This window comes from Procambarus clarkii, chromosome 30 (assembly GCF_040958095.1).
Source record: "Procambarus clarkii isolate CNS0578487 chromosome 30, FALCON_Pclarkii_2.0, whole genome shotgun sequence".
Classification (NCBI taxonomy): Eukaryota; Metazoa; Arthropoda; class Malacostraca; order Decapoda; family Cambaridae; genus Procambarus; species Procambarus clarkii.
The window spans coordinates 36,662,529-36,806,707 of record NC_091179.1 but is presented as its reverse complement, the minus strand read 5'-3'; positions in this window follow the sequence as shown (position 1 = coordinate 36,806,707).

Sequence of the window (144,179 nt, the reverse complement as noted above, 5' to 3'; positions counted from 1 at the left end):
GGTCACATTTTTCCCAAACCTTCCTGCAGTTTTCAAAAGATCCCAAACATCCCAATACCGAGGCCTGAGCCATATTTTGGATGCAAATTCTTGCTCTCTGCACGTATTCGCAGTTTGAAATTACGACTTTTTATACGGAACATATGGCAAGTACTGAAAGCGGCGTTTGGTCATATTTGTCCCAAACCCCCCCGCAGTTTTCAAAATATCCCAAACATCCCAATTTCTTGGCCTGAGCCAAGAAATTGTACAACATATGCCAAGTACTGAAAGCGGCAGTGAGTCACATTTGGCACAAACTCCCCTGCAGTTTTCAAAATATCCCAAACATCCCAATTTCGAGGCCTGAGCCATATTTTGGAGCCAAATTCTGGCTCTTTGCACGTATTCGCAGTTTGATATTACGACTTTTTATACCCAACATATGCCAAGTACTGGACGCGGCAGTGAGTCACATTTTGCACAAACTCTTCAGCAGTTTTCAAAATACCCCAAACATCCCAATTTCGAGGCCTGAGCCATATTTTGGAGCCAAATTCTGGCTCACTGCACGTATTCGTAGTTTGAAATTACGACTTTTTATACCTAACATATGCCAAGTACTGAAAGCGGCGTTTGGTCACATTTGTCCCAAACCTCCCTGCAGTTTTTAAAATATCCCAAATATCCCAATTTCGAGGCCTGAGCCATATTTTGGAGCCAAATTCTGGCTCTCTGCAGGTATTCGCAGTTAGAAATTGCGAATTTTTTATACCCATCATATGCCAAGTACTGAAAGCGGCGTTTGGTCACATTTCTCCCAACTCCCCCCGCAGTTTTAAAAATATCCCAAACATCCCAATTTCGAGGCCTGAGCCATATTTTGGAGCCAAATTCAGGCTCTCTGCACGTATTGGCAGTTTGAAATTACGTCTTTTTATATCCAACATATGCCAAGTATTGGAAGCGGTGTATGGTCACATTTGTCCTAAACCTCCCTGCAGTTTTCAAAATATCCCAAACGTCCCAATATCGAGGCCTGAGCCATATTTTGGAGCCAAATTCTGGCTCTTTGCACGTATTCACTGTTTGGTATTACAACTTTTTTATACCCAACATAAGCCAAGTATTGAAAGCAGCGTTTGGTCACATTTGTCCCAATCCCCCCTGCAGTTTTCAAAATATCCCAAACATCCCAATTTTGAGGCCGGAGCCATATTTTGGATCAAAATTCTGGCTCTCTGCACGTATTCACAGTTTAAAATTACGACTTTTTATACCCAACATATGCTAAGTACTAAAAGTGGCAGTGAGTCACATTTTGCACAAACTCCCTTGCAGTTTTCAAAATATCCCAAACATCCCAATATCGAGGCCAGAGCCATATTTTGGAGCCAATTCTGGCTCTCTGCACGAATTTGCAGTTTGATATTACGAATTTTTATACCCAACATATGCCAAGTACTGCAAGCGGCGTTTGGTCACATTTGTCCCAATCCCCATTGCAGTTTTCAAAATATGCTAAGCATCCCAATATCGAGGCCTGAGCCATATTTTGGAGCCAAATTCTGACTCTATGCACGTATTCACAGTTTGAAATTACGAGTTTTTATACCCAACATATGCCAAGTACTGAAAGCAGGAGTTAGACATTTTGCACAAACTCCCCTCCAGTTTTCAAAATATAACAAACATCCCAATTTCGAGGCCTGAGCAATATTTTGGAGCGAAACTCTGGCTCTCTGCACGTATTCGCAGTTTTAAATTACGACTTTTTATACCCAACATATGCCAAGTACTGAAAGCGGCGTTTGGTCACATTTGTCCCAAACCTCCCTGCAGTTTTCAAAATATCCCAAATATCCCAAATTCGAGGCCTGAGCCCTATTTTCGAGCAAAATTCTGGCTCTCTGCACGTATTCGCAGTTTGATATTATGACTTTTTATACCCAACATTTGCCAAGTACTGGACGCGGCAGTGAGTCACATTTTGCACAAACTCCCCTGCAGTTATCAAAATATCCCAATCATCCCAATTTCGAGGCCTGAGCCATATTTTGGATCCAAATTCTCTCTCTCTCTGCACGTATTCGCATTTTGAAATTACGTCTTTTTATACCCAACATATGCCAAGTACTGAAAGCGGCGTTTGGTCAGATTTGTCCCAAACCTTCCTGCAGTTTTCAAAATATCCCAAATATCCCAATTTCGAGGCCTGATCCATATTTTGGAGCCAAATTCTGGCTCTCTGCACATATTCGCAGTCTGAAATTACGACTTTTTATACCCAACATATGTCAAGTCCTGAAAGCGGCAGTGAGTCACATTTTGCACAAACTCCCCTGCAGTTTTCGAAATATTCCAAATATCCCAATTTCGAGTCCTGAGCCATATTTTGGAGCCAAATTCTGGCTCTTTGCACGTATTCGCTCTTTGAAATTACGACTTTTTATACCCAACATATGCCAAGTACTGAGGGCGGCACTGAGTCACATTTTGCACAAACTCCCCTGCAGTTTTCAAAATATTCAATATATCCCAATTTCGAGGCCTGAGCAATATTTTGGATACAAATTCTGGCTCTTTGCACGTATTCGCAGTTTGAAATTACGACTTTTTATACCCAACATATGCCAAGTACTGAAATCGGCGTTTGGTCACATTTGTCCCAAACCTCCCTGCAGTTTTTTAAATATCCCAAATATCCCAATTTCGAGGCCTCAGCCATATTTTGGAGCCAAATTCTGGCTCTTTGCACGTATTCCCAGTTTGATATTTCGACTTTTTATACTCAACATATGCCAAGTACTGAAAGCGACAGTGAGTCACATTTTGCACAAACTCCCCTGCAGTTTTCGAAATATGTCAAATATCCCAATTTCGAGGCCTGAGCCATATTTTAGAGCCAAATTCTGGCTCTCTGCACATATTCGCAGTCTGAAGTTGCGACTTTTTTATACTCAACATATGCCAAGTACTGAAAGCGGCGTTTGGTCACATTTGTCCCAAACCTCCCTGCAGTTTTCAAAATATCCCAAATATCGCAATTTCATGGCCTGAGCCCTATTTTGTAGCCAAATTCTGGCTCTCTGCATGTATTCGCAGTTTGATATTACGACTCTTTATACCCCACATATGTCAAGTCCTGAAAGCGGAAGTGAGTCACATTTTGCACAAACTCCCCTGCAGTTTTTGAAATATTCCAAACATCCCAATTTCGAGGCCTGAGCCATATTTTGGAGCCAAACTCTGGCTCTTTGCACGTATTCGCAGTTAGAAATTACGACTTTTTTATACCCAACATATGCGAAGTACTGAAAACGGTGTTTGGTCACATTTGTCCCAAACCTCCCTGCAGTTTTCAAAATATCCCGAACATCCCAATCTCGAGGCCTGAGCCATATTTTGGAGCCAAATTCTGGCTCTCTGCACGTATTCGCAGTTAGAAATTACGACTTTTTTATCCCCAACATATCGCAAGTACTGAGAGCTGCTTTTGGTCATATTTGTCCCAAACTTCCCTGCAGTTTTCAAAATATCCTAAACATCCCAATTTCGTGGCCTGAGCCAAATTCTGGCTCTATGCACGTATTCGCAGTTTGAAATTACGAATTTTTATACCCAACATATGTCAAGTCCTGAAAGCGGCAGTGAGTCACATTTTGCACAAACTCCCCTGCAATTTTCGAAATATGCCAAATATCCCAATTTTGAGGCCTGAGCCTTTTTTTTGAGCCAAATTCTGGCTCTCTGCACGTATCCGCAGTTTGATATTACGACTTTTTTATCCCCAACATATGCGAAGTACTGAAAGTGGCGTTTGGTCACATTTGTCCCAAACATCCCGGCAGTTTTCAAAATATCCCGAATATCCCAATATCGAGGCCTGAGCCATATTTTGGAGCCAAATTCTGGCTCTCTGCCCTTATTCGCAGTTTGATATTACGACTTTTTATACCCAATATATGCCAAGTACTGAAAGCTTCAGTGAGTCACATTTTGCACAAACTCACCTGCAGTTTTCAAAATATCCTAAACTTCCCAATTTCGAGGCCTGAACCATATTTTGGAGCCAAATTCTGGCTCACTGCACGTATTCGATGTTTGATAATTACAACTTTTTACACCCAACATATGCCAAAAACTGAAAGCGGCATGTGGTCATATTTGTCCCAAACCTCCCTGAAGTTTTCAAAATATCCCAAACATCCCAATTTCGAGGCCTGAGCCATATTTTGGAGCAAAATTCTGGCTCTTTGCACGTATTCGCTGTTTGAAATTACGACTTTTTATACCCAACATATGCCAAGTACTGAGAGCGGCAGAGTCACATTTTGCACAAACTCCCCTGCAGTTTTCAAAATATTCAAAATATCCCAATTTCGTGGCATGAGTCATATTTTGGATCCAAATTCTGGCTCTCTGCACGTATTCGCAGTTTGAAATTATGATTTTTATACCCAACATATGCCAAGTACTGAAAGCGGCGTTTGGTCACATTTGTCCCAAACCTCCCTGCAGATTTTAAAATATCCCAAATATCCCAATTTCGAGGCCTGAGCCAAATTTTGGAGTCAAATTCTGGCTCTCTGCACGTATTCTCAGTTTGATATTTCGACTTTTTATACCCAACATATGCCAAGTACTGAAAGCGGAAGTGAGTCACATTTTGCACAAACTCCCCTGCTGTTTTCAAAATATCACAAACATCCCAATTTCGAGGCCTGAGCCATATTTTGGAGCCAAATTCTGGCTCTCTGCACGTATTCGCAGTTTGAAATTACGACTTTTTTATACCCAACATGTGTGAAAGACTGTGAACGGTGTTTGGTCACATTTTTCCCAAACCTTCCTGCAGTTTTCAAAAGATCCCAAACATCCCAATACCGAGGCCTGAGCCATATTTTGGATGCAAATTCTTGCTCTCTGCACGTATTCGCAGTTTGAAATTACGACTTTTTATACGGAACATATGGCAAGTACTGAAAGCGGCGTTTGGTCATATTTGTCCCAAACCCCCCTGCAGTTTTCAAAATATCCCAAACATCCCAATTTCTTGGCCTGAGCCAAGAAATTGTACAACATATGCCAAGTACTGAAAGCGGCAGTGAGTCACATTTGGCACAAACTCCCCTGCAGTTTTCAAAATATCCCAAACTTTCCAATTTCGAGGCCTGATCCATATTTTGGAGCCAAATTCTGGCTCTCTGCATGTATTCGCTGTTTGAAATTACAACTTTTTATACCCAACGTATGCCAAGTACTGAAAGCGGCATTTGGTCACATTTGTCCCAAAGCTCCCTGAAGTTTTCAAAATATCCCAAACATCCCAATTTCGAGGCCTGAGCCATATTTTGGAGCCAAATTCTGGCTCTTTGCACGTATTCGCAGTTTGATATTACGACTTTTTATACCCAACATATGCCAAGTACTGGACGCGGCAGTGAGTCACATTTTGCACAAACTCTTCAGCAGTTTTCAAAATACCCCAAACATCCCAATTTCGAGGCCTGAGCCATATTTTGGAGCCAAATTCTGGCTCACTGCACGTATTCGCAGTTTGAAATTACGACTTTTTATACCTAACATATGCCAAGTACTGAAAGCGGCGTTTGGTCACTTTTGTCCCAAACCTTCCTGCAGTTTTTAAAATATCCCAAATATCCCAATATCGAGGCCTGAGCCATATTTTGGAGCCAAATTCTGGCTCTGTGCACGTATTCACTGTTTGGTATTACGACTTTTTATACCCAACATATGCCAAATACTGAAAGCAGCAGTGAGTCACATTTTGCATAAACTCGCCCTGCAGTTTTCAAAATATCCCAAACTTCCCCATTTCGAGTCCTGAGCCATATTTTGTAGCCAAATTCATGCTCTCTGCACGTATTCGCAGTTTTAAATTACGACTTTTTATACCCAACATATGCTAAGTCCTAAAAGTGGCAGTGAGTCACATTTTGCTCAAACTCCCCTGCAGTTTTCAAAATATCCCAAATATCCTAATTTAAAGGCCCTGAGCCATATTTTGGAGCCAATATCTTTCTCTATGTACGTATTCGCAGTTTGAAATAACGACTTTTTTATACCCAACATAAGCCAAGTATTGAAAGCAGCGTTTGGTCACATTTGTCCCAATCCCCCCTGCAGTTTTCAAAATATCCCAAACATCCCAATTTTGAGGCCTGAGCCATATTTTGTAGCAAAATTCCGGCTCTCTGCACGTATGCACAGTTTAAAATTACGACTTTTTTTACCCAACATATGCGAAGTACTGAAAGCGGCGTTTGGTCACATTTTGCACAAACTCCCTTGCAGTTTTCAAAATATCCCAAACATCCCAATATCGAGGCCAGAGCCATATTTTGGAGCCAATTCTGGCTCTCTGCACGAATTTGCAGCATGATATTACGAATTTTTATACCCAACATATGCCAAGTACTGCAAGCGGCAGTGAGTCACACTTTGCATAAACTCCCCTCCAGTTTTCAAAATATCCTAAGCGTCCCAATATCGAGGCCTGAGCCATATTTTGGAGCCAAATTCTGGCTCTCTGCACGTATTCGCAGTTTGATATTACGACTTTTTATACCCAACATATGCCAAGTACTGAAAGCAGCAGTGAGTCACACTTTGCATAAACTCCCCTGCAGTTTTCAAAATATCCCTAACTTCCCAATTTCGAGGCCTGACCCATATTTTGGAGCCAAATTTTGGCTCTCTGCACGTATTCACAGTTTAAAATTACGACTTTTTATACCCAACATATGCTAAGTCCTAAAAGTGGCAATGAGTCACATTTTGCACAAACTCCCCTGCAGTTTTCAAAATATCCCAAACTTCCCAATTTCGAGGCCAGAGCCATATTTTGGAGCAAAATTTTGGCTCTCTGCACGTATTCACAGTTTAAAATTACGACTTTTTATACCCAACATATGCTAAGTCCTAAAAGTGGCAATGAGTCACATTTTGCACAAACTCCCCTGCAGTTTTCAAAATATCCCAAACTTCCCAATTTCGAGGCCAGAGCCATATTTTGGAGCAAAATTTTGTCTCTGCACGTATTCGCAGTTTTAAATTACGACTTTTTATACCCAACATATGCTAAGTCCTAAAAGCGGCAGTGAGTCACATTTTGCACAAACTCCCCTGCAGTTTTCAAAATATCCCAATTTCGAGGCCCTGAACCATATTTTGGAGCCAAATTCTGGCTCTAGGTACGTATTTGCAGTTTGAAATAACGACTTATTTTACCCAACATATGCGAAGTACTTGATGCGCCGTTTGGTCACATTTTGCACAAACTCCCTTGCAGTTTTCAAAATATCCCAAACATCCCAATATCGAGGCCTGAGCCATATTTTGTAGCCAAATTCTGGCTCTCTGCACGTATTCGCAGTTTGATATTACGACTTTTTATACCCAACATATGCCAAGTACTGGAAGCGGCAGTGAGTCACATTTAGCATAAACTCCCCTGCAGTTTTCAAAATATCCCAAACTTCCCAATTTTGAGGCCTGAGCCATATTTTGGAGCCAAATTTTGGCTCTCTGCACGTATTCACAGTTTAAAATTACGACTTTTTATACCCAACATATGCTAAGTCCTAAAAGCGGCAATGAGCACATTTTGCACAAACTCCCCTGCAGTTTTCAAAATATCCCAAACAACCCAATTTCGAGGCCTGAGACATATTTTGGAGCCAAATTATGGCTCTCTGCACGTATTCGCAGTTTGAAGTTACGACTTTTTATACCCAACATATGACAAGAACTGAAATCGGCCGAGAGTCACATTTTTCACAAACTCCCCTCCAGTTTTCAAAACATCCCAAATATCTCAATTTCAGGGCCTGAGCCATATTTTGGAGCCAAATTTTGGCTCTCTGCACGTATTGGCAGTTTGAAATTACGTCTTTTTATATCCAACATATGCCAAGTATTGAAAGCGGTGTATGGGCACATTTGTCGCAAACCTCCCTGCAGTTTTCAAAATATCCCAAACATCCCAATTTTGAGGCCTGAGCCATATTTTGGAGCAAAATTCTGGCTCTCTGCACTTATTCACAGATTAAAATTACGACTTTTTTTACCCAACATATGCCAAGTACTGCAAGCGGCGTTTGGTCACATTTACCCCAATCCCCCCTGCAGTTTTCAAATTATCCTAAGCATCCCAATATCGAGGCCTGAGCCATATTTTGGAGCCAAATTCTGGCTCTATGCACGTATTCACAGTTTGAAATTACGAGTTTTTATACCCAACATATGCCAAGTACTGAAAGCAGGAGTTAGACATTTTGCACAAACTCCCCTCCAGTTTTCAAAATATCCCAAACATCCCAATTTCGAGGCCTGAGCAATATTTTGGAGCGAAACTCTGGCTCTCTGCACGTATTCGCAGTTTTAAATTACGACTTTTTATACCCAACATATGCCAAGTACTGAAAGCGGCGTTTGGTCACATTTGTCCCAAACCTCCCTGCAGTTTTCAAAATATCCCAAATATCCCAAATTCGAGGCCTGAGCCCTATTTTGGAGCCAAATTCTGGCTCTCTGCACGTATTCGCAGTTTGATATTACGACTTTTTATACCCAACATATGCCAAGTACTGGATGCGGCAGTGAGTCACATTTTGCACAAACTCCCCTGCAGTTTTCAAAATTTCCCAATCATCCCAATTTCGAGGCCTGAGCCATATTTTGGAGCCAAATTCTGGCTCTCTGCACATATTCGCAGTCTAAAATTACGACTTTTTATACCCAACATATGTCAAGTCCTGAAAGAGGCAGTGAGTCACATTTTGCACAAACTACCCTGCAGTTTTCGAAATATGCCAAATATCCCAATTTCGAGACCTGAGCCATATTTTGGAGCCAAATTCTCGCTCTCTGCAAGTATTCGCAGTTTGAAATTACGTCTTTTTATACCCAACATATGCCAAGTACTGAAAGCGGCGTTTGGTCACATTTGTCACAAACCTCCCTGCAGTTTTCAAAATATCCCAAATATCCCAAATTCGAGGCCTGAGCCCTATTTTGGAGCCAAATTCTGGCTCTCTGCACGTATTCGCAGTTTGATATTACGACTTTTTATACCCAACATATGCCAAGTACTGGACGCGGCAGTGAGTCACATTTTGCACAAACTCCCCTGCAGTTTTCAAAATTTCCCAATCATCCCAATTTCGAGGCCTGAGCCATATTTTGGTGCCAAATTCTGGCTCTCTGCACGTATTCGCAGTTTGAAATTACGACTTATTATACCCAACATATGCAAAGCACTGGATGCGGCAGTGAGTCACATTTTGCACAAACTCCCCTCCAGTTTTCAAAATATCCCAAATATCCCAATTTCGAGGCCTGAGCCATATTTTGGATCCAAATTCTCTCTCTCTAACGTATTCGCAGTTTGAAATTACGTCTTTTTATACCCAACATATGCCAAGTACTGAAAGCGGCGTTTGGTAAGATTTGTCCCAAACCTCCCTGCAGTTTTCAAAATATCCCAAATATCCCAATTTCGAGGCCTGAGCCATATTTTGGAGCCAAATTCTGGCTCTCTGCACATATTCGCAGTCTGAAATTACGACTTTTTATACCCAACATATGTCAAGTCCTGAAAGCGGCAGTGAGTCACATTTTGCACAAACTCCCCTGCAGTTTTCGAAATATGCCAAATATCCCAATTTCGAGACCTGAGCCATATTTTGGAGCCAAATTCTCGCTCTCTGCAAGTATTCGCAGTTTGAAATTACGTCTTTTTAAACCCAACATATGCCAAGTACTGAAAGTGGCGTTTGGTCACATTTGTCACAAACCTCCCTGCAGTTTTCAAAATATCCCTAATATCCTATTTTCGAGGTCTGAGAATTATTTTGGAGCCAAATTCTGGCTCTCTGCACGTATTCGCAGTTTGATATTACGAAATTTTATACCCAACATATGCCAAGTACTGAAAGCGGCAGTGAATCACATTTTGCACAAACTCCCCTGCAGTTTTCAAAATATTCAATATATCCCAATTTCGAGGCCTGAGCCATATTTTGGATACAAATTCTGGCTCTCTGCACGTATTGCCAGTTTGATATTTCGACTTTTTATACTCAAAATATGCCAAGTACTGAAAGCGACAGTGAGTCACATTTTGCCCAAACTCCCCTGCAGTTTTCGAAATATGTCAAATATCCCAATTTCGAGGCCTGAGCCATATTTTGGAGCCAAATTCTGGCTCTCTGCACGTATTCGCTGTTTGAAATTACGTCTTTTTATACCCAACATATGCCAAGTACTGAAAGCGGCGTTTGGTCACATTTGTCCTAATCCCCCCTGCAGTTTTCAAAATATCCCAAACATCCCAATTTCGAGGCCTGAGCAATATTTTGGAGCCAAATTCTGGCTCTCTGCACGTATTCGCAGTTTGAAATTACGACTTTTTTATCCCCAACATATCGCAAGTACTGAAAGCGGAGTTTGGTCACATTTGTCCCAAACCTCCCTGCAGTTTTCAAAATATCCCGAACATCCCAATATCGAGGCCTGAGCCATATTTTGGAGCCAAATTCTGGCTCTCTGCACGTATTCGCAGTTTGATATTACGACTTTTTATACCCAACATATGCCAAGTACTGAAAGCGGCAGTGAGTCACATTTTGCACAAACTCCCCTGCAGTTTTCAAAATATCCCAAACTTCCCAATTTCGAGGCCTGAACCATATTTTGGAGCCAAATTCTGGCTCACTGCACGTATTCGATGTTTGATAATTACAACTTTTTACTCCAACATATGCCAAAAACTGAAAGCGGCATTTGGTCACATTTGTCCCAAACCTCCCTGAAGTTTTCAAAATATCCCAAACATCCCAATTTCGAGGCCTGAGCCATATTTTGGAGCAAAATTCTGGCTCTTTGCACGTATTCGCTGTTTGAAATTACGACTTTTTATACCCAACATATGCCAAGTACTGAGAGCGGCAGAGTCACATTTTGCACAAACTCCCCTACAGTTTTCAAAATATTCAAAATATCCCAATTTCGAGGCCTGAGCCATATTTTGGATCCAAATTCTGGTTCTCTGCATGTATTCGCAGTTTGAAATTATGACTTTTTATACCCAACATATGTCAAGAACTGAAAGCGGCGTTTGGTCACATTTGTCCCAAACCTCCCTGCAGATTTTAAAATATCCCAAATATCCCAATTTCGAGGCCTGAGCCAAATTTTGGAGTCAAATTCTGGCTTTCTGCACGTATTCCCAGTTTGATATTTCGACTTTTTATACCCAACATATGCCAAGTACTGAAAGCGGAAGTGAGTCACATTTTGCACAAACTCCCCTGCTGTTTTCAAAATATCCCAAACATCCCAATTTCGAGGCCTGAGCCATATTTTGGAGCCAAATTGAGCTCTCTGCACGTATTCGCAGTTTGAAATTACGACTTTTTTATACCCAACATGTGTGAAAGACTGTGAGCGGCATTTGGTCACATTTGTCCCAAACCTTCCTGCAGTTTTCAAAAGATCCCAAACATCCCAATACCGAGGCCTGAGCCATATTTTGGAGGCAAATTCTTGCTCTCTGCACGTATTCGCAGTTTGAAATTACGACTTTTTATACGGAATATATGGCAAGTACTGAAAGCGGTGTTTGGTCATATTTGTCATAAACCCCCCTGCAGTTTTCAAAATATCCCAAACATCCCAATTTCTTGGCCTGAGCCAAGAAATTGTACAACATATGCCAAGTACTAAAAGCGGCAGTGAGTCACAATTTGCACAAACTCCCTAGCAGTTTTCAAAATATCCCAAACATCCTAATTTCGAGGCCTGAGCCATATTTTGGAGCCAAATTCTGGCTCTTTGCACGTATTCGCAGTTTGATATTACGACTTTTTATACCAACCATATGCCAAGTACTGGACGCGGCAGTGAGTCACAATTTGCACAAACTCCCTAGCAGTTTTCAAAATATCCCAAACATCCCAATTTCGAGGCCTGAGCCATATTTTGGAGCCAAATTCTGGCTCTCTGCACGTATTCGCAGTTTGAAATTACGACTTTTTATACCTAACATATGCCAAGTACTGAAAGCGGCGTTTGGTCACATTTGTCCTAATCCCCCCTGCAGTTTTCAAAATATCCCAAACATCCCAACTTCGAGGCCTGAGCAATATTTTGGAGCCAAATTCTGGCTCTCTGCACGTATTCGCAGTTTGAAATTACGACTTTTTTATCCCCAACATATCGCAAGTACTGAAAGCGGAGTTTGGTCACATTTGTCCCAAACCTCCCTGCAGTTTTCAAAATATCCCGAACATCCCATTATCGAGGCCTGAGCCATATTTTGGAGCCAAATTCTGGCTCTCTGCACGTATTCGCAGTTTGATATTACGACTTTTTATACCCAACATATGCCAAGTACTGAAAGCGGCAGTGAGTCACATTTTGCACAAACTCCCCTGCAGTTTTCAAAATATCCCAAACTTCCCAATTTCGAGGCCTGAACCATATTTTGGAGCCAAATTCTGGCTCACTGCACGTATTCGATGTTTGATAATTACAACTTTTTACACCAACATATGCCAAAAACTGAAAGCGGCATTTGGTCACATTTGTCCCAAACCTCCCTGAAGTTTTCAAAATATCCCAAACATCCCAATTTCGAGGCCTGAGCCATATTTTGGAGCAAAATTCTGGCTCTTTGCACGTATTCGCTGTTTGAAATTACGACTTTTTATACCCAACATATGCCAAGTACTGAGAGCGGCAGAGTCACATTTTGCACAAACTCCCCTACAGTTTTCAAAATATTCAAAATATCCCAATTTCGAGGCCTGAGCCATATTTTGGATCCAAATTCTGGTTCTCTGCATGTATTCGCAGTTTGAAATTATGACTTTTTATACCCAACATATGTCAAGAACTGAAAGCGGCGTTTGGTCACATTTGTCCCAAACCTCCCTGCAGATTTTAAAATATCCCAAATATCCCAATTTCGAGGCCTGAGCCAAATTTTGGAGTCAAATTCTGGCTTTCTGCACGTATTCCCAGTTTGATATTTCGACTTTTTATACCCAACATATGCCAAGTACTGAAAGCGGAAGTGAGTCACATTTTGCACAAACTCCCCTGCTGTTTTCAAAATATCCCAAACATCCCAATTTCGAGGCCTGAGCCATATTTTGGAGCCAAATTGAGCTCTCTGCACGTATTCGCAGTTTGAAATTACGACTTTTTTATACCCAACATGTGTGAAAGACTGTGAGCGGCATTTGGTCACATTTGTCCCAAACCTTCCTGCAGTTTTCAAAAGATCCCAAACATCCCAATACCGAGGCCTGAGCCATATTTTGGAGGCAAATTCTTGCTCTCTGCACGTATTCGCAGTTTGAAATTACGACTTTTTATACGGAATATATGGCTAGTACTGAAAGCGGTGTTTGGTCATATTTGTCCCAAACCCCCCTGCAGTTTTCAAAATATCCCAAACATCCCAATTTCTTGGCCTGAGCCAAGAAATTGTACAACATATGCCAAGTACTGAAAGCGGCAGTGAGTCACAATTTGCACAAACTCCCTAGCAGTTTTCAAAATATCCCAAACATCCTAATTTCGAGGCCTGAGCCATATTTTGGAGCCAAATTCTGGCTCTTTGCACGTATTCGCAGTTTGATATTACGACTTTTTATACCAACCATATGCCAAGTACTGGACGCGGCAGTGAGTCACAATTTGCACAAACTCCCTAGCAGTTTTCAAAATATCCCAAACATCCCAATTTCGAGGCCTGAGCCATATTTTGGAGCCAAATTCTGGCTCTCTGCACGTATTCGCAATTTGAAATTACGACTTTTTATACCTAACATATGCCAAGTACTGAAAGCAGCGTTTGGTCACATTTGTCCTAATCCCCCCTGCAGTTTTCAAAATATCCCAAACATCCCAACTTCGAGGCCTGAGCAATATTTTGGAGCCAAATTCTGGCTCTCTGCACGTATTCGCAGTTTGAAATTACGACTTTTTTATACCCAACATATGCGAAGTACTGAAAGCGGCGTTTGGTCACATTTGTCCCAAACCTCCCTGCAGTTTTCAAAATATCCCGAACATCCCAATATCGAGGCCTGAGCCATATTTTGGAGTTAAATTCTGGCTCTCTGCACGTATTCGCAGTTTAATATTACGACTTTTTATACCCAACATATGCCAAGTACTGAAAGCGGCAGTGAGTCACATTTTGCACAAACTCCCCTGCAGTTTTCAAAATATCCCAAACTTCCCAATTTCGAGGCCTGAACCATAATTTGGAGCCAAATTCTGCCTCACTGCACGTATTCGATGTTTGATAATTACAACTTTTTACACCCAACATATGCCAAACACTGAAAGCGGCATTTGGTCACATTTGTCCCAAACCTCCCTGAAGTTTTCAAAATGTCCCAAACATCCCAATTTCGAGGCCTGAGCCATATTTTGGAGCAAAATTCTGGCTCTTTGCACGTATTCGCTGTTTGAAATTACGACTTTTTATACCCAACATATGCCAAGTACTGAGAGCGGCAGAGTCACATTTTGCACAAACTCCCCTGCAGTTATCAAAATATTCAAAATATCCCAATTTCGAGGCTTGAGCCATATTTTGGATCAAAATTCTGGCTCTCTGCACGTATTCGCAGTTTGAAATTATGACTTTTTATACCCAACATATGCCAAGTGCTGAAAGCGGCGTTTGGTCACATTTGTCCCAAACCTCCCAGCAGATTTTAAAATATCCCAAATATCCAAATTTCGAGGCCTGAGCCAAATTTTGGAGTCAAATTCTGGCTCTCTGCACGTATTCCCAGTTTGATATTTCGACTTTTTATACCCAACATATGCCAAGTACTGAAAGCGGAAGTGAGTCACATTTTGCACAAACTCCCCTGCTGTTTTCAAAATATCCCAAACATCCCAATTTCGAGGCCTGAGCCATATTTTGGAGCCAAATTCTGGCTCTCTGCACGTATTCGCAGTTTGAAATTACGACTTTTTTATACCCAACATGTGCGAAAGACTGTAAGCGGTGTTTGGTCACATTTGTCCCAAACCTTCCTGCAGTTTTCAAAAGATCCCAAACTTCCCAATACCGAGGCCTGAGCCATATTTTGGAGGCAAATTCTTGCTCTCTGCACGTATTCGCAGTTTGAAATTACGACTTTTTATACGGAACATATGGCAAGTACTGAAAGCGGCGTTTGGTCATATTTGTCCCAAACCCCCCTGCATTTTTCAAAATATCCCAAACATCCCAAATTCTAGGCCTGAGCCAAGAAATTGTACAACATATGCCAAGTACTGAAAGCGGCAGTGAGTCACATTTGGCACCAACTCCCCTGCAGTTTTCAAAATATCCCAAACTTTCCAATTTCGAGGCCTTATCCATATTTTGGAGCCAAATTCTGGCTCTCTGCACGTATTCGCAGTTTAATATTACGACTTTTTATACCCAACATATGCCAAGTACTGAAAGCGGCAGTGAGTCACATTTTGCACAAACTCCCCTGCAGTTTTCAAAATATCCCAAACTTCCCAATTTCGAGGCCTGAACCATAATTTGGAGCCAAATTCTGCCTCACTGCACGTATTCGATGTTTGATAATTACAACTTTTTACACCCAACATATGCCAAAAACTGAAAGCGGCATTTGGTCACATTTGTCCCAAACCTCCCTGAAGTTTTCAAAATGTCCCAAACATCCCAATTTCGAGGCCTGAGCCATATTTTGGAGCAAAATTCTGGCTCTTTGCACGTATTCGCTGTTTGAAATTACGACTTTTTATACCCAACATATGCCAAGTACTGAGAGCGGCAGAGTCACATTTTGCACAAACTCCCCTGCAGTTATCAAAATATTCAAAATATCCCAATTTCGAGGCTTGAGCCATATTTTGGATCAAAATTCTGGCTCTCTGCACGTATTCGCAGTTTGAAATTACGACTTTTTATACCCAACATATGCCAAGTGCTGAAAGCGGCGTTTGGTCACATTTGTCCCAAACCTCCCAGCAGATTTTAAAATATCCCAAATATCCCAATTTCGAGGCCTGAGCCAAATTTTGGAGTCAAATTCTGGCTCTCTGCACGTATTCCCAGTTTGATATTTCGACTTTTTATACCCAACATATGCCAAGTACTGAAAGCGGAAGTGAGTCACATTTTGCACAAACTCCCCTGCTGTTTTCAAAATATCCCAAACATCCCAATTTCGAGGCCTGAGCCATATTTTGGAGCCAAATTCTGGCTCTCTGCACGTATTCGCAGTTTGAAATTACGACTTTTTTATACCCAACATGTGCGAAAGACTGTAAGCGGTGTTTGGTCACATTTGTCCCAAACCTTCCTGCAGTTTTCAAAAGATCCCAAACTTCCCAATACCGAGGCCTGAGCCATATTTTGGAGGCAAATTCTTGCTCTCTGCACGTATTCGCAGTTTGAAATTACGACTTTTTATACGGAACATATGGCAAGTACTGAAAGCGGCGTTTGGTCATATTTGTCCCAAACCCCCCTGCATTTTTCAAAATATCCCAAACATCCCAATTTCTAGGCCTGAGCCAAGAAATTGTACAACATATGCCAAGTACTGAAAGCGGCAGTGAGTCACATTTGGCACCAACTCCCCTGCAGTTTTCAAAATATCCCAAACTTTCCAATTTCGAGGCCTTATCCATATTTTGGAGCCAAATTCTGGCTCTCTGCACGTATTCGCAGTTTGAAATTACGACTTTTTTATCCCCAACATATGCGAAGTACTGAAAGCGGAGTTTGGTCACATTTGTCCCAAACCTCCCTGCAGTTTTCAAAATATCCCGAACATCCCAATATCGAGGCCTGAGCCATATTTTGGAGCCAAATTCTGGCTCTCTGCACGTATTCGCAGTTTGATATTACGACTTTTTATACCCAACTTATGCCAAGTACTGAAAGCGGCAGTGAGTCACATTTTGCACAAACTCCCCTGCAGTTTTCAAAATATCCCAAACTTCCCAATTTCGAGGCCTGAACCATATTTTGGAGCCAAATTCTGGCTCACTGCACGTATTCGATGTTTGATAATTACAACTTTTTACACCCAACATATGCCAAAAACTGAAAGCGGCATTTGGTCACATTTGTCCCAAACCTCCCTGAAGTTTTCAAAATATCCCAAACATCCCAATTTCGAGGCCTGAGCCATATTTTGGAGCAAAATTCTGGCTCTTTGCACGAATTCGCTGTTTGAAATTACGACTTTTTATACCCAACATATGCCAAGTACTGAGAGCGGCAGAGTCACATTTTGCACAAACTCCCCTGCAGTTTTCAAAATATTCAAAGTATCCCAATTTCGAGGCCTGAGCCATATTTTGGATCCAAATTCTGGCTCTCTGCATGTATTCGCAGTTTGAAATTATTACTTTTTATACCCAACATATGCCAAGTACTGAAAGCGGCGTTTGGTCACATTTGTCCCAAACCTCCCTGCAGATTTTAAAATATCCCAAAAATCCCAATTTCGAGGCCTGAGCCAAATTTTGGAGTCAAATTCTGGCTCTCTGCACGTATTCCCAGTTTGATATTTCGACTTTTTATACCCAACATATGCCAAGTATTGAAAGCGGAAGTGAGTCACATTTTGCACAAACTCCCCTGCTGTTTTCAAAATATCCCCAACATCCCAATTTCGAGGCCTGAGCCATATTTTGGAGCCAAATTGAGCTCTCTGCACGTATTCGCAGTTTGAAATTACGACTTTTTATACCCAACATGTGCGAAAGACTGTGAGCGGCATTTGGTCACATTTGTCCCAAACCTTCCTGCAGTTTTCAAAAGATCCCAAACATCCCAATACCGAGGCCTGAGCCATATTTTGGAGGCAAATTCTTGCTCTCTGCACGTATTCGCAGTTTGAAATTACGACTTTTTATACGGAACATATGGCAAGTACTGAAAGCGGCGTTTGGTCATATTTGTCCCAAACCCCCCTGCAGTTTTCAAAATATCCCAAACATCCCAATTTCTTGGCCTGAGCCAAGAAATTGTACAACATATGCCAAGTACTGAAAGCGGCAGTGAGTCACATTTGGCACCAACTCCCCTGCAGTTTTCAAAATATCCCAAACTTTCCAATTTCGAGGCCTGATCCATATTTTGGAGCCAAATTCTGGCTCTATGCATGTATTCGCTGTTTGAAATTACAACTTTTTATACCCAACGTATGCCAAGTACTGAAAGCGGCATTTGGTCACATTTGTCCCAAACCTCCCTGAAGTTTTTAAAATATCCCAAACATCCCAATTTCGAGGCTTGAGCCATATTTTGGAGCCAAATTCTGGCTCTTTGCACGTATTCGCAGTTTGATATTACGACTTTTTATACCCAACATATGCCAAGTACTGGACGCGGCAGTGAGTCACAATTTGCACAAACTTCCTAGCAGTTTTCAAAATATCCCAAACATCCCAATTTCGAGGCCTGAGCCATATTTTGGAGCCAAATTCTGGCTCTCTGCACGTATTCGCAGTTTGAAATTACGACTTTTTATACCTAACATATGCCAAGTACTGAGAGCGGCAGAGTCACATTTTGCACAAACTCCCCTGCAGTTTTCAAAATATCCTAAACATCCCAATTTCGAGGCCTGAGCAATATTTTGGAGCCAAATTCTGGCTCTCTGCACGTATTCGCAGTTTGAAATTACGACTTTTTTATACCCAACATATGCCAAGTACAGAAAGTGGCGTTTGGACACATTTGTCCCAAACCTCCCTGCAGATTTTAAAATATCCCAAACATCCCAATTTCGAGGCCTGAGCCATATTTTGGAGCCAAATTCTGGCTCTCTGCACGTATTCGCAGTTTGAAATTACGACTTTTTTATACCCAACATGTGCGAAAGACTGTGAGCGGCGTTTGGTCACATTTGTCCCAAACCTTCCTGCAGTTTTCAAAAGATCTCAAACTTCCCAATACCGAGGCCTGAGCCATATTTTGGAGCCAAATTCTGGCTCTCTGCACGTATTCGCAGTTTGAAATTACGACTTTTTTATCCCCAACATATGCGAAGTACTAAAAGCGGAGTTTGGTCACATTTGTCCCAAACCTCCCTGCAGTTTTCAAAATATCCCGAACATCCCAATATCGAGGCCTGAGCCATATTTTGGAGCCAAATTCTGGCTCTCTGCACGTATTCGCAGTTTGATATTACGACTTTTTATACCCAACATATGCCAAGTACTGAAAGCGGCAGTGAGTCACATTTTGCACAAACTCCCCTGCAGTTTTCAAAATATCCCAAACTTCCCAATTTCTAGGTCTGAACCATATTTTGGAGCCAAATTCTGGCTCACTGCACGTATTCGATGTTTGATAATTACAACTTTTTACACCCAACATATGCCAAAAACTGAAAGCGGCATTTGGTCACATTTGTCCCAAACCTCCCTGAAGTTTTCAAAATATCCCAAACATCCCAATTTCGAGGCCTGAGCCATATTTTGGAGCAAAATTCTGGCTCTTTGCACGTATTCGCTGTTTGAAATTACGACTTTTTATACCCAACATATGCCAAGTACTGAGAGCGGCAGAGTCACATTTTGCACAAACTCCCCAGCAGTTTTCAAAATATTCAAAATATCCCAATTTCGAGGACTGAGCCATATTTTGGATCCAAATTCTGCTTCTCTGCATGTATTCGCAGTTTGAAATTATGACTTTTTATACCCAACATATGCCAAGTACTGAAAGCGGCAGTGAGTCACAATTTGCACAAACTCCCTAGCAGTTTTCAAAATATCCCAAACATCCTAATTTCGAGGCCTGAGCCATATTTTGGAGCCAAATTCTGGCTCTTTGCACGTATTCGCAGTTTGATATTACGACTTTTTATACCAACCATATGCCAAGTACTGGACGCGGCAGTGAGTCACAATTTGCACAAACTCCCTAGCAGTTTTCAAAATATCCCAAACATCCCAATTTCGAGGCCTGAGCCATATTTTGGAGCCAAATTCTGGCTCTCTGCACGTATTCGCAGTTTGAAATTACGACTTTTTATACCTAACATATGCCAAGTACTGAAAGCGGCGTTTGGTCACATTTGTCCTAATCCCCCCTGCAGTTTTCAAAATATCCCAAACATCCCAACTTCGAGGCCTGAGCAATATTTTGGAGCCAAATTCTGGCTCTCTGCACGTATTCGCAGTTTGAAATTACGACATTTTTATACCCAACATATGCGAAGTACTGAAAGCGGCGTTTGGTCACATTTGTCCCAAACCTCCCTGCAGTTTTCAAAATATCCCGAACATCCCAATATCGAGGCCTGAGCCATATTTTGGAGTTAAATTCTGGCTCTCTGCACGTATTCGCAGTTTAATATTACGACTTTTTATACCCAACATATGCCAAGTACTGAAAGCGGCAGTGAGTCACATTTTGCACAAACTCCCCTGCAGTTTTCAAAATATCCCAAACTTCCCAATTTCGAGGCCTGAACCATAATTTGGAGCCAAATTCTGCCTCACTGCACGTATTCGATGTTTGATAATTACAACTTTTTACACCCAACATATGCCAAAAACTGAAAGCGGCATTTGGTCACATTTGTCCCAAACCTCCCTGAAGTTTTCAAAATGTCCCAAACATCCCAATTTCGAGGCCTGAGCCATATTTTGGAGCAAAATTCTGGCTCTTTGCACGTATTCGCTGTTTGAAATTACGACTTTTTATACCCAACATATGCCAAGTACTGAGAGCGGCAGAGTCACATTTTGCACAAACTCCCCTGCAGTTATCAAAATATTCAAAATATCCCAATTTCGAGGCTTGAGCCATATTTTGGATCAAAATTCTGGCTCTCTGCACGTATTCGCAGTTTGAAATTATGACTTTTTATACCCAACATATGCCAAGTGCTGAAAGCGGCGTTTGGTCACATTTGTCCCAAACCTCCCAGCAGATTTTAAAATATCCCAAATATCCCAATTTCGAGGCCTGAGCCAAATTTTGGAGTCAAATTCTGGCTCTCTGCACGTATTCCCAGTTTGATATTTCGACTTTTTATACCCAACATATGCCAAGTACTGAAAGCGGAAGTGAGTCACATTTTGCACAAACTCCCCTGCTGTTTTCAAAATATCCCAAACATCCCAATTTCGAGGCCTGAGCCATATTTTGGAGCCAAATTCTGGCTCTCTGCACGTATTCGCAGTTTGAAATTACGACTTTTTTATACCCAACATGTGCGAAAGACTGTAAGCGGTGTTTGGTCACATTTGTCCCAAACCTTCCTGCAGTTTTCAAAAGATCCCAAACTTCCCAATACCGAGGCCTGAGCCATATTTTGGAGGCAAATTCTTGCTCTCTGCACGTATTCGCAGTTTGAAATTACGACTTTTTATACGGAACATATGGCAAGTACTGAAAGCGGCGTTTGGTCATATTTGTCCCAAACCCCCCTGCATTTTTCAAAATATCCCAAACATCCCAATTTCTAGGCCTGAGCCAAGAAATTGTACAACATATGCCAAGTACTGAAAGCGGCAGTGAGTCACATTTGGCACCAACTCCCCTGCAGTTTTCAAAATATCCCAAACTTTCCAATTTCGAGGCCTTATCCATATTTTGGAGCCAAATTCTGGCTCTCTGCACGTATTCGCAGTTTGAAATTACGACTTTTTTATCCCCAACATATGCGAAGTACTGAAAGCGGAGTTTGGTCACATTTGTCCCAAACCTCCCTGCAGTTTTCAAAATATCCCGAACATCCCAATATCGAGGCCTGAGCCATATTTTGGAGCCAAATTCTGGCTCTCTGCACGTATTCGCAGTTTGATATTACGACTTTTTATACCCAACTTATGCCAAGTACTGAAAGCGGCAGTGAGTCACATTTTGCACAAACTCCCCTGCAGTTTTCAAAATATCCCAAACTTCCCAATTTCGAGGCCTGAACCATATTTTGGAGCCAAATTCTGGCTCACTGCACGTATTCGATGTTTGATAATTACAACTTTTTACACCCAACATATGCCAAAAACTGAAAGCGGCATTTGGTCACATTTGTCCCAAACCTCCCTGAAGTTTTCAAAATATCCCAAACATCCCAATTTCGAGGCCTGAGCCATATTTTGGAGCAAAATTCTCTCTCTTTGCACGAATTCGCTGTTTGAAATTACGACTTTTTATACCCAACATATGCCAAGTACTGAGAGCGGCAGAGTCACATTTTGCACAAACTCCCCTGCAGTTTTCAAAATATTCAAAATATCCCAATTTCGAGGCCTGAGCCATATTTTGGATCCAAATTCTGGCTCTCTGCATGTATTCGCAGTTTGATATTATGACTTTTTATACCCAACATATGCCAAGTACTGAAAGCGGCGTTTGGTCACATTTGTCCCAAACCTCCCTGCAGATTTTAAAATATCCCAAAAATCCCAATTTCGAGGCCTGAGCCAAATTTTGGAGTCAAATTCTGGCTCTCTGCACGTATTCCCAGTTTGATATTTCGACTTTTTATACCCAACATATGCCAAGTATTGAAAGCGGAAGTGAGTCACATTTTGCACAAACTCCCCTGCTGTTTTCAAAATATCCCAAACATCCCAATTTCGAGGCCTGAGCCATATTTTGGAGCCAAATTGAGCTCTCTGCACGTATTCGCAGTTTGAAATTACGACTTTTTATACCCAACATGTGCGAAAGACTGTGAGCGGCATTTGGTCACATTTGTCCCAAACCTTCCTGCAGTTTTCAAAAGATCCCAAACATCCCAATACCGAGGCCTGAGCCATATTTTGGAGGCAAATTCTTGCTCTCTGCACGTATTCGCAGTTTGAAATTACGACTTTTTATACGGAACATATGGCAAGTACTGAAAGCGGCGTTTGGTCATATTTGTCCCAAACCCCCCTGCAGTTTTCAAAATATCCCAAACATCCCAATTTCTTGGCCTGAGCCAAGAAATTGTACAACATATGCCAAGTACTGAAAGCGGCAGTGAGTCACATTTGGCACCAACTCCCCTGCAGTTTTCAAAATATCCCAAACTTTCCAATTTCGAGGCCTGATCCATATTTTGGAGCCAAATTCTGGCTCTATGCATGTATTCGCTGTTTGAAATTACAACTTTTTATACCCAACGTATGCCAAGTACTGAGAGCGGCATTTGGTCACATTTGTCCCAAACCTCCCTGAAGTTTTTAAAATATCCCAAACATCCCAATTTCGAGGCTTGAGCCATATTTTGGAGCCAAATTCTGGCTCTTTGCACGTATTCGCAGTTTGATATTACGACTTTTTATACCCAACATATGCCAAGTACTGGACGCGGCAGTGAGTCACAATTTGCACAAACTCCCTAGCAGTTTTCAAAATATCCCAAACATCCCAATTTCGAGGCCTGAGCCATATTTTGGAGCCAAATTCTGGCTCTCTGCACGTATTCGCAGTTTGAAATTACGACTTTTTATACCTAACATATGCCAAGTACTGAGAGCGGCAGAGTCACATTTTGCACAAACTCCCCTGCAGTTTTCAAAATATCCTAAACATCCCAATTTCGAGGCCTGAGCAATATTTTGGAGCCAAATTCTGGCTCTCTGCACGTATTCGCAGTTTGAAATTACGACTTTTTTATACCCAACATATGCCAAGTACTGAAAGTGGCGTTTGGACACATTTGTCCCAAACCTCCCTGCAGATTTTAAAATATCCCAAACATCCCAATTTCGAGGCCTGAGCCATATTTTGGAGCCAAATTCTGGCTCTCTGCACGTATTCGCAGTTTGAAATTACGACTTTTTTATACCCAACATGTGCGAAAGACTGTGAGCGGCGTTTGGTCACATTTGTCCCAAACCTTCCTGCAGTTTTCAAAAGATCTCAAACTTCCCAATACCGAGGCCTGAGCCATATTTTGGAGCCAAATTCTGGCTCTCTGCACGTATTCGCAGTTTGAAATTACGACTTTTTTATCCCCAACATATGCGAAGTACTAAAAGCGGAGTTTGGTCACATTTGTCCCAAACCTCCCTGCAGTTTTCAAAATATCCCGAACATCCCAATATCGAGGCCTGAGCCATATTTTGGAGCCAAATTCTGGCTCTCTGCACGTATTCGCAGTTTGATATTACGACTTTTTATACCCAACATATGCCAAGTACTGAAAGCGGCAGTGAGTCACATTTTGCACAAACTCCCCTGCAGTTTTCAAAATATCCCAAACTTCCCAATTTCTAGGTCTGAACCATATTTTGGAGCCAAATTCTGGCTCACTGCACGTATTCGATGTTTGATAATTACAACTTTTTACACCCAACATATGCCAAAAACTGAAAGCGGCATTTGGTCACATTTGTCCCAAACCTCCCTGAAGTTTTCAAAATATCCCAAACATCCCAATTTCGAGGCCTGAGCCATATTTTGGAGCAAAATTCTGGCTCTTTGCACGTATTCGCTGTTTGAAATTACGACTTTTTATACCCAACATATGCCAAGTACTGAGAGCGGCAGAGTCACATTTTGCACAAACTCCCCAGCAGTTTTCAAAATATTCAAAATATCCCAATTTCGAGGACTGAGCCATATTTTGGATCCAAATTCTGCTTCTCTGCATGTATTCGCAGTTTGAAATTATGACTTTTTATACCCAACATATGCCAAGTACTGAAAGTGGCGTTTGGTCACATTTGTCCCAAACCTCCCTGCAGATTTTAAAATATCCCAAATATCCCAATTTCGAGGCCTGAGCCAAATTTTGGAGTCAAATTCTGGCTCTCTGCACGTATTCCCAGTTTGATATTTCGACTTTTTATACCCAACATATGCCAAGTACTGAAAGCGGAAGTGAGTCACATTTTGCACAAACTCCCCTGCTGTTTTCAAAATATCCCAAACATCCCAATTTCGAGGCCTGAGCCATATTTTGGAGCCAAATTCTCGCTCTCTGCAAGTATTCGCAGTTTGAAATTACGTCTTTTTAAACCCAACATATGCCAAGTACTGAAAGCGGCGTTTGGTCACATTTGTCACAAACCTCCCTGCAGTTTTCAAAATATCCCTAATATCCTATTTTCGAGGTCTGAGAATTATTTTGGAGCCAAATTCTGGCTCTCTGCACGTATTCGCAGTTTGATATTACGACATTTTATACCCAACATATGCCAAGTACTGAAAGCGGCAGTGAATCACATTTTGCACAAACTCCCCTGCAGTTTTCAAAATATTCAATATATCCCAATTTCGAGGCCTGAGCCATATTTTGGATACAAATTCTGGCTCTCTGCACGTATTGCCAGTTTGATATTTCGACTTTTTATACTCAAAATATGCCAAGTACTGAAAGCGACAGTGAGTCACATTTTGCCCAAACTCCCCTGCAGTTTTCGAAATATGTCAAATATCCCAATTTCGAGGCCTGAGCCATATTTTTGTGCCAAATTCTGGCTCTCTGCACGTATTCGCTGTTTGAAATTACGTCTTTTTATACCCAACATATGCCAAGTACTGAAAGTGGCGTTTGGTCACATTTGTCCTAATCCCCCCTGCAGTTTTCAAAATATCCCAAACATCCCAATTTCGAGGCCTGAGCAATATTTTGGAGCCAAATTCTGGCTCTCTGCACGTATTCGCAGTTTGAAATTACGACTTTTTTATCCCCAACATATCGCAAGTACTGAAAGCGGAGTTTGGTCACATTTGTCCCAAACCTCCCTGCAGTTTTCAAAATATCCCGAACATCCCAATATCGAGGCCTGAGCCATATTTTGGAGCCAAATTCTGGCTCTCTGCACGTATTCGCAGTTTGATATTACGACTTTTTATACCCAACATATGCCAAGTACTGAAAGCGGCAGTGAGTCACATTTTGCACAAACTCCCCTGCAGTTTTCAAAATATCCCAAACTTCCCAATTTCGAGGCCTGAACCATATTTTGGAGCCAAATTCTGGCTCACTGCACGTATTCGATGTTTGATAATTACAACTTTTTACACCAACATATGCCAAAAACTGAAAGCGGCATTTGGTCACATTTGTCCCAAACCTCCTTGAAGTTTTCAAAATATCCCAAACATCCCAATTTCGAGGCCTGAGCCATATTTTGGAGCAAAATTCTGGCTCTTTGCACGTATTCGCTGTTTGAAATTACGACTTTTTATACCCAACATATGCCAAGTACTGAGAGCGGCAGAGTCACATTTTGCACAAACTCCCCTACAGTTTTCAAAATATTCAAAATATCCCAATTTCGAGGCCTGAGCCATATTTTGGATCCAAATTCTGGCTCTCTGCATGTATTCGCAGTTTGAAATTATGAATTTTTATACCCAACATATGTCAAGAACTGAAAGCGGCGTTTGGTCACATTTGTCCCAAACCTCCCTGCAGATTTTAAAATATCCCAAATATCCCAATTTCGAGGCCTGAGCCAAATTTTGGAGTCAAATTCTGGCTCTCTGCACGTATTCCCAGTTTGATATTTCGACTTTTTATACCCAACATATGCCAAGTACTGAAAGCGGAAGTGAGTCACATTTTGCACAAACTCCCCTGCTGTTTTCAAAATATCCCAAACATCCCAATTTCGAGGCCTGAGCCATATTTTGGAGCCAAATTGAGCTCTCTGCACGTATTCGCAGTTTGAAATTACGACTTTTTTATACCCAACATGTGTGAAAGACTGTGAGCGGCATTTGGTCACATTTGTCCCAAACCTTCCTGCAGTTTTCAAAAGATCCCAAACATCCCAATACCGAGGCCTGAGCAATATTTTGGAGGCAAATTCTTGCTCTCTGCACGTATTCGCAGTTTGAAATTACGACTTTTTATACGGAATATATGGCAAGTACTGAAAGCGGTGTTTGGTCATATTTGTCCCAAACCCCCCTGCAGTTTTCAAAATATCCCAAACATCCCAATTTCTTGGCCTGAGCCAAGAAATTGTACAACATATGCCAAGTACTGAAAGCGGCAGTGAGTCACAATTTGCACAAACTCCCTAGCAGTTTTCAAAATATCCCAAACATCCTAATTTCGAGGCCTGAGCCATATTTTGGAGCCAAATTCTGGCTCTTTGCACGTATTCGCAGTTTGATATTACGACTTTTTATACCCACCATATGCCAAGTACTGGACTCGGCAGTGAGTCACAATTTGCACCAACTCCCTAGCAGTTTTCAAAATATCCCAAACATCCCAATTTCGAGGCCTGAGCCATATTTTGGAGCCAAATTCTGGCTCTCTGCACGTATTCGCAGTTTGAAATTACGACTTTTTATACCTAACATATGCCAAGTACTGAAAGCGGCGTTTGGTGACATTTGTCCTAATCCCCCCTGCAGTTTTCAAAATATCCCAAACTTTCCAATTTCGAGGCCTGATCCATATTTTGGAGCCAAATTCTGGCTCTCTGCACGTATTCGCAGTTTGAAATTACGACTTTTTTATCCCCAACATATGCGAAGTACTGAAAGCGGAGTTTGGTCACATTTGTCCCAAACCTCCCTGCAGTTTTCAAAATATCCCGAACATCCCAATATCGAGGCCTGAGCCATATTTTGGAGCCAAATTCTGGCTCTCTGCACGTATTCGCAGTTTGATATTACGACTTTTTATACCCAACTTATGCCAAGTACTGAAAGCGGCAGTGAGTCACATTTTGCACAAACTCCCCTGCAGTTTTCAAAATATCCCAAACTTCCCAATTTCGAGGCCTGAACCATATTTTGGAGCCAAATTCTGGCTCACTGCACGTATTCGATGTTTGATAATTACAACTTTTTACACCCAACATATGCCAAAAACTGAAAGCGGCATTTGGTCACATTTGTCCCAAACCTCCCTGAAGTTTTCAAAATATCCCAAACATCCCAATTTCTTGGCCTGAGCCAAGAAATTGTACAACATATGCCAAGTACTGAAAGCGGCAGTGAGTAACATTTGGCACCAACTCCCCTGCAGTTTTCAAAATATCCCAAACTTTCCAATTTCGAGGCCTGATCCATATTTTGGAGCCAAATTCTGGCTCTATGCATGTATTCGCTGTTTGAAATTACAACTTTTTATACCCAACGTATGCCAAGTACTGAAAGCGGCATTTGGGCACATTTGTCCCAAACCTCCCTGAAGTTTTTAAAATATCCCAAACATCCCAATTTCGAGGCTTGAGCCATATTTTGGAGCCAAATTCTGGCTCTTTGCACGTATTCGCAGTTTGATATTACGACTTTTTATACCCAACATATGCCAAGTACTGGACGCGGCAGTGAGTCACAATTTGCACAAACTCCCTAGCAGTTTTCAAAATATCCCAAACATCCCAATTTCGAGGCCTGAGCCATATTTTGGAGCCAAATTCTGGCTCTCTGCACGTATTCGCAGTTTGAAATTACGACTTTTTATACCTAACATATGCCAAGTACTGAGAGCGGCAGAGTCACATTTTGCACAAACTCCCCTGCAGTTTTCAAAATATCCTAAACATCCCAATTTCGAAGCCTGAGCAATATTTTGGAGCCAAATTCTGGCTCTCTGCACGTATTCGCAGTTTGAAATTACGACTTTTTTATACCCAACATATGCCAAGTACTGAAAGTGGCGTTTGGACACATTTGTCCCAAACCTCCCTGCAGATTTTAAAATATCCCAAATATCCCAATTTCAAGGCCTGAGCCAAATTTTGGAGTCAAATTCTGGCTCTCTGCACGTATTCCCAGTTTGATATTTCGACTTTTTATACCCAACATATGCCAAGTACTGAAAGCGGAAGTGAGTCACATTTTGCACAAACTCCCCTGCTCTTTTCAAAATATCCCAAACATCCCAATTTCGAGGCCTGAGCCATATTTTGAAGCCAAATTCTGGCTCTCTGCACGTATTCGCAGTTTGAAATTACGACTTTTTTATACCCAACATGTGCGAAAGACTGTGAGCGGCGTTTGGTCACATTTGTCCCAAACCTTCCTGCAGTTTTCAAAAGATCCCAAACTTCCCAATACCGAGGCCTGAGCCATATTTTGGAGCCAAATTCTGGCTCTCTGCACGTATTCGCAGTTTGAAATTACGACTTTTTTATCCCCAACATATGTGAAGTACTAAAAGCGGAGTTTGGTCACATTTGTCCCAAACCTCCCTGCAGTTTTCAAAATATCCCGAACATCCCAATATCGAGGCCTGAGCCATATTTTGGAGCCAAATTCTGGCTCTCTGCACGTATTCGCAGTTTGATATTACGACTTTTTATACCCAACATATGCCAAGTACTGAAAGCGGCAGTGAGTCACATTTTGCACAAACTCCCCTGCAGTTTTCAAAATATCCCAAACTTCCCAATTTCGAGGCCTGAACCATATTTTGGAGCCAAATTCTGCCTCACTGCACGTATTCGATGTTTGATAATTACAACTTTTTACACCCAACATATGCCAAAAACGGAAAGCGGATTTGGTCACATTTGTCCCAAACCTCCCTGAAGTTTTCAAAATATCCCAAACATCCCAATTTCGAGGCCTGAGCCATATTTTGGAGCAAAATTCTGGCTCTTTGCACGTATTCGCTGTTTGAAATTACGACTTTTTATACCCAACATATGCCAAGTACTGAAAGCGGCAGTGAGTCACATTTTGCACAAACTCCCCAGCAGTTTTCAAAATATTCAAAATATCCCAATTTCGAGGACTGAGCCATATTTTGGATCCAAATTCTGCTTCTCTGCATGTATTCGCAGTTTGAAATTATGACTTTTTATACCCAACATATGCCAAGTACTGAAAGCGGCGTTTGGTCACATTTGTCCCAAACCTCCCTGCAGATTTTAAAATGTCCCAAATATCCCAATTTCGAGGCCTGAGCCAAATTTTGGAGTCAAATTCTGGCTCTCTGCACGTATTCCCAGTTTGATATTTCGACTTTTTATACCCAACATATGCCAAGTACTGAAAGCGGAAGTGAGTCACATTTTGCACAAACTCCCCTGCTGTTTTCAAAATATCCCAAACATCCCAATTTCGAGGTCTGAGCCATATTTTGGAGCCAAATTGAGCTCTCTGCACGTATTCGCAGTTTGAAATTACGACTTTTTTATACCCAACATGTGTGAAAGACTGTGAGCGGCATTTGGTCACATTTGTCCCAAACCTTCCTGCAGTTTTCAAAAGATCCCAAACATCCCAATACCGAGGCCTGAGCCATATTTTGGAGGCAAATTCTTGCTCTCTGCACGTATTCGCAGTTTGAAATTACGACTTTTTATACGGAATATATGGCAAGTACTGAAAGCGGTGTTTGGTCATATTTGTCCCAAACCCCCCTGCAGTTTTCAAAATATCCCAAACATCCCAATTTCTTGGCCTGAGCCAAGAAATTGTACAACATATGCCAAGTACTGAAAGCGGCAGTGAGTCACAATTTGCACAAACTCCCTAGCAGTTTTCAAAATATCCCAAACATCCTAATTTCGAGGCCTGAGCCATATTTTGGAGCCAAATTCTGGCTCTTTGCACGTATTCGCAGTTTGATATTACGACTTTTTATACCCACCATATGCCAAGTACTGGACTCGGCAGTGAGTCACAATTTGCACCAACTCCCTAGCAGTTTTCAAAATATCCCAAACATCCCAATTTCGAGGCCTGAGCCATATTTTGGAGCCAAATTCTGGCTCTCTGCACGTATTCGCAGTTTGAAATTACGACTTTTTATACCTAACATATGCCAAGTACTGAAAGCGGCGTTTGGTCACATTTGTCCTAATCCCCCCTGCAGTTTTCAAAATATCCCAAACTTTCCAATTTCGAGGCCTGATCCATATTTTGGAGCCAAATTCTGGCTCTCTGCACGTATTCGCAGTTTGAAATTACGACTTTTTTATCCCCAACATATGCGAAGTACTGAAAGCGGAGTTTGGTCACATTTGTCCCAAACCTCCCTGCAGTTTTCAAAATATCCCGAACATCCCAATATCGAGGCCTGAGCCATATTTTGGAGCCAAATTCTGGCTCTCTGCACGTATTCGCAGTTTGATATTACGACTTTTTATACCCAACTTATGCCAAGTACTGAAAGCGGCAGTGAGTCACATTTTGCACAAACTCCCCTGCAGTTTTCAAAATATCCCAAACTTCCCAATTTCGAGGCCTGAACCATATTTTGGAGCCAAATTCTGGCTCACTGCACGTATTCGATGTTTGATAATTACAACTTTTTACACCCAACATATGCCAAAAACTGAAAGCGGCATTTGGTCACATTTGTCCCAAACCTCCCTGAAGTTTTCAAAATATCCCAAACATCCCAATTTCTTGGCCTGAGCCAAGAAATTGTACAACATATGCCAAGTACTGAAAGCGGCAGTGAGTAACATTTGGCACCAACTCCCCTGCAGTTTTCAAAATATCCCAAACTTTCCAATTTCGAGGCCTGATCCATATTTTGGAGCCAAATTCTGGCTCTATGCATGTATTCGCTGTTTGAAATTACAACTTTTTATACCCAACGTATGCCAAGTACTGAAAGCGGCATTTGGGCACATTTGTCCCAAACCTCCCTGAAGTTTTTAAAATATCCCAAACATCCCAATTTCGAGGCTTGAGCCATATTTTGGAGCCAAATTCTGTCTCTTTGCACGTATTCGCAGTTTGATATTACGACTTTTTATACCCAACATATGCCAAGTACTGGATGCGGCAGTGAGTCACAATTTGCACAAACTCCCTAGCAGTTTTCAAAATATCCCACACATCCCAATTTCGAGGCCTGAGCCATATTTTGGAGCCAAATTCTGGCTCTCTGCACGTATTCGCAGTTTGAAATTACGACTTTTTATACCTAACATATGCCAAGTACTGAGAGCGGCAGAGTCACATTTTGCACAAACTCCCCTGCAGTTTTCAAAATATCCTAAACATCCCAATTTCGAAGCCTGAGCAATATTTTGGAGCCAAATTCTGGCTCTCTGCACGTATTCGCAGTTTGAAATTACGACTTTTTTATACCCAACATATGCCAAGTACTGAAAGTGGCGTTTGGACACATTTGTCCCAAACCTCCCTGCAGATTTTAAAATATCCCAAATATCCCAATTTCAAGGCCTGAGCCAAATTTTGGAGTCAAATTCTGGCTCTCTGCACGTATTCCCAGTTTGATATTTCGACTTTTTATACCCAACATATGCCAAGTACTGAAAGCGGAAGTGAGTCACATTTTGCACAAACTCCCCTGCTGTTTTCAAAATATCCCAAACATCCCAATTTCGAGGCCTGAGCCATATTTTGAAGCCAAATTCTGGCTCTCTGCACGTATTCGCAGTTTGAAATTACGACTTTTTTATACCCAACATGTGCGAAAGACTGTGAGCGGCGTTTGGTCACATTTGTCCCAAACCTTCCTGCAGTTTTCAAAAGATCCCAAACTTCCCAATACCGAGGCCTGAGCCATATTTTGGAGCCAAATTCTGGCTCTCTGCACGTATTCGCAGTTTGAAATTACGACTTTTTTATCCCCAACATATGTGAAGTACTAAAAGCGGAGTTTGGTCACATTTGTCCCAAACCTCCCTGCAGTTTTCAAAATATCCCGAACATCCCAATATCGAGGCCTGAGCCATATTTTGGAGCCAAATTCTGGCTCTCTGCACGTATTCGCAGTTTGATATTACGACTTTTTATACCCAACATATGCCAAGTACTGAAAGCGGCAGTGAGTCACATTTTGCACAAACTCCCCTGCAGTTTTCAAAATATCCCAAACTTCCCAATTTCGAGGCCTGAACCATATTTTGGAGCCAAATTCTGCCTCACTGCACGTATTCGATGTTTGATAATTACAACTTTTTACACCCAACATATGCCAAAAACGGAAAGCGGATTTGGTCACATTTGTCCCAAACCTCCCTGAAGTTTTCAAAATATCCCAAACATCCCAATTTCGAGGCCTGAGCCATATTTTGGAGCAAAATTCTGGCTCTTTGCACGTATTCGCTGTTTGAAATTACGACTTTTTATACCCAACATATGCCAAGTACTGAAAGCGGCAGTGAGTCACATTTTGCACAAACTCCCCAGCAGTTTTCAAAATATTCAAAATATCCCAATTTCGAGGACTGAGCCATATTTTGGATCCAAATTCTGCTTCTCTGCATGTATTCGCAGTTTGAAATTATGACTTTTTATACCCAACATATGCCAAGTACTGAAAGCGGCGTTTGGTCACATTTGTCCCAAACCTCCCTTCAGATTTTAAAATGTCCCAAATATCCCAATTTCGAGGCCTGAGCCAAATTTTGGAGTCAAATTCTGGCTCTCTGCACGTATTCCCAGTTTGATATTTCGACTTTTTATACCCAACATATGCCAAGTACTGAAAGCGGAAGTGAGTCACATTTTGCACAAACTCCCCTGCTGTTTTCAAAATATCCCAAACATCCCAATTTCGAGGCCTGAGCCATATTTTGGAGCCAAATTGAGCTCTCTGCACGTATTCGCAGTTTGAAATTACGACTTTTTTATACCCAACCTGTGCGAAAGACTGTGAGCGGCGTTTGGTCACATTTGTCCCAAACCTTCCTGCAGTTTTCAAAAGATCCCAAACATCCCAATACCGAGGCCTGAGCCATATTTTGGAGGCAAATTCTTGCTCTCTGCACGTATTCGCAGTTTGAAATTACGACTTTTTATACGGAATATATGGCAAGTACTGAAAGCGGTGTTTGGTCATATTTGTCCCAAACCCCCCTGCAGTTTTCAAAATATCCCAAACATCCCAATTTCTTGGCCTGAGCCAAGAAATTGTACAACATATGCCAAGTACTGAAAGCGGCAGTGAGTCACAATTTGCACAAACTCCCTAGCAGTTTTCAAAATATCCCAAACATCCTAATTTCGAGGCCTGAGCCATATTTTGGAGCCAAATTCTGGCTCTTTGCACGTATTCGCAGTTTGATATTACGACTTTTTATACCCACCATATGCCAAGTACTGGACTCGGCAGTGAGTCACAATTTGCACCAACTCCCTAGCAGTTTTCAAAATATCCCAAACATCCCAATTTCGAGGCCTGAGCCATATTTTGGAGCCAAATTCTGGCTCTCTGCACGTATTCGCAGTTTGAAATTACGACTTTTTATACCTAACATATGCCAAGTACTGAAAGCGGCGTTTGGTCACATTTGTCCTAATCCCCCCTGCAGTTTTCAAAATATCCCAAACTTTCCAATTTCGAGGCCTGATCCATATTTTGGAGCCAAATTCTGGCTCTCTGCACGTATTCGCAGTTTGAAATTACGACTTTTTTATCCCCAACATATGCGAAGTACTGAAAGCGGAGTTTGGTCACATTTGTCCCAAACCTCCCTGCAGTTTTCAAAATATCCCGAACATCCCAATATCGAGGCCTGAGCCATATTTTGGAGCCAAATTCTGGCTCTCTGCACGTATACGCAGTTTGATATTACGACTTTTTATACCCAACTTATGCCAAGTACTGAAAGCGGCAGTGAGTCACATTTTGCACAAACTCCCCTGCAGTTTTCAAAATATCCCAAACTTCCCAATTTCGAGGCCTGAACCATATTTTGGAGCCAAATTCTGGCTCACTGCACGTATTCGATGTTTGATAATTACAACTTTTTACACCCAACATATGCCAAAAACTGAAAGCGGCATTTGGTCACATTTGTCCCAAACCTCCCTGAAGTTTTCAAAATATCCCAAACATCCCAATTTCTTGGCCTGAGCCAAGAAATTGTACAACATATGCCAAGTACTGAAAGCGGCAGTGAGTAACATTTGGCACCAACTCCCCTGCAGTTTTCAAAATATCCCAAACTTTCCAATTTCGAGGCCTGATCCATATTTTGGAGCCAAATTCTGGCTCTATGCATGTATTCGCTGTTTGAAATTACAACTTTTTATACCCAACGTATGCCAAGTACTGAAAGCGGCATTTGGGCACATTTGTCCCAAACCTCCCTGAAGTTTTTAAAATATCCCAAACATCCCAATTTCGAGGCTTGAGCCATATTTTGGAGCCAAATTCTGTCTCTTTGCACGTATTCGCAGTTTGATATTACGACTTTTTATACCCAACATATGCCAAGTACTGGACGCGGCAGTGAGTCACAATTTGCACAAACTCCCTAGCAGTTTTCAAAATATCCCACACATCCCAATTTCGAGGCCTGAGCCATATTTTGGAGCCAAATTCTGGCTCTCTGCACGTATTCGCAGTTTGAAATTACGACTTTTTATACCTAACATATGCCAAGTACTGAGAGCGGCAGAGTCACATTTTGCACAAACTCCCCTGCAGTTTTCAAAATATCCTAAACATCCCAATTTCGAAGCCTGAGCAATATTTTGGAGCCAAATTCTGGCTCTCTGCACGTATTCGCAGTTTGAAATTACGACTTTTTTATACCCAACATATGCCAAGTACTGAAAGTGGCGTTTGGACACATTTGTCCCAAACCTCCCTGCAGATTTTAAAATATCCCAAATATCCCAATTTCAAGGCCTGAGCCAAATTTTGGAGTCAAATTCTGGCCCTCTGCACGTATTCCCAGTTTGATATTTCGACTTTTTATACCCAACATATGCCAAGTACTGAAAGCGGAAGTGAGTCACATTTTGCACAAACTCCCCTGCTGTTTTCAAAATATCCCAAACATCCCAATTTCGAGGCCTGAGCCATATTTTGAAGCCAAATTCTGGCTCTCTGCACGTATTCGCAGTTTGAAATTACGACTTTTTTATACCCAACATGTGCGAAAGACTGTGAGCGGCGTTTGGTCACATTTGTCCCAAACCTTCCTGCAGTTTTCAAAAGATCCCAAACTTCCCAATACCGAGGCCTGAGCCATATTTTGGAGCCAAATTCTGGCTCTCTGCACGTATTCGCAGTTTGAAATTACGACTTTTTTATCCCCAACATATGTGAAGTACTAAAAGCGGAGTTTGGTCACATTTGTCCCAAACCTCCCTGCAGTTTTCAAAATATCCCGAACATCCCAATATCGAGGCCTGAGCCATATTTTGGAGCCAAATTCTGGCTCTCTGCACGTATTCGCAGTTTGATATTACGACTTTTTATACCCAACATATGCCAAGTACTGAAAGCGGCAGTGAGTCACATTTTGCACAAACTCCCCTGCAGTTTTCAAAATATCCCAAACTTCCCAATTTCGAGGCCTGAACCATATTTTGGAGCCAAATTCTGCCTCACTGCACGTATTCGATGTTTGATAATTACAACTTTTTACACCCAACATATGCCAAAAACGGAAAGCGGATTTGGTCACATTTGTCCCAAACCTCCCTGAAGTTTTCAAAATATCCCAAACATCCCAATTTCGAGGCCTGAGCCATATTTTGGAGCAAAATTCTGGCTCTTTGCACGTATTCGCTGTTTGAAATTACGACTTTTTATACCCAACATATGCCAAGTACTGAAAGCGGCAGTGAGTCACATTTTGCACAAACTCCCCAGCAGTTTTCAAAATATTCAAAATATCCCAATTTCGAGGACTGAGCCATATTTTGGATCCAAATTCTGCTTCTCTGCATGTATTCGCAGTTTGAAATTATGACTTTTTATACCCAACATATGCCAAGTACTGAAAGCGGCGTTTGGTCACATTTGTCCCAAACCTCCCTGCAGATTTTAAAATGTCCCAAATATCCCAATTTCGAGGCCTGAGCCAAATTTTGGAGTCAAATTCTGGCTCTCTGCACGTATTCCCAGTTTGATATTTCGACTTTTTATACCCAACATATGCCAAGTACTGAAAGCGGAAGTGAGTCACATTTTGCACAAACTCCCCTGCTGTTTTCAAAATATCCCAAACATCCCAATTTCGAGGCCTGAGCCATATTTTGGAGCCAAATTGAGCTCTCTGCACGTATTCGCAGTTTGAAATTACGACTTTTTTATACCCAACCTGTGCGAAAGACTGTGAGCGGCGTTTGGTCACATTTGTCCCAAACCTTCCTGCAGTTTTCAAAAGATCCCAAACATCCCAATACCGAGGCCTGAGCCATATTTTGGAGGCAAATTCTTGCTCTCTGCACGTATTCGCAGTTTGAAATTACGACTTTTTATACGGAACATATGGCAAGTACTGAAAGCGGCGTTTGGTCATATTTGTCCCAAACCCCCCTGCAGTTTTCAAAATATCCCAAACATCCCAATTTCTTGGCCTGAGCCAAGAAATTGTACAACATATGCCAAGTACTGAAAGCGGCAGTGAGTCACATTTGGCACCAACTCCCCTGCAGTTTTCAAAATATCCCAAACTTTCCAATTTCGAGGCCTGATCCATATTTTGGAGCCAAATTCTGGCTCTCTGCATGTATTCGCTGTTTGAAATTACAACTTTTTATACCCAACGTATGCCAAGTACTGAAAGCGGCATTTGGTCACATTTGTCCCAAACCTCCCTGAAGTTTTTAAAATATCCCAAACATCCCAATTTCGAGGCCTGAGCCATATTTTGGAGCCAAATTCTGGCTCTTTGCACGTATTTGCAGTTTGATATTACGACTTTTTATACCCAACATATGCCAAGTACTGGACGCGGCAGTGAGTCACAATTTGCACAAACTCCCTAGCAGTTTTCAAAATATCCCAAACATCCCAATATCGAGGCCTGAGCCATATTTTAGAGCCAAATTCTGGCTCTGCACGTATTCGCAGTTTGAAATTACGACTTTTTATACCTAACATATGCCAAGTACTGAAAGCGGCGTTTGGTCACATTTGTCCTAATCCCCCCTGCAATTTTCAAAATATCCCAAACATCCCAATTTCGAGGCCTGAGCAATATTTTGGAGCCAAATTCTGGCTCTCTGCACATATTCGCAGTTTGAAATTACGACTTTTTTATACCCAACATATGCGAAGTACTGAAAGCGGCGTTTGGTCACATTTGTCCCAAACCTCCCTGCAGTTTTCAAAATATCCCAAACATCCCAATTTCGAGGCCTGAGCCATATTTTGGAGCCAAATTCTGGCTCTCTGCACGTATTCGCAGTTTGAAATTACGACTTTTTATACCTAACATATGCCAAGTACTGAGAGCGGCAGAGTCACATTTTGCACAAACTCCCCTGCAGTTTTCAAAATATCCTAAACATCCCAATTTCGAGGCCTGAGCAATATTTTGGAGCCAAATTCTGGCTCTCTGCACGTATTCGCAGTTTGAAATTACGACTTTTTTATACCCAACATATGCCAAGTACTGAAAGTGGCGTTTGGACACATTTGTCCCAAACCTCCCTGCAGATTTTAAAATATCCCAAATATCCCAATTTCAAGGCCTGAGCCAAACTTTGGAGTCAAATTCTGGCTCTCTGCACGTATTCCCAGTTTGATATTTCGACTTTTTATACCCAACATATGCCAAGTACTGAAAGCGGAAGTGAGTCACATTTTGCACAAACTCCCCTGCTGTTTTCAAAATATCCCAAACATCCCAATTTCGAGGCCTGAGCCATATTTTGAAGCCAAATTCTGGCTCTCTGCACGTATTCGCAGTTTGAAATTACGACTTTTTTATACCCAACATGTGCGAAAGACTGTGAGCGGCGTTTGGTCACATTTGTCCCAAACCTTCCTGCAGTTTTCAAAAGATCCCAAACTTCCCAATACCGAGGCCTGAGCCATATTTTGGAGCCAAATTCTGGCTCTCTGCACGTATTCGCAGTTTGAAATTACGACTTTTTTATCCCCAACATATGTGAAGTACTAAAAGCGGAGTTTGGTCACATTTGTCCCAAACCTCCCTGCAGTTTTCAAAATATCCCGAACATCCCAATATCGAGGCCTGAGCCATATTTTGGAGCCAAATTCTGGCTCTCTGCACGTATTCGCAGTTTGATATTACGACTTTTTATACCCAACATATGCCAAGTACTGAAAGCGGCAGTGAGTCACATTTTGCACAAACTCCCCTGCAGTTTTCAAAATATCCCAAACTTCCCAATTTCGAGGCCTGAACCATATTTTGGAGCCAAATTCTGCCTCACTGCACGTATTCGATGTTTGATAATTACAACTTTTTACACCCAACATATGCCAAAAACGGAAAGTGGATTTGGTCACATTTGTCCCAAACCTCCCTGAAGTTTTCAAAATATCCCAAACATCCCAATTTCGAGGCCTGAGCCATATTTTGGAGCAAATTTCTGGCTCTTTGCACGTATTCGCTGTTTGAAATTACGACTTTTTATACCCAACATATGCCAAGTACTGAAAGCGGCAGTGAGTCACATTTTGCACAAACTCCCCAGCAGTTTTCAAAATATTCAAAATATCCCAATTTCGAGGACTGAGCCATATTTTGGATCCAAATTCTGCTTCTCTGCATGTATTCGCAGTTTGAAATTATGACTTTTTATACCCAACATATGCCAAGTACTGAAAGCGGCGTTTGGTCACATTTGTCCCAAACCTCCCTGCAGATTTTAAAATGTCCCAAATATCCCAATTTCGAGGCCTGAGCCAAATTTTGAAGTCAAATTCTGGCTCTCTGCACGTATTCCCAGTTTGATATTTCGACTTTTTATACCCAACATATGCCAAGTACTGAAAGCGGAAGTGAGTCACATTTTGCACAAACTCCCCTGCTGTTTTCAAAATATCCCAAACATCCCAATTTCGAGGCCTGAGCCATATTTTGGAGCCAAATTGAGCTCTCTGCACGTATTCGCAGTTTGAAATTACGACTTTTTTATACCCAAACTGTGCGAAAGACTGTGAGCGGCGTTTGGTCACATTTGTCCCAAACCTTCCTGCAGTTTTCAAAAGATCCCAAACATCCCAATACCGAGGCCTGAGCCATATTTTGGAGGCAAATTCTTGCTCTCTGCACGTATTCGCAGTTTGAAATTACGACTTTTTATACGGAACATATGGCAAGTACTGAAAGCGGCGTTTGGTCATATTTGTCCCAAACCCCCCTGCAGTTTTCAAAATATCCCAAACATCCCAATTTCTTGGCCTGAGCCAAGAAATTGTACAACATATGCCAAGTACTGAAAGCGGCAGTGAGTCACATTTGGCACCAACTCCCCTGCAGTTTTCAAAATATCCCAAACTTTCCAATTTCGAGGCCTGATCCATATTTTGGAGCCAAATTCTGGCTCTCTGCATGTATTCGCTGTTTGAAATTACAACTTTTTATACCCAACGTATGCCAAGTACTGAAAGCGGCATTTGGTCACATTTGTCCCAAACCTCCCTGAAGTTTTTAAAATATCCCAAACATCCCAATTTCGAGGCCTGAGCCATATTTTGGAGCCAAATTCTGGCTCTTTGCACGTATTTGCAGTTTGATATTACGACTTTTTATACCCAACATATGCCAAGTACTGGACGCGGCAGTGAGTCACAATTTGCACAAACTCCCTAGCAGTTTTCAAAATATCCCAAACATCCCAATATCGAGGCCTGAGCCATATTTTAGAGCCAAATTCTGGCTCTGCACGTATTCGCAGTTTGAAATTACGACTTTTTATACCTAACATATGCCAAGTACTGAAAGCGGCGTTTGGTCACATTTGTCCTAATCCCCCCTGCAATTTTCAAAATATCCCAAACATCCCAATTTCGAGGCCTGAGCAATATTTTGGAGCCAAATTCTGGCTCTCTGCACGTATTCGCAGTTTGAAATTACGACTTTTTTATACCCAACATATGCGAAGTACTGAAAGCGGCGCTTGGTCACATTTGTCCCAAACCTCCCTGCAGTTTTCAAAATATCCCAAACATCCCAATATCGAGGCCTGAGCCATATTTTGGAGCCAAATTCTGGCTCTCTGCACGTATTCGCAGTTTGATATTACGACTTTTTATACCCAACATATGCCAAGTACTGAAAGCGGCAGTGAGTCACATTTTGCACAAACTCCCCTGCAGTTTTCAAAATATCCCAAACTTCCCAATTTCGAGGCCTGAACCATATTTTGGAGCCAAATTCTGCCTCACTGCACGTATTCGATGTTTGATAATTACAACTTTTTACACCAAACATATGCCAAAAACTGAAAGCGGCATTTGGTCACATTTGTCCCAAACCTCCCTGAAGTTTTCAAAATGTCCCGAACATCCCAATTTCGAGGCCTGAGCCATATTTTGGAGCAAAATTCTGGCTCTTTGCACGTATTCGCTGTTTGAAATTACGACTTTTTACACCCAACATATGCCAAGTACTGAGAGCGGCAGAGTCACATTTTGCACAAACTCCCCTGCAGTTTTCAAAATATTCAAAATATCCCAATTTCGAGGCTTGAGCCATATTTTGGATCCAAATTCTGGCTCTCTGCACGTATTCGCAGTTTGAAATTATGACTTTTTATACCCAACATATGCCAAGTACTGAAAGCGGCGTTTGGTCACATTTGTCCCAAACCTCCCTGCAGATTTTAAAATATCCCAAATATCCCAATTTCGAGGCCTGAGCCAAATTTTGGAGTCAAATTCTGGCTCTCTGCACGTATTCCCAGTTTGATATTTCGACTTTTTATACCCAACATATGCCAGGTACTGAAAGCGGAAGTGAGTCACATTTTGCACAAACTCCCCTGTTGTTTTCAAAATATCCCAAACATCCCAATTTCTAGGCCTGAGCCAAGAAATTGTGCAACATATGCCAAGTACTGAAAGCGGCAGTGAGTCACATTTGGCACCAACTCCCCTGCAGTTTTCAAAATATCCCAAACTTTCCAATTTCGAGGCCTGATCCTTATTTTGGAGCCAAATTCTGGCTCTCTGCATGTATTCGCTGTTTGAAATTACAACTTTTTATACCCGACGTATGCCAAGTACTGAAAGCGGCATTTGGTCACATTTGTCCCAAACCTCCCTGAAGTTTTCAAAATATCCCAATCATCCCAATTTCGAGGCCTGAGCCATATTTTGGAGCCAAATTCTGGCTCTTTGCACGTATTCGCAGTTTGATATTACGACTTTTTATACCCAACATATGCCAAGTACTGGACGCGGCAGTGAGTCACATTTTGCACAAACTCCCCGGCAGTTTTCAAAATATCCCAAACATCCCTATTTCGAGGCCTGAGCCATATTTTGGAGCCAAATTCTGGCTCTCTGCACGTATTCGCAGTTTGAAATTACGACTTTTTATACCTAACATATGCCAAGTACTGAAAGCGGCGTTTGGTCACATTTGTCCCAAACCTCCCTGCAGTTTTTAAAATATCCCAAATATCCCAATTTCGAGGCCTGAGCCATATTTTGGAGTCAAATTCTGGCTCTCTGCAAGTATTCCCAGTTTGATATTTCGACTTTTTATACCCAACATATGCCAAGTACTGAAAGCAGCAGTGAGTCACATTTTGCTCAAATTCCCCTGCTGTTTTCAAAATATCCCAAACTTCCCAATTTCGAGGCCTGAACCATATTTTGGAGCCAAATTCTGCCTCACTGCACATATTCGATGTTTGATAATTACAACTTTTTACACCCAACATATGCCAAAAACTGAAAGCGGCATTTGGTCATATTTGTCCCAAACCTCCCTGAAGTTTTCAAAATATCCCAAACATCCCAATTTCGAGGCCTGAGCCATATTTTGGAGCCAAATTCTGGCTCTTTGCACGTATTTGCAGTTTGATATTACGACTTTTTGTACCCAACATATGCCAAGTACTGGACGCGGCAGTGAGTCACAAATTGCACAAACTCCCTAGCAGTTTTCAAAATATCCCAAACATCCCAATTTCGAGGCCTGAGCCATATTTTAGAGCCAAATTCTGGCTCTCTGCACGTATTCGCAGTTTGAAATTACGACTTTTTATACCTAACATATGCCAAGTACTGAAAGCGGCATTTGGTCACATTTGTCCTAATCCCCCCTGCAGTTTTCAAAATATCCCAAACATCCCAATTTCGAGGCCTGAGCAATATTTTGGAGCCAAATTCTGGCTCTCTGCACGTATTCGCAGTTTGAAATTACGACTTTTTTATACCCAACATATGCGAAGTACTGAAAGCGGCGCTTGGTCACATTTGTCCCAAACCTCCCTGCTGTTTTCAAAATATCCCAAACATCCCAATATCGAGGCCTGAGCCATATTTTGGAGCCAAATTCTGGCTCTCTGCACGTATTCGCAGTTTGATATTACGACTTTTTATACCCAACATATGCCAAGTACTGAAAGCGGCAGTGAGTCACATTTTGCACAAACTCCCCTGCAGTTTTCAAAATATCCCAAACTTCCCAATTTCGAGGCCTGAACCATATTTTGGAGCCAAATTCTGCCTCACTGCATGTTTTCGATGTTTGATAATTACAACTTTTTACACCCAACATATGCCAAAAACTGAAAGCGGCATTTGGTCACATTTGTCCCAAACCTCCCTGAAGTTTTCAAAATGTCCCAAACATCCCAATTTCGAGGCCTGAGCCATATTTTGGAGCAAAATTCTGGCTCTTTGCACGTATTCGCTGTTTGAAATTACGACTTTTTACACCCAACATATGCCAAGTACTGAGAGCGGCAGAGTCACATTTTGCACAAACTCCCCTGCAGTTTTCAAAATATTCAAAATATCCCAATTTCGAGGCTTGAGCCATATTTTGGATCCAAATTCTGTCTCTCTGCATGTATTCGCAGTTTGAAATTATGACTTTTTATACCCAACATATGCCAAGTACTGAAAGCGGCGTTTGGTCACATTTGTCCCAAACCTCCCTGCAGATTTTAAAATATCCCAAATATCCCAATTTCGAGGCCTGAGCCAAATTTTGGAGTCAAATTCTGGCTCTCTGCACGTATTCCCAGTTTGATATTTCGACTTTTTATACCCAACATATGCCAGGTACTGAAAGCGGAAGTGAGTCACATTTTGCACAAACTCCCCTGCTGTTTTCAAAATATCCCAAACATCCCAATTTCTAGGCCTGAGCCAAGAAATTGTGCAACATATGCCAAGTACTGAAAGCGGCAGTGAGTCACATTTGGCACCAACTCCCCTGCAGTTTTCAACATATCCCAAACTTTCCAATTTCGAGGCCTGATCCTTATTTTGGAGCCAAATTCTGGCTCTCTGCATGTATTCGCTGTTTGAAATTACAACTTTTTATACCCGACGTATGCCAAGTACTGAAAGCGGCATTTGGTCACATTTGTCCCAAACCTCCCTGAAGTTTTCAAAATATCCCAATCATCCCAATTTCGAGGCCTGAGCCATATTTTGGAGCCAAATTCTGGCTCTTTGCACGTATTCGCAGTTTGATATTACGACTTTTTATACCCAACATATGCCAAGTACTGGACGCGGCAGTGAGTCACATTTTGCACAAACTCCCCAGCAGTTTTCAAAATATCCCAAACATCCCAATTTCGAGGCCTGAGCCATATTTTGGAGCCAAATTCTGGCTCTCTGCACGTATTCGCAGTTTGAAATTACGACTTTTTATACCTAACATATGCCAAGTACTGAAAGCGGCGTTTGGTCACATTTGTCCCAAACCTCCCTGCAGTTTTTAAAATATCCCAAATATCCCAATTTCGAGGCCTGAGCCATATTTTGGAGTCAAATTCTGGCTCTCTGCAAGTATTCCCAGTTTGATATTTCGACTTTTTATACCCAACATATGCCAAGTACTGAAAGCAGCAGTGAATCACATTTTGCACAAATTCCCCTGCTGTTTTCAAAATATCCCAAACTTCCCAATTTCGAGGCCTGAACCATATTTTGGAGCCAAATTCTGCCTCACTGCACGTATTCGATGTTTGATAATTACAACTCTTTACACCCAACATATGCCAAAAACTGAAAGCGGCATTTGGTCACATTTGTCCCAAACCTCCCTGAAGTTTTCAAAATATCCCAAACATCCCAATTTCGAGGCCTGAGCCATATTTTGGAGCAAAATTCTGGCTCTTTGCACGTATTCGCTGTTTGAAATTACGACTTTTTATACCCAACATATGCCAAGTACTGAGAGCGGCAGAGTCACATTTTGCACAAACTCCCCAGCAGTTATCAAAATATTCAAAATATCCCAATTTCGAGGCCTGAGCCATATTTTGGATCCAAATTCTGCTTCTCTGCATGTATTCGCAGTTTGAAATTATGACTTTTTATACCCAACATATGCCAAGTACTGAAAGCGGCGTTTGGTCACATTTGTCCCAAACCTCCCGGCAGATTTTAAAATATCCCAAATATCCCAATTTCGAGGCCTGAGCCAAATTTTGGAGTCAAATTCTGGCTCTCTGCACGTATTCCCAGTTTGATATTTCGACTTTTTATACCCAACATATGCCAAGTACTGAAAGCGGAAGTGAGTCACATTTTGCACAAACTCCCCTGCTGTTTTCAAAATATCCCAAACATCCCAATTTCGAGGCCTGAGCCATATTTTGGGGCCAAATTGAGCTCTCTGCACGTATTCGCAGTTTGAAATTACGACTTTTTTATACCCAACCTGTGCGAAAGACTGTGAGCAGCGTTTGGTCACATTTGTCCCAAACCTTCCTGCAGTTTTCAAAAGATCCCAAACATCCCAATACCGAGGCCTGAGCCATATTTTGGTGGCAAATTCTTGCTCTCTGCACGTATTCGCAGTTTGAAATTACGACTTTTTATACCCAACATATGCCAAGTACTGAGAGCGGCAGAGTCACATTTTGCACAAACTCCCCAGCAGTTATCAAAATATTCAAAATATCCCAATTTCGAGGCCTGAGCCATATTTTGGATCCAAATTCTGCTTCTCTGCATGTATTCGCAGTTTGAAATTATGACTTTTTATACCCAACATATGCCAAGTACTGAAAGCGGCGTTTGGTCACATTTGTCCCAAACCTCCCGGCAGATTTTAAAATATCCCAAATATCCCAATTTCGAGGCCTGAGCCAAATTTTGGAGTCAAATTCTGGCTCTCTGCACGTATTCCCAGTTTGATATTTCGACTTTTTATACCCAACATATGCCAAGTACTGAAAGCGGAAGTGAGTCACATTTTGCACAAACTCCCCTGCTGTTTTCAAAATATCCCAAACATCCCAATTTCGAGGCCTGAGCCATATTTTGGGGCCAAATTGAGCTCTCTGCACGTATTCGCAGTTTGAAATTACGACTTTTTTATACCCAACCTGTGCGAAAGACTGTGAGCAGCGTTTGGTCACATTTGTCCCAAACCTTCCTGCAGTTTTCAAAAGATCCCAAACATCCCAATACCGAGGCCTGAGCCATATTTTGGAGGCAAATTCTTGCTCTCTGCACGTATTCGCAGTTTGAAATTACGACTTTTTATACAGAACATATGGCAAGTACTGAAAGCGGCGTTTGGTCATATTTGTCCCAACCCCCCCTGCAGTTTTCAAAATATCCCAAACATCCCAATTTCTTGGCCTGAGCCAAGAAATTGTACAACATATGCCAAGTACTGAAAGCGGCAGTGAGTCACATTTGGCACCAACTCCCCTGCAGTTTTCAAAATATCCCAAACTTTCCAATTTCGAGGCCTGATCCATATTTTGGAGCCAAATTCTGGCTCTCTGCATGTATTCGCTGTTTGAAATTACAACTTTTTATACCCAACGTATGCCAAGTACTGAAAGCGGCATTTGGTCACATTTGTCCCAAACCTCCCTGAAGTTTTTAAAATATCCCAAACATCCCAATTTCGAGGCCTGAGCCATATTTTGGAACCAAATTCTGGCTCTTTGCACGTATTCGCAGTTTGATATTACGACTTTTTATGCCCAACATATGCCAAGTACTGGACGCGGCAGTGAGTCACAATTTGCACAAACTCCCTAGCAGTTTTCAAAATATCCCAAACATCCCAATTTAGAGGCCTGAGCCATATTTTAGAGCCAAATTCTGGCTCTCTGCACGTATTCGCAGATTGAAATTACGACTTTTTATACCTAACATATGCCAAGTACTGAAAGCGGCGTTTGGTCACATTTGTCCTAATCCCCCCTGCAGTTTTCAAAATATCCCAAACATCCCAATTTCGAGGCCTGAGCAATGTTTTGGAGCCAAATTCTGGCTCTCTGCACGTATTCGCAGTTTGAAATTACGACTTTTTTATACCCAACATATGCGAAGTACTGAAAGAGGCGTTTGGTCACATTTGTCCCAAACCTCCCTGCAGTTTTCAAAATATCCCAAACATCCCAATATCGAGGCCTGAGCCATATTTTGGAGCCAAATTCTGGCTCTCTGCACGTATTCGCAGTTTGATATTACGACTTTTTATACCCAACATATGCCAAGTACTGAAAGCGGCAGTGAGTCACATTTTGCACAAACTCCCCTGCAGTTTTCAAAATATCCTAAACTTCCCAATTTCGAGGCCTGAACCATATTTTGGAGCCAAATTCTGCCTCACTGCACGTATTCGATGTTTGATAATTACAACTTTTTACACCCAACATATGCCAAAAACTGAAAGCGGCATTTGGTCACATTTGTCCCAAATCTCCCTGAAGTTTTCAAAATATCCCAAACATCCCAATTTCGAGGCCTGAGCCATATTTTGGAGCAAAATTCTGGCTCTTTGCACGTATTCGCTGTTTGAAATTACGACTTTTTATACCCAACATATGCCAAGTACTGAGAGCGGCAGAGTCACATTTTGCACAAACTCCCCTGCAGTTTTCAAAATATTCAAAATATCCCAATTTCGAGGCTTGAGCCATATTTTGGATCCAAATTCTGGCTCTCTGCACGTATTCGCAGTTTGAAATTATGACTTTTTATACCCAACATATGCCAAGTACTGAAAGCGGCGTTTGGTCACATTTGTCCCAAACCTCCCTGCAGATTTTAAAATATCCCAAATATCCCAATTTCGAGGCCTGAGCCAAATTTTGGAGTCAAATTCTGGTTCTCTGCACGTATTCCCAGTTTGATATTTCGACTTTTTATACCCAACATACGCCAGGTACTGAAAGCGGAAGTGAGTCACATTTTGCACAAACTCCCCTGCTGTTTTCAAAATATCCCAAACATCCCAATTTCTAGGCCTGAGCCAAGAAATTGTGCAACATATGCCAAGTACTGAAAGCAGCAGTGAGTCACATTTGGCACAAATTCCCCTGCTGTTTTCAAAATATCCCAAACTTCCCAATTTCGAGGCCTGAACCATATTTTGGAGCCAAATTCTGCCTCACTGCACGTATTCGATGTTTGATAATTACAACTCTTTACACCCAACATATGCCAAAAACTGAAAGCGGCATTTGGTCACATTTGTCCCAAACCTCCCTGAAGTTTTCAAAATATCCCAAACATCCCAATTTCGAGGCCTGAGCCATATTTTGGAGCAAAATTCTGGCTCTTTGCACGTATTCGCTGTTTGAAATTACGACTTTTTATACCCAACATATGCCAAGTACTGAGAGCGGCAGAGTCACATTTTGCACAAACTCCCCAGCAGTTATCAAAATATTCAAAATATCCCAATTTCGAGGCCTGAGCCATATTTTGGATCCAAATTCTGCTTCTCTGCATGTATTCGCAGTTTGAAATTATGACTTTTTATACCCAACATATGCCAAGTACTGAAAGCGGCGTTTGGTCACATTTGTCCCAAACCTCCCGGCAGATTTTAAAATATCCCAAATATCCCAATTTCGAGGCCTGAGCCAAATTTTGGAGTCAAATTCTGGCTCTCTGCACGTATTCCCAGTTTGATATTTCGACTTTTTATACCCAACATATGCCAAGTACTGAAAGCGGAAGTGAGTCACATTTTGCACAAACTCCCCTGCTGTTTTCAAAATATCCCAAACATCCCAATTTCGAGGCCTGAGCCATATTTTGGGGCCAAATTGAGCTCTCTGCACGTATTCGCAGTTTGAAATTACGACTTTTTTATACCCAACCTGTGCGAAAGACTGTGAGCAGCGTTTGGTCACATTTGTCCCAAACCTTCCTGCAGTTTTCAAAAGATCCCAAACATCCCAATACCGAGGCCTGAGCCATATTTTGGAGGCAAATTCTTGCTCTCTGCACGTATTCGCAGTTTGAAATTACGACTTTTTATACAGAACATATGGCAAGTACTGAAAGCGGCGTTTGGTCATATTTGTCCCAACCCCCCCTGCAGTTTTCAAAATATCCCAAACATCCCAATTTCTTGGCCTGAGCCAAGAAATTGTACAACATATGCCAAGTACTGAAAGCGGCAGTGAGTCACATTTGGCACCAACTCCCCTGCAGTTTTCAAAATATCCCAAACTTTCCAATTTCGAGGCCTGATCCATATTTTGGAGCCAAATTCTGGCTCTCTGCATGTATTCGCTGTTTGAAATTACAACTTTTTATACCCAACGTATGCCAAGTACTGAAAGCGGCATTTGGTCACATTTGTCCCAAACCTCCCTGAAGTTTTTAAAATATCCCAAACATCCCAATTTCGAGGCCTGAGCCATATTTTGGAACCAAATTCTGGCTCTTTGCACGTATTCGCAGTTTGATATTACGACTTTTTATGCCCAACATATGCCAAGTACTGGACGCGGCAGTGAGTCACAATTTGCACAAACTCCCTAGCAGTTTTCAAAATATCCCAAACATCCCAATTTAGAGGCCTGAGCCATATTTTAGAGCCAAATTCTGGCTCTCTGCACGTATTCGCAGATTGAAATTACGACTTTTTATACCTAACATATGCCAAGTACTGAAAGCGGCGTTTGGTCACATTTGTCCTAATCCCCCCTGCAGTTTTCAAAATATCCCAAACATCCCAATTTCGAGGCCTGAGCAATGTTTTGGAGCCAAATTCTGGCTCTCTGCACGTATTCGCAGTTTGAAATTACGACTTTTTTATACCCAACATATGCGAAGTACTGAAAGAGGCGTTTGGTCACATTTGTCCCAAACCTCCCTGCAGTTTTCAAAATATCCCAAACATCCCAATATCGAGGCCTGAGCCATATTTTGGAGCCAAATTCTGGCTCTCTGCACGTATTCGCAGTTTGATATTACGACTTTTTATACCCAACATATGCCAAGTACTGAAAGCGGCAGTGAGTCACATTTTGCACAAACTCCCCTGCAGTTTTCAAAATATCCTAAACTTCCCAATTTCGAGGCCTGAACCATATTTTGGAGCCAAATTCTGCCTCACTGCACGTATTCGATGTTTGATAATTACAACTTTTTACACCCAACATATGCCAAAAACTGAAAGCGGCATTTGGTCACATTTGTCCCAAATCTCCCTGAAGTTTTCAAAATATCCCAAACATCCCAATTTCGAGGCCTGAGCCATATTTTGGAGCAAAATTCTGGCTCTTTGCACGTATTCGCTGTTTGAAATTACGACTTTTTATACCCAACATATGCCAAGTACTGAGAGCGGCAGAGTCACATTTTGCACAAACTCCCCTGCAGTTTTCAAAATATTCAAAATATCCCAATTTCGAGGCTTGAGCCATATTTTGGATCCAAATTCTGGCTCTCTGCACGTATTCGCAGTTTGAAATTATGACTTTTTATACCCAACATATGCCAAGTACTGAAAGCGGCGTTTGGTCACATTTGTCCCAAACCTCCCTGCAGATTTTAAAATATCCCAAATATCCCAATTTCGAGGCCTGAGCCAAATTTTGGAGTCAAATTCTGGCTCTCTGCACGTATTCCCAGTTTGATATTTCGACTTTTTATACCCAACATACGCCAGGTACTGAAAGCGGAAGTGAGTCACATTTTGCACAAACTCCCCTGCTGTTTTCAAAATATCCCAAACATCCCAATTTCTAGGCCTGAGCCAAGAAATTGTGCAACATATGCCAAGTACTGAAAGCGGCAGTGAGTCACATTTGGCACCAACTCCCCTGCAGTTTTCAAAATATCCCAAACTTTCCAATTTCGAGGCCTGATCCTTATTTTAGAGCCAAATTCTGGCTCTCTGCATGTATTCGCTGTTTGAAATTACAACTTTTTATACCCGACATATGCCAAGTACTGAAAGCGGCATTTGGTCACATTTGTCCCAAACCTCCCTGATGTTTTCAAAATATCCCAATCATCCCAATTTCGAGGCCTGAGCCATATTTTGGAGCCAAATTCTGGCTCTTTGCACGTATTCGCAGTTTGATATTACGACTTTTTATACCCAACATATGCCAAGTACTGGACGAGGCAGTGAGTCACATTTTGCACAAACTCCCCAGCAGTTTTCAAAATATCCCAAACATCCCAATTTCGAGGCCTGAGCCATATTTTGGAGCCAAATTCTGGCTCTCTGCACGTATTCGCAGTTTGAAATTACGACTTTTTATACCTAACATATGCCAAGTACTGAAAGCGGCGTTTGGTCACATTTGTCCCAAACCTGCCTGCAGTTTTTAAAATATCCCAAATATCCCAATTTCGAGGCCTGAGCCATATTTTGGAGTCAAATTCTGGCTCTCTGCAAGTATTCCCAGTTTGATATTTCGACTTTTTATACCCAACATATGCCAAGTACTGAAAGCAGCAGTGAGTCACATTTTGCCAAATTCCCCTGCTGTTTTCAAAATATCCCAAACTTCCCAATTTCGAGGCCTGAACCATATTTTGGAGCCAAATTCTGCCTCACTGCACGTATTCGATGTTTGATAATTACAACTTTTTACACCCAACATATGCCAAAAACTGAAAGCGGCATTTGGTCACATTTGTCCCAAACCTCCCTGAAGTTTTCAAAATGTCCCAAACATCCCAATTTCGAGGCCTGAGCCATATTTTGGAGCAAAATTCTGGCTCTTTGCACGTATTCGCTGTTTGAAATTACGACTTTTTATACCCAACATATGCCAAGTACTGAGAGCGGCAGAGTCACATTTTGCACAAACTCCCCAGCAGTTTTCAAAATATTCAAAATATCCCAATTTCGAGGCCTGAGCCATATTTTGGATCCAAATTCTGCTTCTCTGCATGTATTCGCAGTTTGAAATTATGACTTTTTATACCCAACATATGCCAAGTACTGAAAGCGGCGTTTGGTCACATTTGTCCCAAACCTCCCTGCAGATTTTAAAATATCCCAAATATCCCAATTTCGAGGCCTGAGCCAAATTTTGGAGTCAAATTCTGGCTCTCTGCACGTATTCCCAGTTTGATATTTCGACTTTTTATACCCAACATATGCCAAGTACTGAAAGCGGAAGTGAGTCACATTTTGCACAAACTCCCCTGCTGTTTTCAAAATATCCCAAAAATCCCAATTTCGAGGCCTGAGCCATATTTTGGAGCCAAATTGAGCTCTCTGCACGTATTCGCTTTTTGAAATTACGACTTTTTTATACCCAACCTGTGCGAAAGACTGTGAGCGGCGTTTGGTCACATTTGTCCCAAACCTTCCTGCAGTTTTCAAAAGATCCCAAACATCCCAATACCGAGGCCTGAGCCATATTTTGGAGGCAAATTCTTGCTCTCTGCACGTATTCGCAGTTTGAAATTACGACTTTTTATACGGAACATATGGCAAGTACTGAAAGCGGCGTTTGGTCATATTTGTCCCAAACCCCCCTGCAGTTTTCAAAATATCCCAAACATCCCAATTTCTTGGCCTGAGCCAAGAAATTGTACAACATATGCCAAGTACTGAAAGCGGCAGTGAGTCACATTTGGCACCAACTCCCCTGCAGTTTTCAAAATATCCCAAACTTTTCAATTTCGAGGCCTGATCCATATTTTGATGCCAAATTCTGGCTCTCTGCATGTATTCGCTGTTTGAAATTACAACTTTTTATACCCAACGTATGCCAAGTACTGAAAGCGGCATTTGGTCACATTTGTCCCAAACCTCCCTGAAGTTTTTAAAATATCCCAAACATCCCAATTTCGAGGCCTGAGCCATATTTTGGAGCCAAATTCTGGCTCTTTGCACGTATTTGCAGTTTGATATTACGACTTTTTATACCCAACATATGCCAAGTACTGGACGTGGCAGTGAGTCACAATTTGCACAAACTCCCTAGCAGTTTTCAAAATATCCCAAACATCCCAATTTCGAGGCCTGAGCAATATTTTGGAGCCAAATTCTGGCTCTCTGCACGTATTCGCAGTTTGAAATTACGACTTTTTTATACCCAACATATGCGAAGTACTGAAAGCGGCGTTTGGTCACATTTGTCCCAAACCTCCCTGCAGTTTTCAAAATATCCCAAACATCCCAATATCGAGGCCTGAGCCATATTTTGGAGCCAAATTCTGGCTCTCTGCACGTATTCGCAGTTTGATATTACGACTTTTTATACCCAACATATGCCAAGTACTGAAAGCGGCAGTGAGTCACATTTTGCACAAACTCCCCTGCAGTTTTCAAAATATCCTAAACTTCCCAATTTCGAGGCCTGAACCATATTTTGGAGCCAAATTCTGCCTCACTGCACGTATTCGATGTTTGATAATTACAACTTTTTACACCCAACATATGCCAAAAACTGAAAGCGTCATTTGGTCACATTTGTCCCAAACCTCCCTGAAGTTTTCAAAATATCCCAAACATCCCAATTTCGAGGCCTGAGCCATATTTTGGAGCAAAATTCTGGCTCTTTGCACGTATTCGCTGTTTGAAATTACGACTTTTTATACCCAACATATGCCAAGTACTGAGAGCGGCAGAGTCACATTTTGCACAAACTCCCCTGCAGTTTTCAAAATATTCAAAATATCCCAATTTCGAGGCTTGAGCCATATTTTGGATCCAAATTCTGGCTCTCTGCACGTATTCGCAGTTTGAAATTATGACTTTTTATACCCAACATATGCCAAGTACTGAAAGCGGCGTTTGGTCACATTTGTCCCAAACCTCCCTGCAGATTTTAAAATATCCCAAATATCCCAATTTCGAGGCCTGAGCCAAATTTTGGAGTCAAATTCTGGCTCTCTGCACGTATTCCCAGTTTGATATTTCGACTTTTTATACCCAACATATGCCAGGTACTGAAAGCGGAAGTGAGTCACATTTTGCACAAACTCCCCTGCTGTTTTCAAAATATCCCAAACATCCCAATTTCTAGGCCTGAGCCAAGAAATTGTACAACATATGCCAAGTACTGAAAGCGGCAGTGAGTCACATTTGGCACCAACTCCCCTGCAGGTTTCAAAATATCCCAAACTTTCCAATTTCGAGGCCTGATCCTTATTTTGGAGCCTAATTCTGGCTCTCTGCATGTATTCGCTGTTTGAAATTACAACTTTTTATACCTGACGTATGCCAAGTACTGAAAGCGGCATTTGGTCACATTTGTCCCAAACCTCCCTGAAATTTTCATAATATCCCAATCATCCCAATTTCGAGGCCTGAGCCATATTTTAGAGCCAAATTCTGGCTCTTTGCACGTATTCGCAGTTTGATATTACGAATTTTTATACCCAACATATGCCAAGTACTGGACGCGGCAGTGAGTCACATTTTGCACAAACTCCCCAGCAGTTTTCAAAATATCCCAAACATCCCATTTTCGAGGCCTTAGCCATATTTTGGAGCCAAATTCTGGCTCTCTGCACGTATTCGCAGTTTGAAATTACGACTTTTTATACCTAACATATGCCAAGTACTGAAAGCGGCGTTTGGTCACATTTGTCCCAAATCTCCCTGCAGTTTTTAAAATATCCCAAATATCCCAATTTTGAGGCCTGAGCCATATTTTGGAGTCAAATTCTGGCTCTCTGCAAGTATTCCCAGTTTGATATTTTGACTTTTTATACCCAACATATGCCAAGTACTGAAAGCAGCAGTGAGTCACATTTTGCACAAATTCCCCTGCTGTTTTCAAAATATCCCAAACATCCCAATTTCGAGTTCTGAGCCATATTTTGGAGCCAAATTCTGGCTCTCTGCACGTATTCGCAGTCTGAAATTGCGACTTTTTTATACCCAACATATGCCAAGTACTGAAAGCGGCGTTTGTCACATTTGTCCTAAACCTCCCTGCAGTTTTCAAAATATCCCAAACATCCCAATTTGGCATGAGCCAAATTCTGGCTCTATGCACGTATTCGCAGTTTGAAATTACGACTTTTTATACCCAATATATGTCAAGTCCTGAGAGCGGCAGTGAGTCACATTTTGCACAAACTCCCCTGCAATTTTCGAAATATGCCAAATATCCCAATTTCGAGGCCTGAGCCATATTTTGGAGCCAAATTCTGGCTCTCTGTACGTATTCGCTGTTTGAAATTACGTCTTTTTATACCCAACATATGCCAAGTACTGAAAGCGGCGTTTGGTCACATTTGTCCAAATCCCCCCTTCAGTTTTCAAAATATCCCAAACATCCCAATTTCGAGGGCTGAGCAATATTTTGGAGCCAAATTCTGGCTCTCTGCACGTATTCGCAGTTTGAAATTACGACTTTTTTATACCCAACATATGCGAAGTACTGAAAGCGGCGTTTGGTCACATTTGTCCCAAACCTCCCTGCAGTTTTCAAAATATCCCGAACATCCCAATATCGAGGCCTGAGCCATATTTTGGAGCCAAAATCTGGCTCTCTGCACGTATTCGCAGTTTGATATTACGACTTTTTATACCCAACATATGACAAGTACTGCAAGCGGCAGTGAGTCACATTTTGCACAAACTCCCCTGCAGTTTTCAAAATATCAAAACTTCCCAATTTCGAGGCCTGAACCATATTTTGGAGCCAAATTCTGGCTCTCTGCCCGTATTCGCTGTTTGAAATTATAACTTTTTACACCCAACATATGCCAAAAACAGAAAGCGGCATTTGTTCACATTTGTCCCAAACCTCCCTGAAGTTTTCAAAATATCCCAAACATCCCAATTTCGAGGCCTGAGCTATATTTTGTAGCAAAATTCTGTCTCTTTGCTCTTATTCGCTGTTTGAAATTACGACTTTTTATACCTTACATATGCCAAGTACTGAGAGCGGCAGAGTCACACTTTGCACAAACTCCCCTGCAGTTTTCAAAATATTCAAAATATCCCAATTTCGAGGCCTGAGCCATATTTTGGATCCAAATTCTGGCTCTCTGCACGTATTCGCAGTTTGAAATTACGACTTTTTATACCCAACATATGCCAAGTACTGAAAGCGGCGTTTGGTCACATTTGTCCCAAACCTCCCTGCAGTTTTTAAAATATCCCAAATATCCCAATTTCGAGGCCTGAGCCATATTTTGGAGTCAAATTCTGGCTCTTTGCACGTATTCCCAGTTTGATATTTCGACTTTTTATACCCAACATATGACAAGTACTAAAAGCGGAAGTGAGTCACATTTTCACAAACTCCCCAGCTGTTTTCAAAATATCCCAAACATCCCAATTTCGAGGCCTGAGCCATATTTTGGAGCCAAATTCTGGCTCTCTGCACGTATTCGCAGTTTGAAATTACGAATTTTTTATACCCAACATATGCGAAAGACTGAGAACGGCGTTTGGTCACATTTGTCCCAAACCTTCCTGCAGTTTTCAAAAGATCCGAAACATCCCAATACCGAGGCCTGAGCCATATTTTGGAGGCAAATTCTTGCTCTCTGCACGTATTCGCGGTTTGAAATTACGACTTTTTATACGGAACATTTGGCAAGTACTGAAAGCGGCGTTTGGTCATATTTATCCCAAACCCCCCTGCAGTTTTCAAAATATCCCAAACATCCCAATTTCTTACCCTGAGCCAAGATATTGTACAATATATGCCAAGTACTGAAAGCGGCAGTGAGTCCCATTTTGCACAAACTCCTCTGCAGTTTTCAAAATATCCAAAACTTTCCAATTTCGAGGCCTGATCCATATTTTGGAGCCAAATTCTGGCTCTCTGCACGTATTCGCTGTTTGAAATTACAACTTTTTATACCCAACATATGCGAAGTACTGAAAGCGGAGTTTGGTCACATTTGTCCCAAACCTCCCTGCAGTTTTCAAAATATCCCGAACATCCCAATATCGAGGCCTGAGCCATATTTTGGAGCCAAATTCTGGCTCTTTGCACGTATTCGCAGTTTGATATTACGACTTTTTTATCCCCAACATATGCGAAGTACTGAAAGCGGAGTTTGGTCACATTTGTCCCAAACCTCCCTGCAGTTTTCAAAATATCCCGAACATCCCAATATCGAGGCCTGAGCCATATTTTGGAGCCAAATTCTGGCTCTCTGCACGTATTCGCAGTTTGATATTACGACTTTTTATACCCAACATATGCCAAGTACTGAAAGCGGCAGTGAGTCACATTTTGCACAAACTCCCCTGCAGTTTTCAAAATATCCCAAACTTCCCAATTTCGAGGCCTGACCCATATTTTGGAGCCAAATTCTGGCTCTCTGCACGTTTCGCAGTTTGAAATTATGACTTTTTATACGGAACATATGGCAAGTACTGAAAGAGGCGTTTGGTCTCATTTGTCCCAAAATCCCCTGCAGTTTTCAAAATATCCCAAACATCCCAATTTCTTGGCCTGAGCCAAATTCTGGCTCTATGCACGTATTCGCAGTTTGAAATTACGACTTTTTTATACCCAACATATGTCAAGTCCTGAAAGCGGCAGTGAGTCACATTTTGCACAAACTCCCCTGCAGTTTTCGAAATATGTCAAATATCCCAATTTCGAGGCCTGAGCCATATTTTAGAGCCAAATTCTGGCTCTCAGCACGTATTCGCAGTCTGAAGTTTCGACTTTTTTATACCCAACATATGCCAAGTACTGAAAGCGGCGTTTGGTCACATTTGTCCCAAACCTCCCTGCAGTTTTCAAAATATCCCAAATATCCCAATTTCGAGGCCTGAGCCCTATTTTGTAGCCAAACTCTGGCTCTTTGCACGTATTCGCAGTTTGATATTACGACTTTTTATACCCAACATATGCCAAGTACTGGACGAGGCAGTGAGTCACATTTTGCACAAACTCCCCAGCAGTTTTCAAAATATCCCAAACATCCCAATTTCGAGGCCTGAGACATATTTTGGAGCCAAATTCTGGCTCTCTGCACGTATTCGCAGTTTGAAATTACGACTTTTTATACCTAACATATGCCAAGTACTGAAAGCGGCGTTTGGTCACATTTGTCCCAAACCTGCCTGCAGTTTTTAAAATATCCCAAATATCCCAATTTCGAGGCCTGAGCCATATTTTGGAGTCAAATTCTGGCTCTCTGCAAGTATTCCCAGTTTGATATTTCGACTTTTTATACCCAACATATGCCAAGTACTGAAAGCAGCAGTGAGTCACATTTTGCCAAATTCCCCTGCTGTTTTCAAAATATCCCAAACTTCCCAATTTCGAGGCCTGAACCATATTTTGGAGCCAAATTCTGCCTCACTGCACGTATTCGATGTTTGATAATTACAACTTTTTACACCCAACATATGCCAAAAACTGAAAGCGGCATTTGGTCACATTTGTCCCAAACCTCCCTGAAGTTTTCAAAATGTCCCAAACATCCCAATTTCGAGGCCTGAGCCATATTTTGGAGCAAAATTCTGGCTCTTTGCACGTATTCGCTGTTTGAAATTACGACTTTTTATACCCAACATATGCCAAGTACTGAGAGCGGCAGAGTCACATTTTGCACAAACTCCCCAGCAGTTTTCAAAATATTCAAAATATCCCAATTTCGAGGCCTGAGCCATATTTTGGATCCAAATTCTGCTTCTCTGCATGTATTCGCAGTTTGAAATTATGACTTTTTATACCCAACATATGCCAAGTACTGAAAGCGGCGTTTGGTCACATTTGTCCCAAACCTCCCTGCAGATTTTAAAATATCCCAAATATCCCAATTTCGAGGCCTGAGCCAAATTTTGGAGTCAAATTCTGGCTCTCTGCACGTATTCCCAGTTTGATATTTCGACTTTTTATACCCAACATATGCCAAGTACTGAAAGCGGAAGTGAGTCACATTTTGCACAAACTCCCCTGCTGTTTTCAAAATATCCCAAAAATCCCAATTTCGAGGCCTGAGCCATATTTTGGAGCCAAATTGAGCTCTCTGCACGTATTCGCTTTTTGAAATTACGACTTTTTTATACCCAACCTGTGCGAAAGACTGTGAGCGGCGTTTGGTCACATTTGTCCCAAACCTTCCTGCAGTTTTCAAAAGATCCCAAACATCTCAATACCGAGGCCTGAGCCATATTTTGGAGGCAAATTCTTGCTCTCTGCACGTATTCGCAGTTTGAAATTACGACTTTTTATACGGAACATATGGCAAGTACTGAAAGCGGCGTTTGGTCATATTTGTCCCAAACCCCCCTGCAGTTTTCAAAATATCCCAAACATCCCAATTTCTTGGCCTGAGCCAAGAAATTGTACAACATATGCCAAGTACTGAAAGCGGCAGTGAGTCACATTTGGCACCAACTCCCCTGCAGTTTTCAAAATATCCCAAACTTTTCAATTTCGAGGCCTGATCCATATTTTGATGCCAAATTCTGGCTCTCTGCATGTATTCGCTGTTTGAAATTACAACTTTTTATACCCAACGTATGCCAAGTACTGAAAGCGGCATTTGGTCACATTTGTCCCAAACCTCCCTGAAGTTTTTAAAATATCCCAAACATCCCAATTTCGAGGCCTGAGCCATATTTTGGAGCCAAATTCTGGCTCTTTGCACGTATTTGCAGTTTGATATTACGACTTTTTATACCCAACATATGCCAAGTACTGGACGTGGCAGTGAGTCACAATTTGCACAAACTCCCTAGCAGTTTTCAAAATATCCCAAACATCCCAATTTCGAGGCCTGAGCAATATTTTGGAGCCAAATTCTGGCTCTCTGCACGTATTCGCAGTTTGAAATTACGACTTTTTTATACCCAACATATGCGAAGTACTGAAAGCGGCGTTTGGTCACATTTGTCCCAAACCTCCCTGCAGTTTTCAAAATATCCCAAACATCCCAATATCGAGGCCTGAGCCATATTTTGGAGCCAAATTCTGGCTCTCTGCACGTATTCGCAGTTTGATATTACGACTTTTTATACTCAACATATGCCAAGTACTGAAAGCGGCAGTGAGTCACATTTTGCACAAACTCCCCTGCAGTTTTCAAAATATCCTAAACTTCCCAATTTCGAGGCCTGAACCATATTTTGGAGCCAAATTCTGCCTCACTGCACGTATTCGATGTTTGATAATTACAACTTTTTACACCCAACATATGCCAAAAACTGAAAGCGTCATTTGGTCACATTTGTCCCAAACCTCCCTGAAGTTTTCAAAATATCCCAAACATCCCAATTTCGAGGCCTGAGCCATATTTTGGAGCAAAATTCTGGCTCTTTGCACGTATTCGCTGTTTGAAATTACGACTTTTTATACCCAACATATGCCAAGTACTGAGAGCGGCAGAGTCACATTTTGCACAAACTCCCCTGCAGTTTTCAAAATATTCAAAATATCCCAATTTCGAGGCTTGAGCCATATTTTGGATCCAAATTCTGGCTCTCTGCACGTATTCGCAGTTTGAAATTATGACTTTTTATACCCAACATATGCCAAGTACTGAAAGCGGCGTTTGGTCACATTTGTCCCAAACCTCCCTGCAGATTTTAAAATATCCCAAATATCCCAATTTCGAGGCCTGAGCCAAATTTTGGAGTCAAATTCTGGCTCTCTGCACGTATTCCCAGTTTGATATTTCGACTTTTTATACCCAACATATGCCAGGTACTGAAAGCGGAAGTGAGTCACATTTTGCACAAACTCCCCTGCTGTTTTCAAAATATCCCAAACATCCCAATTTCTAGGCCTGAGCCAAGAAATTGTACAACATATGCCAAGTACTGAAAGCGGCAGTGAGTCACATTTGGCACCAACTCCCCTGCAGGTTTCAAAATATCCCAAACTTTCCAATTTCGAGGCCTGATCCTTATTTTGGAGCCTAATTCTGGCTCTCTGCATGTATTCGCTGTTTGAAATTACAACTTTTTATACCTGACGTATGCCAAGTACTGAAAGCGGCATTTGGTCACATTTGTCCCAAACCTCCCTGAAATTTTCATAATATCCCAATCATCCCAATTTCGAGGCCTGAGCCATATTTTAGAGCCAAATTCTGGCTCTTTGCACGTATTCGCAGTTTGATATTACGAATTTTTATACCCAACATATGCCAAGTACTGGACGCGGCAGTGAGTCACATTTTGCACAAACTCCCCAGCAGTTTTCAAAATATCCCAAACATCCCATTTTCGAGGCCTTAGCCATATTTTGGAGCCAAATTCTGGCTCTCTGCACGTATTCGCAGTTTGAAATTACGACTTTTTATACCTAACATATGCCAAGTACTGAAAGCGGCGTTTGGTCACATTTGTCCCAAATCTCCCTGCAGTTTTTAAAATATCCCAAATATCCCAATTTTGAGGCCTGAGCCATATTTTGGAGTCAAATTCTGGCTCTCTGCAAGTATTCCCAGTTTGATATTTTGACTTTTTATACCCAACATATGCCAAGTACTGAAAGCAGCAGTGAGTCACATTTTGCACAAATTCCCCTGCTGTTTTCAAAATATCCCAAACATCCCAATTTCGAGTTCTGAGCCATATTTTGGAGCCAAATTCTGGCTCTCTGCACGTATTCGCAGTCTGAAATTGCGACTTTTTTATACCCAACATATGCCAAGTACTGAAAGCGGCGTTTGTCACATTTGTCCTAAACCTCCCTGCAGTTTTCAAAATATCCCAAACATCCCAATTTGGCATGAGCCAAATTCTGGCTCTATGCACGTATTCGCAGTTTGAAATTACGACTTTTTATACCCAATATATGTCAAGTCCTGAGAGCGGCAGTGAGTCACATTTTGCACAAACTCCCCTGCAATTTTCGAAATATGCCAAATATCCCAATTTCGAGGCCTGAGCCATATTTTGGAGCCAAATTCTGGCTCTCTGTACGTATTCGCTGTTTGAAATTACGTCTTTTTATACCCAACATATGCCAAGTACTGAAAGCGGCGTTTGGTCACATTTGTCCAAATCCCCCCTGCAGTTTTCAAAATATCCCAAACATCCCAATTTCGAGGGCTGAGCAATATTTTGGAGCCAAATTCTGGCTCTCTGCACGTATTCGCAGTTTGAAATTACGACTTTTTTATACCCAACATATGCGAAGTACTGAAAGCGGCGTTTGGTCACATTTGTCCCAAACCTCCCTGCAGTTTTCAAAATATCCCGAACATCCCAATATCGAGGCCTGAGCCATATTTTGGAGCCAAAATCTGGCTCTCTGCACGTATTCGCAGTTTGATATTACGACTTTTTATACCCAACATATGACAAGTACTGCAAGCGGCAGTGAGTCACATTTTGCACAAACTCCCCTGCAGTTTTCAAAATATCAAAACTTCCCAATTTCGAGGCCTGAACCATATTTTGGAGCCAAATTCTGGCTCTCTGCCCGTATTCGCTGTTTGAAATTATAACTTTTTACACCCAACATATGCCAAAAACAGAAAGCGGCATTTGTTCACATTTGTCCCAAACCTCCCTGAAGTTTTCAAAATATCCCAAACATCCCAATTTCGAGGCCTGAGCTATATTTTGTAGCAAAATTCTGTCTCTTTGCTCTTATTCGCTGTTTGAAATTACGACTTTTTATACCTTACATATGCCAAGTACTGAGAGCGGCAGAGTCACACTTTGCACAAACTCCCCTGCAGTTTTCAAAATATTCAAAATATCCCAATTTCGAGGCCTGAGCCATATTTTGGATCCAAATTCTGGCTCTCTGCACGTATTCGCAGTTTGAAATTACGACTTTTTATACCCAACATATGCCAAGTACTGAAAGCGGCGTTTGGTCACATTTGTCCCAAACCTCCCTGCAGTTTTTAAAATATCCCAAATATCCCAATTTCGAGGCCTGAGCCATATTTTGGAGTCAAATTCTGGCTCTTTGCACGTATTCCCAGTTTGATATTTCGACTTTTTATACCCAACATATGCCAAGTACTAAAAGCGGAAGTGAGTCACATTTTCACAAACTCCCCAGCTGTTTTCAAAATATCCCAAACATCCCAATTTCGAGGCCTGAGCCATATTTTGGAGCCAAATTCTGGCTCTCTGCACGTATTCGCAGTTTGAAATTACGAATTTTTTATACCCAACATATGCGAAAGACTGAGAACGGCGTTTGGTCACATTTGTCCCAAACCTTCCTGCAGTTTTCAAAAGATCCGAAACATCCCAATACCGAGGCCTGAGCCATATTTTGGAGGCAAATTCTTGCTCTCTGCACGTATTCGCGGTTTGAAATTACGACTTTTTATACGGAACATTTGGCAAGTACTGAAAGCGGCGTTTGGTCATATTTATCCCAAACCCCCCTGCAGTTTTCAAAATATCCCAAACATCCCAATTTCTTACCCTGAGCCAAGATATTGTACAATATATGCCAAGTACTGAAAGCGGCAGTGAGTCCCATTTTGCACAAACTCCTCTGCAGTTTTCAAAATATCCAAAACTTTCCAATTTCGAGGCCTGATCCATATTTTGGAGCCAAATTCTGGCTCTCTGCACGTATTCGCTGTTTGAAATTACAACTTTTTATACCCAACATATGCGAAGTACTGAAAGCGGAGTTTGGTCACATTTGTCCCAAACCTCCCTGCAGTTTTCAAAATATCCCGAACATCCCAATATCGAGGCCTGAGCCATATTTTGGAGCCAAATTCTGGCTCTTTGCACGTATTCGCAGTTTGATATTACGACTTTTTTATCCCCAACATATGCGAAGTACTGAAAGCGGAGTTTGGTCACATTTGTCCCAAACCTCCCTGCAGTTTTCAAAATATCCCGAACATCCCAATATCGAGGCCTGAGCCATATTTTGGAGCCAAATTCTGGCTCTCTGCACGTATTCGCAGTTTGATATTACGACTTTTTATACCCAACATATGCCAAGTACTGAAAGCGGCAGTGAGTCACATTTTGAACAAACTCCCCTGCAGTTTTCAAAATATCCCAAACTTCCCAATTTCGAGGCCTGACCCATATTTTGGAGCCAAATTCTGGCTCTCTGCACGTTTCGCAGTTTGAAATTATGACTTTTTATACGGAACATATGGCAAGTACTGAAAGAGGCGTTTGGTCTCATTTGTCCCAAAATCCCCTGCAGTTTTCAAAATATCCCAAACATCCCAATTTCTTGGCCTGAGCCAAATTCTGGCTCTATGCACGTATTCGCAGTTTGAAATTACGACTTTTTTATACCCAACATATGTCAAGTCCTGAAAGCGGCAGTGAGTCACATTTTGCACAAACTCCCCTGCAGTTTTCGAAATATGTCAAATATCCCAATTTCGAGGCCTGAGCCATATTTTAGAGCCAAATTCTGGCTCTCAGCACGTATTCGCAGTCTGAAGTTTCGACTTTTTTATACCCAACATATGCCAAGTACTGAAAGCGGCGTTTGGTCACATTTGTCCCAAACCTCCCTGCAGTTTTCAAAATATCCCAAATATCCCAATTTCGAGGCCTGAGCCCTATTTTGTAGCCAAACTCTGGCTCTCTGCACGTATTCGCAGTTTGATATTACAACTTTTTATACCCAACATATGTCAAGTCCTGAAAGCGGCAGTGAGTCACGTTTTGCACAAACTCCCCTGCAGTTTTCGAAATATCCCAAACATCCCAATTTCGAGGCCTGAGCCATATTTTGGAACCAAATTCTGGCTCTTTGCACATATTCGCAGTTTGAAATTACAAATTTTTTATACCCAACATATGCGTTGTACTGAAAGCGGCGTTTGGTCACATTTGTCCCAAACCTCCCTGCAGTTTTCAAAATATCCCGAACATCCCAATATCGAGTCCTGAGCCATATTTTGGAGCCAAATTCTGGCTCTCTGCACGTATTCACAGTTTGAAATTATGACTTTTTATACGGAACATATCACAAGTACTGAAAGCGGCGTTTGGTCATATTTGTCCCAAACCTACCCTACAGTTTTCAAAATATCCCAAACATCTCAATTTCGTGGCCTGAGCCAAGATATTGTACAACATATGCCAAGTACTGAAAGCAACATTTGGTCACATTTGTTCCAAACCTCCCTGAAGTTTTCAAAATATCCCAAACATCCCAATTTCGAGGCCTGAGCCATATTTTGGAGCCAAATTCTGGCTCTTTGCACGTATTCGCAGTTTGATATTACGACTTTTTATACCAAGCTTATGCCAAGTACTGAAAGCGGCGTTTGGTCACATTTGTCCTAATCCCCCCTGCAGTTTTCAAAATATCCCAAACATCCCAATTTCGAGACCTGAGCAATATTTTGGAGCCAAATTCTGGCTCTCTGCACGTATTCGCAGTTTGAAATTACGACTTTTTTATACCCAACAAATGCGAAGTACTGAAAGCGGCGTTTGGTCACATTTGTCCCAAACCCCCCTGCAGTTTTCAAAATATCCCAAACATCCCAATTTCGAGGCCTGAGGTATATTTTGGAGTCAAATTCTGGCTCTCTGCACGTATTCGCAGTTTGAAATTACGACTTTTTTATACCCAACAAATGCGAAGTACTGAAAGCGGCGTTTGGTCACATTTGTCCCAAACCTCCCTGCAGTTTTTAAAATATCCCAAATATCCCAATTTCGAGGCCTGAACCATATTTTGGAGTCAAATTCTGGCTCTCTGCACGTATTCCCAGTTTGATATTTCGACTTTTTATACCCAACATATGCAAAGTACTGAAAGCAGCAGTGAGTCACATTTTGCACAAATTCCCCTGCTGTTTTCAAAATATCCCAAACATCCCAATTTCGAGGCCTGAGCAATATTTTGGAGCCAAATTCTGGCTCTCTGCACGTATTCGCTGTTTGAAATTAGAACTTTTTACACCCAACATATGCCAAAAACAGAAAGCGGCATTTGGTCACATTTGTCCCAAACCTCCCTGAAGTTTTCAAAATATCCCAAACATCCCAATTTCGAGGCCTGAGCCATATTTTGGAGTCAAATTCTGGCTCTCTGCACGTATTCCCAGTTTGATATTACGACTTTTTATACCAAGCTTATGCCAAGTACTGAAAGCGGCGTTTGGTCACATTTGTCCTAATCCCCCCTGCAGTTTTCAAAATATCCCAAACATCCCAATTTCGAGGCCTGAGCAATATTTTGGAGCCAAATTCTGGCTCTCTGCACGTATTCGCTGTTTGAAATTAGAACTTTTTACACCCAACATATGCCAAAAACAGAAAGCGGCATTTGGTCACATTTGTCCCAAACCTCCCTGAAGTTTTCAAAATATCCCAAACATCCCAATTTCGAGGCCTGAGCCATATTTTGGAGTCAAATTCTGGCTCTCTGCACGTATTCCCAGTTTGATATTTCGACTTTTTATACCCAACATATGCCAAGTACTGGACGCGGCAGTGAGTCACAATTTGCACAAACTCCCTAGCAGTTTTCAAAATATCCCAAACATCCCACTTTCGAGGCCTGAGCAATATTTTGGAGCCAAATTCTGGCTCTCTGCACGTATTCGCAGTTTGAAATTACGACTTTTTTATACCCAACAAATGCGAAGTACTGAAAGCGGCGTTTGGTCACATTTGTCCCAAACCCCCCTGCAGTTTTCAAAATATCCCAAACATCCCAATTTCTTAGCCTGAGCCAAGATATTGTACAATATATGCCAAGTACTGAAAGCGGCAGTGAGTCCCATTTTGCACAAACTCCTCTGCAGTTTTCAAAATATCCCAAACTTTCCAATTTCGAGGCCTGATCCATATTTTGGAGCCAAATTCTGGCTCTCTGCACGTATTCGCTGTTTGAAATTAGAACTTTTTATACCCAACATATGCCAAGTACTGAAAGCGGCATTTGGTCACATTTGTTCCAAACCTCCCTGAAGTTTTCAAAATATCCCAAACATCCCAATTTCGAGGCCTGAGCCATATTTTGGAGCCAAATTCTGGCTCTTTGCACGTATTCGCAGTTTGATATTACGACTTTTTATACCCAACATATGCCAAGTACTGGACGCGGCAGTGAGTCACATTTTGCACAAACTCCCCTGCAGTTTTCAAAATATCCCAAACATCCCAATTTCGAGGCCTGAGCTATATTTTGGAGCCAAATTCTGGCGCTCTGCACTTATTCGCAGTTTGAAATTACGACTTTTTATACCTAACATATGCCAAGTACTGAAAGCGGCGTTTGGTCATATTTGTCCCAAACCTACCCTACAGTTTTCAAAATATCCCAAACATCTCAATTTCGTGGCCTGAGCCAAAATATTGTACAACATATGCCAAGTACTGAAAGCGACATTTGGTCACATTTGTTCCAAACCTCCCTGAAGTTTTCAAAATATCCCAAACATCCCAATTTCGAGGCCTGAGCCATATTTTGGAGCAAAATTCTGGCTCTTTGCACGTATTCGCAGTTTGATATTACGACTTTTTATACTCAACATATGCCAAGTACTGGACGCGGCAGTGAGTCACATTTTGAACAAACTCCCCTGCAGTTTTCAAAATATCCCAAACATCCCAATTTCGAGGCCTGAGCTTTATTTTGGAGCCAAATTCTGGCTCTGCACGTATTCGCAGATTGAAATTACGACTTTTTATACCTAACATATGCCAAGTACTGAAAGCGGCGTTTGGTCACTTTTGTCCTAAACCTCCCTGCAGTTTTTAAAATATCCCAAATATCCCAATTTCGAGGCCTGAGCCATATTTTGGAGTCAAATTCTGGCTCTCTGCACGTATTCGCAGTTTAATATTCCGACTTTTTATACCCTACATATGCCAAGTACTGAAAGCGGCAGTGAGTCACATTTTGCACAAACTCCCCTGCAGTTTTCAAAATATCCCAAACATCCCAATTTCGAGGCCTGAGTCATTTTTGGAGCCAAATTCTGACTCTCTGCACGTATTCTCAGTTTGAAATTACGACTTTTTTATACCCAACATATGCGAAGTACTGAAACCGGCGTTTGGTCACATTTGTCCCAAACCTCCCTGCAGTTTTCAAAATATCCCGAACATCCCAATATCAAGGACTGAGCCATATTTTTGAGCCAAAATCTGGGTCTCTGCACGTATTCGCAGTTTAATATTACGACTTTTTATACCCAACATATGCCAAGTACTGCAAGCGGCAGTGAGTCACATTTTGCACAAACTCCCCTGCAGTTTTCAAAATATCCCAAACTTCCCAATTTCGAGGCCTGAACCATATTTTGGAGCCAAATTCTGGCTCTCTGCACGTATTCGCTGTTTGAAATTAGAACTTTTTACACCCAACATATGCCAAAAACAGAAAGCGGCATTTGGTCACATTTGTCCCAAACCTCCCTGAAGTTTTCAAAATATCCCAAACATCCCAATTTCGAGGCCTGAGCTATATTTTGTAGTACAATTCTGGCTCTTTGCTCTTATTCGCAGTTTGAAATTACGACTTTTTATACGGAACATATGGCAAGTACTGGAAGAGGCGTTTGGTCTTATTTGTCCCAAAATCCCCTGCAGTTTTCAAAATATCCCAAACATTCCAATTTCTTGGCCTGAGCCAAATTCTGGCTCTATGCACGTATTCGCAGTTTGAAATTACGACTTTTTTATACCCAACATATGTCAATTCCTGAAAGCGGCAGTGAGTCACATTTTGCACAAACTCCCCTGCAGTTTTCGAAATATGTCAAATATCCCAATTTCGAGGCCTGAGCCATATTTTAGAGCCAAATTCTGGCTCTCAGCACGTATTCGCAGTCTGAAGTTTCGACTTTTTTATACCCAACATATGCCAAGTACTGAAAGCGGCGTTTGGTCACATTTGTCCCAAACCTCCCTGCAGTTTTCAAAATATCCCAAATATCCCAATTTCGAGGCCTGAGCCCTATTTTATAGCCAAATTCTGGCTCTCTGCACGTATTCGCAGTTTGATATTACAACTTTTTATACCCAACATATGTCAAGTCCTGTAAGCGGAAGTGAGTCACGTTTTGCACAAACTCCCTTGCAGTTATCGAAATATCCCAAACATCCCAATTTCGAGGCCTGAGCCATATTTTGGAACCAAATTCTGGCTCTTTGCACGTATTCGCAGTTTGAAATTACAAATTTTTTATACCCAACATATGCGTTGTACTGAAAGCGGCGTTTGGTCACATTTGTCCCAAACCTCCCTGCAGTTTTCAAAATATCCCGAACATCCCAATATCGAGTCCTGAGCCATATTTTAGAGCCAAATTCGGGCTCTCTGCACGTATTCACAGTTTGAAATTATGACTTTTTATACGGAACATATCACAAGTACTGAAAGCGGCGTTTGGTCATATTTGTCCCAAACCTACCCTACAGTTTTCAAAATATCCCAAACATCTCAATTTCGTGGCCTGAGCCAAGATATTGTACAACATATGCCAAGTACTGAAAGCGACATTTGGTCACATTTGTTCCAAACCTCCCTGAAGTTTTCAAAATATCCCAAACATCCCAATTTCGAGGCCTGAGCCATATTTTGGAGCCAAATTCTGGCTCTTTGCACGTATTCGCAGTTTGATATTACGACTTTTTATACCCAACATATGCCAAGTACTGGACGCGGCAGTGAGTCACATTTTGAACAAACTCCCCTGCAGTTTTCAAAATATCCCAAACATCCTAATTTCGAGGCCTGAGCTTTATTTTGGAGCCAAATTCTGGCTCTGCACGTATTCGCAGATTGAAATTACGACTTTTTATACCTAACATATGCCAAGTACTGAAAGCGGCGTTTGGTCACTTTTGTCCTAAACCTCCCTGCAGTTTTTAAAATATCCCAAATATCCCAATTTCGAGGCCTAAGCCATATTTTGGAGTCAAATTCTGGCTCTCTGCACGTATTCGCAGTTTAATATTCCGACTTTTTATACTCTACATATGCCAAGTACTGAAAGCGGCAGTGAGTCACATTTTGCACAAACTCCCCTGCAGTTTTCAAAATATCCCAAACATCCCAATTTCGAGGCCTGAGTCATATTTTGGAGCCAAATTCTGACTCTCTGCACGTATTCTCAGTTTGAAATTACGACTTTTTTATACCCAACATATGCGAAGTACTGAAACCGGCGTTTGGTCACATTTGTCCCAAACCTCCCTGCAGTTTTCAAAATATCCCGAACATCCCAATATCAAGGACTGAGCCATATTTTTGAGCCAAAATCTGGGTCTCTGCACGTATTCGCAGTTTAATATTACGACTTTTTATACCCAACATATGCCAAGTACTGCAAGCGGCAGTGAGTCACATTTTGCACAAACTCCCCTGCAGTTTTCAAAATATCCCAAACTTCCCAATTTCGAGGCCTGAACCATATTTTGGAGCCAAATTCTGGCTCTCTGCACGTATCCACTGTTTGAAATTAGAACTTTTTACACCCAACATATGCCAAAAACAGAAAGCGGCATTTGGTCACATTTGTCCCAAACCTCCCTGAAGTTTTCAAAATATCCCAAACATCTCAATTATGAGGCCTGAGCTATATTTTGTAGTACAATTCTGGCTCTTTGCTCTTATTCGTTGTTTGAAATTACGACTTTTTATACCCAACATATGCCAAGTACTGAGAGCGGCAGAGTCACACTTTGCACAAACTCCCCTGCAGTTTTCAAAATATTCAAAATATCCCAATTTCGAGGCCTGAGCCATATTTTGGATCCAAATTCTGGCTCTCTGCACGTATTCGCAGTTTGAAATTACGACTTTTTATACCCAACATATGCCAAGTACTGAAAGCGGCATTTGGTCACATTTGTCCCAAACCTCCCTGCAGTTTTTAAAATATACCAAATATCCCAATTTCGAGGCCTGAGCCATATTTTGGAGTCAAATTCTGGCTCTCTGCACGTATTCCCAGTTTGATATTTCGACTTTTTATACCCAACATATGCCAAGTACTGAAAGCGGAAGTGAGTCACATTTTGCACAAACTCCCCTGCTGTTTTCAAAATATCCCAAACATCCCAATTTCGAGGCTTGAGCCATATTTTGGAGCCAAATTCTGGCTCTCTGCACGTATTCGCAGTTTGAAATTACGAATTTTTTATACCCAACATATGCGAAAGACTGAGAACGGCGTTTGGTCACATTTGTCCCAAACCTTCCTGCAGTTTTCAAAAGATCCTAAACATCCCAATACCGAGGCCTGAGCCATATTTTGGAGGCAAATTCTTGCTCTCTGCACGTATTCGCGGTTTGAAATTACGACTTTTTATACGGAACATATGGCAAGTACTGAAAGCGGCGTTTGGTCATATTTGTCCCAAACCCCCCTGTAGTTTTCAAAATATCCCAAACATCCCAACTTCTTGGCCTGAGCCAAGATATTGTACAACATATGCCAAGTACTGAAAGCGGCATTTGGTCACATTTGTTCCAAACCTCCCTGAAGTTTTCAAAATATCCCAAACATCCCAATTTCGAGGCCTGAGCCATATTTTGGAGCCAAATTCTGGCTTTTTGCACGTATTCGCAGTTTGATATTACGAATTTTTATACCCAACATATGCCAAGTACTGGACGCGGCAGTGAGTCACATTTTGCACAAACTCCCCTGCAGTTTTCAAAATATCCCAAACATCCCAATTTCGAGGCCTGAGCTATATTTTGGAGCCAAATTCTAGCTCTCTGCACGTATTCGCAGATTGAAATTACGACTTTTTATACCCAACATATGCCAAGTACTGAAAGCGGCGTTTGGTCACATTTGTCCCAAACCTCCCTGCAGTTTTTAAAATATCCCAAATATCCCAATTTCGAGTCCTGAGCCATATTTTGGAGTCAAATTCTGGCTCTCTGCACGTATTCCCAGTTTGATATTTCGACTTTTTATACCCAACATTTGCCAAGTACTGAAAGCAGCAGTGAGTCACATTTTGCACAAATTCCCCTGCTGTTTTCAAAATATCCCAAACATCCCAATTTCGAGGCCTGAGCCATATTTTGGAGCCAAATTCTGGCTCTCTGCACGTTTCGCAGTTTGAAATTACGAATTTTTTATACCCAACATATGCGAAAGACTGAGAACGGCGTTTGGTCACATTTGTCCGAAACCTTCCTGCAGTTTTCAAAAGATCCTAAACATCCCAATACGGAGGCCTGAGCCATATTTTGGAGGCAAATTCTTGCTCTCTGCACGTATTCGCGGTTTGAAATTACGACTTTTTATATGGAACATATGGCAAGTACTGAGAGTGGCGTTTGGTCATATTTGTCCCAAACCCCCCTGCAGTTTTCAAAATATCCCAAACATCCCAATTTCTTGGCCTGAGCCAAGATATTGTACAACATATGCCAAGTACTGAAAGCGGCAGTGAGTCACATTTTGCACAAACTCCTCTGCAGTTTTCAAAATATCCCAAACTTTCCAATTTCGAGGCCTGATCCATATTTTGCAGCCAAATTCTGGCTCTCTGCACGTATTCGCTTTTCGAAATTACAACTTTTTATACCCAACATATGCCAAGTACTGAAAGCGGCATTTGGTCACATTTGTTCCAAACCTCCCTGAAGTTTTCAAAATATCCCAAATATCCCAATTTCGAGGCCTGAGCCATATTTTGGAGTCAAATTCTGGCTCTCTGCACGTATTCCCAGTTTGATATTTCGACTTTTTATACCCAACATATGCCAAGTACTGAAAGCAGCAGTGAGTCACATTTTGCACAAATTCCCCTGTTGTTTTCAAAATATCCCAAACATCCCAATTTCGAGGCCTGAGACATATTTTGGAGCCAAATTCTGACTCTCTGCAAGAATTCGCAGTTTCAAATTACCTCTTTTTTCTACCCAACATATGACAAGTACTGAAAGCGGCAGTGAGTAACATTTTGCACAAACTCCCCTGCAGTTTTCAAAATATCCCAAACTTCCCAATTTAGAGGCCTGAACCATATTTTGAATCCAAATTCTGGCTCTCTGCACATATTCGCAGTTTGAAATTACGACTTTTTATACCTAACATATGCGAAGTACTGAAAGCGGCAGTGAGTCACATTTTGCACAAACTCCCCTGCTGTTTTCAAAATATCCCAAACATCCCAATTTCGAGGCCTGAGCCATACTTTGGAGCCAAATTCTGACTCTCTGCATGTATTCGTAGTTTGAAATTACGACTTTTTTTATACCCAACATATGCGAAAGACTGAGAGCGGCGTTTGGTCACATTTGTCCCAAACCTTATTTCAGTTTTCAAAAGATCCCAAACATCCCAATACCGAAGCCTGAGCCATATTTTGGAGCCAAATTCTGGCTCTCTGCACGTATTCGCAGTTTGAAATTACGACTTTTCATACGGAACATATGGCAAGTACTGAAAGAGGCATTTGGTCATATTTGTCCCAAACCCCCCTGCAGTTTACAAAATATCCCAAACATCCTAATTTCGTTGCCTGAGCCAAAATCTGGCTCTATGCACGTATTCGCAGTTTGAAATTACGACTTTTTATACCCTACATATGTCAAGTCCTGAAAGCGGCAGTGAGTCACATTTTGCAAAAACTCCCCTTCAGTTTTCGAAATATGTCAAATATCCCAATTTCGAGGCCTGAGCCATATTTTGGAGACAAATTCTGGCTCTCTGCACGTATTCGCAGTCTGAAATTGCGACTTTTTTATACCCAACATATGCCAAGTACTGAAAGCGGCGTTTGGTCCCATTTGTCCCAAACCTCCCTGCAGTTTTCAAAATATCCCTAATATCCTAATTTAGAGGCCTGAGCCATATTTTGGAGCCAAATTCTGGCTCTCTGCACGTATTCGCAGTTTGATATTACAACTTTTTATACCCAACATATGCCAAGTACTTGACGCGGCAGTGAGTCACATTTTGCACAAACTCCCCTGCAGTTTTCAAAATATCCCAAACATCCCAATTTCGAGGCCTGAGCCATATTTTGAAGCCAAATTCTGGCTCTCTGCACGTATTCGCAGTTTGAAATTACGACTTATTATACACAACATATGCAAAGTACAGGACGCGGCAGTGAGTCACATTTTGCCCAAACTCCTCTGCAGTTTGCAAAATATCCCAAATATCCCAATTTCGAGGCCTGAGCCTTGTTTTGGATCCACATTCTGGCTCTCTGCACGTATTCACAGTTTGAAATTACGACTTTTTATACCCAACATATGCCAAGTACTGAAAGCGGCGTTTGGTCACATTTGGCCTATTCCCCCCCTGCTGTTTTCAAAATATCCCAAACATCCCAATTTCGAGGCCTGAGCCATATTTTGGAGCCAAATTCAGGCACTCTGCACGTATTCGCTGTTTGAAATTCAGACTTTTTATACCCAACATATGCCAAGTACTGAGAGCGGCAGTGAGCCACATTTTGCACAAAATTCCCTCCAGTTTTCAAAATATCCCAAATATCCCAATTTCGAGACTTGAGCCATATTTTGGAGACAAATTCTGGCTCTCTGCACGTATTCGCAGTTTGAAATTTCGTCCTTTTATACAAAACATATGCCAAGTACTGAAAGCGGCGTTTGGTCACATTTGTCCCAAACCTCCCTGCAGTTTTCAAAATATCCCTAATATCCTAATTTCGAGGCCTGAGCCATATTTTGAAGCCAAATTCTGGCTCTCTACACGTATTCGCAGTTTGATATTACGACTTTTTATATCTAACATATGCCAAGTACTGAAAGCGGCAGTGAATCACATTTTGCACAAACTCCCCTGCAGTTTTCAAAATATCCCAAACTTCCCAATTTTGAGGCCTGAACCATATTTTGGAGCCAAATTCTGACTCTCTGCAAGAATTCGCAGTTTGAAATTACCTCTTTTTTCTACCCAACATATGACGAGTACTGAAAGCGGCAGTGAGTCACATTTTGCACAAACTCCCCTGCAGTTTTCAAAATATCCCAAACTTCCCAATTTGGAGACCTGAACCATATTTTGGAGCCAAATTCTGGCTCACTGCACGTATTCGCAGTTTGAAATTACGATTTTTATACCCAACATATGCCAAGTACTGAAAGCGGCAGAGTCACATTTTGCACAAACTCCCCTGCAGTTTTCAAAATATTAAAAATATCCCAATTTCGAGGCCTGAGCCATATTTTGAATCCAAATTCTGGCTCTCTGAACGTATTCGCAGTTTGAAATTATGACTTTTTATACCCAACATATGACAAGTACTGAAACCGGCATTGAGTCACATTTTGCACAAAATTCCCTCCAGTTTTCAAAATATCCCAAACAACCTAATTTCGTTGCCTGAGCCAAATTCTGGCTCTATGCACGTATTCGCAGTTTGAAATTACGAATTTTTATACCCAACATATGTCAAGTCCTGAAAGCGGCAGTGAGTCACATTTTGCAAAAACTCCCCTGCAGTTTTCGAAATATGTCAAATATCCCAATTTCGAGGCCTGAGCCATATTTTGGAGACAAATTCTGGCTCTCTGCACGTATTCGCAGTCTGAAATTGCGACTTTTTTATACCCAACATATGCCAAGTACTGAAAGCGGCATTGAGTCACATTTTGCACAAAATTCCCTGCAGTTTTCAAAATATCCCAAACATCCCAATTTCGAGGCCTGAGCCATATTTTGAAGCCAAATTCTGGCTCTCTGCACGTATTCGCAGTTTGAAATTACGACTTATTATACACAACATATGCAAAGTACAGGATGCGGCAGTGAGTCACATTTTGCACAAACTCCTCTGCAGTTTGCAAAATATCCCAAATATCCCAATTTCGAGGCCTGAGCCTTGTTTTGGATCCACATTCTGGCTCTCTGCACATATTCGCAGTTTGAAATTACGACTTTTTATACCCAACATATGCCAAGTACTGAAAGCGGCGTTTGGTCACATTTGGCCTATTCCCCCCCTGCTGTTTTCAAAATATCCCAAACATCCCAATTTCGAGGCCTGAGCCATATTTTGGAGCCAAATTCAGCCACTCTGCACGTATTCGCTGTTTGAAATTCAGACTTTTTGTACCCAACATATGCCAAGTACTGAGAGCGGCAGTGAGCCACATTTTGCACAAAATTCCCTCCAGTTTTCAAAATATCCCAAATATCACAATTTCGAGACCTGAGCCATATTTTGGAGACAAATTCTGGCTCTCTGCACGTATTCGCAGTTTGAAATTACGTCCTTTTATACAAAACATATGCCAAGTACTGAAAGCGGCGTTTGGTCACATTTGTCCCAAACCTCCCTGCAGTTTTCAAAATATCCCTAATATCCTAATTTCGAGGCCTGAGCCATATTTTGGAGCCAAATTCTGGCTCTCTGCACGTATTCGCAGTTTGATATTACGACTTTTTATACCCAACATATGCCAAGTACTGAAAGCAACAGTGAATCACATTTTGCACAAACTCCCCTGCAGTTTTCAAAATATCCCAAACTTCCCAATTTCGAGGCCTGAACCATATTTTGGAGCCAAATTCTGACTCTCTGCACGTATTCGCAGTTTGAAATTACCTCTTTTTTCTACCCAACATATGACAAGTACTGAAAGCGGCAGTGAGTCACATTTTGCACAAACTCCCCTGCAGTTTTCAAAATAACCCAAACGTCCCAATTTCGAGGCCTGAACCATATTTTGGAGCCAAATTCTGGCTCTCTGCACGTATTCGCAGTTTGATAATACGACTTTTTATACCCAACATATGCCAAGTACTGAAAGCGGCAGTGAATCACATTTTTCACAAACTCCCCTGTAGTTTTCAAAATATCCCAAACATCCCAATTTCGAGGCCTGAGTAATATTTTGGAGCCAAATTCTGGCTCTCTGCACGTATTCGCAGTTTGAAATTACGTCCTTTTATACAAAACATATGCCAAGTACTGAAAGCGGCATTTGGTCACATTTGTCCCAAACCTCTCTGAAGTTTTCAAAATATCCCAAACATCCCAATTTCGAGGCCTGAGCCATATTTTGGAGCCAAAATCTGGCTTTTTGCACGTATTCGCTGTTTGAAATTACGAATTTTTATACCCAACATATGCCAAGTACTGAGAGCGGCAGAGTCACATTTTGCACAATCTCCCCTGCAGTTTTCAAAATATTCAAAATATCCCAACTTCGAGGCCTGAGCCATATTTTGGATCCAAATTCTGGCTCTCTGCACGTATTCGCAGTTTGAAATTACGACTTTTTATACCCAACATATGCCAGTACTGAAAGCGGCGTTTGGTCACATTTGTCCCAAACCTCCCTGCAGTTTTTAAAATATCCCAATTTTGAGGCCTGAGCCATATTTTGGAGTCAAATTCTGGCTCTCTGCACGTATTCCCAGTTTCATATTTTGACTTTTTATTCCCAACATATGCCAAGTACTGAAAGCGGCAGTGAATCACATTTTGCACAAACTCCCCTGCTGTTTTCAAAATATCCCAAACATCCCAATTTCGAGGCCTAAGCCATATTTTGGAGCCAAAATCTGGCTCTCTGCACGTATTCGCAGTTTGAAATTACGTCTTTTTATACCCAACATATGCCAAGTACTGAAAGCGGCGTTTGGTCACATTTGTCCTAATCCCCCCTGCAGTTTTCAAAATATCCCAAGCATCCCAATTTCGAGGCCTGAGCAATATTTTGGAGCCAAATTCAGGCTCTCTGCACGTAATCGCAGTTTGAAATTCAGATTTTTTATACCCAACATATGCCAAGTACTGAAAGCGGCATTGAGTCACATTTTGCACAAAATTCCCTCAAGTTTTCATCATATCCCAAATATTCCAATTTCGAGGCCTGAGCCATATTTTGAAGACAAATTCTGGCTCTCTGCACGTAATCGCAGTTTGAAATTACGTCTATTTATACCCAACATATGCCAAGTACTGAAAGCGGCGTTTGGTCACATTTGTCCCAAACCTCCCTGCAGTTTTCAAAATATCCCTAATATCCTATTTTCGAGGCCTGATTCATATTTTGGAGCCAAATTCTGGCTCTCTGCACGTATTCGCAGTTTGATATTACGACTTTTTATACCCAACATATGCCAAGTACTGAAAGCGGCAGTGAATCACATTTTTCACAAACTCCCCTGTAGTTTTCAAAATATCCAAAACATCCCAATTTCGTGGCCTGAGTAATATTTTGGAGCCAAATTCTGGCTCTCTACACATATTCGCAGTTTGAAATTACGACTTTTTTTTTATACCCAACATATGCGAAGTACTGAAAGCGGCGTTTGGTCACATTTGTCCCAAACCTCCCTGCAGTTTTCAAAATATACCGAACATCCCAATATCGAGGCCTGAGCCATATTTTGGAGCCAAATTCTGGTTCTCTGCACGTATTCGCAGTTTGATATTACGACTTTTCATACCCAACATATGCCAAGTATTGAAAGCGGCAGTGAGTCACATTTTGCACAAACTCCTCTGCAGTTTAAAAAAATATCCCAAACATCCCAATTTCGAGGCCTGAGCCATATTTTGGAGCCAAAATCTGGCTCTCTGCACGTATGCGCAGTTTGAAATTACGTCTTTTTATACCCAACATATGCCCAGTACTGAAAGCGGCGTTTGGTCACATTTGTCCTAATCCCCCCTGCAGTTTTGAAAATATCCCGAACATCCCAATATCGAGGCCTGAGCCATATTTTGGAGCCAAATTCTGGTTCTCTGCACGTATTCGCAGTTTGATATTATGACTTTTTATACCCAACATATGCCAAGTACTGAAAGCGGCAGTGAGTCACATTTTGCACAAACTCCCCTGCAGTTTTCAAAATATTCCAAACATCCTAATTTCGAGTAATGAGCTATATTTTGGAGTCAAAAGCTGGCTCTCTGCACGTATTCGCAGTTTGAAATTACGACTTTTTTATACCCAACATATGCGAAAGACAGAGAACGGCGTTTGGTCACATTTGTCCCAAACCTTCCTGCAGTTTTTAAAAGATCCCAAACATCCCAATACCGAGGCCTGAGCCATATTTTGGAGTCAAATTCTTGCTCTCTGCACGTATTCGCAGTTTGAAATTACGACTTTTTATACAGAACATATGGCAAGTACTGAAAGCGGCGTTTGGTCATATTTGTCCCAAACCCCCCTGTAGTTTTCAAAATATCCCAAACATCCCAATTTCTTGGCCTGAGCCAAATTCTGACTCTATGCACGTATTCGCAGTTTGAAATTACGACTTTTTATACCCAACATATGTCAAGTCGTGAAAGCGGCGTTTGGTCACATTTGTCCTAAACCTCCCTGCAGTTTTTAAAATATCCCAAATATCCCAATTTCAAGGCCTGAGCCATATTTTAGAGCCAAATTCTGGCTCTCTGCACGTATTCGCAGTCTGAAATTGCGACTTTTTTATACCCAACATATGCCAAGTACTGAAAGCGGCGTTTGGTCACATTTGTCCTAAACCTCCCTGCAGTTTTCAAAATATCCCAAATATCCCAATTTCGAGGCCTGAGCCATATTTTGGATCCACATTCTGGCTCTTTGCACGTATTCGCAGTTTGAAATTACGACTTTTTATACCCAACATATGCCAAGTACTGAAAGAGGCGTTTGGTCATATTTGTCCCAAACCCCCCTGCAGTTTTCAAAATATCCCAAACATCCCAATTTCGTGGCCTGAGCAAAATTCTGGCTCTATGCACGTATTCGCAGTTTGAAATTACGACTTTTTATACCCAACATATGTCAAGTCCTGAAAGCGGCACTGAGTCACATTTTGCAAAAACTCCCCTGCAGTTTTCGAAATATGCCAAATATCCCAATTTCGAGGCCTGAGCCATATTTTGCAGCCAAATTCTGGCTCTCTGCACGTATTCGCAGTTTGAAATTACATCTTTTTATACCCAACATATGCCAAGTACTGAAAGCGGCGTTTTGTCACATTTGGCCTAATCCCCCCCCTGCTGTTTTCAAAATATCCCAAACATCCCAATTTCGAGGTTTGAATCATATTTTGGAGCCAAATTCAGGCTCTCTGCACGTATTCGCAGTTTGAAATTACGACTTTTTATGCCCAACATATGCCAAGTACTGAGAGCGGCAGTGTCACATTTTGCACAAACTACCCTGCAGTTTTCAAAATATTCAAAATATCCCAATTTCGAGGCCCGAGCCATATTTTGGATCCAAATTCTGGCTCTCTGCACGTATTCCCAGTTTCAAATTTTGACTTTTTATACCCAACATATGCCAAGTACTGAAAGCGGCAATGAGTCACATTTTGCACAAACTCCCCTGCTGTTTTCAAAATATCCCAAACATCCCAATTTCAATGCCTGAGCCATATTTTGGAGCCAAAATCTGGCTCTCTGCACGTATTAGCAGTTTGAAATTACGTCTTTTTATACCCAACATATGCCAAGTACTGAAAGCGTCGTTTGGTCACATTTGTCCCAAACCTCCCTGCAGTTTTCAAAATATTCCTAATATCCAATTTTCGAGGCCTGATTCATATTTTGGAGCCAAATTCTGGCTCTCTGCACGTATTCGCAGTTTGATATTACGACTTTTTATACCCAACATATGCCAAGTACTGAAAGCGGCAGTGAATCACATTTTTCACAAACTCCCCTGTAGTTTTCAAAATATCCAAAACATCCCAATTTCGAGGCCTGAGTAATATTTTGGAGCCAAATTCTGGCTCTCTGCACGTATTCGCAGTTTGAAATTACGACTTTTTTATACCCAACATATGTGAAGTACTGAAAGCGGCGTTTGGTCACATTTGTCCCAAACCTCCCTGCAGTTTTCAAAATATCCCGAACATCCCAATATCGAGGCCTGAGCCATATTTTGGAGCCAAATTCTGGCTCTCTGCACGTATTCACAGTTTGATATTACGACTTTTTATACCTAACATATGCCAAGTACTGAAAGCGGCAGTGAGTCACATTTTGCACAAACTCCCCTGCAGTTTTCAAAATATCCCAAACTTCCCAATTTCGAGGCATAAACCATATTTTGGAGCCAAATTCTGGCTCTCTGCACGTATTCGCTGTTTGAAATTACAACTTTTTATTCCCAACATATGCAAAGTACTGAAAGCGGCATTTGGTCACATTTGTCCCAAACCTCCTTAAAGTTTTCAAAATATCCCAAACATCCCAATTTCGTGGCCTGAGCAAAATTCTGGCTCTATGCACGTATTCGCAGTTTGAAATTACGACTTTTTATACCCAACATATGTCAAGTCCTGAAAGCGGCACTGAGTCACATTTTGCAAATACTCCCCTGCAGTTTTCGAAATATGCCAAATATCCCAATTTCGAGGCCTGAGCCATATTTTGCAGCCAAATTCTGGCTCTCTGCACGTATTCGCAGTTTGAAATTACATCTTTTTATACCCAACATATGCCAAGTACTGAAAGCGGCGTTTTGTCACATTTGGCCTAATCCCCCCCCCCCCCCCTGCTGTTTTCAAAATATCCCAAACATCCCAATTTCGAGGTTTGAATCATATTTTGGAGCGAAATTCAGGCTCTCTGCACGTATTCACAGTTTGAAATTCAGACTTTTTATACCCAACATATGACAAGTACTGAAAGCGGCACTGAGTCACATTTTGCACAAAATTCCCTCCAGTTTTCAAAATATCCAAAATATCCCAATTTCGAGGCCTGAGCCATATTTTGTTGACAAATTCTGGCTCTCTGCACGTATTCGCAGTTTGAAATTACGTCCTTTTATACAAAATATATGCCAAGTACTGAAAGCGGCGTTTGGTCACATTTGTCCCAAACCTCCCTGCAGTTTTTAAAATATCCCTAATATCCTAATTTCGAGGCCTGAGCCATATTTTGGAGCCAAATTCTGGCTCTCTGCACGCATTCGCAGTTTGAAATTACGACTTTTTATACCCAACATATGACAAGTACTGAAAGCGGCAGAGTCACATTTTGCACTAACTACCCTGCAGTTTTCAAAATATCCCAGTTTCGAGGCCTGAGCCATATTTTGAATCCAAATTCTGGCTCTCTGCACGTATTCGCAGTTTGAAATTCAGACTTTTTATACCCAACATATGACAAGTACTGAAAGCGGCAGTGAGACATTTTTCACAAAATTCCCTCCAGTTTTCAAAATATCCCAAATATTCCAATTTCGAGGCCTGAGCCATATTTTGGAGCCAAATTCTGGCTCTCTGCACGTATTCGCAGTTTGATATTACGACTTTTTATACCCAACATATGCCAAGTACTGAAAGCGGCAGTGAATCACATTTTGCACAAACTCCCCTGTAGTTTTCAAAATATCCCAAACATCCCAATTTCGAGGCCTGAGCAATATTTTGGTGCCAAATTATGGCTCTCTTCACGTATTCTCAGTTTGAAATTACCTCTTTTTTATACCCAACATATGACAAGTACTGAAAGCGGCAGTGAGTCACATTTTGCACAAACTCTCCTGCAGTTTTCAAAATATCCCAAACTTCCCAATTTCGAGGCCTGAACCATATTTTGGAGCCAAATTCTGGCTCACTGCACGTATTCGCTGTTTGAAATTACAACTTTTTATACACAACATATGCCAAGTACTGAAAGCGGCGATTGGAAACATTTATCCCAAACCTCCCTGACGTTTTCAAAATATCCCAAACATCCCAATTTCGAGGCCTGAGCCGTACTTTGGAGCCAACTTCTGGCTTTTTGCACGTATTCGCTGTTTGAAATTACGACTTTTTATACCCAACATATGCCAAGTACTGAGAGCGGCAGTGTCACATTTTGCACAAACTACCCTGCAGTTTTCAAAATATTCAAAATATCCCAATTTCGAGGCCCGAGCCATATTTTGGATCCAAATTCTGGCTCTCTGCACGTATTCGCAGTTTGAAATTACGACTTTTTATACCCAACATATGCCAGTACTGAAAGCGCCGTTTGGTCACATTTGTCCCACACCTCCCTACAGTTTTTAAAATATCCCAAATATCCCAATTTCGAGACCTGAGCCATATTTTGGAGTCAAATTCTGGCTCTCTGCACGTATTCCCAGTTTCAAATTTTGACTTTTTATACCCAACATATGCCAAGTACTGAAAGCGGCAATGAGTTACATTTTGCACAAACTCCCCTGCTGTTTTCAAAATATCCCAAACATCCCAATTTCAATGCCTGAGCCATATTTTGGAGCCAAAATCTGGCTCTCTGCACTTATTAGCAGTTTGAAATTACGTCTTTTTATACCCAACATATGCCAAGTACTGAAAGCGTCGTTTGGTCACATTTGTCCCAAACCTCCCTGCAGTTTTCAAAATATTCCTAATATCCAATTTTCGAGGCCTGATTCATATTTTGGAGCCAAATTCTGGCTCTCTGCACGTATTCGCAGTTTGATATTACGACTTTTTATACCCAACATATGCCAAGTACTGAAAGCGGCAGTGAATCACATTTTTCACAAACTCCCCTGTAGTTTTCAAAATATCCAAAACATCCCAATTTCGAGGCCTGAGTAATATTTTGGAGCCAAATTCTGGCTCTCTGCACGTATTCGCAGTTTGAAATTACGACTTTTTTATACCCAACATATGTGAAGTACTGAAAGCGGCGTTTGGTCACATTTGTCCCAAACCTCCCTGCAGTTTTCAAAATATCCCTAACATCCCAATATCGAGGCCTGAGCCATATTTTGGAGCCAAATTCTGGCTCTCTGCACGTATTCACAGTTTGATATTACAACTTTTTATACCCAACATATGCCAAGTACTGAAAGCGGCAGTGAGTCACATTTTGCGCAAACTCCCCTGCAGTTTTCAAAATATCCCAAACTTCCCAATTTCGAGGCATGAACCATATTTTGGAGCCAAATTCTGGCTCTCTGCACGTATTCGCTGTTTGAAATTACAACTTATTATTCCCAACATATGCAAAGTACTGAAAGCGGCATTTGGTCACATTTGTCCCAAACCTCCTTAAAGTTTTCAAAATATCCCAAACATCCCAATTTCGAGGCCTGAGCCATATTTTGGAGCCAAATTCTGGCTCTTTGCATGTATTCGCTGTTTGAAATTACGACTTTTTATACCCAACATATGCCAAGTACTGAGAGCGGCAGAGTCACATTTTGCACAAACTCCCCTGCAGTTTTCAAAATATTCAAAATATATCAATTTCGAGGCCTGAGCCATATTTTGGAGCCAAATTCTGGCTCTCTGCACGTATTCGCAGTTTGAAATTACGACTTTTTATACCCAACATATATCAAGTACTGAAAGAGGCGTTTGGTCATATTTGTCCCAAACCCCCCTGCAGTTTTCAAAATATCCCAAACATCCCAATTTCGTGGCCTGACCAAAATTCTGGCTCTATGCACGTATTCGCAGTTTGAAATTACGACTTTTTATACCCAACATATGTCAAGTCCTGAAAGCGGCACTGAGTCACATTTTGCAAAAACTCCCCTGCAGTTTTCGAAATATGCCAAATATCCCAATTTCGAGGCCTGAGCCATATTTTGCAGCCAAATTCTGGCTCTCTGCACGTATTCGCAGTTTGAAATTACATCTTTTTATACCCAACATATGCCAAGTACTGAAAGCGGCGTTTTGTCACATTTGGCCTAATCCCCCCCCCCTGCTGTTTTCAAAATATCCCAAACATCCCAATTTCGAGGTTTGAATCATATTTTGGAGCCAAATTCAGGCTCTCTGCACGTATTCGCAGTTTGAAATTCAGACTTTTTATACCCAACATATGACAGGTACTGAAAGCAGCAGTGAGTCACATTTTGCACAAAATTCCCTCCAGTTTTCAAAATATCCAAAATATCCCAATTTCGAGGCCTGAGCCATATTTTGTTGACAAATTCTGGCTCTCTGCACGTATTCGCAGTTTGAAATTACGTCCTTTTATACAAAACATATGCCAAGTACTGAAAGCGGAGTTTGGTCACATTTGTCCCAAACCTCCCTGCAGTTTTCAAAATATCCCTAATATCCTAATTTCGAGGCCTGAGCCATATTTTGGAGCCAAATTCTGGCTCTCTGCACGTATTCGCAGTTCTAAATTACGACTTTTTATACCCAACATATGACAAGTACTGAAAGCGGCAGAGTCACATTTTGCACTAACTACCCTGCAGTTTTCAAAATATCCCAGTTTCGAGGCCTGAGCCATATTTTGAATCCAAATTCTGGGTCTCTGCACGTATTCGCAGTTTGAAATTCAGACTTTTTATACCCAACATATGACAAGTACTGAAAGCGGCAGTGAGACATTTTGCACAAAATTCCCTCCAATTTTCAAAATATCCCAAATATTCCAATTTCGAGGCCTGAGCCATATTTTGGAGCCAAATTCTGGCTCTCTGCACGTATTCGCAGTTTGATATTATGACTTTTTATACCCAACATATGCCAAGTACTGAAAGCGGCAGTGAATCACATTTTGCACAAACTCCCCTGTAGTTTTCAAAATATCCCAAACATCCCAATTTCGAGGCCTGAGCAATATTTTGGTGCCAAATTCTGGCTCTCTTCACGTATTCTCAGTTTGAAATTACCTCTTTTTTATACCCAACATATGACAAGTACTGAAAGCGGCAGTGAGTCACATTTTGCACAAACTCTCCTGCAGTTTTCAAAATATCCCAAACTTCCCAATTTCGAGGCCTGAACCATATTTTGGAGCCAAATTCTGGCTCACTACACGTATTCGCTGTTTGAAATTACAACTTTTTATACACAACATATGCCAAGTACTGAAAGCGGCGTTTGGAAACATTTGTCCCAAACCTCCCTGACGTTTTCAAAATATCACAAACATCCCAATTTCGAGGCCTGAGCCGTACTTTGGAGCCAACTTCTGGCTTTTTGCACGTATTCGCTGTTTGAAATTACGACTTTTTATACCCAACATATGCCAAGTACTGAGAGTGGCAGTGTCACATTTTGCACAAACTACCCTGCAGTTTTCAAAATATTCAAAATATCCCAATTTCGAGGCCCGAGCCATATTTTGGATCCAAATTCTGGCTCTCTGCACGTATTCCCAGTTTCAAATTTTGACTTTTTATACCCAACATATGCCAAGTACTGAAAGCGGCAATGAGTCACATTTTGCACAAACTCCCCTGCTGTTTTCAAAATATCCCAAACATCCCAATTTCAATGCCTGAGCCATATTTTGGAGCCAAAATCTGGCTCTCTGCACGTATTAGCAGATTGAAATTACGTCTTTTTATACCCAACATATGCCAAGTACTGAAAGCGTCGTTTGGTCACATTTGTCCCAAACCTCCCTGCAGTTTTCAAAATATTCCTAATATCCAATTTTCGAGGCCTGATTCATATTTTGGAGCCAAATTCTGGCTCTCTGCATGTATTCGCAGTTTGATATTACGACTTTTTATACACAACATATGCCAAGTACTGAAAGCGGCAGTGAATCACATTTTTCACAAACTCCCCTGTAGTTTTCAAAATATCCAAAACATCCCAATTTCGAGGCCTGAGTAATATTTTGGAGCCAAATTCTGGCTCTCTGCACGTATTCGCAGTTTGAAATTACGACTTATTTATACCCAACATATGTGAAGTACTGAAAGCGGCGTTTGGTCACATTTGTCCCAAACCTCCCTGCAGTTTTCAAAATATCCCGAACATCCCAATATCGAGGCCTGAGCCATATTTTGGAGCCAAATTCTGGCTCTCTGCACGTATTCACAGTTTGATATTACGACTTTTTATACCCAACATATGCCAAGTACTGAAAGCGGCAGTGAGTCACATTTTGCACAAACTCCCCTGCAGTTTTCAAAATATCCCAAACTTCCCAATTTCGAGGCATGAACCATATTTTGGAGCCAAATTCTGGCTCTCTGCACGTATTCGCTGTTTGAAATTACAACTTTTTATTCCCAACATATGCAAAGTACTGAAAGTGGCATTTGGTCACATTTGTCCCAAACCTCCTTAAAGTTTTCAAAATATCCCAAACATCCCAATTTCGTGGCCTGAGCAAAATTCTGGCTCTATGCACGTATTCGCAGTTTGAAATTACGACTTTTTATACCCAACATATGTCAAGTCCTGAAAGCGGCACTGAGTCACATTTTGCAAATACTCCCCTGCAGTTTTCGAAATATGCCAAATATCCCAATTTCGAGGCCTGAGCCATATTTTGCAGCCAAATTCTGGCTCACTGCACGTATTCGCTGTTTGAAATTACAACTTTTTATACACAACATATGCCAAGTACTGAAAGCGGCGTTTGGAAACATTTGTCCCAAACCTCCCTGACGTTTTCAAAATATCCCAAACATCCCAATTTCGAGGCCTGAGCCGTACTTTGGAGCCAACTTTTGGCTTTTTGCACGTATTCGCTGTTTGAAATTACGACATTTTATACCCAACATATGCCAAGTACTGAGAGCGGCAGTGTCACATTTTGCACAAACTACCCTGCAGTTTTCAAAATATTCAAAATATCCCAATTTCGAGGCCCGAGCCATATTTTGGATCCAAATTCTGGCTCTCTGCACGTATTCGCAGTTTGAAATTACGACTTTTTATACCCAACATATGCCAGTACTGAAAGCGCCGTTTGGTCACATTTGTCCCACACCTCCCTACAGTTTTTAAAATATCCCAAATATCCCAATTTCGAGACCTGAGCCATATTTTGGAGTCAAATTCTGGCTCTCTGCACGTATTCCCAGTTTCAAATTTTGACTTTTTATACCCAACATATGCCAAGTACTGAAAGCGGCAATGAGTCACATTTTGCACAAACTCCCCTGCTGTTTTCAAAATATCCCAAACATCCCAATTTCAATGCCTGAGCCATATTTTGGAGCCAAAATCTGGCTCTCTGCACGTATTAGCAGTTTGAAATTACGACTTTTTATACCCAACATATGCCAAGTACTGAAAGCGTCGTTTGGTCACATTTGTCCCAAACCTCCCTGCAGTTTTCAAAATATTCCTAATATCCAATTTTCGAGGCCTGATTCATATTTTGGAGCCAAATTCTGGCTCTCTGCACGTATTCGCAGTTTGATATTACGACTTTTTATACCCAACATATGCCAAGTACTGAAAGCGGCAGTGAATCACATTTTTCACAAACTCCCCTGTAGTTTTCAAAATATCCAAAACATCCCAATTTCGAGGCCTGAGTAATATTTTGGAGCCAAATTCTGGCTCTCTGCACGTATTCGCAGTTTGAAATTACGACTTTTTTATACCCAACATATGTGAAGTACTGAAAGCGGCGTTTGGTCACATTTGTCCCAAACCTCCCTGCAGTTTTCAAAATATCCCGAACATCCCAATATCGAGGCCTGAGCCATATTTTGGAGCCAAATTCTGGCTCTCTGCACGTATTCACAGTTTGATATTACGACTTTTTATACCCAACATATGCCAAGTACTGAAAGCAGCAGTGAGTCACATTTTGCACAAACTCCCCTGCAGTTTTCAAAATATCCCAAACTTCCCAATTTCGAGGCATGAACCATATTTTGGAGCCAAATTCTGGCTCTCTGCACGTATTCGCTGTTTGAAATTACAACTTTTTATTCGCAACATATGCAAAGTACTGAAAGCGGCATTTGGTCACATTTGTCCCAAACCTCCTTAAAGTTTTCAAAATATCCCAAACATCCCAATTTCGAGGCCTGAGCCATATTTTGGAGCCAAATTCTGGCTCTTTGCATGTATTCGCTGTTTGAAATTACGACTTTTTATACCCAACATATGCCAAGTACTGAGAGCGGCAGAGTCACATTTTGCACAAACTCCCCTGCAGTTTTCAAAATATTCAAAATATATCAATTTCGAGGCCTGAGCCATATTTTGGAGCCAAATTCTGGCTCTCTGCACGTATGCGCAGTTTGAATTTACGAATTTTTTATACCCAACATATGCGAAAGACTGAGAACGGCGTTTGGTCACATTTGTCCCAACCCTTCCTGCAGTTTTCAAAAGATCCCAAACATCCCAATACCGAGGCCTGAGCCATATTTTGGAGGCAAATTCTTGCTCTCTGCACGTATTCGCAGTTTGAAATTACGACTTTTTATACAGAACATATGGCAAGTACTGAAAGCGGCGTTTGGTCATATTTGTCCCAAACCCCCCCTGCAGTTTTCAAAATATCCCAAACATCCCAATTTCTTTGCCTGAGCCAAATTCTGGCTCTATGCACGTATTCGCAGTTTGAAATTACGACTTTTTATACCCAACATATGTCAAGTCCTGAAAGCGGCAGTGAGTCACATTTTGCACAAACTCCCCTGCAGTTTTCAAAATATGTCAAATATCCCAATTTCGAAGCCTCAGTCATATTTTAGAGCCAAATTCTGGCTCTCTGCACGTATTCGCAGTCTGAAATTGCGACTTTTTTATACCCAACATATGCCAAGTACTGAAAGCGGCGTTTGGTCACATTTGTCCTAAACCTCTCTGCAGTTTTCAAAATATCCCAAATATCCCAATTTCGAGGCCTGATCACTATTTTGTTGCCAAATTCTGGCTCTCTGCACGTATTCGCAGTTTGATATTACGACTTTTTATACCCAACATATGCCAAGTACTGGACGCGGCATTGAGTCACATTTAGCACAAACTTCCCTGCAGTTTTCAAAATATCCCAAACATCCCAATTTCGCGGCCTGAGCCTTATTTTGGAGCCAAATACTGGCTCTCTGCACGTATTCGCAGTCTGAAATTGCGACTTTTTTATACCCAACATATGCCAAGTACTGAGAGCGGCAGAGTCACATTTTGCACAAACTCCCCTGCAGTTATCAAAATATTCAAAATATCCCAATTTCGAGGCCTGAGCCATATTTTGGATCCAAATTCTGGCTCTCTGCACGTATTCGCAGCTTGAAATTACGACTTTTTATACCCAACATATGCCAGTACTGAAAGCGGCGTTTGGTCACATTTGTCCCAAACCTCCCTGCAGTTTTTAAAATATCCCAATTTCGAGGCCTGAGCCATATTTTGGAGTCAAATTCTGGCTCTCTGCACGTATTCCCAGTTTCATATTTTCACTTTTTATACCCAACATATGCCAAGTACTGAAAGCGGCAGTGAGTCACATTTTGACCAAAGTCCCCTGCTGTTTTCAAAATATCCCAAACATCCCAATTTCGAGGCCTGAGCCATATTTTGGAGCCAAAATCTGGCTCTCTGCACGTATTCGCAGTTTGAAATTACGTCTTTTTATACCCAACATATGCCAAGTACTGAAAGCGGCGTTTGGTCACATTTGTCCTAATCCCCCCTGCAGTTTTCAAAATATCCCAAGCATCCCAATTTCGAGGCCTGAGCAATATTTTGGAGCCAAATTCAGGCTCTCTGCACGTAATCGCAGTTTGAAATTCAGATTTTTAATACCCAACATATGCCAAGAACTGAAAGTGGCATTGAGTCACATTTTGCACAAAATTCCCTCCAGTTTTCATCATATCCTAAATATTCCAATTTCGAGGCTTGAGCCATATTTTGGAGACAAATTCTGGCTCTTTGCACGTAATCGCAGTTTGAAATTACGTCTTTTTATACCCAACATATGCCAAGTACTGAAAGCGACGTTTGGTCACATTTGTCCCAAACCTCCCTGCAGTTTTCAAAATATCCCTAATATCCTTTTTTCGAGGCCTGATTCATATTTTGGAGCCAAATTCTGGCTCTCTGCACGTATTCGCAGTGTGATATTTCGACTTTTTATACCCAACATATGCCAAGTACTGAAAGCGGCAGTGAATCACATTTTTCACAAACTCCCCTGTAGTTTTCAAAATATCCAAAACATCCCAATTTCGTGGCCTGAGTAATATGTTGGAGCCAAATTCTGGCTCTCTGCACATATTCGCAGTTTGAAATTACGACTTTTTTTTTATACCCAACATATGCGAAGTACTGAAAGCGGCGTTTGGTCACATTTTCCCAAACCTCCCTGCAGTTTTCAAAATATCCCGAACATCCCAATATCGAAGCCAGAGCCATATTTTGGAGCCAAATTCTGGCTCTCTGCACGTATTCGCAGTTTGAAATTACGTCTTTTTATACCCAACATATGCCAAGTACTGAAAGCGGCGTTTGGTCACATTTGTCCTAAACCTCTCTGCAGTTTTCAAAATATCCCAAATATCCCAATTTCGAGGCCTGATCACTATTTTGTTGCCAAATTCTGGCTCTCTGCACGTATTCGCAGTTTGATATTACGACTTTTTATAGCCAACATATGCCAAGTACTGGACGAGGCAGTGAGTCACATTTTGCACAAACTTCCCTGCAGTTTTCAAAATATCCCAAACATCCCAATTTCGAGGCCTGAGCCATATTTTGGAGACAAATTCTGGCTCTCTGCACGTAATCGCAGTTTGAAATTACGTCTTTTTATACCCAACATATGCCAAGTACTGAAAGCGGCGTTTGGTCACATTTGTCCCAAACATCCCTGCAGTTTTAAAAATATCCCTAATATCCTATTTTCGAGGCCTGATTCATATTTTGGAGCCAAATTCTGGCTCTCTGCACGTATTCGCAGTTTGAAATTACGACTTTTTATACCCAACATATGTCAAGTCCTGAAAGCGGCAGTGAGTCACATTTTGCACAAACTCCCCTGCAGTTTTCAAAATATGTCAAATATCCCAATTTCGAAGCCTCAGTCATATTTTAGAGCCAAATTCTGGCTCTCTGCACGTATTCGCAGTTTGATATTACGACTTTTTATACCCAACATATGCCAAGTACTGGACGCGGCATTGAGTCACATTTAGCACAAACTTCCCTGCAGTTTTCAAAATATCCCAAACATCCCAATTTCGCGGCCTGAGCCTTATTTTGGAGCCAAATACTGGCTCTCTGCACGTATTCGCAGTCTGAAATTGCGACTTTTTTATACCCAACATATGCCAAGTACTGAGAGCGGCAGAGTCACATTTTGCACAAACTCCCCTGCAGTTATCAAAATATTCAAAATATCCCAATTTCGAGGCCTGAGCCATATTTTGGATCCAAATTCTGGCTCTCTGCACGTATTCGCAGCTTGAAATTACGACTTTTTATACCCAACATATGCCAGTACTGAAAGCGGCGTTTGGTCACATTTGTCCCAAACCTCCCTGCAGTTTTTAAAATATCCCAATTTCGAGGCCTGAGCCATATTTTGGAGTCAAATTCTGGCTCTCTGCACGTATTCCCAGTTTCATATTTTCACTTTTTATACCCAACATATGCCAAGTACTGAAAGCGGCAGTGAGTCACATTTTGCACAAACTCCCCTGCTGTTTTCAAAATATCCCAAACATCCCAATTTCGAGGCCTGAGCCATATTTTGGAGCCAAAATCTGGCTCTCTGCACGTATTCGCAGTTTGAAATTACGTCTTTTTATACCCAACATATGCCAAGTACTGAAAGCGGCGTTTGGTCACATTTGTCCTAATCCCCCCTGCAGTTTTCAAAATATCCCAAGCATCCCAATTTCGAGGCCTGAGCAATATTTTGGAGCCAAATTCAGGCTCTCTGCACGTAATCGCAGTTTGAAATTCAGATTTTTAATACCCAACATATGCCAAGAACTGAAAGTGGCATTGAGTCACATTTTGCACAAAATTCCCTCCAGTTTTCATCATATCCTAAATATTCCAATTTCGAGGCTTGAGCCATATTTTGGAGACAAATTCTGGCTCTTTGCACGTAATCGCAGTTTGAAATTACGTCTTTTTATACCCAACATATGCCAAGTACTGAAAGCGACGTTTGGTCACATTTGTCCCAAACCTCCCTGCAGTTTTCAAAATATCCCTAATATCCTATTTTCGAGGCCTGATTCATATTTTGGAGCCAAATTCTGGCTCTCTGCGCGTATTCGCAGTTTGATATTACGACTTTTTATACCCAATTTATGCCAAGTACTGAAAGCGGCAGTGAATCACATTTTTCACAAACTCCCCTGTAGTTTTCAAAATATCCAAAACATCCCAATTTCGAGGCCTGAGTAATATTTTGGAGCCAAATTCTGGCTCTCTGCACATATTCGCAGTTTGAAATTACGACTTTTTTTTTATACCCAACATATGCGAAGTACTGAAAGTGCCGTTCGGTCACATTTGTCCCAAACCTCCCTGCAGTTTTCAAAATATCCCGAACATCCCAATATCGAGGCCTGACCCATATTTTGGAGCCAAATTCTGGCTCTCTGCACGTATTCGCAGTTTGATATTACGACTTTTTATACCCAACATATGCCAAGTACTGAAAGCGGCAGTGAGTCACATTTTGCACAAACTCCCCTGCAGTTTAAAAAAATATCCCAAACATCCCAATTTCGAGGCCTGAGCCATATTTTGGAGCCAAAATCTGGCTCTCTGCACGTTTCGCAGTTTGAAATTACGTCTTTTTATACCCAACATATGCCAAGTACTGAAAGCGGCGTTTGGTCACATTTGTCCTAATCCCACCTGCAGTTTTCAAAATATCCCGAACATCCCAATATCGAGGCCTGAGCCATATTTTGGAGCCAAATTCTGGTTCACTGCACGTATTCGCAGTTTGATATTATGACTTTTTATACCCAACATATGCCAAGTACTGAAAGCGGCAGTGAGTCACATTTTGCATAAACTCCCCTGCAGTTTTCAAAATATCCCAAACATCCTAATTTCGAGGCCTGAGCCATATTTTGGAGCCAAAATCTTGCTCTCTGCACGTATTCGCAGTTTGAAATTACGACTTTTTTATACCCAACATATGCGAAAGACAGAGAACGGCGTTTGGTCACATTTGTCCCAAACCTTCCAGCAGTTTTCAAAAGATCCCAAACATCCCAATACCGAGGCCTGACCCATATTTTGGAGGCAAATTCTAGCTCTCTGCACGTATTCGCAGTTTGAAATTACGACTTTTTATACAGAACATACGGCAAGTACTGAAAGCGGCGTTTGGTCATATTTGTCCCAAACCCCCCTGCAGTTTTCAAAATATCCCAAACATCCCAATTTCTTGGCCTGAGCCAAATTCTGGCTCTATGCACGTATTCGCAGTTTGAAATTACGACTTTTTATACCCAACATATGTGAAGTCCTGAAAGCGGCGTTTAGTCACATTTGTCCTAAACCTCCCTGCAGTTTTCAAAATATCCCAAATATCCCAATTTCGAGGCCTGAGCCATATTTTAGAGCCAAATTCTGGCTCTCTGCACGTATTCGCAGTCTGAAATTGCGACTTTTTTATACCCAACATATGCCAAGTACTGAAAGCGGCGTTTGGTCACATTTGTCCTAAACCTCCCTGCAGTTTTCAAAATATCCCAAATATCCCAATTTCGAGGCCTGATCACTATTTTGTTGCCAAATTCTGGCTCTCTGCACATATTCGCAGTTTGATATTATGACTTTTTATACCCAACATATGCCAAGTACTGGACGCGGCAGTGAGTCACATTTTGCACAAACTTCCCTGCAGTTTTCAAAATATCCCAAACATCCCAATTTCGAGGCCTGAGCCTTATTTTGGAGCCAAATACTGGCTCTCTGCACGTATTCGCAGATTGAAATTACGATTTTATTATACCCAACATATGCAAAGTACAGGACACGGCAGTGAGTCACATTTTGCTCAAACTCCCCTGCAGTTTTCAAAATATCCCAAATATCCCAATTTCGAGGCCTGAGCCATATTTTGGATCCACATTCTTGCTCATTGCACGTATTCGCAGTTTGAAATTACGACTTTTTATACCCAACATATGCCAAGTACTGAAAGCGGAGTTTGGTCATATTTGTCCCAAACCCCCTTGCAGTTTTCAAAATATCCCAAACATCCCAATTTCGTGGCCTAAGCAAAATTCTGGCTCTATGCATGTATTCGCAGTTTGAAATTACGACTTTTTATACCCAACATATGTCAAGTCCTGAAAGCGGCACTGAGTCACATTTTGCAAAAACTCCCCTGCAGTTTTCGAAATATGCCAAATATCCCAATTTCGAGGCCTGAGCCATATTTTGTAGCCAAATTCTGGCTCTCTGCACGTATTCGCAGTTTGAAATTACATCTTTTTATACCCAACATATGCCAAGTACTGAAAGCGGCGTTTTGTCACATTTGGCCTAATCCCCCCCCCTGCTGTTTTCAAAACATCCCAAACATCCCAATTTCGAGGATTGAATCATATTTTGGAGCCAAATTCAGGCTCTCTGCACGTATTCGTAGTTTGAAATTCAGACTTTTTATACCCAACATATGACAAGTACTGAAAGCGGCAGTGAGTCACATTTTGCACAAAATTCCCTCCAGTTTTCAAAATATCCAAAATATCCCAATTTCGAGGCCTGAGCCATATTTTGGAGACAAATTCTGGCTCTCTGCACGTATTCGCAGTTTGAAATTACGTCCTTTTATACAAAACATATGCCAAGTACTGAAAGCGGCGTTTGGTCACATTTGTCCCAAACCTCCCTGCAGTTTTCAAAATATCCCTAATATCCTAATTTCGAGGCCTGAGCCATATTTTGGAGCCAAATTCTGGCTCTCTGCACGTAATCGCAGTTTGAAATTACGACTTTTTATACCCAACATATGCCAAGTACTGAAAGCGGCAGTCACATTTTGCACTATCTACCCTGCAGTTTTCAAAATATCCCAATTTCGAGGCCTGAGCCATATTTTGAATCCAAATTCTGGCTCTCTGCACGTATTCGCAGTTTGAAATTACGACTTTTTATACCCAACATATGCGAAGTACTGAAAGCGGCGTTTGGTCACATATGTCCCAGACCTCCCTGCAGTTTTTAAAATATCCCAAATATCTCAATTTCGAGGCATGAGCCATATTTTGGAGTCAAATTCTGGCTCTCTGCATGTATTCCCAGTCTGATATTTCGACTTTTTATACCCAACATATGCCAAGTACCGAAAGAGGCAGTGAGTCACATTTTGAACAAACTCCCCTGCTGTTTTCAAAATATCCCTAACATCCCAATTTCGAGACCTGAGCCATATTTTGGAGCCAAATTCTGGCTCTCTGCACGTATTCGCATTTTGAAATTACGAATTTTTTATACCCAACATATGCGAAAGACTGAAAGCGCCGTTTGGTCATATTTGTCCCAAACCCCCCTGCAGTTTAAAAATATCCCAAACATCTCAATTTCGTGGCCTGAGGAAAATTCTGGCTCTATGCACGTATTCGCAGTTTGAAATTACGACTTTTTGTACCCAACATATGTCAAGTCCTGAAAGCGGCAGTGAGTCACATTTTGCAAAAATGCAGTTTACGAAATATGTCACATATCCCAATTTCGAGGCCTGAGCCATATTTTAGAGCCAAATTCTGGCTCTCTGCACGTATTCGCAGTCTGAAATTGCGACTTTTTTATACCCAACATATGCCAAGCACTGAAAGCGGCGTTTGGTCACATTTGTCCCAAACCTCGCTTCAGTTTTCAAAATATCCCAAATATCCCAATTTTGTGGCCTGAGCCATATTTTGGAGCCAAATTCAGGCTCTCTGCACGTATTCGCAGTTTGAAATTAAGACTTTTTATACCCAACATATGGCAAGTCCAGAAAGTGGCAGTGAGACACATTTTGCACAAAATTCCCTCCAGTTTTCAAAATATCCCAAATATTCCAATTTCGAGGCCTGAGCCATATTTTGGAGACAAATTCTGTCTCTCTGCACGTATTCGCAGTTTGAAATTACGTCCTTTTATACAAAACATATGCCAAGTACTGAAAGCGGCGTTTGGTCACATTTGTCCCAAACCTCCCTGCAGTTTTCAAAATATCCCTAATATCCTAATTTCGAGGCCTGAGCCATATTTTGGAGCCAAATTCTGGCTCTCTGCACGTATTCGCAGTTTGATATTTCGACTTTTTATACCCAACATATGCCAAGTACTGAAAGCGGCTGTGAATCACATTTTGCACAAACTCCCCTGTAGTTTTCAAAATATCCCAAACATCCCAATTTCGAGGCCTGAGCAATATTTTGGTGCCAAATTCTGGCTCTCTTCACGTATTCTCTGTTTGAAATTACCTCTTTTTTATACCCAACATATGTCAAGTACTGAAAGCGGCAGTGAGTCACATTTTGCACAAACTCCCCTGCAGTTTTCAAAATATCCCAATTTCGAGGCCTGAGCCATATTTTGAATCCAAATTCTGGCTCTCTGCACGTATTCGCAGTTTGAAATTAAGACTTTTTATACCCAACATATGCCAAGTACTGAAAGCGGCGTTTGGTCACATTTGTCCCAAACCTCGCTTCAGTTTTCAAAATATCCCAAATATCCCAATTTTGTGGCCTGAGCCATATTTTGGAATCAAATTCTGGCTCTCTGCACGTATTCCCAGTTTGATATTTCGACTTTTTATACCCAACATATGCCAAGTACTGAAAGAGGCAGTGAGTCACATTTTGCACAAACTCCCCTGCTGTTTTCAAAATATCCCAAACATCCCAATTTCGAGGCCTGAGCCATATTTTGGAGCCAAATTCTGGCTCTCTGCACGTATTCGCAGTTTGAAATTACGACTTTTTTATACCCAACATATGCGAAAGACTGAGAGCGGCGTTTGGTCACATTTGTCCCAAACCTTCCTGCAGTTTTCAAAAGATCCCAAACATCCCAATACCGAGGCCTGAGCCATATTTTGGAGCCAAATTCTGGCTCTCTGCACGTATTCGCAGCTTGAAATTACGACTTTTTATACGGAACATATGGCAAGTACTGAAAGCGGCGTTTGGTCATATTTGTCCCAAACCCCCCTGCAGTTTTCAAATTATCCCAAACATCCCAATTTCGTGGCCTGAGCAAAATTCTGGCTCTATGCACGTATTCGCAGTTTGAAATTACGACTTTTTATACCCAACAAATGTCAAGTCCTGAAAGCGGCAGTGAGTCACATTTTGCAAACTACAAATTTTGAAAACATATTTTGCAACATATTTTGCAAATATGACAAAATATCCTAATTTCGAGGCCTGAGCCATATTTTGCTGCCAAATTCTGGCTCTCTGCACGTATTCGCAGTTTGAAATTACATCTTTTTATACCCAACATATGCCAAGTACTGAAAGCGGCGTTTTGTCACATTTGGCCTAATCCCCCCCAGCTGTTTTCAATATATCCCAAACATCCCAATTTCGAGGCCTGAATCATATTTTGGAGCCAAATTCAGGCTCTCTGCACGTATTCGCAGTTTGAAATTCAGACTTTTTATACCCAACATATGACAAGTACTGAAAGCGGCAGTGAGTCACATTTTGCACAAAATTCCCTCCAGTTTTCAAAATATCCAAAATATCCCAATTTCGAGGCCTGAGCCATATTTTGGAGACAAATTCTGGCTCTCTGCACGTATTCGCAGTTTGAAATTACGTCCTTTTATACAAAACATATGCCAAGTACTGAAAGCAGCGTTTGGTCTCATTTGTCCCAAACCTCCCTGCAGTTTTCAAAATATCCCTAATATCCTAATTTCGAGGCCTGAGCCATATTTTGGAGCCAAATTCTGGCTCTCTGCAATTATTCGCAGTTTGAAATTACGACTTTTTATACCCAACATATGCCAAGTACTGAAAGCGGCAAAGTCACATTTTGCACTATCTACCCTGCAGTTTTCAAAATATCCCAATTTCGAGGCCTGAGCCATATTTTGAATCCAAATTCTGGCTCTCTGCACGTATTCGCTGTTTGAAATGACGACTTTTTATACCCAACATATGCGAAGTACTGAAAGCGGCGTTTGGTGACATATGTCCCAGACCTCCCTGCAGTTTTTAAAATATCCCAAATATCTCAATTTCGAGGCATGAGCCATATTTTGGAGTCAAATTCTGGCTCTCTGCACGTATTCCCAGTCTGATATTTCGACTTTTTATACCCAACATATGCCAAGTACCGAAAGAGGCAGTGAGTCACATTTTGCACAAACTCCCCTGCTGTTTTCAAAATATCCCAAACATTCCAATTTCGAGGCCTGAGCCATATTTTGGAGCTAAATTCTGGCTCTCTGCACGCATTCGCAGTTTGAAATTACGACTTTTTTATACCCAACATATGCGAAAGACTGAGAGCAGCGTTTGGTCACATTTGTCCCAAACCTTCCTGCAGTTTTCAAAAGATCCCAAACATCCCTATACCGAGGCCTGAGCCATATTTTGGAGCCCAATTCTGGCTCTCTGCACGTATTCGCAGTTTGAAATTACGACGTTTTATACGGAACATATGTCAAGTACTGAAAGCGCCGTTTGCTCATATTTGTCCCAAACCCCCCTGCAGTTTTCAAAATATCCCAAACATCTCAATTTCGTGGCCTGAGCAAAATTCTGGCTCTATGCACGTATTCGCAGTTTGAAATTACGACTTTTTATACCCAACATATGTCAAGTCCTGAAAGCGGCAGTGAGTCACATTTTGCAAAAATGCAGTTTTCGAAATATGTCACATATCCCAATTTCGAGGCCTGAGCCATATTTTAGAGCCAAATTCTGGCTCTCTGCACGTATTCGCAGTCTGAAATTGCGACTTTTTTATACCCAACATATGCCAAGTACTGAAAGCGGCGTTTGGTCACATTTGTCCCAAACCTCCCTGCAGTTTTCAAAATATCCCTAATATCCTAATTTCGAGGCCTGAGCCCTATTTTGGAGCCAAATTCTGGCTCTCTTCACGTATTCGCAGTTTGATATTACGACTTTTTATACCCAACATATGCCAAGTACTAGATGAGGCAGTGAGTCACATTTTGCACAAACTCCCCTGTAGTTTTCAAAATATCCCAAACATCCCTATTTCGAGGCCTGAGCCATACTTTGGAGCCGAATTCTGGCTCTCTGCACGTATTCGCAGCTTAATATTTCGACTTTTTATACCCAACATATGCCAAGTACTGAAAGCAACAGTGAGTCACATTTTGCACAAACTCCCCTGCAGTTTTCAAAATGTCCCAAACATCCCAATTTCGAGGCCTGAGTCATATTTTGGAGCCAAATTCTGTCTCTCTGCACGTATTCTCAGTTTGAAATTACGACTTTTTTATTCCCAACATATGCGAAGTACTGAAAGCGGCCTTTAGTCACATTTGTCCCAAAGCTCCCTGCAGTTTTCAAAATATCCCAAACATCCCAATTTCGAGGCCTGAGCCATTTTTTGGAGCCAAATTCTGGCTCTCTGCACGTATTCGCAGTATGAAATTACGACTATTTATACGGAACATATGCCAAAAACTGAAAGCGGCGTTTGGTCATATTTGTCCCAAACCCCCCTGCAGTTTTCAAAATATCCCAAATATCCCAATTTCGAGGCCTGAGCCATATTTTGGATCCACATTCTGGCTCTCTGCACGTATTCGCAGTTTGAAATTACGACTTTTTATACCCAACATATGCCAAGTACTGAAAGAGGCGTTTTGTCACATTTGGCCTAATCCCCCCCAGCTGTTTTCAATATATCCCAAACATCCCAATTTCGAGGCCTGAATCATATTTTGGAGCCAAATTCAGGCTCTCTGCACGTATTCGCAGTTTGAAATTCAGACTTTTTATACCCAACATATGACAAGTACTGAAAGCGGCAGTGAGTCACATTTTGCACAAAATTCCCTCCAGTTTTCAAAATATCCAAAATATCCCAATTTCGAGGCCTGAGCCATATTTTGGAGACAAATTCTGGCTCTCTGCACGTATTCGCAGTTTGAAATTACGTCCTTTTATACTAAACATATGCCAAGTACTGAAAGCAGCGTTTGGTCACATTTGTCCCAAACCTCCCTGCAGTTTTCAAAATATAACTAATATCCTAATTTCGAGGCCTGAGCCATATTTTGGAGCCAAATTCTGGCTCTCTGCACGTATTCGCAGTTTGAAATTACGACTTTTTATACCCAACATATGCCAAGTACTGAAAGCGGCAGAGTCACATTTTGCACTATATGCCCTGCAGTTTTCAAAATATCCCAATTTCGAGGCCTGAGCCATATTTTGAATCCAAATTCTGGCTCTCTGCACGTATTCGCTGTTTGAAATTACGACTTTTTATACCCAACATATGCGAAGTACTGAAAGCGGCGTTTGGTGACATATGTCCCAGACCTCCCTGCAGTTTTTAAAATATCCCAAATATCTCAATTTCGAGGCATGAGCCATATTTTGGAGTCAAATTCTGGCTCTCTGCACGTATTCCCAGTCTGATATTTCGACTTTTTATACCCAACATATGCCAAGTACCGAAAGAGGCAGTGAGTCACATTTTGCACAAACTCCCCTGCTGTTTTCAAAATATCCCAAACATCCCAATTTCGAGGCCTGAGCCCTATTTTGGAGCCAAATTCTGGCTCTCTGCACGTATTCGCAGTTTGAAATTACGACTTTTTTATACCCAACATATGCGAAAGACTGAGAGCAGCGTTTGGTCACATTTGTCCCAAACCTTCCTGCAGTTTTCAAAAGATCCCAAACATCCCAATACCGAGGCCTGAGCCATATTTTGGAGCCAAATTCTGGCTTTCTGCACGTATTCGCAGTTTGAAATTACGACTTTTTATACGGAACATATGGCAAGTACTGAAAGCGGCGTTTGGTCATATTTGTCCCAAACCCCCCTGCAGTTTTCAAAATATCCCAAACATCCCAATTTCGTGGCCTGAGCAAAATTCTGGCTCTATGCATGTATTCGCAGTTTGAAATTACGACTTTTTATACCCAACATATGTCAAGTCCTGAAAGCGGCAGTGAGTCACATTTTGCACAAACTCCCCTGCAGTTTTCAAAATATGTCAAATATCCCAATTTCGAAGACTGAGCCATATTTTAGAGCCAAATTCTGGCTCTCTGCACGTATTCGCAGTCTGAAATTGCGACTTTTTTATACCCAACATATGCCAAGTACTGAAAGCGGCGTTTGGTCACATTTGTCCTAAACCTCTCTGCAGTTTTCAAAATATCCCAAATATCCCAATTTCGAGGCCTGATCACTATTTTGTTGCCAAATTCTGGCTCTCTGCACGTATTCGCAGTTTGATATTACGACTTTTTATACCCAACATATGCCAAGTACTGGACGCGGCAGTGAGTCACATTTTGCACAAACTTCCCTGCAGTTTTCAAAATATCCCAAACATCCCAATTTCGTGGCCTGAGCCTTATTTTGGAGCCAAATACTGGCTCTCTGCACGTATTCGCAGTTTGAAATTACGACTTATTATACCCAACATATGCAAAGTACAGGACGCGGCAGTGAGTCACATTTTGCTCAAACTCCCCTGCATTTCTCAAAATATCCCAAATATCCCAATTTCGAGGCCTGAGCCCTATTTTGGATCCACATTCTGGCTCTTTGCACGTATTCGCAGTTTGAAATTCCGACTTTTTATACCCAATTTTGAATGGGTATAAAACTCCCATTTATTAATGGGAGTCGGTCGGCCGAGCGGACAGCACGCGGGACTTGTGATCCTGTGGTCCTGGGTTCGATCCCAGGCGCCGGCGAGAAACAATGGGCAGAGTTTCTTTCACCCTATGCCCCTCCCAGCAAACAATTTTAGGTTGCCACAACATATCTGGAAAGTATTTGAAAGTATTGGAAACGTTTGTTTTATCGTATCAGATACGATATTGTGTGTGGACTTAAATAGGTTTCCAAAACTTATAACCAAGACATATGTATCTAACACTAATTTGAGATGTTGTGGCAACTTACACTCCTAACATGAGTCATTCATAATCCATTCATACACCAATATGAATCTCTTGTGAAAGGTTTGAGCCTTATCTGAACCCTTTTCACCTCTTTGTGTTTAAAGTTAAATTTCTTGAAATTAAATTATATTATTTTATATTATATTATATTTTTATTATATTTTATTTTATAATTTATTATTATTTTTCTTATATTTTTTTATATTATATTATTGTTTTCAATTTAAATATTAAAACCAATTTAAGGGTAAAAAAATCAAATAATTTATATTTCTTTTATTATTTACTAACAAATCAGCAAAAATACAAAAACATATGACCTATATAATTATATATATAATATATATATAAATAATTTATATAATATATATATATATATAAATATATATATATATATATATATATATATATATATATATATATATATATATATATATATATATATATATATATTAGTGTAATACATAAGAATGTAGTGTAATAGTATATATATTATATATATATATATATTTATATATAAATAATATATTTATATATAAATAATATATTTATATATAAATAATATATATATATATATAAATAATATATATATATATATAAATAATATATATATAAATAATATATATATATATAAATAATATATATATGATAACCATCTTTGTAACCTATATGTAACTCCCTCTTTGTAACAAAGTTCAAATAAAGCAAATATATGTGTACATACAAAAGAATGGGGGTGGTAGAAGATAATATTAGTGTTTAGTGAGTGACCACAAGGTCTCCTCTGAATACTTTTTATTTTCTTCTCCGAGGCTATGGGTCCCCACATTGGCACCAGAGGTCTTCCTCACAAAATTTTTATATAATATATATATATAAATAATATATATATAAAGGTAAAACTAGCTAGTTATACGTAGATATATGATAACTAACCAACCCTACCAAACCTAACCTAATATATATATATATATATATATATATATATATATATATATATATATATATATATATATAAATATATATATATATATATAAATATATATATATATATATATATATATATATATATATATATATATATAAATATATATATATATATATATATATATATATATATATATATATATAAATATATATATATATATATATATATATATATATATATATATAATATATATATATATATATATATATATATATATATATATAATATATATATATATATATATATATATATATATATATATATATATAATATATATATATATATATATATATATATAATATTATATATATATATATATATATATATATAATATATATATATATATATATATATATATATATATATATATATATATATATATATATATATATATATATATATATATATATATATATATATATATATATATATATATATATATATATATATATATATATATATATATATATATATATATATATATATATATATATATATATATATATATATATTATAATATATATATATATATATATATATATATATATATATATATATATATATATATATATATATATATATATATATATATATATATATATATATATATATATTATAATATATATACACACATATATATATATATAGGTTATATATAGGAATCTATGTGTGTCTATATATAGGTTATATATAGGAATCTATGTGTGTCTATATATAGACACATATAGATTCTTCTATATAGACATTAGCCATTTTCATTCTTCGTCATATCCAAGTCTGCTGTGTGATGCACATGTCTTCTTGCTTCACCACCCTGTAATGAAATATTGTTTGTTACTAATTGTTTTCAATAATACATTATTTTATTATATAATATTTAATTTATTAATTAAAAACCGTTTCCATATTATAGAAAAAAAAACTAAAACAAGAATCTATATAAAACTATAGAATAGAATAGAATAATAGAATAGAATCTATATAGAATCTATATATCATATATATTTATAAAAATAAATATATATATATAAATATATATATATATATATTTATATATATGTGTGTATATCACGAAAATAAACACGTGATTAAGAATGTGACAATGTCAGACCACGGAGGAAGAATGAAACAGGAATTTCCTTAAGTACTTTTGTATATTAAATACATCTTCAGAAGGACCTTCTGAAAATGTATTTAATATACAAAAGTACTTAAGGAAATTCCTGTTTCATTCTTCCTCCGTGGTCTGACATTGTCATATTTATATATATATATATATATATATATATATATATATATATATATATATATATTATTATATCCTGCATTATTCCAGCCCATTATTAGAGATAGTAGCCACCTCTTATTTTGGTTTTCTTTCATTATTAGTGCTCAGAAAATTAAATATATCTACATATTTAGTCAAAATCAGTTACATTATTTTATCTTATTCATAGCATAAATGTTCTCGAAGATTACTAAAAAGAAATTGAATTAGACTACAGCAAATTGGCAAACTTTACCTTGTATCTGTTTCCACCGAGTTTGTTTGGGGCGTTCTTCAACATATCAGCAATACTTGTCTCAACATCTCTTTCAGTTGCATTAGTGTGGGTGTTGATACAGGCTTCTGGAAATTTATAAGAATTAATTAATATATATAATTATAATTCACTTTGCTATTCCCCATTCCACAGTCCTCTCGTCCTTCCCACTTCCCTGTCCCCACATCATCCCCACTATTCCCACTTCCCTGTCCCATCGTCCTCCTTACCATTTTCCCCTCCCCTGTCCTTCTTCCTCCCCCACCATCTCCCATTCACCTGTCCCTTTGTCCTCCCCAGCATTCCCCTGTCCCCACCATCCCCAACTCCCCAGTCCCCTCGTCCTCCCCACCATTACCCTCTCCTCTGTCCCCTCGTCTTCCCCACCATACCCCCCTCTCGTCCTCTCCACCATTCCAAACTACCTCATCCGATGCATTCTATAATGGTCTGATGCTTCCATCAGAAAATTGGGAACATCAAATGATCTGATATTCCCATCACTGAAAAATAAGAACAGCTAAAAAAATGAAATGAAAAAAATAAAAAAATAAACTATACTCATGAAATGAACAGTATGGTAAACAACACAGCTCAATTTCAATGCAATGTCACACAAAATTATTAAATCGAAATGAAAATAAATTGAAATCTATGAAAATTCAAATTATCAATACAATCGGAAATATTGAAATAATATCGCAACATAATATAGTGTGGGTTGCTCTTACGTGCAACAGACGGTGCTGTTTTTCAAAAAAGGCATGGTTTTACCTGTCACAAGTGTGGCATCTATACTTATACTCACGAAATGAACGGTATGGTAAACAACATAGCTCAATTGCAATGCAATGTCACAATAACATTTGATAACAATAATAACAATAACATTTAAATATACTTTAAGATATAATCTAGAAGAAAATAAGAACATTGAAACGGTTCATGAATTTTGAAAAACAGTTAATGAGTATAATTAGACAGACTTGTTGCTAGGCAGAGGAGTAAATAATGAGATATATGGCAAATTTTGCAAAATATACGGCACACAAACATTCATACCCAAACAAAGCAAAATGCTAGGTAAGAACAAAGCAGTTGGCCCGTAGGGGAAAGGAGATACCCACAAGACTGGAATACAAGTCATTAACAAGCACACAAGTACTACACTACACAACAACCGCACTACTACCAGAACTGGACGAATCACTACCAAAACAACACATTGCACATCACTACCAAAACAACACAACACAACACAAGCATTGGCAAAGAATTATAGACCAGTTGCACTAACATCCCACATAATAAAATTATTTGAGAGTGATCAGGAGTCAGATTACTAGTTTTATAGAGACCAATGACCTCCACAATCCAGGCCAACAAGGATTTAGAGCAGTTTCTATGATCGAGCCACAGAGATCTATAAAGAATTCTGATCAAGAAAGAGATCTAGGGGTGGTTTTAGATAGAAAACTATAACCTGAGGATCATATTAAGAACATTCTGCGAGGGGCCTATGCTACACTTTTTAACTTTAGAATTGCTTTTAAATACATAGGTCAAAAAGTTTTAAAAGTTTTTTAAACCTCTCGTGTATCATGAGTGTGTTAAAGCATCAGATGGTGCATTCAGATGATGAATATTACCTAGTTCCTTCATCTGGGAAGAATGAACACATATTGGTGCATTCGGATGATAAAAACTAACTACTGTAGTTTAATTGATCAACAGACTGTATATCATATGCAGACTGTATGTGGATCTGCGGGCCACTCCAAACAACAGCCTGGTGGACCAAGCTCCACCAGGGCTAAAGCACAAAGTGATATAGATGTGATAGAGAAACTAGGTCAAATGGAGGAGTAGGTCTGTATATTAAACAGCACCTGACGTGCACAGAGCTACTAAACTCAATGTGGTGGTAGAGTGGTGGGGGGGGGGGGGAAACATTGCAGAAAAAAACAAAAATACAATTTGGTCAACAAAACAGCATTGTTTAAAATAGAAGACATGGGTTGACATTTTGGGGGTAAGGTAGGTTACATTGAGTTAATTAGTTAGTACTTAGTTTTTATCTTAAACTGGTTACGAGAGGTACAGTGTTGCTGTGCTGGTGAAAGAACACCTAAAGGTAAATTAAATAATGATTGCGAATCCACAAGAAGTTGACATAATAGCGCTAGAGATCTGCAATCAGGATGATAAACTTTCCTTAAAGAATTTGACAAACACTTGCTGATAGGACATGAAGTAAATGAAATGTATGTCAAGTTTTGTGAAATATATGATAAAAGCACAACAAAATTTGTACCAAAGGAGAGATGCAGAACTAGGAAAAGGGGTTTGTTCAACAGAAATTGCGAGAGGGCCTGAGACCCAAACACACACAAATGGAATCAATATATAGCAAGAGGCCAAACCCCCAAACATACAAGCGATGCAAAGATGCGAGAAACAGCAGCAGCATTAAGGAGAGGGACTTAAGGACCATAAATAAAGTGTGAAAATAAACTCGAGTAAATTTTTTTAACTACTCTCGACAGTGAAGAAAAACAAATATTCAGACGATTTGTGTTAGAATCATTAATCTTACACTTTCGGTCATATTCAACAACACAAATACATACACACACATTCCTGTTGCTGTAGCAAGTGAAGAATTACACACACAGATCACAATAACGTGATGCATCAAATGAACAAATCCACAAGGGCCGTGACGAGGATTCGAACCTGCGTCTGGGAGCATCCCAGACACTGCCTTAATCGACTGAGCTACAACAGGGTAAAAGGGTTGAAACCGAAGTTCTACTGAACTTACTGGATCCCATAGCCTCTCCGAGGCACAAACCAGGCTTTTACACAACCCACCCCCCCCCTGCACCCGAGCTTTTTAAAATAGTAAATGACACTATTTTTGCAAAATTATTACGAGATCTATTATTCTAGAGAATAATGCATATAAATGCATATATGCATATAAATACAAAAGTAAATGTAAATAATTTTACCTTGCACCTAGATCCACCAAGCCTGTATGGCGCGCGTTTCAGTACTTCGGAAATCTAGAACTATCTTGAATCTCTAATCTGCAATGAAACAATACATATTATTGCACTTACCAAAACATGGATGAATGTAGAAAATACAGAACTATTAGCTGAATATCAAATAAATGGATTTAATCTATTTCACACAGATAGATATATTAGATATTATATTATATTCCTTTCCTCCCTAAAATCTGGATGTAGCAGGTGCTCAATTGTCAAAAGTGAAAAATTTGGTTTATTTAACATACACGCCATAGACCGGCTTGGGAAAAAAAGTTCGTAAAACCCAGGGGCCATAGACCGGCTTAGGAAAAAAAGTTCGTAAAACCCAGGGGCCATAGACCGGCTATGAAAGAAAATTTGAGAAAACCCTGGGGCCATAGAACGGCTATTTAATCCCCTGGAACGGATAATCATCTGTATCAAACCTTATTACAGGTAAAACCAGTAGGCAGTCTACTGTATTTTATCAAACTCTTATTAGAATAATAGATCTCGTAATAATTTTGCAAAAATAGTGGCATTTACTATTTTTAAAAGATTATTAGAAAAATTACAGATATGGTGCATTCGGAAGACAAAACCAATTTTTCACTTTTGACAATTGAGCACCTGCTACATCCAGATTCTAGGGAGGAAAGGAAGGACGATCTTACTGGATCCCATAGCCTCTCCGAGGCACAAACCAGGCTTTTACACAACCCCCCCCCCTGCACCCGAGCTTTTTAAAATAGTAAATGCCACTATTTTTGCAAAATTATTACGAGATCTATTATTCTAGAGAATAATGCATATAAATGCATATATGCATATAAATACAAAAGTAAATGTAAATAATTTTACCTTGCACCTAGATCCACCAAGCCTGTATGGCGCGCGTTTCAGTACTTCGGAAATCTAGAACTATCTTGAATCTCTAATCTGCAATGAAACAATACATATTATTGCACTTACCAAAACATGGATGAATGTAGAAAATACAGAACTATTAGCTGAATATCAAATAAATGGATTTAATCTATTTCACACAGATAGATATATTAGATATTATATTATATTCCTTTCCTCCCTAGAATCTGGATGTAGCAGGTGCTCAATTGTCAAAAGTGAAAAATTTGGTTTATTTAACATACACGCCATAGACCGGCTTGGGAAAAAAAGTTCGTAAAACCCAGGGGCCATAGACCGGCTTGGGAAAAAAAGTTCGTAAAACCCAGGGGCCATAGACCGGCTATGAAAGAAAATTTGAGAAAACCCTGGGGCCATAGAACGGCTATTTAATCCCCTGGAACGGATAATCATCTGTATCAAACCTTATTACAGGTAAAACCAGTAGGCAGTCTACTGTATTTTATCAAACTCTTATTAGAATAATAGATCTCGTAATAATTTTGCAAAAATAGTGGCATTTACTATTTTTAAAAGATTATTAGAAAAATTACAGATATGGTGCATTCGGAAGACAAAACCAATTTTTCACTTTTGACAATTGAGCACCTGCTACATCCAGATTCTAGGGAGGAAAGGAAGGACGATCTTACTGGATCCCATAGCCTCTCCGAGGCACAAACCAGGCTTTTACACAACCCCCCCCCCCCTGCACCCGAGCTTTTTAAAATAGTAAATGCCACTATTTTTGCAAAATTATTACGAGATCTATTATTCTAGAGAATAATGCATATAAATGCATATATGCATATAAATACAAAAGTAAATGTAAATAATTTTACCTTGCACCTAGATCCACCAAGCCTGTATGGCGCGCGTTTCAGTACTTCGGAAATCTAGAACTATCTTGAATCTCTAATCTGCAATGAAACAATACATATTATTGCACTTACCAAAACATGGATGAATGTAGAAAATACAGAACTATTAGCTGAATATCAAATAAATGGATTTAATCTATTTCACACAGATAGATATATTAGATATTATATTATATTCCTTTCCTCCCTAGAATCAGGATGTAGCAGGTGCTCAATTGTCAAAAGTGAAAAATTTGGTTTATTTAACATACACGCCATAGACCGGCTTGGGAAAAAAAGTTCGTAAAACCCAGGGGCCATAGACCGGCTTGGGAAAAAAAGTTCGTAAAACCCAGGGGCCATAGATCGGCTATGAAAGAAAATTTGAGAAAACCCTGGGGCCATAGAATGGCTATTTAATCCCCTTGAACGGACCTGTGCATGGACCACTGAGGCATAAAAAAAAACACGGGCCATAGACCGGCTTGGGAAAAAGAAGTTCGTAAAACCCTGGGGCCATAGAACGGCTATTTAATCCCCTTGAACGGACATGTGCATGGACCACTGAGGCATCGAAAAAAAACATGGGCCATAGACCGGCTTGGGAAAAAAAGCTAGGTTAGGCTAGGTAAAAAAGAAAGGAGCTAGGTTAGACTATGTATGTTTAAATCTCTGATTTAAACAGAGCCAGTGTTCAGTCAAATAACTGAATTTATCAAATCTTATCCTTGTATAATATACAAGCTGATGTGAGATCCCTGTCTACAGGTGGACTGGAACTATTATCAACTAATCCATACATCCCACCTGTCCCTTACAGCCCACAATCTATCATTAGGAAAACCATGTGAGAAATCTTTAAGGAATTCTGATAAAGAAAGAGATCTAGGGGTGGTTCTAAATAGAAAACTATCACCTGAGGACCACATAAAGAACATTGTGTGAGGAGCCTATGCCATGCATTCCAACTTCAACAGCATGTTGTGGGGTGCCGATATTGTGTGCCATCACATGTAAACCAACCAAGCCCACAAATACGTCAACATGGACCAGCATTACACCGTCTAACATACTCTGTCAGATGTAACAACTAAATTTGTGAATTCAAGACCTAATCTATTGCATAACACAGTGTTAGTACGAGAAAAACATTACTTACATTCGAAGCCGTGTTTTAAAATGGCGGCGGTCTTGTTGTACTGACGCTCCAAACTGTGTGTTCGTTTGCGTATGATGAACGTGTGACAATTTACTACAACAATTATTTAATTATTCTTATTCTTTATTTTACTATTCTTAGGGTACATGAAATTTCCAAATTATTTGCACACAATAATATAATTGCATTGTCATAACCTTTATATATTACGGAAAATACGATGACATGAACGAAGTCAAAGTGAAGTTGAAGTCAAAGTCATTCGCCGAACGTATTAGTCATTTTTTTTTCTCCCAAACGATAAGGGATAACAAATCCACAGAGCATATAAGTGTAGAGTAAAGTCAATTTTATTCAGGAAAGTACATACATAGTTGATTTACAAACATAATGTTGGATTTATAGATAGAGCTAGTGCATACAATACCTAAAGCCAATATAGTAGGCATATAGCATTTCAGGCAACCGGGCAGTATATATGGACCCCTTACTCAAATCTCTGAATATGTTAGATATTAAGTCCTTGCACATACTCTCATGTGTATTTTATATATATAAAACGCTGCACTGTAATGTCAATCCTGACCCTAAAAGCTTCCTAGAAGGTTGTAACAGATCCCATGAGCACCACACCAGAAACAAATACCTGTAGGTGTGTACTGATGGTGCCTTATAGTGTGTACTCGTACCTTATGGTGTGTACTGGGGCCTTATGGTGTATACTGGTGCTTTATGGTGTGTACTGGTGCCTTATGGTGTGTTCTAGTGCCTTATGGTGCGTACTGGTGCCGTATGGAGTGTACTGGTGCCTTATGGTGTGTACTGGTGCATTATTGTGTGTACTGGTGCCTTATTGTGTACTGGTGCCTTATGGTGTGTACTGGTGCATTATGGTGTGTACTGGTGCATTATGGTGTGTACTGGTGCATTATGGTGTGTACTGGTGCCTTATGGTGTGTGTTCTGGTGCCTTATGGTGTGTACTGGTGCATTATGGTGTGTATAATGCACACTTTAGTGCGCGCGGCACTAGCTGGAAAAACAAGCGGGTTGTGCTCAAGCGTAAACACAAAAAAGTTTATAATCTTTTCACGCTGCTAATCTCAATTCTCGAGCTACGTTTTTCATTTTAGTATCAATGCGTTGGCAATAAAATTCTCTACAAGATCATATGCATAAAATGTCACCGAAGCATTTGGTATCCCACCACGAAGTAAATAAACACGAAGATGACTCGCCGTGACACCCAAACAGGAAGTAAATGTTCATACTCTTTCGTTTGTTGCCAGCCTCACAGTCATCCTACAGCGCTCATTTTGATATCACTGAACTCACAATAAAATTCCCCACCCAGACATTTGCCTATCAATGTCTAATTATGGTATCGGGTGACCCGCACGAGTGTGGGAACTGGGCGAAGCATTAGCCGTGATTTCAGCAGGGACGACACTGGTGTGATGCAGGGCTTTGAATGTTTATACTGATTTCACTGTCCTGACATTATTTCTGAAGCTACGTATTTCATTTTTATAGCAATGTGTTCGCAATAGAAAGTTCTATAAGAACATGGGTAGAGTTGGCCAACACAGCGTCAAATAAATTTGCGGCGAATAAAATCTTACGCGTGTTTGTACCCGTGAGCGTCAAAAGTTTTTACTTTGCTCATGTTTTTCAAGTTTATACTTGTTTCACACCGTTTTTTTTTGTATAGTGTTCGGAATAAAATTCCCTACACAGACATATGCATATCAAATACAATTCCTTGGAATTCACAGCTGTAGAGATGACGGAAAACACACAACCGGAACCCGCTCTTGACACTCCAACTCACACCCGCAACACCCACAAAAAAAGTTTCTCTTGTTTCATGTATACTTACTTTAGTTTTCGTGCTACAGTTCTCATTTAGGTATCAAAATATTCCTAAGAAAATAGACTACAATACTGAAACAATCTAAGACAATTATGTGTACTTACCAAAGCAAAGACGATTGTAGTAAAATAAGTTGAGCATTTTATCTCCACTCCACCTCCTTCAGGTACTGATTCCTGAAGTTGCTCAACAGATGTTCCTAGGTGGAGTGAAGCTGATGTAGGTGGTTATTTCTTGTCCACCCAATACACCCTTTTCCTGTGATAAGTGGTGTAACAAGGTATGACGCAAAGTGGAACATCGCATGTCTTGCACGCTATACCAGTTTCCTTCCTGATACCCGACTTTGAACACACTTCACACCTGCGACGTTTGGGGATTTTTACCAGCTCATGTTTCAATTTATAGTTCAGGCGAGTCTCTGCTATAACAACACGTCGCTGTTGTCTCTGGGTTGGCAATAAACTACTGTCTGAATCGTCGCTCTCACTATTGTTTTCAAACACTAATGTGGAATATGAATTATCTTCATCAGATTCAGCTTCAGCACTAGGTGTAGACGTGAAGAGAGGGCGCCTCACACCCGACGGGCCAGGTGTTGACGGGTCAGCAGCAGGATACACAGGACCAGTGTCATGATTTATGTCTGGAGCATGAACTAGATGTGGAGATGGTGTAGTTGTTGCAGGCCACTCTGCCTTGTCAAATTTCAATAAAGACCAAATAGCAACTTCATGGAACTAGAGCAGAGTTAGTTTCCTTCGATCATCTGTGTTGGCCTTGTACAATGCATGTACAATGCATTGAGTAAAGACCAAATAGCAACTTCATGGAACTAGAGCAGAGTTAATTTCCTTCGATCATCTGTGTTGGCCTTGTACAATGCAACCACAAGTTGACATTGAATGTGAATTAACAATGAGACAAGTAAGATTTATACTAATACATTTATACTAACTCTGTTGAGCGTTGACCATTTATACATCAAATCTGTTGATGTGAGCACTTTAGTTTAGTCTGCCGTTTAAAGAAAAAAAGAGCATATCAATGGTATATCACAGAAAACGAATTTATCATAAACTCATGTATTTGTCTTATCATATTGAACTGCATTCATATTTTTAATATATAACAATATGAATATACAAATTTCTGTAAATCCCCTACCTTGTTGGAATCTGTGGAAATGAATGAGCAAATGTGCTGGCTGAAGGCGCTGAAGGAAACCACATTGGTTTCATTTTGGATACAAATGTCCATGGAAATTCAAAATGGAAACTAATTATATAGTTGAACCTGCAGAGACGAGTTTAAGAATCTGTGTTGAGAGTGATGGACACAGCCTTCACAATTATACTTCAGAGAATGTAAACATCTAAGAGTCATTAGAAATATGTGTAGAATAATAAACCCTACATTGTTTGAGTTAGGGAAAACACCATTTGTGATATATAGATACTATAGCTGTTCCTACAGATTCACCCTTTTTTGCACCAGCAAGATAACATATAAGATTTTAAGAGTTGACGAATGTTAATATTCTTGTTTGATAAACTGTGAACTTGAGACATAGTTAATAAGAACATATTAACACAACAAAATGTTTTCAGAATCTTTAACACCACTTTCCAGCAACTTATATAATTTATATAAATTATTTTAGAGAATAATACATAAATTATATATTTAAACATGATATAGTGTTTAGTGGAATGTATAAGGAGTCAAATTGTATTAAAAAGAGCAATTTTTAGAAAATTTGGAAAAATACTTTTTTCTGTTCAAATTATAACTAAATGGATTTTAAAGGTTTCACTCAGCCAATATATATCATTCACAATTTATTAATGAATTTTACAAAAAAACACCATAAATTTTATATTTAAACATGTAAAAACTATTTGTTTTACATTTGGAAGAAAATAATTGTAGAAAAACAATTTATAATTAAACCTTTGTGTTTGGATTTTTTGAGTAAAAGTTTCTCAAAGGCTTTCCTGCACCATTCTCAATGCAAATCATTCCCACACCTATGGGAAGAGATAGGCGAACGTTGTGTAGATGATTTGTGTTTGCTGGGCTGTTACCTAGCAGTAAATTAGGTACCTGGGTGTTGGTCAGCTGTCACGGGCTGCTTCCTGGGGGTGGAGGCCTGGTCGAGGACCGGGCCGCGGGGACACTAAAGCCCCGAAATCATCTCAAGATAACCTCAAGATATACCCAACATATGCCAAGTACTGAAAGCGGCGTTTGGTCACATTTGTCCCAAACCTCCCTGCAGTTTTCAAAAGATCCCAAACATCCCAATACCGAGGCCTGAGCCATATTTTGGAGCCAAATTCTGGCTCTCTGCACGTATTCGTAGTTTGAAATTACGACTTTTTACACGAAACATATGGCAAGTATTGAAAGCGGCGTTTGGTCATATTTGTCGCAAACCCCCCTGCAGTTTTCAATATATCCAAAACATCCCAAATTTCGTGGCCTGAGCAAAATTCTGGCTCTATGCACGTATTCGCAGTTTGAAATTACGACTTTTTATACCCAACATATGTCAAGTCTTGAATGCGGCAGTGAGTCACATTTTTCAAAAACTCCCCTGCAGTTTTCGAAATATGCCAAATATCCCAATTTCGAGGCCTGAGCCATATTTTGCAGCCAAATTCTGGCTCTCTGCACGTATTCGCAGTTTGAAATTACATCTTTTTATACCCAACATATGCCAAGTACTGAAAGCGGCGTTTTGTCACATTTGGCCTATTCCCCCCCCTGCTGTTTTCAAAATATCCTAAACATCCCAATTTCGAGGATTGAATCATATTTTGGAGCCAAATTCAGGCTCTCTGCACGTATTCGTAGTTTGAAATTCAGACTTTTTATACCCAACATATGACAAGTACTGAAAGCGGCAGTGAGTCACATTTTGCACAAAATTCCCTCCAGTTTTCAAAATATCCAAAATATCCCAATTTCGAGGCCTGAGCCATATTTTGGAGACAAATTCTGGCTCTCTGCACGTATTCGCAGTTTGAAATTACGTCCTTTTATACAAAACATATGCCAAGTACTGAAAGCGGCGTTTGGTCACATTTGTCCCAAACCTCCCTGCAGTTTTCAAAATATCCCTAATATCCTAATTTCGAGGCCTGAGCCATATTTTGGAGCCAAATTCTGGCTCTCTGCACGTAATCGCAGTTTGAAATTACGACTTTTTATACCCAACATATGCCAAGTACTGAAAGCGGCAGAGTCACATTTTGCACTAACTACCCTGCAGTTTTCAAAATATCCCAGTTTCGAGGCCTGAGCCATATTTTGAATCCAAATTCTGGCTCTCTGCACGTATTCGCAGTTTGAAATAACGACTTTTTATACCCAACATATGCGAAGTACTGAAAGCGGCGTTTGGTCACATATGTCCCAGACCTCCCTGCAGTTTTTAAAATATACCAAATATCTAAATTTCGAGGCATGAGCCATATTTTGGACCCAAATTCTGGCACTCTGCACGTATTCGCAGTTTGAAATTACGACTTTTTATACGGAACATATGGCAAGTACTGAAAGCGCCGTTTGGTCATATTTGTCCCAAACCCCCCTGCAGTTTTCTAAATATCCCAAACATCCCAATTTCGTGGCCTGAGCAAAATTCTGGCTCTATGCACGTATTCGCAGTTTGAAATTACGACTTTTTATACCCAACATATGTCAAGTCCTGAAAGCGGCAGTGAGTCACATTTTGCAAAAACTCACCTGCAGTTTTCGAAATATGTCACATATCCCAATTTCGAGGCCTGAGCCATATTTTAGAGCCAAATTCTGGCTCTCTGCACGTATTCGCAGTCTGAAATTGCGACTTTTTTATACCCAACATATGCCAAGTACTGAAAGCGGCGTTTGGTCATATTTGTCCCAAACCTCCCTGCAGTTTTCAAAATATCCCTAATATCCTATTTTCGAGGCCTGAGCCATATTTTGGAGCCAAATTCTGGCTCTCTGCACGTATTCGCAGTTTGAAATTCAGACTTATTATACCCAACATATGCCAAGTACTGAGAGCGGCAGAGTCACATTTTGCACAAACTCCCCTGCAGTTTTCAAAATATTCAAAATATCCCAATTTCGAGGCCTGAGCCATATTTTGGATCCAAATTCTGGCTCTCTGCACGTATTCGCAGTTTGAAATTACGTTCTTTTATACCCAACATATGCCAAGTACTGAAAGCTGCGTTTGGTCACATTTGTCCTAATCCCCCCTGCAGTTTTCAAAATATCCCAAGCATCCCAATTTCGAGGCCTGAGCACTATTTTGGAGCCAAATTCTGGCTCTCTGCACGTAATCGCAGTGTGAAATTTAGATTTTTTATACCCAACATATGCCAAGTACTGAAAGCGGTTTTGGTCACATTTGTCCCAAACCTCCCTGTAGTTTTCAAAATATCCCTAATATCCAATTTTCGAGGCCTGATTCATATTTTGGAGCCAAATTCTAGCTCTCTGCACGTATTCGCAGTTTGATATTACGACTTTTTATACCCAACATATGCCAAGTACTGAAAGCGGCAGTGAACCACATTTTTCACAAACTCCCCTGTAGTTTTCAAAATATCCAAAACATCCCAATTTCGAGGCCTGAGTAAAATTTTGAAGCCAAATTCTGGCTCTCTGCACGTATTCGCAGTTTGAAATTACGACTTTTTTATACCCAACATATGCGTAGTACTGAAAGCGGCGTTTGGTCACATTTGTCCCAAACCTCTTTGCAGTTTTCAAAATATCCCGAACATTACAATATCGAGGCCTGAGCCATATTTTGGAGCCAAATTCTGGCTCTCTGCATGTATTCGCAGTTTGATATTATGACTTTTTATACCCAACATATGCCAAGTACTGAAAGCGTCAGTGAGTCACATTTTGCACAAACTCCCCTGCAGTTTTTAAAATATCCCAAACTTCCCAATTTCGAGGCATGAACCATATTTTGGAGCCAAATTCTGGCTCTCTGCACGTATTCGCTGTTTGAAATTACAACTTTTTATTCCCAACATATGCAAAGTACTGAAAGCGGCATTTGGTCACATTTGTCCCAAACCTCCTTAAAGTTTTCAAAATATCCCAAACATCCCAATTTCGAGGCCTGAGCCATATTTTGGAGCCAAATTCTGGCTCTTTGCACGTATTCGCTGTTTGAAATTACGACTTTTTATACCCAACATATGCTAAGTACTGAGAGCGGCAGAGTCACATTTTGCACAAACTCCCCTGCAGTTTTCAAAATATTCAAAATATCCCAATTTCGAGGCCTGAGCCATATTTTGGATCCAAATTCTGGCTCTCTGCACGTATTCGCAGTTTGAAATTACGACTTTTTATACCCAACATATGCCAGTACTGAAAGCGGCGTTTGGTCACATTTGTCCCAGACCTCTATGCAGTTTTTGAAATATCCTATATATCCCAATTTCGAGGCCTCAGCCATATTTTGGAGTCAAATTCTGGCTCTCTGCACGTGTTCCCAGTTTGATATTTCGACTTTTTATACCCAACATATGCCAAGTACTGAAAGCGGCAGTGAGTCACATTTTACACAAACTCCCCTGCTGTTTTCAAAATATCCCAAACATCCCAATTTCGAGGCCTGAGCCATATTTTGGAGCCAAATTCTGGCTCTATGCACGTATTCGCAGTTTGAAATTACGACTTTTTATACCCAACATATGTCAAGTCCTAAAAGCAGCAGTGAGTCACATTTTGCACAAACTCCCCTGCAGTTTTCGAAATATGTCAAATATCCCAATTTCGAGGCCTGAGCCATATTTTAGAGCCAAATTCTGGCTCTCAAGACGTATTCGCTGTCTGAAATTGCGACTTTTTTATACCCAACATATGCCAAGTACTGAAAGCGGCGTTTGGTCATATTTGTCCCAAACCTCCCTGCAGTTTTCAAAATATCCCTAATATCCTATTTTCGAGGCCTGAGCCATATTTTGGATCCAAATTCTGGCTCTCTGCACGTATTCGCAGTTTGAAATTACGTTCTTTTATACCCAACATGTAACACGGGTTCAGGTTCCTCTCTCTTTACTTCTCTACCTTCTACTCCCTCTACCCGTATTCTTACTTTTTTATTCTCTACCAAGGGACTCCAAAACTTTTACCAAAGCCAACTCCACGCCACGTGGTCCTAAGACGATTGACCGACTTAGGATTCTACACCCAGTATGACGTGACCTAAGCTCTGAGCAAAACCCTAGAGTCGCCTCTATGCTGCCACCACCAGACCAGCTCTACAGAGCAATGATCGAGGTCTGGATCGATCACGCTAATTAATCAACCTTGGGGCTTGATCCCCACTATATACGATGACCTTGAGTGTGGAATAAATTACGCGGTAATGATAATTCCGATTCGATGTTAGAATCGGCGCCCAATACAACTCTGCCTCGTGTGGACCACGTGACCAGGACAAGTATACACATAACCAAATGGAGACAATAAAAATGCAAATTATTAACAAATTTAATTTATTAAAAGAAAACTAAAACAAAATCTAAAAATGTTCACTCCCTATCACTTTAACACTCCCTACTTGACCTGAGTGGCAAATGAGACTATTTCTATACATAACCATAGCAACTATACCTCTATGTTTTCCAGCTCTAGGTGTTGGGCTGGTCTTGGGGAGAGGTAAGATGTTTGACCTCTCCCAGCTGCTCGGCAGATCACACTGATCTCTCTCTTGTCTGGTCTACCCCAGACTAGAACATTGTATTGTTCCGCATCGCTTACCCAGTTACTTTAGCAAGGTTAAGTTATAACAATTAAACTCTGTTTGTACTGAATTGATCCAGACTGGTTGAATTATTTTACTGAATTAAATTACAAACATCTAACGGCAGAGCTGTTCCCGATCACAAAAATGGTTATTAAAACTTTGAGAAATATTTGACCTGTCAACCCTGCTGACCTATGACCGCCGGTCACTCCGCCTTAGAAGTTAGATCTGATTCGTGACGTCACTGATGGTGACTTAAACTCAATAATTAGAATACTCTTGATATTGTATCCAGTACTATTATACAATACAATTTTAATGCAAAATGAATAAAGGCTAATTTCTCTAAATTACTGAATACTATAGGATGATTCATTATACGCAGCTATGAACAAAGCGTCGGTTATTTCCACAGCGAATCCCCCTGGGGGTCAGGTCACCATGCGGCTCAGCTTCCCATTCTCTTTTGTCGATAAACCACTCTGGATAATTCTTACAACAGCCTAGTTTGTTACAACCCCCCCGCACAAGCACTTAGTAAACCTTGTTAATTTGTTAAAAAATCACGAGGTTTAGTATCCAAACCCACAATTCAACTCATGCCCCAAACAAAAGCTAACCTAACTAATAAAATTCGACAAATAATAGTCCAACATCATAATAAACATGTTCATATTTCATAAATTTCTCAGCTGTCAACTGACAGCAATCCTCTAACATCAGGAAACATACATCCTATCCTTACTGACATAGCTAAATAACATGTCCCTACTCTACCATCAAAAACTAGCTATTAAACTCTCTTGGCTCTTCACTAGCCAAGTCCATGTGTCCTCTAGAGCCGGCCACACCGTGCTCAAACAAACATTAAAGTTATATCATCAGACTGAACTTTCAGTCATCCGGGAGCGTACTACGGAACTATCAAGTTCACATCCGTGTACTACCCACTCCCCATCAATGTCAACCTTGACATGTTAAGGAACACACCTAACGTTTATTTCATGTATCTAAAAATATAAAAAAAAAATTCCTATACTATATCACAGGTTTCAGCTGACTGTACAGCCAAGTGTTCTCACTCACTAGAAGTGTCAATGTTTATATTGGTCCGCCTCTCCTGTGTTCAAACATTCTGAAAAAAATAGCACAACATAATTTTCCATAACCGTTTGTTCTGGGCTGAGACAATTACACAGGGGCTTCGATTTTGATTACTGACCAATTTATAGAGTAAAATTTTCATATATTATACCAGAATTATTTTAAATCTGTTTTTCAACATTTATAAAGTATTGATTCTAACTCTGTTTTTCAACATTTAAACAAAAGTGTCCAGATGTTCTTTACACAGATGTTCAGAGCCAACTTTGTTGTTTGTATCAATTGTTCATATTGAGTAATCGAAAAAAAAAATCGATGCTGCTGGATGCTGAATGTAGTCGCTGACGATGACGGTGTCGATCTTGCTTCTTCTCATGTGTAGACATCAATACCTGGTCCTCTTGTACTCCCATCCGGTACTCTTGAATGACGACAGAGTGTAGTAGAGCGGAGTGCCAAGTGACAGCTGTAGAATACTGTTACTTCGGCCATTAATCTTGCTCTCGACAGTCCACACGCCTTCATATCAATCACAGTTCACACGGCAGTCTTGATGTTAAACTTGACGGCGCAGATGACCACAGCAGAGCAGAAATGGATGTACCAACAGTGTCTCTTAGCAGGAGTGGTGTCAGAAGGTCGTAGAGGCGGGTTGCTTGTTTGCAGAACAGGTGAATCTCGTCTTCCATCATTGCTCACGTCATCTCAGGCGTTTCTTAATGTCACCAGGTTACTAGGCCGTAAACACCAACTGTGTATACCCTCGTACCGCCGACTTTAGGCCAAAGGAGACAATTTTGCGACCTTCTATTGGCGAGTCCCGGTACTCTGTAGGGAAACCGTGCCTTCCACCTGTGACCGCCTTACTTCCGCTTTCTTGTTACTTCAGATGACGTAATCATTAATCTTCCGGCGAAATTCTTGAGTACTGCTACGTGCTTTCCATTTCTTGACCTCTCCTCCAACACTGCTGGAATGGCTGCAGTCTTGATGACGCAGCAGGTGGGTAGTGGTGATCTCGAGACAGCTACCCCGGCGTTGTATGGCACCTCCGGTGACTGCTATAATGTGGACAGCTCGCTGGCCCTGACAACCTCGTTAGTGACGTGAGGCGTCGGCCGGGTGACTCTTGGACAGTCACTCATCCCCAAAGTAACTGATGTATGGGTTACTGGGTCTGGTGGGGGGAGGGCTTTGTGTAACGTGCCTCCCCCCTCGGTCTTTACAGACAAGGGTTCACGTGTGGCTGGAACAACTGGGTCGGTGTACCAATCAGACCTGGGAACAGACAGACACAACACAGCGGAAGCATAGATATACTCTGGGTTTGGTGGAGGTGGAACCCCAGAGCACGGTAAAAGTTGCTACCTGAGTCAAGTATAGACATAGTACATCTCATTGCCTTTACAGGAAAATCTAATGAATACTAAATTATACTAACCAAGGAAGTTACTTTACTGTATAGCGCGAGATCTCGTCACCATGGGGTGGCGAGACTGCACCTGACTACTGATGAGCGATGACAGAGGGTCATCCTCATCTTCTGACTCGTCGGTGAAGCCATGAGTCAGCACTGCTGAGTCAGGAACTAGACCCGCTGAAGGCAGTTCTAATTCCTCTCTAGCATGATGATGTTTCAATTTATTCACATGAATTGTCCTTTCCACCTGGTCCTCGAACACTCCTTTTATAACAAGATTAACCGGCCCCGCCCTTTTAATTACTCTATAGGGTCCTCGCCACCTCGGAGCTAGTTTCCTGCTCTGATTGGCGGGCGCAGCCTCATTCACTCTCAATACGAGGCTTCCTTCCTTCAGCTCAAGAGGGCGCACTTTCTTGTCATAAAAATGAGCATACCGAGTCCGTGCCTTCTTGGACGCTTCAGCTGCAATATTCCATGCATTTCTCATTTTTCCAAGGACCTCTGAAGGATAGTCCTCCCCGTATGCAACATTATGTATGTTAAGCAGACCTGAGGGGAAATTGCATGAATTACCAGTAAACAAATGAAGTGGTTGGGTGTTAATTGATTGGTGGATGGCAGTATTCAAGGCGAACTGAACATAGGGTAGGTGTTCATCCCAGGTGTTTGCATCATGTTCAGCAAGGATTGCAAGCATATCCTTGACTGAACGATTAGTCCGTTCCGTCATTCCGTTTGCTTGTGGGTGGTAGGCCGTTGTAAAAGCCGAAGTTGTCTCTAAAATCTTACAAACTTCTCTAAATATATTCCCATTGAATTCTTGACCCCGGTCAGAGACTAAAACTTTAGGAGGTCCGAATACAGTAACGAACCTACGCAAGAACGCATCTGCAACCGTACGAGAATCCTTCTGAGGTAATGCAACTAGTGTAGTGTATCTAGACAGATGGTCAACTAGCACCAACACATATCTGTTACCCGCATGACTGTGGTGTAAATCAATCAGATCGGCCCCCACACGATCTAACGGTTCACGAATTTCAGGAAATTCCTGAAGTGGGGCTTGTACCTTAAGGGTACCTTTCCTCCTCTGGCAACGAGGGCACGACTTCACGAAATTGATTACCTCAGAAAGTAATCCTGGAAAATAAAATAGAGACTTTGCTTTTAAGTGGGTTTTAAAGATCCCCGGATGCCCTGCAATTTTTGAAGCATGCGCAAGCTTTAACGCTGATGACCGCAACGCGTCCGGAATAACTAGCTGAAATACTGCCCTATCATTCTGGCTATTAACATAATACAGGACGCCCTGTTTCATCTCAAAATCATGTATAGGTAAATTCTTTTTCTTTTTCGGGTATTTTCCTCCCTCTAAATACTCAATAATCTCTTTCCATCTCGGCTCGTTCATCTGGTATTCTCTCATTTTATCCGATGGAATGGTTTCAATGTTTTCATTAATCTGTACTGCCGCTATATTTCTACTTAGCGTATCTGGCACAACATGTGCTGGACCAGGCTTGTACAAGATCTGGAATGAGTGGGCCGAAAGTTCGTGAGACCAGCGTGACATTCGTGGGCATTTTGTTCGCTTCTTAAATATGTGTGTTAACGCTCGATGGTCTGTGTAGATTACAAAATGCCGCTGAAATAGGTAAGGCTCGAAATACCTAACTGATTCTACTACTGCCAGTGCCTCCCGATCCGTAGCTGAATACCGAACTTCAGGTCCTTTGACCTTCCTACTGAAATAGGCTACTGGATGGGGTAAATTATCTGCGTCTCGCTGAATTAAGCACCCGCCAATAGCAATACCGCTGGCGTCAGTGTGCACTTCCCACTCTTTCTCAAAATCAGGAATAGCCAATACCGGTGTCGTGATTAGTTGGTCTTTCAGTTTGCGATAGGCCTCGTCATGTTCTGATTTCCACACAAACTTCGCATTTTTCTTTGTCAGATCAGTCAGGGGTGCTGAAATGCCAGCGAAACCTTCAATGTGACGACGAAAATATCCGGCCGCCCCCAAAAACCTACGCACGTCCTTTGCTGTCCTTGGAGTAGGCATGTCAGCAATGGCGCGGCAAGAATCTGGGTCAGGTCGGATACCGTCTGGGCACACCTGGAACCCCAGAAATTTGAATTTCTGAGCCGCCAAGGTGCACTTCTGAACATTCAGCCTGAAACCTGCCTGATCTAACAACTTCAAAGTCTCAGTCAAGTCCTGTAGGTGTTCCTCAAACGTCCTGGAATATATCACAACATCATCCAGGTACGCTAAAGAATGCCTACCCAGTACCGGACTAAGGATAAAGTTGATGGCCCTCTGAAACGACGAAGGCGCTGTCTTCAAACCAAACGGCATCCTACGGAATTGATAAGTGTGCCTACCATCCGAGAATGCTGTTTTTTCCCTATCCTGTTCTGCCACCGGAATCGCCCAATACGCCGATTTTGCGTCAAGAGTTGAGAAATACTTAGCAGCACCAAATTGATCTATTATCTCCTGTATTCGGGGCAACGGATACACATCACCCTTAGTTAGTTCGTTCACCTTCCGGTAGTCAACACAGAAACGATAACTACCGTCCGGTTTCCGAACTAGCACAACAGGAGAGAGCCACGGTGACGTACTAGGCTCTATCACGCCCTGTCTCAACATTTTCTGGCACTCCTCCCTGATAATGTTCTTTGCCTGTTCCGGCAACCTCCACTGTCTCGTGTACACAGGCAAATGATCACCAGTTGGAATGGTGTGCTCGATCTTATCAAGGAGACCAATCTGGTCATCCTCTGTCGCAAACAATTTCGGGAATTTTCGTAAAACTCCTCTCAGTGCCTTCCTATCCGCCTGTGCAACATGTTGCAAATCAAGTGCTGAAATTAATTTTTCCACTTCCTCTACATTCTGTGCAACATTTCTCGTCTCGTATTGTACTTTGGATGGTGTTTTAGTGTTCAACATATTTAGTGCACTACATTGTGCAGTGACGGCTGGCGTCTCAGCTGACTCATGGTGAAAGATTTCTGTGTCCTCCACCATGGTTCCCTGAGATACCCTATCACCTGCCCTGAAGCGAAAAGTCTTATGTGAAAGATTGACAACTGGAATGAGTGCACCTTTATCGAGCACTACAACTAAGTGATGAGGAATTAATAAACTATCACATCTCCCAGCCACCTGAAGGGTGGTACCTGGTTGTATGTGACGTCCCACGGCTACTTTAATAAATTTAACAGAATGTGGTGGGCAACTCTGTTTGGTCAATGCATGCAATGCGCATGACCTCTTAACTGTGTCTGGAAGAGACTTAAAAATCAATTTTGGATAGTGCGCATTATATTTCAGCTTCCTCTTAATTGAAGCTACAACTGGGGGATGGTCGATCATCTCCACTGGGTAGGAAGTCTGTCCCAACTGCAACCTGCAGTTCCTAGCCCCTTTTTGAGCAGACAAGGAATAATCAAATCGCGACAGAAAATCAGTTCCCATTAAGATGTGACCAGGAAAATCAAGGTTCTCTACGATCGTACATGTGTGAGGCTGCAATGCCCCATCAATCTCAAAATTAACTGTACCTTGACCTACGATCTCAATCTTTTCCCCATTGACTGCTGTTAATGTCTTTGCGCAACGTTGAAGACGTGCATACTTAAAATTGCTGAAGGCTGACTTTTTAATTACCGTTGCCTGGCTTCCTGTATCAACAAAAGCTGTCAATCTCACACCTTCCACTTTCACCTCAAAAGTAGGCCTACCATCACTAGGAGACTGCTTTCATGCTCTCGTAATAGTGACTTTACAGTCCCTCTGTATGTGCCCACGCATCCCGCAGGAGTAACACCTACGCGGATCCCTGTTGTTACCCCGCGCAGGGTGGCTCGAACTTGCCGCTGAGGGCTGCCTCCTGCCTGATGAACCCGCGCCACAGTGACTCGGCTTGGCTCCCTCGCCTTTACTTACCGCCTCTACGTATGGCGACAACTGAGTGCCCGATGTCCCTGCGCGCGTCTGCGTGTCTAGGGCTGTGGCGGCCTGTTGGACTAGGTCATTATAACTCACACCCGCTCTCCCCGCAAGGAACAATGGCCCCATATCGGAAGGTAACGTTTTGCAGAACAACTCTTTAGCGAATTGCTCTGCCTGACTCGAATCGAACCCCAGTTCCTTAGTGAGGTCGTCAACCCTTCTCTTTAATATTGACCCGAAATCCTTGACAGTGCTTCGGTCATCCCTCTTAAGTGACTCGAGATAAAAGTAAGCCTCATCCTCTGAAACCTTGTCTTTGAATCTGTCCCTAATCGCTTGGACAAACTGAGACCAAGATGTCAGGTGCTGAAACTCTGTAAATCCCGCCAGTGGACCGGCTACGTGCACGCAAGCCCCCATAGCGAGAGCAAAAAAAAAATACTAAATACTTTGGATACTAATACTTTGGATAATAATACTTTGTGGATACTAAACCTCGTGAATTTTAACAAATTAACAAGGTTTACTAAGTGCTTGTGCGGGGGGGTTGTAACAAACTAGGCTGTTGTAAGAATTATTCCAGAAGGTTCCAGAAGTTCGAGTAGGGACCTGACCTCTCAACAACGCCCAGTCCCCTGGGAATTAGCAGGTCTGAGTCACAAATGGCGGGCATCTTTGTTCATAGCTGCGTATAATGAACCATCCTATAGTATTCAGTAATTTAGAGAAAATTAGCCTTTATTCATTTTGCATTAAAATTGTATTGTATAATAGTACTGGATACAATATCAAGAGTATTCTAATTATTGAGTTTAAGTCACCATCAGTGACGTCACGAATCAGATCTAACTTTTAAGGCGGAGTGACCGGCGGTCATAGGTCAGCAGGGTTGACATGTCTAATATTTCTCAAAGTTTTAATAACCATTTTGGGGATCGGGAACAGCTCTGCCGTTAGATGTTTGTAATTTAATTCAGTAAAATAATTCAACCAGTCTGGATCAATTCAGTACAAACAGAGGTTAATTGTTATAACTTAAATCTTGCTAGTAACTGGGTAGGACTTTGACTAGGCGGAAGGATACAATACTCTGTCTGGGGTAGTCCAGACAAGGAAAAAATCAGTGTGATCTGCCGAGCAGCTGGGAGAGGTCAAACATCTTACCTCTCCCCAAGACCAGCCCAACACCTAGAGCTGGAAAACATAGAGGTATAGTTGCTATGGTTATGTATAGAAATAGTCTCATTTGCCACTCAGGTCAAGTAGGGAGTGTTAAAGTGATAGGGAGTGAACATTTTTAGATTTTGTTTTAGTTTTCTTTTAATAAATTAAATTTGTTAATATTTTGCATTTCATTATTTCCATGTGTTTTATGTGTAAACTTGTCCTGGTCACGTGGTCCACACGAGGTAAAGTTGGATTGGGCGCCGATTCTAACATCGAATCGGAATTATCATTACCGTGTAATTTATTCCACACTCAAGGTCATCGTATATAGTGGGGATCAAGCCCCTAGGTTGATTAATTAGCGTGATCGATCCAGACCTCGATCATTGCTCTGTGTTACTGGTCTGGTGGTGGCAGCAGAGGCGACTCTAGGGTTTTGATCAGAGCTTAGGTCACGTCATACTGGGTGTAGAATCCTAAGTCGGTCAATCGTCTTAGGACCACGTGGCGTGGAGTTGGCTTTGGTAAAAGTTTTGGAGTCCCTTGGTAGAGAATAAAAAGTAAGAATACGGGTAGAGGGAGTAGAAGAAGGTAGAGAAGTAGTGAGAGAGGACCTTAAACCCGTGTTACAAACATATGCCAAGTACTGAAAGCTGCGTTTGGTCACATTTGTCCTAATCCCCCCTGCAGTTTTCAAAATATCCCAAGCATCCCAATTTCGAGGCCTGAGCACTATTTTGGAGCCAAATTCTGGCTCTCTGCACGTAATCGCAGTGTGAAATTTAGATTTTTTATACCCAACATATGCCAAGTACTGAAAGCGGTTTTGGTCACATTTGTCCCAAACCTCCCTGTAGTTTTCAAAATATCCCTAATATCCAATTTTCGAGGCCTGATTCATATTTTGGAGCCAAATTCTGGCTCTCTGCACGTATTCGCAGTTTGATATTACGACTTTTTATACCCAACATATGCCAAGTACTGTAAGCGGCAGTGAACCACATTTTTCACAAACTCCCCTGTAGTTTTCAAAATATCCAAAACATCCCAATTTCGAGGCCTGAGTAAAATTTTGAAGCCAAATTCTGGCTCTCTGCACGTATTCGCAGTTTGAAATTACGACTTTTTTATACCCAACATATGCGTAGTACTGAAAGCGGCGTTTGGTCACATTTGTCCCAAACCTCTTTGCAGTTTTCAAAATATCCCGAACATTACAATATCGAGGCCTGAGCCATATTTTGGAGCCAAATTCTGGCTCTCTGCATGTATTCGCAGTTTGATATTATGACTTTTTATACCCAACATATGCCAAGTACTGAAAGCGTCAGTGAGTCACATTTTGCACAAACTCCCCTGCAGTTTTTAAAATATCCCAAACTTCCCAATTTCGAGGCATGAACCATATTTTGGAGCCAAATTCTGGCTCTCTGCACGTATTCGCTGTTTGAAATTACAACTTTTTATTCCCAACATATGCAAAGTACTGAAAGCGGCATTTGGTCACATTTGTCCCAAACCTCCTTAAAGTTTTCAAAATATCCCAAACATCCCAATTTCGAGGCCTGAGCCATATTTTGGAGCCAAATTCTGGCTCTTTGCACGTATTCGCTGTTTGAAATTACGACTTTTTATACCCAACATATGCTAAGTACTGAGAGCGGCAGAGTCACATTTTGCACAAACTCCCCTGCAGTTTTCAAAATATTCAAAATATCCCAATTTCGAGGCCTGAGCCATATTTTGGATCCAAATTCTGGCTCTCTGCACGTATTCGCAGTTTGAAATTACGACTTTTTATACCCAACATATGCCAGTACTGAAAGCGGCGTTTGGTCACATTTGTCCCAAACCTCTATGCAGTTTTTGAAATATCCTATATATCCCAATTTCGAGGCCTCAGCCATATTTTGGAGTCAAATTCTGGCTCTCTGCACGTATTCCCAGTTTGATATTTCGACTTTTTATACCCAACATATGCCAAGTACTGAAAGCGGCAGTGAGTCACATTTTACACAAACTCCCCTGCTGTTTTCAAAATATCCCAAACATCCCAATTTCGAGGCCTGAGCCATATTTTGGAGCCAAATTCTGGCTCTATGCACGTATTCGCAGTTTGAAATTACGACTTTTTATACCCAACATATGTCAAGTCCTAAAAGCAGCAGTGAGTCACATTTTGCACAAACTCCCCTGCAGTTTTCGAAATATGTCAAATATCCCAATTTCGAGGCCTGAGCCATATTTTAGAGCCAAATTCTGGCTCTCAAGACGTATTCGCTGTCTGAAATTGCAACTTTTTTATACCCAACATATGCCAAGTACTGAAAGCGGCGTTTGGTCACATTTGTCCTAAACCTCCCTGCAGTTTTCAAAATATCCCAAATATTCCAATTTCGAGGCCTGATCACTATTTTGTTGCCAAATTCTGGCTCTCTGCACGTATTCGCAATTTGATATTACGACTTTTTATACCCAACATATGCCAAGTACTGGACGCGGCACTGAGTCACATTTTGCACAAAATTCCCTCCAGTTTTCAAAATATCCAAAATATATCAATTTCGAGGCCTGAGCCATATTTTGGAGACAAATTCTGGCTCTCTGCACGTATTCGCAGTTTGAAATTACGTCCTTTTATACAAAACATATGCCAAGTACTGAAAGCAGCGTTTGGTCTCATTTGTCCCAAACCTCCCTGCAGTTTTCAAAATATCCCTAATATCCTAATTTCGAGGCCTGAGCCATATTTTGGAGCCAAATTCTGGCTCTCTGCACGTATTCGCAGTTTGAAATTACGAGTTTTTATACCCAACATATGCCAAGTACTGAAAGCGGCAGTCACATTTTGCACTATCTACCCTGCAGTTTTCAAAATATCCCAATTTCGAGGCCTGAGCCATATTTTGAATCCAAATTCTGGCTCTCTGCATGTATTCGCAGTTTGAAATTACGACTTTTTATACCCAACATATGCGAAGTACTGAAAGCGGCGTTTGGTCACATATGTCCCAGACCTCCCTGCAGTTTTTAAAATATCCCAAATATCTCAATTTCGAGGCATGAGCCATATTTTGGAGTCAAATTCTGGCTCTCTGCATGTATTCCCAGTCTGATATTTCGACTTTTTATACCCAACATATGCCAAGTACCGAAAGAGGCAGTGAGTCACATTTTGCACAAACTCCCCTGCTGTTTTCAAAATATCCCAAACATCCCAATTTCGAGACCTGAGCCATATTTTGGAGCCAAATTCTGGCTCTCTGCACGTATTTGCATTTTGAAATTACGAATTTTTTATACCCAACATATGCGAAAGACTGATAGCGCCGTTTGGTCATATTTGTCCCAAACCCCCTTGCAGTTTTCAAAATATCCAAAACATCTCAATTTCGTGGCCTGAGGAAAATTCTGGCTCTATGCACGTATTCGCAGTTTGAAATTACGACTTTTTATACCCAACATATGCCAAGTACTGAAAGCGGCAGAGTCACATTTTGCAAAAATGCAGTTTACGAAACATGTCACATATCCCAATTTCGAGGCCTGAGCCATATTTTAGAGCCAAATTCTGGCTCTCTGCACGTATTTGCAGTCTGAAATTGCGACTTTTTTATACCCAACATATGCCAAGTACTGAAAGCGGCGTTTGGTCACATTTGTTTCAAACCTCGCTTCAGTTTTCAAAATATCCCAAATATCCCAATTTTGTGGCCTGAGCCATATTTTGGAGCCAAATTCAGGCTCTCTGCACGTATTCGCAGTTTGAAATTAAGACTTTTTATACCCAACATATGGCAAGTACTGAAAGTGGCAGTGAGACACATTTTGCACAAAATTCCCTCCAGTTTTCAAAATATCCCAAATATTCCAATTTCGAGGCCTGAGCCATATTTTGGAGACAAATTCTGTCTCTCTGCACGTATTCGCAGTTTGAAATTACGTCCTTTTATACAAAACATATGCCAAGTACTGAAAGCGGCGTTTGGTCACATTTGTCCCAAACCTCCCTGCAGTTTTCAAAATATCCCTAATATCCTAATTTCGAGGCCTAAGCCATATTTTGGAGCCAAATTCTGGCTCTCTGCACGTATTCGCAGTTTGATATTTCGACTTTTTATACCCAACATATGCCAAGTACTGAAAGCGGCTGTGAATCACATTTTGCACAAACTCCCCTGTAGTTTTCAAAATATCCCAAACATCCCAATTTCGAGGCCTGAGCAATATTTTGGTGCCAAATTCTGGCTCTCTTCACGTATTCTCTGTTTGAAATTACCTCTTTTTTATACCCAACATATGACAAGTACTGAAAGCGGCAGTGAGTCACATTTTGCACTAACTCCCCTGCAGTTTTCAAAATATTCCAATTTCGAGGCCTGAGCCATATTTTGAATCCAAATTCTGGCTCTCTGCACGTATTCGCAGTTTAAAATTCCGACTTTTTATACCCAACATATGCCAAGTACTGAAAGCGGCGTTTGGTCACATTTGTCCCAAACCTCCCTGCAGTTTTAAAAATATCCCAAATATCCCAATTTCGAGGCCTGAGCCATATTTTGGAATCAAATTCTGGCTCTCTGCACGTATTCCCAGTTTGATATTTCGACTTTTTATACCCAACATATGCCAAGTACTGAAAGAGGCAGTGAGTCACATTTTGCACAAACTCCCCTGCTGTTTTCAAAATATCCCAAACATCCCAATTTCGAGGCCTGAGCCATATTTTGGAGCCAAATTCTGGCTCTCTGCACGTATTCGCAGTTTGAAATTACGACTTTTTATACCCAACATATGCAAAAGACTGAGAGCGGCGTTTGGTCACATTTGTCCCAAACCTTCCTGCAGTTTTCAAAAGATCCCAAACATCCCAATACCGAGGCCTGAGCCATATTTTGGAGCCAAATTCTGGCTCTCTGCACGTATTCGCAGTTTGAAATTACGACTTTTTATACGGAACATATGGCAAGTACTGAAAGCGGCGTTTGGTCATATTTGTCCCAAACCCCCCTGCAGTTTTCAAAATATCCCAAACATCCCAATTTCGTGGCCTGAGCAAAATTCTGGCTCTATGCACGTATTCGCAGTTTGAAATTCAGACTTTTTATACCCAACATATGACAAGTACTGAAAGCGGCAGTGAGTCACATTTTGCACAAAATTCCCTCCAGTTTTCAAAATATATAAAATATCCCAATTTCGAGGCCTGAGCCATATTTTGGAGACAAATTCTGGCTCTCTGCACGTATTCGCAGTTTGAAATTACGTCCTTTTATACAAAACATATGCCAAGTACTGAAAGCAGCGTTTGATCACATTTGTCCCAAACCTCCCTGCAGTTTTCAAAATATCCCTAATATCCTAATTTCGAGGCTTGAGCCATATTTTGGAGCCAAATTCTGGCTCTCTGCACGTATTCGCAGTTTGAAATTACGACTTTTTATACCCAACATATGCCAAGTACTGAAAGCGGCAGAGTCACATTTTGCACTATCTACCCTGCAGTTTTCAAAATATCCCAATTTCGAGGCCTGAGCCATATTTTGAATCCAAATTCTGGCTCTCTGCATGTATTCGCTGTTTGAAATTACGACTTTTTATACCCAACATATGCGAAGTACTGAAAGCGGCGTTTGGTGACAGATGTCCCAGACCTCCCTGCAGTTTTTAAAATATCCCAAATATCTCAATTTCGAGGCATGAGCCATATTTTGGAGTCAAATTCTGGCTCTCTGCACGTATTAACAGTCTGATATTTCGACTTTTTATACCCAACATATGCCAAGTACCGAAAGAGGCAGTGAGTCACATTTTGCACAAACTCCCCTGCTGTTTTCAAAATATCCCAAACATTCCAATTTCGAGGCCTGAGCCATATTTTGGAGCTAAATTCTGGCTCTTTGCACGCATTCGCAGTTTGAAATTACGACTTTTTTATACCCAACATATGCGAAAGACTGAGAGCAGCGTTTGGTCACATTTGTCCCAAACCTTCCTGCAGTTTTCAAAAGATCCCAAACATCTCAATACCGAGGCCTGAGCCATATTTTGGAGCCAAATTCTGGCTCTCTGCACGTATTCGCAGTTTGAAATTACGACTTTTTATACCCAACATATGTCAAGTCCTGAAAGCGGCAGTGAGTCACATTTTGCAAAAATGCAGTTTTCGAAATATGTCACATATCCCAATTTCGAGGCCTGAGCCATATTTTAGAGCCAAATTCTGGCTCTCTGCACGTATTCGCAGTCTGAAATTGCTACTTTTTTATACCCAACATATGCCAAGTACTGAAAGCGGCGTTTGGTCACATTTGTCCCAAACCTCCCTGCAGTTTTCAAAATATCCCTAATATCCTAATTTCGAGGCCTGAGCCCTATTTTGGAGCCAAATTCTGGCTCTCTTCACGTATTCGCAGTTTGATATTACGACTTTTTATACCCAACATATGCCAAGTACTAGATGAGGCAGTGAGTCACATTTTGCACAAACTCCCCTACAGTTTTCAAAATATCCCAAACATCCGTATTTCGAGGCCTGAGCCATACTTTGGAGCCAAATTCTGGCTCTCTGCACGTATTCGCAGCTTAATATTTCGACTTTTTATACCCAACATATGCCAAGTACTGAAAGCAACAGTGAGTCACATTTTGCACAAACTCCCCTGCAGTTTTCAAAATGTCCCAAACATCCCAATTTCGAGGCCTGAGTCATATTTTGGAGCCAAATTCTGTCTCTCTGCACGTATTCTCAGTTTGAAATTACGACTTTTTTATTCCCAACATATGCGAAGTACTGAAAGCGGCCTTTAGTCACGTTTGTCCCAAAGCTCCCTGCAGTTTTCAAAATATCCCAAACATCCCAATTTCGAGGCCTGAGCCATTTTTTGGAGCCAAATTCTGGCACTCTGCACGTATTCGCAGTATGAAATTACGACTATTTATACGGAACATATGCCAAAAACTGAAAGCGGCGTTTGGTCATATTTGTCCCAAACCCCCCTGCAGTTTTCAAAATATCCCAAACATTACAATTTCGTGGCCTGAGCCATATTTTGGTGCCAAATTCAGGCTCTCTGCACGTATTCGCAGTTTGAAAATCCGACTTTTTATACCCAACATATGCCAAGTACTGAAAGCGGCAGTGAGTCACATTTTGCACAAACACCCCTCCAGTTTTCAAAATATCCCAAATATCCCAATTTCGAGGCCTGAGCCATATTTTGGATCCACATTCTGGCTCTCTGCACGTATTCGCAGTTTGAAATTACGACTTTTTATACCCAACATATGCCAAGTACTGAAAGCGGCGTTTGGTCACATTTGTCCCAAACCTCGCGGCACTTTTCAAAATATCCCAAATATCCCAATTTTGAGGCCTGAGCCATATTTTGGAGCCAAATTCTGGCTCTCTGCACGTATTCGCAGTTTGAAATTACATCTTTTTATACCCAACATATTCCTTAAGTACTGAAAGAGGCGTTTTGTCACATTTGGCCTAATCCCCCCCCCAGCTGTTTTCAATATATCCCAAACATCCCAATTTCGAGGCCTGAATCATATTTTGGAGCCAAATTCAGGCTCTCTGCACGTATTCGCAGTTTGAAATTCAGACTTTTTATACCCAACATATGACAAGTACTGAAAGCGGCAGTGAGTCACATTTTGCACAAAATTCCCTCCAGTTTTCAAAATATCCAAAATATCCCAATTTCGAGGCCTGAGCCATATTTTGGAGACAAATTCTGGCTCTCTGCACGTATTCGCAGTTTGAAATTACGTCCTTTTATACCAAACATATGCCAAGTACTGAAAGCAGCGTTTGGTCACATTTGTCCCAAACCTCCCTGCAGTTTTCAAAATATAACTAATATCCTAGTTTCGAGGCCTGAGCCATATTTTGGAGCCAATTTCTGGCTCTCTGCACGTATTCGCAGTTTGAAATTACGACTTTTTATACCCAACATATGCCAAGTACTGAAAGCGGCAGAGTCACATTTTGCACTATCTACCCTGCAGTTTTCAAAATATCCCAATTTCGAGGCCTGAGCCATATTTTGGAGCCAAATTTAGGCTCTCTGCACGTATTCGCAGTTTGAAATTAAGCCTTTTTATACCCAACATATGGCAAGTACTGAAAGTGGCAGTGAGACACATTTTGCACAAAATTCCCTCCAGTTTTCAAAATATCCCAAATATTCCAATTTCGAGGCCTGAGCCATATTTTGGAGACAAATTCTGTCTCTCTGCACGTATTCGCAGTTTGAAATTACGTCCTTTTATACAAAACATATGCCAAGTACTGAAAGCGGCGTTTGGTCACATTTGTCCCAAACCTCCCTGCAGTTTTCAAAATATCCCTAATATCCTAATTTCGAGGCCTGAGCCATATTTTGGAGCCAAATTCTGGCTCTCTGCACGTATTCGCAGTTTGATATTTCGACTTTTTATACCCAACATATGCCAAGTACTGAAAGCGGCTGTGAATCACATTTTGCACAAACTCCCCTGTAGTTTTCAAAATATCCCAAACATCCCAATTTCGAGGCCTGAGCAATATTTTGGTGCCAAATTCTGGCTCTCTTCACGTATTCTCTGTTTGAAATTACCTCTTTTTTATACCCAACATATGACAAGTACTGAAAGCGGCAGTGAGTCACATTTTGCACTAACTCCCCTGCAGTTTTCAAAATATTCCAATTTCGAGGCCTGAGCCATATTTTGAATCCAAATTCTGGCTCTCTGCACGTATTCACAGTTTGAAATTCCGACTTTTTATACCCAACATATGCCAAGTACTGAAAGCGGCGTTTGGTCACATTTGTCCCAAACCTCCCTGCAGTTTTAAAAATATCCCAAATATCCCAATTTCGAGGCCTGAGCCATATTTTGGAATCAAATTCTGGCTCTCTGCACGTATTCCCAGTTTGATATTTCGACTTTTTATACCCAACATATGCCAAGTACTGAAAGAGGCAGTGAGTCACATTTTGCACAAACTCCCCTGCTGTTTTCAAAATATCCCAAACATCCCAATTTCGAGGCCTGAACCATATTTTGGAGCCAAATTCTGGCTCTCTGCACGTATTCGCAGTTTGAAATTACGACTTTTTTATACCCAACATATGCGAAAGACTGAGAGCGGCGTTTGGTCACATTTGTCCCAAACCTTCCTGCAGTTTTCAAAAGATCCCAAACATCCCAATACCGAGGCCTGAGCCATATTTTGGAGCCAAATTCTGGCTCTCTGCACGTATTCGCAGTTTGAAATTACGACTTTTTATACGGAACATATGGCAAGTACTGAAAGCGGCGTTTGGTCATATTTGTCCCAAACCCCCCTGCAGTTTTCAAAATATCCCAAACATCCCAATTTCGTGGCCTGAGCAAAATTCTGGCTCTATGCACGTATTCGCAGTTTGAAATTACGACTTTTTATACCCAACAAATGTCAAGTCCTGAAAGCGGCAGTGAGTCACATTTTGCAAACTACAAATTTTGAAAACATATTTTGCAACATATTTTGCAAATATGCAAAATATCCTAATTTCGAGGCCTGAGCCATATTTTGCAGCCAAATTCTGGCTCTCTGCACGTATTCGCAGTTTGAAATTACATCTTTTTATACCCAACATATGCCAAGTACTGAAAGAGGCGTTTTGTCACATTTGGCCTAATCCCCCCCAGCTGTTTTCAATATATCCCAAACATCCCAATTTCGAGGCCTGAATCATATTTTGGAGCCAAATTCAGGCTCTCTGCACGTATTCGCAGTTTGAAATTCAGACTTTTTATACCCAACATATGACAAGTACTGAAAGCGGCAGTGAGTCACATTTTGCACAAAATTCCCTCCAGTTTTCAAAATATCCAAAATATCCCAATTTCGAGGCCTGAGCCATATTTTGGAGACAAATTCTGGCTCTCTGCACGTATTTGCAGTTTGAAATTACGTCCTTTTATACAAAACATATGCCAAGTACTGAAAGCAGCGTTTGGTCACATTTGTCCCAAACCTCCCTGCAGTTTTCAAAATATCCCTAATATCCTAATTTCGAGGCCTTAGCCATATTTTGGAGCCAAATTCTGGCTCTCTGCACGTATTCGCAGTTTGAAATTACGACTTTTTATACCCAACATATGCCAAGTACTGAAAGCGGCAGAGTCACATTTTGGACTATCTACCCTGCAGTTTTCAAAATATCCCAATTTCGAGGCATGAGCCATATTTTGAATCCAAATTCTGGCTCTCTGCATGTATTCGCAGTTTGAAATTACGACCTTTTATACCCAACATATGTCAAGTCCTGAAAGCGGCAGTGAGTCACATTTTGCAAAAATGCAGTTTTCGAAATATGTCACATATCCCAATTTCGAGGCCTGAGCCATATTTTAGAGCCAAATTCTGGCTCTCTGCACGTATTCGCAGTCTGAAATTGCGACTTTTTTATACCCAACATATGCCAAGTACTGAAAGCGGCGTTTGGTCACATTTGTCCCAAACCTCCCTGCAGTTTTCAAAATATCCCTAATATCCTAATTTCGAGGCCTGAGCCCTATTTTGGAGCCAAATTCTGGCTCTCTTCATGTATTCGCAGTTTGATATTACGACTTTTTATACCCAACATATGCCAAGTACTAGATGAGGCAGTGAGTCACATTTTGTACAAACTCCCCTGCAGTTTTCAAAATATCCCAAACATCCCTATTTCGAGGCCTGAGCCATACTTTGGAGCCAAATTCTGGCTCTCTGCACGTATTCGCAGCTTAATATTTCGACTTTTTATACCCAACATATGCCAAGTACTGAAAGCAACAGTGAGTCACATTTTGCACAAACTCCCCTGCAGTTTTCAAAATGTGCCAAACATCCCAATTTCGAGGCCTGAGTCATATTTTGGAGCCAAATTCTGTCTCTCTGCACGTATTCTCAGTTTGAAATTACGACTTTTTTATTCCCAACATATGCGAAGTACTGAAAGCGGCCTTTAGTCACATTTGTCCCAAAGCTCCCTGCAGTTTTCAAAATATCCCAAACATCCCAATTTCGAGGCCTGAGCCATTTTTTGGAGCCAAATTCTGGCTCTGCACGTATTCGCAGTATGAAATTACGACTATTTATACGGAACATATGCCAAAAACTGAAAGCGGCGTTTGGTCATTTGTCCCAAACCCCCCTGCAGTTTTCAAAATATCCCAAACATCCCAATTTCGTGGCCTGAGCCATATTTTGGTGCCAAATTCAGGCTCTCTGCACGTATTCGCAGTTTGAAAATCCGACTTTTTATACCCAACATATGCCAAGTACTGAAAGCGGCAGTGAGTCACATTTTGAACAAACTCCCCTCCAGTTTTCAAAATATCCAAAATATCCCAATTTCGAGGCCTGAGCCATATTTTGGATCCACATTCTGGCTCACTGCACGTATTCGCAGTTTGAAATTACGACTTTTTATACCCAACATATGCCAAGTACTGAAAGCGGCGTTTGGTCACATTTGTCCCAAACCTCGCGGCACTTTTCAAAATATCCCAAATATCCCAATTTCGAGGCCTGAGCCATATTTTGGAGCCAAATTCAGGCTCTCTGCACGTATTCGCAGTTTGAAATTACATCTTTTTATACCCAACATATGCCTTAAGTACTGAAAGAGGCGTTTTGTCACATTTGGCCTAATCCCCCCCAGCTGTTTTCAATATATCCCAAACATCCCTATTTCGAGGCCTGAATCATATTTTGGAGCCAAATTCAGGCTCTCTGCACGTATTCGCAGTTTGAAATTCAGACTTTTTATACCCAACATATGACAAGTACTGAAAGCGGCAGTGAGTCACATTTTGCACAAAATTCCCTCCAGTTTTCAAAATATCCAAAATATCCCAATTTCGAGGCCTGAGCCATATTTTGGAGACAAATTCTGGCTCTCTGCACGTATTCGCAGTTTGAAATTACGTCCTTTTATACTAAACATATGCCAAGTACTGAAAGCAGCGTTTGGTCACATTTGTCCCAAACCTCCCTGCAGTTTTCAAAATATAACTAATATCCTAATTTCGAGGCCTGAGCCATACTTTGGAGCCAAATTCTGGCTCTCTGCACGTATTCGCAGTTTGAAATTACGACTTTTTATACCCAACATATGCCAAGTACTGAAAGCGGCAGAGTCACATTTTGCACTATCTACCCTGCAGTTTTCAAAATATCCCAATTTCGAGGCCTGAGCCATATTTTGAATCCAAATTCTGGCTCTCTGCACGTATTCGCTGTTTGAAATTACGACTTTTTATACCCAACATATGCGAAGTACTGAAAGCGGCGTTTGGTGACATATGTCCCAGACCTCCCTGCAGTTTTTAAAATATCCCAAATATCTCAATTTCGAGGCATGATCCATATTTTGGAGTCAAATTCTGGCTCTCTGCACGTATTCCCAGTCTGATATTTCGACTTTTTATACCCAACATATGCCAAGTACCGAAAGAGGCAGTGAGTCACATTTTGCACAAACTCCCCTGCTGTTTTCAAAATATCCCAAACATCCCAATTTCGAGGCCTGAGCCATATTTTGGAGCCAAATTCTGGCTCTCTGCACGTATTCGCAGTTTGACATTACGACTTTTTTATACCCAACATATGCGAAAGACTGAGAGCAGCGTTTGGTCACATTTGTCCCAAACCTTCCTGCAGTTTTCAAAAGATCCCAAACATCCCAATACGGAGGCCTGAGCCATATTTTGGAGCCAAGTTCTGGCTCTCTGCACGTATTCGCAGTTTGAAATTACGACGTTTTATACGGAACATATGGCAAGTACTGAAAGCGGTAGTGAGTCACATTTTGCAAAAATGCAGTTTTCGAAATATGTCACATATCCCAATTTCGAGGCCTGAGCCATATTTTAGAGCCAAATTCTGGCTCTCTGCACGTATTCGCAGTCTGAAATTGCGACTTTTTTATACCCAACATATGCCAAGTACTGAAAGCGGCGTTTGGTCACATTTGTCCCAAACCTCCCTGCAGTTTTCAAAATATCCCTAATATCCTAATTTCGAGGCCGGAGCCCTATTTTAGAGCCAAATTCTGGCTCTCTTCACGTATTCGCAGTTTGATATTCCGACTTTTTATACCCAACATATGCCAAGTACGAGATGCGGCAGTGAGTCACATTTTGCACAAACTCCCCTGCAGTTTTCAAAATATCCCAAACATCCCTATTTCGAGGCCTGAGCCATACTTTGGAGCCAAATTCTGGCTCTCTGCACGTATTCGCAGCTTAATATTTCGAATTTTTATAACCAACATATGCCAAGTACTGAAACAACAGTGAGTCACATTTTGCACAAACTCCCCTGCAGTTTTCAAAATATCCCAAACATCCCAATTTCGAGGCCTGAGTCATATTTTGGAGCCAAATTCTGACTCTGTACGTATTCTCAGTTTGAAATTACGACTTTTTTATTCCCAACATATGCGAAGTACTGAAAGCGGCCTTTAGTCACATTTGTCCCAAAGCTCCCTGCAGTTTTCAAAATATCCCAAACATCCCAATTTCGAGGCCTGAGCCATTTTTTGGAGCCAAATTCTGGCTCTCTGCACGTATTCGCAGTATGAAATTACGACTATTTATACGGAACATATGCCAAAAACTGAAAGCGGCGTTTGGTCATATTTGTCCCAAACCCCCCTGCAGTTTTCAAAATATCCCAAACATCCCAATTTCATGGCCTGAGCCATATTTTGGTGCCAAATTCAGGCTCTCTGCACGTATTCGCAGTTTGAAAATCCGACTTTTTATACCCAACATATGCCAAGTACTGAAAGCGGCAGTGAGTCACATTTTGCACAAACTCCCCTCCAGTTTTCAAAATATCCCAAATCTCCCAATTTCGAGGAATGAGCCATATTTTGGATCCACATTCGTGCTCTCTGCACGTATTCGCAGTTTGAAATTACGAATTTTTATACCCAACATATGCCAAGTACTGATAGCGGCGTTTGGTCACATTTGTCCCAAACCTCGCGGCACTTTTCAAAATATCCCAAATATCCCAATTTCGAGGCCTGAGCCATATTTTGGAGCCAAATTCTGGCTCTCTGCACGTATTCGCAGTTTAATATTTCGAATTTTTATACCCAACATATGCCAAGTACTGTAAGCAGCAGTGAGTCACATTTTGCACAAACTCCCCTGCATTTTTTAAAAAATCAAAATCATCCCAATACCGAGGCCTGAGCCATATTTTGGAGCCAAATTCTGGCTCTCTGCACGTATTCGCAGTTTGAAATTACGACTTTTTTATACCCAACATATGCGAAAGACTGAGAGCAGCGTTTGGTCACATTTGTCCCAAACCTTCCTGCAGTTTTCAAAAGATCCCAAACATCCCAATACCGAGGCCTGAGCCATATTTTGGAGCCAAATTCTGGCTCTCTGCACGTATTCGCAGTTTGAAATTACGACGTTTTATACGGAACATATGGCAAGTACTGAAAGCGGTAGTGAGTCACATTTTGCAAAAATGCAGTTTTCGAAATATGTCACATATCCCAATTTCGAGGCCTGAGCCATATTTTAGAGCCAAATTCTGGCTCTCTGCACGTATTCGCAGTCTGAAATTGCGACTTTTTTATACCCAACATATGCCAAGTACTGAAAGTGGCGTTTGGTCACATTTGTCCCAAACCTCCCTGCAGTTTTCAAAATATCCCTAATATCCTAATTTCGAGGCCTGAGCCCTATTTTGGAGCCAAATTCTGGCTCTCTTCACGTATTCGCAGTTTGATATTCCGACTTTTTATACCCAACATATGCCAAGTACTAGATGCGGCAGTGAGTCACATTTTGCACAAACTCCCCTGCAGTTTTCAAAATATCCCAAACATCCCAATTTCGAGGAATGAGCCATATTTTGGATCCACATTCGTGCTCTCTGCACGTATTCGCAGTTTGAAATTACGAATTTTTATACCCAACATATGCCAAGTACTGATAGCGGCGTTTGGTCACATTTGTCCCAAACCTCGCGGCACTTTTCAAAATATCCCAAATATCCCAATTTCGAGGCCTGAGCCATATTTTGGAGCCAAATTCTGGCTCTCTGCACGTATTCGCAGTTTAATATTTCGAATTTTTATACCCAACATATGCCAAGTACTGAAAGCGGCATTTGGTCACATTTGTCCCAAACCTCCCTGAAGTTTTCAAAATATCCCAAATATCCCAATTTCGAGGCCTGAGCCATATTTTGGAGCCAAATTCTGGCTCTCTGCCCGTATTCGCAGTTTGAAATTACGTCTTTTTTATACCTAACATATGCCAAGTACTGAAAGCAGCGTTTGGTCACATTTGTCCCAGACCTCCCTGCAGTTTTTAAAATATCCCAAATATCTCAATTTCGAGGCATGAGCCATATTTTGGAGCCAAATTCTGGCTCTCTGCACGTATTCGCAGTTTGAAATTACGACTTTTTATACCCAACATATGCCAAGTACTGAAAGCGGCAAAGTCACATTTTGCACTATCTACCCTGCAGTTTTCAAAATATCCCAATTTCGAGGCCTGAGCCATGTTTTGAATCCAAATTCTGGCTCTCTGCACGTATTCGCAGTTTGAAATTACGACTTTTTATACCCAACATATGCGAAGTACTGAAAGCGGCGTTTGGTCACATATGTCCCAGACCTCCCTGCAGTTTTTAAAATATCCCAAATATCTCAATTTCGAGGTATGAGCCATATTTTGGAGTCAAATTCTGGCTCTCTGCATGTATTCCCAGTCTGATATTTCGACTTTTTATACCCAACATATGCCAAGTACCGAAAGAGGCAGTGAGTCACATTTTGCACAAACTCCCCTGCTGTTTTCAAAATATCCCAAACTTCCCAATTTCGAGACCTGAGCCATATTTTGGAGCCAAATTCTGGCTTTCTGCACGTATTCGCATTTTGAAATTACGACTTTTTTATACCCAACATATGCAAAAGACTGAAAGCGCCGTTTGGTCATATTTGTCCCAAACCCCCCTGCTGTTTTCAAAATATTCCAAACATCTCAATTTCGTGGCCTGAGGAAAATTCTGGCTCTATGCACGTATTCGCAGTTTGACATTACGACTTTTTATACCCAACATATGTCAAGTCCTGAAAGCGGCAGTGAGTCACATTTTGCAAAAATGCAGTTTACGAAATATGTCACATATCCCAATTTCGAGGCCTGAGCCATTTTTTGGAGCCAAATTCTGGCTCTCTGCACGTATTCGCAGTTTGAAATTACGACTTTTTATACCCAACATATGCCAAGTACTGAAAGCGGCGTTTGGTCACATTTGTCCCAAACCTCACTGCAGTTTTAAAAATATCCCAAATATCCCAATTTCGAGGCCTGAGCCATATTTTGGAATCAAATTCTGGCTCTCTGCACGTATTCCCAGTTTGATATTTCGACTTTTTATACCCAACATATGCCAAGTACTGAAAGATGCAGTGAGTCACATTTTGCACAAACTCCCCTGCTGTTTTCAAAATATCCCAAACATCCCAATTTCGTGGCCTGTGCCATATTTTGGAGCCAAATTCTGGCTCTCTGCACGTATTCGCAGTTTGAAATTACGACTTTTTTATACCCAACATATGCGAAAGACTAAGAGCGGCGTTTGGTCTCATTTGTCCCAAACCTTCCTTCAGTTTTCAAAAGATCCCAAACATCCCAATACCGAGGCCTGAGCCATATTTTGGAGGCAAATTCTTGCTCTCAGCACGTATTCGCAGTTTGAAATTATGACTTTTTATACGGAACATATGGCAAGTACTGAAAGCGGCGTTTGGTCATATTTGTCCCAA